The 101552-nt window shown below is 41.3% G+C and overlaps 1 protein-coding gene across 1 annotated transcript; it reads right to left on the reverse strand.

Annotated features, from left to right (window-relative positions):
- Nucleotides 1-7426: 7426 nt before the first annotated feature.
- Nucleotides 7427-64080, reverse strand: LOC145424436 (E3 SUMO-protein ligase ZBED1-like). The gene is made up of 3 exons (XM_080297770.1): nt 62858-64080; nt 62441-62615; nt 7427-7666 (listed from the first exon to the last, which is right to left on the reverse strand). Exons 1-3 carry the CDS (start codon nt 63922-63924, stop codon nt 7427-7429), a joined length of 1482 nt encoding a protein of 493 aa, XP_080153896.1. The 5' UTR covers nt 63925-64080.
- Between the last annotated feature and the right edge of the window lie 37472 nt (nt 64081-101552).

The following is a 101552-nucleotide window of genomic DNA, read 5'->3' on the forward strand; positions in this document are numbered from 1 at the left end:
ATTTTATTCATAAGGTTAGTTAGTAGAGTTGCCAACGGCTCCTTAAAAAAATGGAATGGTCCCTCAATCAGAGAAAATATTACACGTTTCGTATTGAGCTGAGAAGAGACGCAGTTTGTCCCGAACTTCAGCTAGAATGGAAAAAGACACAAAGCTGGATTTATTCTGTCTTTACGCTGCACAGCTGCCTCTTCTCTCATCCTCCCTCTCCTGTTGCTACTTCAATCATGAAACTGATCGATGATCAGCTGATCGGCTTTTCTCTCTTGTTTGTTTATCGCCCACTTTGCGCCAGAAAGACGAAACCAGCAGATGTCGCGCTAAACAACAGCAGCACGTTTAAGCTTGATCAGCTGTTGTTAGAATTTATTTAATATTAATTTCTAGTATCAGCTGATGTTTGCTGGAGCCACAGCTGTAAAGCTGCTGGTCATGATGTCGGTTTGGATATGTGGTGAGAGGGAAACGTGAAGATCCTTTTTTATGTAGCTGACAGCTGGTAACTGTGCAGGGGCGGGTCTAGCAAAGTTTTGCCAGGGGGCCAGGTAGGGCATTAACAGGGAAAGGTGGGCACAAAGAAATACTTTTCTTTCTTATTCTCATTTAAAATATCTAGCTTTTATTAAATAATTATCTAAATCTTACAACCAAAGTTTTTATCTGACGTAAAATGTATAGAAATCATACATATACCAAAAAGACTGTACATCACTGTCACAACATGGTTTGTTTTCATTCAAAGGCTTTATGGCTTTAATACCTGGTGGGTCGGTCTGTAGTCAAAATGCCCGATTTTCTGTCCCAGTCCAGCCCTGCAGGTTAATACTGGCAGTGTCACCATGCCAGCTGAATGTATTTCATCATCAGCCAGTGTTGTTCTTTATCAATATTACCAAAGTTTACCATAAGGCAGCATAGAAAGTATTTACTTGCTTTCAGGTTTTATTCAAATGTTAGTCTTTTCAGTTGTTTCTCCACTTTTTTCCTGTTTCAAAATCAAACACCAGTTTGTGAGAAGATTATCTTCTTTTTTTAACAGGCAGAGAAAGTTTTGCATTGGCTAATTTGTCAATTGTTTGCTACAAATGTTCGTATTTTAATATTCAAAAATGTTTTTGCCCAAAACATATGTGCAGTATATGTCAGTAAAAATACTATGCAAATATTGCTGTCCTTGAATGCTGAGTAAACACTGACAAAGCACTGATTGTATCTCTTGTACTTTATCAACGCAGTATCTAAAAACTTTGCACCGTAGTGGTTAAAATCTCATTCTAATAAGAGTTAAAAGTGCATTTGGTTATTAGGTTTATAGGATTATTGAATTATGGTTAAGGGTTGGTAGAATTTTTTTTTAAAACATTATCTGCCAATTACATCTGCCACCCTTCTCCAAATCTGTGCCCCTACCTGGCCCCCCCAACAAAAATTTTCTAGACACGCCACTGTGTGTAACTGTGAAAGTGTGGGGAATGAAGTGAAGGAGGGTGCGATTTGAATCTTTGTCTTTCTGATGTGAGCACATGTGCATGAGCATGCAGGCACTCTTGACATTGCTTTGATGCGCTCACACGTATCTTTCCTCTCGTTGTAAGACAGGTTGTTTCCTCTCTCTCTCTCTCTCTTAATGTTGAACCTTCACCGACATCAGTTCTGATTTCTTCTTTTATACTTTGTTTTTTGATCTCTGCATAAAGTCTGGTTAGAGGGCTCTCAGGGGTGGGTCATCACTTTGCACGCGTGTGTGATGTTGGCATCACCTGTTGTCTCTTTGAGGCCATCTGGAATTGGCACATGTGGGAAAACCTAGTGTCACATGCCCACACATTTTTAATAGGTAATGTCACAGACGATTTTCAGCTCAGCTCCATCCCTAAGTGGCAGCTGAGAGTGTTAGACAACAAGTGTTTAAATTGTAATGTAATTCCTTTGTGCTGTCATGCATCTTTCTAGGCCATGTGCACGTACAGGCAGGGCTTTTTCTACAGGTCAAGAACAGGATTTGTGTTCAGTCTCAATTCAGTTTCTCATTTGTTGGGCTGACTCTCCATTCATGCTGTGTGTTCACTTGTACATCCTTGTGCTGTGGATATGAAGCCAATTTGTGGGTGAAATTTGGTTTACATTTGTAATACTGACCAAATCAATACGATGAAGATATATTTTATAGAAAAGATTAGCAAATGAATGCAGGAAGCAGAACTTTAAATGTAGCATGAAATGGTACAGATACAAGTGTCCTTGCAAAATGTTCTCTATTATTTAAGAAATGTCTTCTTCAACTCATAGAAGAAAAAGACATAGTTAAAGGTAATTTTCACATAAAACTTATTTAAGGAATTTGACAAATTAGAGAGTCCACCAGATGTTTTTCTTAATATATATATATATTTGTGTGGCCTGTTTCAGCTTTATTTGATAGACACAGTGAAGAGAGAACAGGAAAGCAGGGACAGACAGAGACAGGGGAAGACATGCGGCAAAGGGCTGTGAGTCGGATTCAAACCCGGAGGCAACCACCATCGCTATGGCGTGTGGTTGCCTCAACGCAGTAAGCTAAACCTGCACCCTGAAGCAGATGACTTTTAACCCTGATTTTGTAGGTTATCATAATGTTTTTCAAGCCAGGTTTCAGTGTTTATTGCAGAAAGTGTTCAGAAACTAGTTTTGGAGTTTGGTAGTTTTTTTGTTATAAATTCTAATTACAGATTTTTTTTTGATATTAACATGGAAGGGTGGTGGCAGATGTAGATTCTTTTTTTTCTGTAGGTGATACAGAGTGGGAACAAAAAGCTGCTAACTCCAGCAAAAATTGAGTTGGTGGTAGCCGTGAGGTGGCCAATTAATAAAAAACAAATATCTACCCAAGAAATAAATATAAGATTGACCAGATATTTGGGTGCAGCTCTATTGCCAAGACAGTGTTAGAGAAAGATGTTGATATTTTCTGTCGGTGTGTAAATCACAACAACAGTTGCCACAAGGCACTTTATATTGTGCATTCAGAGGTAAATGGACCGGTTTTTATATAGTGCTTTTCTACTCTACAACATGTCTCCTTCAGCCATTCATGTAAGCACTTTTATCTACATCTAAGCTTTTTCTGTTTAACTCTCACAATCCGATAAACACATTGAGAGCAACTCTGAGTTCAGTGTCTTGCCCAAGGACACTTTGGCATACAGACTGTACAAGCCAGGGATTGAACCAAATGACCTTAAAATCACCATTAATAAACATTATTAATCAACAAACTAACATTTTACCTTGATTACAATTGATGAGTAATTATTTTATGCATGCATATTTTTCTGGTCCATATATGGAGGCTGAATGGGCTTTGTACAAGCACACACACACTTCTTAGCAATGCAATGCTATCGCCACAAACAACAGTGTAGAAAAATCCAGACAGCTACCATGTATCTCTATAACCAATCAGAAAGCTCCTTTCATTCCTTTTTCTAGGACTGGGAGCGTCTCGGAATTGCGAAGTGGGTTAGCTAATCCAGTAGTTAATACCAAAACTGCTTATATGCTAATATAGTAGTTAATCTCTGAGCTAACAGGAAAGGGAAACACAGTGAGGAAATGGATTTGAAAATGAGGACTGGAATCATCATTTTAAATGTCAGAAATAAATCTTTGATTTTTGAACCCATTTACTTGTTTCTCTTTTTTTAAGGAATTTGAACTGTTTTTTGAAATAAGTTTTTTATTGAGAGTTAAATTCTTTTTTGTGAAATCCATTTTTGATTTCGATGTTTATTAACGGATTAATTATCCATTTTGAAATATTGATTTATAAATTGTGTTTTTATTTTTAATGAAATTATTAAATAACAAATGACTTTAGTAATGTTTAAATAAATAAAAGATGAATTTGTAAATGAATTTACTAACGCATATTTTATTCATTATTGAAGCATAAAATTCTTTATTTTGATGTGCGTGGTCCTCCATATTTGTCTTGTAGTTTTCTTTTTGTTTGAGGTCCTCATGACTAAAGCCAAAAAATGTCTCCAAACAATGGACACAGCCTTTTTTTTTCAGCAGCACGAGCTTCTACTTATGCTATTTATGCTACTTATGCTCTGTCTAGTAATTTTATTCAGAGCAACACCATATAAAGATATCCTTTGACCTCTCTCTGCTAAGGCAAATATTTGATCACATTCCTAAAATCTGCAGATCAGGAGTCAGACCTTACCAAATACCTCTGTCCTATGTGTTCACCTGATGCCTGTTTAAAATTAAATATAAATATGTGTATCTCTCAATGAATGGTAGATGGAGACAGAGAAGAGTGGAGCTGATGAAAGGTGAACATGATGAAGGGAGTGAGAGATGACATGGGTAGAGGTTTATTTAGGTGTGTGCCTGGCTGCCAACTGGGGTGAATAATAGATGTGAGGGAAAAGAGGATAAAAAAAAGAGGAGGGAGGGAGGGATGGATAGATGGCAGGGATAAAATGTTCCCCTCCTACTGTCTTTCACCACCCAGCTCTCTATTTAAGAATGAACATAGAACTGACAATGAGGTAGGAGGTTTCCTTGTAGTTTTTTTCCTTGCAAAATTTTTAAAGTAAACTTTAAGAAATTTTTAACATTCATGTGATTTCTATTGGATGAGTCTTAAACGCAATGAAATGCAGGCATCGAGTCATACAGCCATATATTTATGAGCGGGCGTGCACGCAAACGGTGCGCAGAGACACAAAAACACACACTTACACGAAACCTTCTGACTGTGATCAAGAGAACAATGTTCCGCTCTGCACAGTGCACGGTCTCCCTCTTTCACTTTTTCTCTCGCTGTCTTTTATCTTTGCTTTCATCCCTCATTCAGTCCCGTTGGGCCCAGGACCCGAGCAGCTGAGCTCTCCCTCTACCGACTCCAGTTGGACACACACATAGTAATTTGCATTCATACCTCTACACACTCTATACACACACTCAACACTTCATGCATTGCCTCCGATTAATTTTCTTGTCTCATTTGTTTGAATCAAGACCCTTAAGAGTGCATACAAATGCTGACCTTGAGACGCAGAAGATTAGACACTTGAACTCAGACTGAAGAGAGATGTATCCTCCGAGTGAGGAAACCTTGTGGAGAAGCGACAGCATACTTTTCTAAGAGATGGGAGGTAGGCACTTGAGGGAAAATTAAATCTTTCCAAGGATGCCATCGGGGCATTGAGAAAAGATTGGCGTTTTGTGGCTAAATGCACGTACGGTGAACTGCTTCGGCTCACTCAGCCTCAATTTTATATGTTTTTGTTTATGGGAGATTCATTTATGTACTTTAAATGCTGTTCTGAAGGTGGAGAATGATTATTTGGAAGCCTCTGCACAAGTTGGTAGTCTGCAGCTGAAGGTGAGAAAGTTTGATTTAGTTTTTTAGTTTTTTCCCAGTGGCTAAACAGATAAAAAGGTTTTTTACTCAAACTTGAGAAATACAAATTAATTAAAGAAGATCTTAACAGTAGCTCCAAGCTCACAGTGCACTCTTCTCCCCATGAATTTCTGTATCACCAGCAGTCCAGCTGTGACTGTCTGGGTTTCAATCCCTTGTCTTTTGTTCCTTTTGAAATATTTGCCATAATGTGAATTCTTTCTCTTGCAATCACTTATTTTTATCTTAAATTTATAGGTTAATTAAATTTGTAAAGGTACCACAAAGTTTCAACCCAAATTTTAAGTAAATAATTAGCATTTCTCCTAAGTATCTGAATTACTTTAAACAATTTTGTTTGTTCTGGGAATATTTGTTCGATGACACACCTCACAATAACATGAACTCTTTTGGTTATTTTAAAGTCATATTATTTTCTTGAAAACCCTCACTTTGTCAGGGTTCCTGGGTCGGTGACCCAGTGTTTTCAGTTTTGTTCATGTTTAGTTTATTTTGCCACTTCCATGTGCTCACTTCCTGCTTTCCCTGTGTCAGCTCGTCTTGTGTCATTAGCCAGATTATGTTCAGCTGTGTACTCACCGGTCTCTCATTATCATCCTCATCAGTCTGTGTATTTAAGCCCTCTGTTTCTACTCGTTCACTGTCGTGTCATTGATGTACAGGCGATGTTCCTGTCGTCTCCCCATATGTATGTTCAGTTAGTCAGTCAGCCATTCATCCAGTCTTTCAGTCAGCCTGTCCTTCGTTCCTGCTTTGTTCATTCACCCGCTCCAATAAATCCCCGTCATTTCTGTACCTGCGAGTCCTGCGTTTGGGTTCCTTCTTCCTCACCTCCACACAACGCCTGACAAAATGACACGACCCGTGCCACGAAGACACGATTGGAACCCAGCGGACTCGGACCTCTACGAGCGGCAGGAGGCAGCGCTTTCCCGTTGGGCAGACCAGCTCAGGGGAAAACAGCGGCTCTTTGCAGAGAGAGAGCATGTCTTCGAGGGGACTCGCCTGGCTCTGGGCGGGCCTCAGAGACGCCGCGTTCCCCCACCTGCTGCCTCACCTGCACCGGAGCATTTGCTGCGGAGAGTGGACGTTTCACGCCGCGCTTCGGCTGCTCCCTCTCTCGCCGCTCCGCTCCTCGCTCACACACCTGCCGCCTCATTCGCCGGACCTCCACCTTCGCCACGGCACAGCGGCTACGCCTCCCACCTCGGCACAATGGAGGCTACCGCGCCAGAGGCTCAGCTGTTTACCCCGGCAACTTCCTCTTCCCGGAGAAAGTGGCACACACGCCGCCATAAGATGGACCATTTTCAACAACTCCCGGTGGTGAGTTCCAGTGACTGTTTTTCGCACTCCTCGACTGATTCCTCACTCAAAACAATTAACGGACTCATCTCCGATTCATGGGGAGTTTCCCTCCTAGATGACAATGTAGACTGGGACGAATTTTTCTGCTCTACTCCCCCAAGAACTGTTCAGTCAAAGACTGTAAATAGTGGTGGCAGGAGGACCAGAATAATCCCCGATAAACCTGCTAGTATCACACCCAGTCGTTATCTCCACTCCTGTCAGTCAGTCTACACCCACACCAGTGCCAGCTCCCAGGAGGAGGGCAGCTGCGACCCAGTCTAACGCCACACCCGCTTCTGTTTCTCGGGTGGGGGTGACTGGTGTCCAGCCACCTCCCGTGCCTGTCCCAGCGCCCAGGCTGAGGGCAGCCAGAACCCAGCCTGACCCCCCTAGAGGCTTGGAAGAGCTAATCAGTCCACCACTTCATCCACCACCTGATCCAGCCTTTCACGCACTAGCTTTATCCCTGGTTAGGCTAGCTGAAGTGTCCCCTGCTCAGGCACCAGCTTTACTAGCCCAGGCTGTAGCTTTATCTCCCTGTCTAGCCCAGTCTGTAGCTCAGCCATCAGCCACACCAACCTCAGCTCCGTTGTCAGCCTCGCCTACCTCTGTTCCTCCCTTAGCATCTCCACTCCAGTCAGTTCCCTCACCTGCTGTTCAGCCTTCACTCCAGTCCCCTGTAGTCCAGTCTCCTCCAGTCTGTCCAGTCTTCCTCCTGTCCTCCAGTCTCCTCCAGTCTGTCCAGTCTTCCTCCTGTCCTCCAGTCTCCTCCAGTCTGTCCAGTCTTCCTCCTGTCCTCCTGTCCTCCAGTCTGTCCAGTCTGCTCCTGGCCAGTCTGTAGTCCAGTCGCCTCCCATCTCCCAGTCGCCCGTCCACCATCCTGTTCAGTTCCCGGACCTGCAGCCACAGCGCCCAGATCCAGCTGTGAGCTCTCCTGCGCCTCAGCCAGGGGTTTCCGCACCCGCTGGCCCAGCCTGTCACCAGCCAGAGGCTTCTGCGCCTACTGGCTCTACAGCTGTGGCTCCGTCACCCCCGGCTCCCGTGCCGTCGCCTGGTCCAACATCAGCCTCTGCTTCGCCCGGTCCTGCGGCCGCCACGCTGTCGCCCGAGCCACGTTCTAGACGTCATCACCGGCGTGGCCGCCCACCGGACCTGCTCAGTGGCCGCCGCCATCTTCCTCGCGGCCGCCTGCCGGAACCATCTCATCACGGCCGCCCGCCGGAACCATCTCATCGCGGCCGCCCGCCGGAACCATCTCTTCTCGACCGCCCGCCACCGTCCTCGCGGCCGCCCACCCGACCGGCTCATTGGCCACCGCCGCCTTCCTCGCGGCCGCCCACCTGAACTGTCTCGTCTTGGCCACGGGCCGCTTGGACGCCCTCCTGAACTGTCTCGGTGTGGACTCCGTCCCTCCGTCCTGGCCCCCCCCCCCGCTCGCCCTGTTCTGGGCTTTTTCTCTTTTGGCCGTCGGCTGCCGGCCATTGAAGGGGGGGGGGGGGGGGGGGTGTACTGTCAGGGTTCCTGGGTCGGTGACCCAGTGTTTTCAGTTTTGTTCATGTTCAGTTTATTTTTCCACTTCCATGTGCTCACTTCCTGCTTTTCCTGTGTCAGCTCGCCTTGTGTCATTAGCCAGATTATGTTCAGCTGTGTACTCACTAGAGATGGCACGATACCACTTTTTTATGTCCGATACCGATACCGATATCATAAATTTGGATATCTGCCGATACCGATATGAATCCGATATAGTGTTTTTTAATCAACAAAACTGTTTTTTAAAATATCTTGCTGCATTTTGCAAGTCTGCAAGTTCATACTCAAGTTTAAAACAACAACTACACTAAAGCTATTCTGTTATACCTGTATACAAAAAAAATATTTCATAGTTCAGCAATACTGATCAATCTAATAAACTTAGACCTACACCATCCTCCCTATTCTGGTATTTTAAAGAGTACTTAGCGTAAATATTAAGCAACCTAACTAATAGGGTTCCAACTCCCAGCAACAACAAAAATAAATAAATAAAAAATAGGGAACCACCCCTCACGCTCCACCTCATGATGCTTAATCAACGTAATCAACCTTAATTTGATGCAGTGTGAAAAAAAATGCACAGAAATCAATTATTTTTCAAGAAATATTAAATAGATTCAACATCTTTCTTCAACAAAATTGCAGACTGCACAGATGGTACCTTCCCAAAGGAAAATGTACTATAGCTTACTAGGGTATATATATTAGACTTAATAGTCACTATATACAGTAATTGACTTCTATTCATTTTACATCAAATTAAAACTTTGGGTGTCAGATAATTATTTATTAAAAGCTAGACATTTTAAATGAGAATAAGAAAGAAAAGTATGTCTTTGTGCCCCCTTTTCCCAGTTAATGCCCTATCGGCCCCCCTGGCTAAACTTTGCTAGATCCGCCCCTGCACAGTTACCAGCGTCAGCTACGTAGAAAAAGATCCTGGTGTAGAAAGAAATATTAAATAAATTGTAACAACAGCTTATCAAGCTTAAACGTGCTGCTGTTGTTCAGCCGCTGGTTTGCTCTTTCTGGCGCAAAGTGGACCAAAAACAAACAAGAGAGACTCACGACAGAAAAGCCGATCAGCTGATCATTAGCAGTTTCACGATTGAAGTAGCAGCCGGAGAGTGAGAGGCAGTCGCTCGTTAAGCTTAACGTGGGAATGCTTTACAAACATTCAGAGATGGACTTACACACTTGCTTTACTTCTCTCGGGGATAACTTTGTCGGAGATGAAATGCCAGGTTGCTAGCGAAGCTCCACATGCTATCCAGACCATGCCACAGCTGCTCTATCACGTGATGCATACTGCTCCGACGTTCTGAGGCGAGTTACGGCGTGTTGCAAGTTTTGTGAGGTGCTTTCGTGATATTTAATGGATCGGATTACATTTTTTATTTTTCTCCGATATCCGATCCAGTAATTTAGGTCAGTATCGGACCGATACCGATACGTAATATCGGATCGGTCCATCTCTAGTACTCACCGGTCTCTCATTATCATCCTCATCAGTCTGTGTATTTAAGCCCTCTGTTTCTACTCGTTCACTGTCGTGTCATTGATGTACATGTGATGTTCCTGTCGTCTCCCCGTATGTATGTTCAGTTAGTCAGCCAGCCATTCATCCAGTCTTTCAGCCAGCCATTCATCCAGTCTTTCAGTCAGCCAGTCCTTCGTTCCTGTTTTGGTCATTCACCCACTCCAATAAATCCCCGTCATTTCTATACCTGCAAGTCCTGCGTTTGGGTTCCTTCTTCCTCACCTCCACACAACGCCTGACACACTCTTATGGAGAAGAGCACAAAATTCAACATACAAGGTTAAAAAATAGGCCGGGAGTCACCTATGTGGTTTTATATAAAGATGGGTAATGTGAGTGAAGGCCTCCAGCTCGCACTGGAACGGTTCGCAGCCGAGTGTGAAGCAGCGGGAATGAGGATCAGCACCTCCAAATCTGAGGCCATGGTTCTCAGCCGGAAAAGGGTGGAGTGCCCACTCCGAGTCGGGGATGAGTTCCTACCCCAAGTGGAGGAGTTCAAGTATCTCGGGTCTTGTTCGCGAGTGATGGGAGAAGGGAGCCGGAGATCGACAGACAGATTGGTGATGCAGACGCTGCACCGGTCCGTCGTGGTGACGAGGGAGCGGAGTGTAAAAGCGAAGCTCTCAATTTAGGTCGATCTACGTTCCTACCCTCACCTATGGCCACAAGCTGTGGGTAGGGACCAAAAGAACGAGATTGCGGATACAAGCGGCGGAAATGAGCTTCCTCTGAAGGGAGGCTGACCTTTCTCTTAGAAATAGGGTGAGACATTCAGCCATCCGGTAGGGGCTCAGAGTAGAGCGGCTGCTACTCCACATCGAAAGGAGCCACCTCAGCTGGCTCCTTTCAAGCCAGGAGCCTCCTCACCCAGGAGGCTCCTGGGCGCCTCCTGGGTGAGGTGTTACGGGCATGTCCCACTGGGAGGAGGCCCCGGGGCAGACCCAAGACACGCTGGCTCTCTCGGCTGGCCTGGGAACACCTTGGTGTTCCCCCGGATAAGCTGGAGGAGGTGGCTGGGGAGAGGGGGGTCTGGGCATCTCTGCTTAGGCTGCTGCCCCGCGACCCGGCCCCGGATAAAGCGGATGAAGATGGATGTATGGATGGATGGATGGATGGGTAATGTGATGAACAACAAAGGCAAAGGACCCCAAAACAGGACATCAGGAACAAAACACTAAACACCAAAAACCTAAAGCTAAAGCTTTAATAAAAGCTTTAAAAAAAAATACACCTGAGATATGTTAGAGAGGTGAATAAAACTGGCCAGTGTCCAAAATCAGGGTAAAAGGAGACCATTACAAGGGGCACTGACTCGAAATACACTTTGTGACAATGGTACCAGGGTGCCTACAACATTACACCTACATGAGCTGCTCGGCCATGAACTCTATGCCACGAAGCTCCTGGGGCACAGTTTTTATGCTGATGTTAATGGAAGAGGAGGTTACTGGAACTCTACTTTAGAAATGTATTCACAACATGTGATTTTACTACATATTCACTAAAGACATGACTCAGCACTCAGCAACCCAGCTCTGTAACTTTACATGGTCTGCCACTTTGGTGCTGAGCTGCTATAGTTGTTAAACGCTTCCACTTGGCAATAATATCACTTACCACTGTAATGGAATATCTAGGAGGGAAGAAATCCAATCCTATTACAGTACCTCAAATTCAGTGAGCTCTTTTGAACCCATCCTTTCACAAATGTTTGTAAAGGCAGACTGCATGGCTGGGTGATTGATTGTATAAACCTGTGGCCATGGGACTGAAAACAGTTGAATTGAGAAATTAAAAGGTATGGCCCAGTACTTTTGTCTATATAGTGTCTGAGATCTGAACTAGAAACAAATCAATTGACCGGAAAGCTTCGCTACACAGGGTAAGAAGACAGTCTGCCAAAAGGAAGGTAGTGGGAAAACTGGCTGGATAATCAGGGACAGGTGGTGTGGGAAACTAAACAAAGACCAGAAGAAAAAGAAATTAAATGAAATAAATTATAGCCATACATTTTATCAGTTTTCATAGATAACAAAAAATGTGTGATTTTTTTAAAATTAAAAATAGGTCAGTCTGGAAATCCAATCATCCCCCATCATAAAAAAAAATCTGATTCTGTGACTACAAATACTCGTGTGGACACAAGATGTCTTCTTCGCCGGTAAAAGTTTATTCAAAGTTGTGTGCGCAATGCCAGTTTACATGTAAGTGACCTGAAGGAATGGAAAGTGACTAACCCTCTCTTCCCCCTAATTTAGTCTTCCTCCCCTAAACTCCAGACGGTCGTAGCATATGTCGCCCCTCCCCGAGCCTCGTTCTGCTGGAGCTTTCTTCCTGTTAAAATGAGGTTTTGCCTTCCCACTGTCCTCAAGGCACTTGCTTCTAAAGGATCATCTCATTATTGGGGTTTTCTCTGTATTATTGTTGGGTTTTTATCTTACAGTTTAAAGCACCTTGGGGCAACTGTTGTTGTGATTTGGTGCTATATAAATACAATTTCATTGAAAAGTTTAATTGGATTGATGACACTCAATAAGCACAGAAATCCTAGTACATGCCCTGAATCCACCTCTCATCTGGATTACTGTAATGCCATTGTCTCTGGTCTCCTTAACTCCTCAGTTGGCTCCAAATCGTCCACAACTCACCTGCACCAAGTCTACTGACCATATTACCCCAATTCTCATCCAGCTTCACCGGCTCCCTATTCTTCAACATATTCAGTCTGAGATTTTGCTTCTCATCTTTAAGATTCTCCTTGATTTGGTCTTTGAGACTTTGTTCTAGAGATGGCACGATACCACTTTTTTATGTCCGATACTGATACCGATATCATAACTTTGGATATCTGCCGATACCGATATGAATCCGATATAGTGTGCTTTTTAATCAATACAACTGTTTTTTAATATCTTGCTGCTTTTTGTATAAGTTAATACTCAAGTTAAAAAAAACAAAACAAAACAAAACACTAAAGCTATTCTGTTATACTTGTATGCAAAAAATGCACTACACCCAAAATATTTCATAGTTCAGCAATACTGATCAATCTAATAAACTTAAACCTACTCCACCCACCCTATTCTGGTATTTTAAAGAGTACTTAGCAGAAATATTAAGCAACCTAACTAATAGGATCCGCCCCTGCACAGTTACCAGCCGTCAGCTACGTAGAAAAGGATCTTGGTGTAGAGCATAAATAAATTCTAACAACAGTTTATCAAGCTTAAACGTGCTGCTGTTGTTCAGCTGCTGGTTTCCTCTTTCTGGCGCAAAGTGGGTCAAAAACAAGCAAGAGAGACGGACTTGTGACAGGAAAGCCGATCAGCTGATCATTGATCAGTTTCACATTGAAGTATCAGCAAGAAGAGGGAGGGAGAGAGAAGAGGCAGTCGCTCCATATATCAGTTGTTAAGCTTAACGCGGGAACGCTTTACAAACATTCAGAGATGAACTTACCCACTTGCTTTACTTCTCTCTGGGATAACTTCCTCGGAGATGAAATGCTGGTTTGGTAGCTACGCTACAAATACACACAGCCGCTCTATCAGGTGACGCATACTGCTACGACGTGCTACAGTTATGAGCCGAGTTACGCCATGTCGCAAGTTTTGTGAGGTGCTTTTTTGATATTTAATGGATTTTTTATTTCTCTCCAATATCCGATCCAGTAATTTACGTCAGTATCGGACCGATACCGATACGTAATATCGGATTGGTCCATCTCTACTTTGTTCACGTGGGTCTCTGTGCTTTTAGCTGTACTGCACCTTATCTCTGAAGGTCTTCATGTCCATATCAGCTGTAATCATCCAGTTTTATGTGTTCTGTGTGTTTTACATTCTTATTGTTCCGCTCTTTTTAATCCTGTTCTTTTTGTTTTGTATTATAAGATGACCTTGAGCGTTTTAAAACGGTGCCAGCAAGTAAAATTTAGTATTAATAAGATGTTTGCTGACCATGATGTTCCTGTGATTGATTGGCCATCCAGCACATCTGACCAGAAAATCACAGAACTCCTATTATCAAGATTAAGATGAGAAACACTGACGCAAAACACAGACAAACTGAAGGTTACACCTTCAGCACCTCAGCACCACCACAACCTGATCGCCTCCATGCCATGCAAATGTAAAAAACAATGAGCATACTTTTCAGAAGTGTATTCATTGCAAATCTTCTAACAGTTTAAGATGCTGGATTTCTGTTTTTCGAGAGCTATAAACATAATCATGAAAATTCAACAAAAATAATGGTTGAAATATTTCACTTCACATGTAATGAATGCAGAATACTTGAGTGTTTATCTTTTTGAATTGAATTAGAAAAGAAAAAGTTTTTTTCCACAATATTTTAATTTATTTAGACATACTTGTTTCCATAGTGCCGCTGACTATTTCTCCCAGCATGAAAGCCAGTCACATTTGATCTTTCTTAAACAAAGTCATTATTTCTCCTATTGAAACATTTGCCATCTGAGAAAAGAAGATCAGAACGTATTCTCTAGGGTTAAGAGAGTTTTAAAGGATTGGAGTGCATTAAAGAAAGCCTTCACAGCCTTGGTATTAATTCCGCTCTCCAATTTTAAATGGCTAGGCTGTAACCCGTTAGCGTCTTTCGTTGTGATTTTTGATACTGAATAATGAGCAAAAAGATAAAAGAATGAAACATTCAAAACTTTCTCAAAAACTACAGGTTCTGTCACAGAGTGAACCAAAGGATGAAAGACGAGGAAAAGTGCAAATAAAAGAGATGGAGGTGGAGCGGCAGGTGACTGAGTGGCAGTGTAGATCGTATGCCAAGCTACTGTCACTGGTACTTAAAGGGCACACACACACACACACACACACACACACACACACACACACACACACACACACACACACACAAACACACACACACACACACACACACACACAAACAAATTCCACTTCTTCTCCAGTATGTTCACACAAGGGTGGAAAATACAATTTACAGGTGAATTATGATGGTATTATAAAAATATATATAAAAAAATACATTCTGACAAAAAAAACCCCAAGAAATATTTTTTTCTAGGACTCACCAACAATAAACAACACACACACACACACACACACACACACACACACACACACACACACACACACACACACACACACACACACACACACACACACACATAATGATGTGTTATTAAAAGTTTCCTTCCTATACACTGTTACTCTACCTGTCTGGTTATTGTGATGCCCAGGGCCTGTCAGTCAGAGAATATACCACGCACACACACACACACACACACACACACACACACACACACACACACACACACAGTAACACGTGGTGGGCGATGGTGTACAAGTAACTGCGGGTGCCCACATCAAAATGCAGGTTGGAGGTTTGACATTCCTGGAGGCTGTGTCCGTCTAGCCAGTTAGGCGGAGGACAGCCAATAACGCACACACGCACACACACACAGACACCCAACACTGGCCTGACTATCTGATGAGCCTAATGCTGATTCAAGTCAATAGTGAGAAAAAAGGGATTTTAAATGCTCCACCTCTTTTACCTGCGCGTGTGTCCGCAAGTGTGTAGTGGGACTTAAACGTATGTGCTTTTCCTTGATGCTTCTCTCTCTCTGTGTGTGTGTGTGTGTGTGTGTGTGTGTGTGTGTGTGTGTGTGTGTGTGTGTGTGTGTCTATGTCCTATAACAGTAATGAAGGCAGTCTGAGAGATTATCTCAGTGGGGCGCTTGCAGACCTCAAGGTTAAAGGAGCACAAAGGCGCAGCAGAAACAGTGTGTTCTGTGCGCGTGTGATTGTGTGCATGCCTTTGTATACGTGTATATGAGGACGTACAGCATGCGCGTCTATCTGTGCATATCTCTGTGTGTGTGGAATGTATAGGATTTGAGGTTGTGACAGGAGAGCCACAAAATGGATGATGATTGATTGGCTTGACGCTAAGAGAGAGAGAGAATGAGAGGAAATGCAAAGAAAAGAATTGAAGATAAACTATGATTAAAATAAACATTTTAATAAAAAGGTGATTTAAAAATGTTATGAAGACTTTGAAGTCTTTAAGACTCTATTAGTTCAGCATTTGCGGTATATTCTCAATTCTTATTACTGGAGCGTGTTGAAAGACTGAAAGACTTGATGTGAAACACAAGCTTTAGATATAATGTGTTAATAAATACATTTTTTTTAAATGGCAGGGCCAGGAGAGCTGATTTCACTTGCCTCTGGTCAAGTGCTATAATTTGCCAGACATTTCTTTTTCTTCACCTGGTGGGAGCGCCTATAATAGTTTATTATATAGCCTTGTAGAACATTATGCAATCCAAAAGAGCTTTTTTCACAGCAGACATATTAACTTGTCACTGCAGGGAAAATATAGATTAAACAAAGTTGATTTACCATGGCTTCACTTCCATCAAGGGTCCCAGTAAGCCGTGCCATGGCAGTAAATCTGCATGCTCCCAATTCTTGCAGTTAGCTTCTATTTAATGCTGCCAGTTACACCAGACCTGATTTTTACTTAGAAAATGGCAATGATTTGTCTCTGAGAGCAAAACCTGGGCTTTAAAAATCCTCTAAGTTTTCTGTTCTTAACTCGGCACAGCTGCTGGGGTGGTTGTGGATGAGGAGGGACCACGGGTCATCTAGCATCGAGAAGGTCTGGGATTGACTCCCTGGTTCAGGATACTTTATTTGTACCTGTAGGCAGATTTGTGCTGCAGTCATGGGTCATCCATCATCACATGCTCACTCTCAACAAAGCCACAGCAGACAACATTTTCACATAATACAAAATACTGATAAACAGTAATTAAAACTTGGGCCTAGTATCGCCCCTCACTAATGGAAAAAAGTATCATTTGTTCATCTGAGTAATGGCTGCCACGACAAAGCTATTTTTAAACCTAGTTGTTTTACATTTTGGGACCAGAAGCATGCATCCAGAAGAAAAAAAGAACCTGGGAAAAGATACTGAACCCTAAGTTGCTTCTGATGCATCCATCTGAGTGTGGATGTGAATGTTAAATAAAATGCTGGTGTACTAAAAAAGCACTTTTATGATTGAGGCTTGTAGTAAAAAGCCCACCTCACAGTTACACATTAGAACAGAAAACGGGTATATAAGTACCAGTCTGTTTACCATTTACCAAACTGGCAACATATTGCATAGTATGTAAATCTCAGTATGTAACGTTTAAGCATACTCATTATTGATTATGGATTCCACAGAGCTAAAGGAATAGGGCACCTTTTGGTTTGTAAGAAGCCTTTCCTTCATGCTTGAAGTGTTTCCTTTGCTGTTTACGACTGTTTAGTCAACCTTGCCAAATGGCCACTGAAGTTTTAATGTCACTCATTCAATTAAAGTTCGAGGGAGAGCTGAACCTGGGGGGGGCAATAAGTCACTTATTGGTATTATCCTGCCCTGCTAATTACTGAAGCAATGAACTTTAATTAATATCTGAGCTGGGTTTTAAAGCATGCAGACGTGCATGTGTGTGGGAGTGTGCATGTGCATGTCGCTTGTGTGCCTCTTTACGCACTTGCGGGCGACTCTCCTTTATCTCAAGTCATCTCTCTTCAATACACGTATGTACACACACATCCTCGTAGGAGGCGGAGGCTGACATTTCGCAGAGTGTCTCGGTTCACGTGAGGAACGCTGACACCGTGAACCTCAGAAGGCTAGCAGTGCTGTTAGCATTAGCATAATAATCTCTTATCAGCAGCATTGAGGACCTGATCCAGAACAGAAATGACAAGCAGTAAACACGTGGCTTGATCGGTTTGTGTTACTAAAGGAGCAGCTTGTACATTATCTCAGTTTTGATCATTTTACTCTGTACAGCAAAATCCAAAAGGCTTTAACATGCTATATGGCTAGCCTGAGAAAAAATATTTCTTTACATATAATTTTTTGCACAATTAAAAAAAAAGTCCCCAAACACTAAAATGTTCTTAAGAGGGATTAACATGATTTTGCTATAAATAAATGCTTATAATTGTTTATGGCTGTGACTGCGGCGTCCACCTAATATGGCATTTACAGTCAGGATACAAAGAAATGCCACTTTCTTTCAGTTTTTACATATAAGATAAGATAAGATAAGATAACCTTTATTAGTCCCACACGTGGGAAATTTGTTATCAATACATAATCAAAATAATCAGGTCTTTACCAGGCCTTAAAACAAAACATGATATATTACAGCATGTAATTATTTATTTAATAAAAATTAAGCCTAAATGCAGGAGCAGTGTGTGAACCATTGCTGCTTCTATAGGAATTTACAGGGTTAAGTAGTAGCCAGGTGCTGCTAATGAAATGCACTCGATTAACTGATAAGCAGCAAGTGTGACCACCTTCCTCTGGTAATTTGCTGATCTGGAGCAGTCATTCATTCAATGCCAATGAACACCATCATTCTACAGAGAAAAAGATCATTCACAAGTGGAAAACATTCAAGACAGCTGCCAATCTTCACAAAAGTGGACATCCCAGCAAATCCACCGAAAGATTCGACTGTGCTCAAAGAAACTGCAACAAACCCAAGAACAAAAGTATTCAAAAGTATTCTAGACTCAAATATGAGGTCGTCTGTCTGAGAGCCAAAGGTTGGCCCAAATGGCGTCATGCAACGAGCACAGCAGGAAATGTGCAACAATTTAAAATTGTAGCCGATATTTGGATAACTTTTGGATAACACAGATTTCAAAAGAAGTCGTGATTAGATGCAGTGCTTTTGAGCATATTTTACTCCAGGGCTACAGTCACTGCATTTAACAACTGGGAAATTCAATTCGAAATAGATGGTATGACCTTTCTAAACGGCATCCACACCTCTGATGTCTTTTGTGTTCAAACAAAGGAGCATTTAAGATGCTAAAATAGCAATTAATATGCTCTATAAAACATGGACAATTAAGAATTAAAGAACAGGAAAGCAGCAGTGAGTGTAAAAGTTACCAGATGCCTGTGTGTGTGTGTTGTGTCTGTTCTGTGTGAGTTATGGTACCTACTGGGCTTTGCCTTGAGCTAGCGGTGCCCTTCAGTTCCCTTTGCCCAGAGCTTTGCTATGGCCACAACTGCTGTGAGCCAGGCAGAGAAACTGTCATTACCAAAAACAACAATCCTGGTGTGAACAGCAGCTTCTCGGACATGTAAAAATCCCCCCCAAACCTTGCGTGACTCGGGTAAATAACAACAGCAATTCTTCTTCTGTGTGTGATGGTGTAAAAATTACTTCTTTTTTATTGTCTTAAGCTTGATCTGAAGACAATCAGAGCACCGGAGCTGCTGCCTGTCTGCCAACCTGCTACTCCTGCTACACCTATAGCTAGATATTCTTCAGAATTGTAGCCTTCAGCAAAAAACAAAAAAAAACCCTCTTATTTATTTGTAACTTCTTCAAGATTTGGTTTGTAGTTAAGCTAATTTTCAACCAGCTAACCAGCACATGAATGCAGTAATGATAGATCTAATTTGTGCATTTAACTAAACATTGCGTGACTTTTATTTAACCTCACTTAGTAACTCAGCGAATTTGAACAATATATTGGTCAATATATCGACCCATTAACCACACTATGAATAATGATTTTACACAGTTTGTCCACCAGAGGGCGCACATTTTATGAGTTATCCGCGACCAGAAAAGACAATAAAACAAGGTTGTTTTAAAACGTATTATCCCAAGAACTCATAAATAACTAAACATAACAAATTAGAAATTTTTTTTCAATTTTTATGTGTCTGAGAGAAGACAAATATCAGCTGATACTTCACAGTTTTAAATCACTAAGTATCGGTATTGGTATCAGTCTTAAAAATATCCTATGTTGGTAGGGTTGAGATCTGAATCTGATTCAGGGATGGCTGTCAGGGTCTTTGAGGAGGTTAAACTTAATTAAGCCCTTGTAAATCCTTCTTTCTAAGAAACACACTAAAATCTCTAAAGAGAGTTAGATCACGAGTCTCCTGCTTCAAATTTCTAATTAAGCACGCACTCAGCTGAATAGCTTGGAAATCTAACAGAAAAGTCTAATCTCCCTGTAACAGAGCTAATGTCCTGTGCTTGTTCCAAAAAAAAAAATTCTTTAATTTGTGACTTTAAAACGAGCACTTTTATTTTCAACATTATCTACAATACAAAAGAAATTAAAATGGAAATAAATGTCTCTCTCTCTTCCTTCATCCCCCTCTCCACTTTCATCCTTTCCTGCCATCAGACTCCCTATGATTTTTCCCTTCCCCACATCCTCTCCCTCCCACCTGCCTTTCTCTGTCCCTCCATCCCTCCCACCATCTTTTTGTCCCTCTCTATGATCGTTTCATGTGTGCTGATCTCACCTTGTGTGTTTGAAGCCCAAAGAGCATGCGGCAGGCGATTCTGGATCACACTACTAAAGACCCCGACACATCTGAGAGAGAGAAAGGAGAAGGGCAATAGATAAATGGACGGATAGATAGATGTGTGTAATAAATATCGATATATAGCTGTGGGAAGACAAAGAAAAGAAAGACAGGTACTGTATGTAGACTGCCGCTCATCTGCGGATGTCACCAGTTGTTCTTGCCTGCCAAGCACACACATGGACACACACACAGAGTGCTCTCTCAATCACCTTGCCACAGGCTCTGTCCTCCTGCTTCAAGCCGGCACTGTCTGTGAGTGTATTGAGTTGCTTCAATCAATGGTAAATTGTGTGTGTGTGTGTGTGTGTGTGTGTGTGTGTGTGTATGTGTGTGTGGTAACTCATGTGTATTCCTCCACACTACCCCAGTGAGTTACATGACAATATGCACACATTAAAGTGCATGAATTCTGTCACGAACAAGCACAACACAGATGCACAAAAGACTTCACATCATACACACAGCCACATTTAAAGAGCAAGAACTTCTCCTGTTATGTACTTGACTGCATCTAAATGAGCTTCATTTTATGTGTGTGTGTGTGTGTGTGTGTGTTGTCTGGATTTTCCATATGGAAAAGAAATAGAAAAAACTTATAAAAGACTTGCATCAGATTTGGCTCGCTTCACATAGTGAATCATTTAGGGCTTATATGATTTACTCACGAAAGTGGACACTTTCTCATTACTTTCATATATTGTTTTAGGAAGTATCCAAAACATACAATTTTCATTTATATAATTTTTCAAGGGATCTAATATCTCTTTTCACTCTATGCTTTTCATACAAGTTTTACACAAGACAGATACAAACTTTATAAGATTTATATATATTTATATATATCTTTTCCTTATGGGTTCAATCACAATCTCTTATGACTTCTAGTTGAAGTTTAAAAAACACACCCACTGTAGCACGAGATCACAGTTTGCCATATCCTGACGGATGCAGCTGCAAGGCCGATCACCTACCCCCAACCTCTGACCCAGGAAGTAAAAGTTGTTACACCTCCTGTCTGGCCCAAACAGGAAAGTTTGCATTAGACCAACTGTTAGGACATGTTTTATACATGTAATGTACACTGTGCAGTCATTTCTATGTTGAGAAATATAACATTAGGGTGGGTAAAACTTGAGGTTTAGCTGGGACTTTCACATGTTTTCAAAAACTCTTGCTCTGTTCACTTATCCCAGTCAGCAGTTGAAAGTGGACGCAGTCATCCTAAACGGTACATCCTGAACTTCATCTGAACTGTCCAGAACAATACCTCTATAAAACACTACCCTGTGTTATCCACAGGGGCTTACTGTCCTTAATGCAGGTTTTAAGACAAGCCCAGTATTTCCTGTGTTGAAATCACGACAGTTGACTTGCGGCCTACAAGTAGATTTGAGCACATTCATGCAATCGCACCAGCGCACTGTAGGTGTGGCGTGCATCCTTTTACTTTGTTAAACATCAGGAAGAGTAAATCTGTCAACACCCATTATATGCATCTTGTGTGAGGAAATCACCAAGCCTGTGTGTCCCTAATGGCATTAAACTGGCTTTCTAAAGGTATCCACTTGGAAATAATTTTTTATCAAAAAAACCCCCAAACGCATCTGTCTAACAATTTCAGGATTTTAAAATGGAATACTAACCCAAATAGCCAGTCGACACATTTGGCGTTTAGGCCGAATTGCCAAAAGAAAAAGACAAATTCATCGTTTTAACGTTGGGCCAAAGGATAACAAGAGTTCAGCATTTCTGAGTAGATCTCCTGGCAACTCACCAGGAGTTTCCTTTGTTCGCAAGCATTGACGCACAAGATCCTCAAATTAAAAATGGAAAAAGACACACCTTGTTAGTTATGTCCTAGATTTCTTTATGTGGCAGTGTTTTCAAATCTTTTCCTAAGGTAAGTGCAATGCAGTATAATGATTAAAGTATAAATATTGCTGAATTCTCTTAGCTCCTGCTGTAAAATAAGAATGACAGTCAGCCGTCCTGTTAAGGAAGACGTCACTTTACTGAAAAGGCTGAAAGTGCGTCCATTTTTTGTTTTTATATATCTTAAAGCACATGTTGTTGAATTAATTCTTTACTGACTTTATCATACTCAAAGGGATTTTTGCTAAATTAAGTTGTGTATAAAGTTGAAACACTGAGCAGTGAGTGCACAGCAGCACACTGTACACTGAAACTGAAAGCTGCTGCTGTCTACATTAATAATTGACAGCCTATGTAGATTTTATGTGGGCTTTTGTCAAATGTAATATAGGGCAGCACAGTGGTACAGTGGTTAGGTGCAGGTTCACAGCAAGAAGGTCCTAGGTTTGAATCCACAGCCCAGCTGAGACCTTTCTGTGTGGGGTTTGCATGTTCTCCTCAGGTCTGCTAGGTTTTTCCAGGTACTCCAGCTTACTCCCACAGTCATAGGATGCTCAGTTAAGTTGATTGGCAATTCAATTTAACGTTATTTATATAATACAAAGAAAACCCCAACAAACAGATGCCCCCACTATGAACAAGTATTTAGCAACAATGGGAAGAAAGAAATTTTCTTTTAACAGGAAAAAACATCCTGCAGAATCAAGCTCAGGGAGGGGCAGCGGCTGGGTGTGAGGGGAGGGAGACAGACAAAAGACACACTGTGGAATTAATGATTAAATGCAGGCAAGTGTATAAACACAAGTGAGTGAAGAAGAAATACTGCTTCATGAGAAGCTTGCAGCAGAATAAACCTATTAAAGTATAATAAGGGAAGATTCAGGGTCGCCTGATCAAGCCCTAACTATATTCTATATCCAAACAGATTGTTTTTAGCCTGATTTTGAAAGTAAAGAAGGTCTCCCAAATCCAAACTGTGGGACAGACATGACTGGTGGATAGGGAAGTGAGAAAGAAAGAAAGAAAGAAAGAAAGAAAGAAAGAAAGAAAGAAAGAAAGAAAGAAAGAAAGAAAGAAAGAAAGAAAGAAAGAAAGAAAGAAAGAAAGAGAGAGAGAGGGAAAGAAAAACAGAGGGAAAGAGGGACAGTGAGAAAAGGCACTTGAAAAAAAATCACCTGGATCACCTGTTGAGAGAAGAAAAAACAGAAGAGAAAACAAGCAAAAAAGCAACATAATAAACACAACACCATCGCAATATTCTAGCTAACAGTAAATAACAGTAGAAACTAAATACTGAATGTTATTGTGCAGCACGCAGGACCGACAGCACACAATGTGCTTTGAGGTAGCAGTCAAGAAAGGTGTAGTTTGTGTCTTTGAACACCCGTGTGTACACCTGTGTGCACACCTGTGTGGATAAGCGCGCTTGTATTCAAAAGGTTTCTCCATGTAACGATCTGCTAGAGGGTGTGGGGAGCCATAGCCCCATCCCCCAGGGTATGAAGCAGACATGGAGGAGATCCAGGCCCCGGATATCCAGAAGCCTCAGAGTGCCAGAGCCCAAAGAGGACCATTTTGATTGCTGCCTAAACACAGCATATATGTATGAAACACCCCTGAACTGCACAAGTGTGTTGTATCTTTTAGCAGTTGGTATGTCTCTGTCAAAATCTCCCTTAATGCCTCTTTGTGTTTTACTTTGTTCTTTATACACTGTCCATTCTCTTCATTCCATGTCACATGGAAACCCCTTTGTGAAGTGTCTCCCTGCAGTTTTTCTGTAGAGGCGCGATGCTGAACGACCAAACCCTAAATGGAACATTTCCTTAGAAGTATTTCAATATCCACCATACATCCATTTTCTACTGCTTGTCCAGGGTCATTAGTCTGAAACGTCCCTCATTCCACCTGTCTGATGATCATGTCATGATCCGGGCTCTGCAACCCAATTTTACACTTTTTTATATTAATTTCTATTTTAGTCCCCTAAGTTTCACTTTTTCCTGCCCTCATGTGTTCCCTGTATCTTGCTGTTAAGTTCCTGTTGTCATATTAGATATTCCCTTTGTTTAGTTACTCCCTGTTTTATTCTCGTCTTGTGTGCGTTGTATTTAGTTTTGCTTCCTCTGTCTTGTTTTCCATGATTAGGTTTAGCTGTGATCCCTGGTGTTTTCCGTCTCCCTTAGTAGCCTACGTGTGTAGTTAAACCCTCAGTTTAGTCATGCTGTTTATCTGTCTTGTGTTTCCTCATGTTATAGTTGTGAATATTGAACTCAGTTTCTTCCTGCCTTGTGGGTTTACTGACACAACCTAAGTAAAGGTGCATTTTCTGTTTGGCCACTGTCATTGAACAAGTCTGAGTCAGTCTTAGAGGCCCGGATTAGCCCATGAAAATGACTTTTTTACATTAAATATTTTAAAATGTTCCGTGTGTGAAGCTCGATCTCTGCAACACTGTGGATTAAGGAAGGCCACAATGCCCAGGCAAATGAAAAGAGTAGAGTACATCTACTACAGAGCATACTACAGAGGGCCACTGAAGGGCTCCAGAAAATGGTAAAGGAAACAGAGCAGCAGTGGAGGAAGATGAAGAAGAAATGAGCTCAAAGACTGATGATCTTGGATGCAGTCAAATTGAATACCAGTGATTAAATAAATAATTTAAAAAAATTAAAATCTTAATCTTCATGAGAAGGTAGGTCATTTTATTTATATCACAAAATAACAATCAGTATGCACACATTTGTATCTCAAGCTGTATTTGAAGAGTTTGAGTAGTGTTTAATAGAGTTGATTTACATGCCTATTGCCCAGTTTTCTGCCTGTTCCCACTGTACAGTAGTTACAGGATTTTCTTGTGAGGGCAGCTTTAATAATCAAGGTATCAAATCATCTGTAAGTGGATACAACATACTGTCAGCCCATTACAGAGGCATAATCCTACAGACAGTAAGCATTTCCCATTTTGATGTCCAAATTATGAATTCCTCATAAATAAAGTGATTCCTCTTGCATAGAGTTCTGTGACTGAACCATAGACTGTATATAAAAGATATGGCATGATCCATTGATTTCTGCACTCCACAATTCAAGGTTCTAGCATAGACATCATGTTGTTTTTCTGTAGTAGAAGTGACCAAGTGTGAGGGTGAAGTACAAAATTATAAATTAATTCTAACAAGCCTGGTTTAGGTATGGGCCCAACTTACAAACCTATGTACCTGCTCATTAGTGTTAAATAAAAGACTAAAAGTTTACTCATAAAAACTGGAGCACAGTCTTCTGGAATGGCCATATTTAAAACAACTTACTAAAACCTTAGTCATGGTGGAAACGTAATTCACTGACTCAAATTAGAGAATGAGGTGACTGTAGAACTTTAAATCAAACTTCACCCCACCAGTAAGGAATATACTTTTTTCTCACATGTTCATCACTCCTACTCTCGTCTGGATTATTTTTTGGTCAGCAGCTCACTGCTGAGCGACATTTCAGACACTGAGATTCACCCTATAGCTGTCAGCGATCATGGTCCTGTATCTTTAACACTAATGCACAAGAATAATACTATGCCAAGAAAAAACTGGAGATTTAATATATCACTACTTAAAGATGAAGACTTTATTAAATATTTTAAAAAAGAGTGGACTTCATATTTGGACTATAATGACACTCCCGAAACATCAGCTTCTGTTCTATGGGAAGCAGGGAAAGCTGTGATGAGAGGTAAAATAATTTCTTTCTCATCACATAAAAAGAAAAAAGAAAACAAAAATATTCAGGAATTAGAAAAAAACATCAAATCACTAGAAGAAGCCTACGCGTCCCACCAAGATCAGGAAACATTGAACAAAATACACAAAACAAAACTAGAATTAAATGAGATAATTGATAAAAAAAAAACAAAATTCTTAGTACAAAGACTACGCCTACAAAATTATGAACATGGTAATAAATCCGGTCAATTTCTAGCAAACCAGCTAAAAATAAATAAATAAAAAACAACTATATGTGCTGTTCAAGATTCATCTGGGAACACAATATATGATCCGATACAAATAAACAACATTTTCAGGGATTTCTATAAAACGTTGTATTCACCACAAATAAACCCATCTAAAAAAGAAATTGATCAGTTTTTGGACAACATAACCCTTCCAAAATTATTGGACACTCAAGCAATGGCACTGGATTCACCACTGACACCAGGTGAACTCCAGGAAGCCCTGATAAGTATGCCCAATAATAAGGCTCCAGGTCCAGATGGCTTTCCTGCAGAATTTTACAAAGAATTCTGGTCGATTCTAGCACCAGTTTTCTACAGAACGTTGTTGGAAATTAAAGAAAAGGGCAGACTTCCATCAAATATGAATTCTGCAAACATTAATCTCCTGCTAAAACCAGGCAAAGACCCTGTATATCCCTCAAGCTATCGTCCAATATCCCTTATAAATGTAGACCTTAAAATAATCTGCAAAGCTCTCTCAAAGAGACTGGAGAAAATAACCCCCCTCTTAATACACGTAGATTACTTAATTTGATAGACTACTCATACAGTAAAAACCTAGAAACTACAATATTCTCTTTAGATGCAGAAAAAGCATTTGACAGAGTTAACTGGAAATTTCTATTTGCAACTTTACACAAATTTGGTTTTGGATCCTCTTTCATAAACTGGTTAAAAATATTATATAATTCCCCAACAGCTTGTGTTAGAACAAATGACCAGACATCCTCCAGCTTCTGTCTCTTGAGGGGCACCAGGCAGGGATGCCCACTCTCCCCTTCACTGTTTGCAATTTTTATTGAACCACTAGCAGCAGCAATTAGACAGAATTCAGTAATTAAGGGCATAAAATGCAAGAACGTGGAACATAAAATCAGCCTTTATGCGGATGATGTGTTACTCTTTCTCCAAAATTCACAAACCAATATCTCTGGGGTGATTGAATTGATAAACTCTTTTGCAAGAATATCAGATTACTCAATTAACTGGTCAAAATCTACAGTTCTACCGATTAATTGCTCCCTCCATAATTCCTCTTCTACACCACTGCAATCGGGAAATATAAAATATTTAGGTATTAATGTTTCTCCCAAGCTTGCAGATCTAACTAAATTAAACCATATCCCACTTTTAAAGAAGGTAGAAGATGATCTGGCTAGATGGAAATGTCTACCCATATCACTCATGGGAAGGGTTGCCGCTATAAAAATGATGGTCTTACCAAAAATAAATTATTTATTCTCAATGATCCCAACTAAACCGCCACAAGATTGGTTCAGATCTCTAGATTCATGTATGTCCAAATTCCTTTGGAAAAATAACCCCCCACGTATAAGCTTAAAAACACTACAAAAGACCAAGGATAAAGGAGGACTAGAACTGCCTAACTTTCAGCACTACTTCTTAGCCAACAGGCTTCAGTTTATCTCAGGATGGCTAAAACATACCCTCTTAGATGAACCTTGGCTAGATGTAGAACAAGCACTTTGCAATAATCTAGAGATCTCAGACCTATCATTTATCAGCTCAAACATCCAACGACATGAATGCTTTAAAAGCATCAACATCAGCTCTTCTCTGACAGCATGGTGGGAGTTTCTAAAATTGACGGCGTCTTCATTAATCCCATGCAAACGTACACCTATCTGGAACAACCCTGACATATTACAAAACAATAATATGATAAACTTTTCAGATTGGAGTGGTAAAGGAATCAAATATTTAGAACATATACTAAAAGGAACAGAATTTATCTCATTTGACGGACTAGTTACACAATATGGGATCAACAAGAAAAGATTTTTAGAATATCAACAAATTAAATCCATAGTAAAAAAGAAATTTAAACTGGGTCAAGTTGAACTACAAACACCACCAAGTGTGGTTCAATTTCTTACTCTTAAAACCCCCAAATTACTATCCAAAATATACTGAATGCTTTCTAAAACGGATGAATTAATACCACTTCCAATTGCAAAATGGGAAGCGGATTTATCAGTTAACTTAGACCTAAACTTCTGGTCTCAGATTTGCTTAAAAACCTTTCATCTAATTAGAAATCCCAGTCTTCAATTAATTCAATACAAAATATTACATAGAGTGCACTATACAGGTCATCGGATGTTCAAGATGGGCTTTATGTCTACCAACAACTGCTCACACTGCCAAACCAATTCACCGGACAATTATATCCACGCTCTTTGGTTCTGTCCACCAGTTCAGAAGTTTTGGCGCGAGATATGTGAAGACTTATCGAAGTGTCTGAAATGTAACATTCCAACTTCCCCCTTAGTGTGTTTGTTGGGCAGCTTAGATAATGTCACTTCAGAAAAGAATATCGCCCATATGGTTTTCACTGCCCTATGCATAGCCAAGAAAACAGTCCTCATGAACTGGAAAAATAAAAATAATCTTAATTCTAACCAATATAGAAATTATCTATTAGATTACATTGGTCTTGATACAGGCTCTGCCACCACATCAGATCAATTGCTCTGGGCTCCTTTGATCAGCTCCATCACCTAGTGGGGGTGGGGGGTCATAGTTTGGTCCCGCCTTCACTGTTGTGATTGGTGTGGGGGTAGGGACAGGCTTAGGGTGTCGGGGGGTTCCCCGGAGGCATCTTCCTTGGGGGGCTCAACCTGGGGTAGCGGTCATGTCCGGTTAGGGGCTCTGTTGGCTCTCAGGTGACTGTTTCCTCGCGGCTGTGTGCAGCGGGGCTAGGGGAGGGTCTGTGCTGACGGACGTGGGTTACTGACCTGGTAGCCTGGCTACCCCTGGGTGGGTCCGGGATGGGCGTGAGGTTCTGGGGGCGCTCCGTCTCTGGGCTGGGGCCCGGGCCGGGCCTCGGGGGCTTGGGTCCTGGTTGGTGTGTTGCCGGAGGTGTGGGCGGGTGGGTGCATGGGGGCCCAGCCCTGGAGCGGGGTGCCGCCGGTGCATCGAGCCACCTGGGGGGCTCTTCAACTGGTGGGGAAGATTGTCACATCTTGCAGGAGCTTTCCTCTCCTCAGGAGCTCTCTCTGCAGGAGGGGGAGATACAGGAGAGGTGGAGGAAGATCTCAGCCTGGGTGTTTATTGTCTTATGTAGTCTGGAAGAAGAGTGGATGGTGGGGTGGGTGCAGTTTTCTCTGTGGTGGGGTTGGGTGGACTGTCCCGGGCTCTGTGGGGCCGGGGTGCGCTGCTGCGCTGGGCCCCGGTCTGGATGGGCCTGGGCCCCCTTTCCCTGGCGGGTCGCGGAGTATGGGGGTGCCTACTGGGGTCAGCGGGGGAGCTGGCCCCAGAGAGGGGTCACTCGCCCCTCCCTTCCTTCCCTCCCCATCTCCAGCTGCCTCCCTCTTCCCGCTCCACCACAACCACCCACACATGCAGGGCCTTGGAGTAGGGGTATGTCACCAGGGTGCAGAGGAGGCTACCCCCCCCCCCCCCCCCGTCCCCTTCTGGCTGCCTCTGCCTCAATTTTATCCCACAACTTAGACATTCACATTACTCACACTCTCATTACACATACATATAGGATCTTGGGGGTGGGCACGATACACGGAATCCAAAGTACCATCAGGGTGTACACCCCACCCCTGGCGTCCTTGCCCACCTCTCAATGTTAAATACATGTAGACATTGAGGGCTAGCAGGAGGGACCATGCGCTTACCTGCTGCTCTCTGGCAGGTAGCTCCAAGCCCTCCTGGGTTTTAAATGCACCTTAGAACACACATGCATCAACACTACAATGAGCGGGTGGAGGGAGGTTTGGAGTCTTCTCTCACCCCCATTCTCTGCGACCTGCTGGAGCGGGGGGGCTAGGAGGAGGAGTTGGCCATCCGACTGCAGTCTGGAGTGTGGGGCCTCCCTGCTGCTGCAGAGTCGGGGCCGTCTGCCTGCCCCCACCGCAGGGAAAAGGGTAACACCACCTGGGTCTGGGTGCAGTTCCCCCCTCCAGGGGCAAGGGTACCTAGACCCGGTTTGTAGAGTACGCTTGGGGAGTGTGATCGTGTGTACAGCGTCTCTTTATGTCTGTCTCCACGTTGGTTGAGTGTGGAGTAAGTGCATATGAGAGCATGAGGGTGGGAATGGATGTTTGTGTCTGTGTGTGCCTGTATTTCTGTGTCTATATGTCAGGTTGGGTGTCAGGCGCCACCTCTCTGGGGACACCTCAGGCCCTCCAAGGTTTGGAGGCCTATCTCCCCCTACCACCACTTCCCCTGCCAGTGGCGGACTCCCTCAGACATCGGTGCGTTGGTGGTTCTTTGTGTCCGGGGATGGGCGTCCAGGTACACACCGGCTCACTCCTTGGCGGCCGCTTATCGGGGCCTGGAGCCTGGGGCTCGCTCGGGCCACTTCGGAGGTGGGGTGCCCCCGGCCTCTCGGCCTGGGGCTCGGTCACTCAGGCACGGCTGGCTGCCGGCGGAGCTCACGGGCGCGTCACTGCAACTCCCCCTGGCTTCTGCTCCGCGGCTGCTGAGTGAGCCCTCATCTGGGACTCTCCTCAGCTCTTTCTGGGACAGTGGCGCGGCTGCCCCTCTGTTGGTCTTCCTTGGTCTCTTGTGTTCTGGGGGCCTCTGGATGTCTGGAGTTTTGATCTCCTCCATACCTGCTTCATGTCCTGGAGGATGGAGCTGTGGCCCCCCCACACCCTCTAGCAGATCATTACATGAAGGAACCTTTTAAAAAAAACAAAAACAAAAAAAAAACCAAGCGCGTCCATGCTCATAGGTGTACACACGGGTGATCACACCCACAAACTACACCCTTTTTGGCTCCTACCTCAAAGCACACTGTGTTCTGTTGATCTTATGTGCTGCACAATAATGTTTAATATTTAGTATTTACTGTCATATTCCCATATATCATTGTGATGTTGTTTATTCTATTACTCTTGTTCTCTTCTGCTTGTTTTCTTTTTTCTTTCTCAGGAGGTGATCCAGGTGATTGATATATGCATTTTTTTTCTGCTCATTCTGTTGGTTTTTGTCTTTTGCCCTTCTCCCCCGTCCCTCTTCTCAGCTGTTTCTCTTTCCCTCTTTCTTTCTCCCCTTCTTTCCCCCAGTCCAGTCTGTCCCGTATTCAGTAAGTGAAAATAAAATAAACAATAAAAGGTGAATCAAATGGACCATTACGGCAAGGCTGGGATGGTCAATTTGGTAAAGTAAATCCGTTGGGCATCTTTCTTTGCCTTTAGACAACAATTCTGATGGCAAAAGAGCCAAACGGGACAGGCAAAATAAATAAATAAATAAATAAATAAAACTTGTGCAGGTGTGAACACAGTAATCACACTCAGGTGCAGACCAAAACAACCACACCGAGACCCACTGCTGGAGGTGGTCATGATACGGTCCTGAACAAACTCCAGACCACTCTGTTTATCTTGTGAACATAAGCAGACCATAATCCGAACCAACTTCCAGATGTACGTTGTAAGTATGGGCTAAAAAACATCCCGTAGCCACGTATGCTCTATATTCGCAATGCAGGAAGACACTAACGTTAATTCTCCGTTTTCTCAGTTTTCGTGTGGTTTGTAGAGATTCACTTTGATTTTTCTCTGTGTGAAATCAAACCAAATCAGGGGTAAAAGCTACAAGTTTATAAAGTCACAACCGATTTGGGCCAGCGTAAATGAACTACAGGTGTGAAAACGCCCTTAAAATAGCCATGCCCTCAGCACAGTGGGTAAGTAATAAAAAATAGACTATAGATATGTTATCTGCATTATCTATGACTACACCTTTCTTTCTGCATGGAAGACACACAGTCTTATTGTGAACAGGAGTTTATTTCTGTAGGTCTGAGCTAGTAATGCTGTCTTAAAACCCAAACAGAAGACACCTGTTGGTCTTTTGTGTTTGCGTCTTTTCTGCCTTCGATTGACCAGCAGCTGTGTGCACGCGTGTGCATTTACAGGATCAAATTCACACACTGAGCTGTGTTTGATGTCCAATTGATCTGAAAAGCCTGATTACCCACCCTACATCTTAGAAATAGCCAGCTGAAATCCTAATGTGTATTTATATCTAACTGTAACCTGTGTGTGCTCTGCTGGAGCAGATCAGATCATGTTTTTGTCCATAAAGGGCTTTCTCAAGGACATTTCCTTTGTCAATAGTAACATCGTTTTTCTGACAAGGAAGTGAAAGCAATGACAAAGTTGTCGGATTATCTGTTTAATTCTAGTATATCTGTTAAGATGAGATATATGTCCAGATTATATCCTTTACTCACATCATTAATCTGAAAATCATGTTAAAATCAGAGTGTTTTTTGCATACTGTACATGAAAGTCTGAGGCTGATGGCACAAGCAAAAGAGTTGAAAGACTCTGGGAAGAAAACAAGTGAGAGATGTGTCTAAAGACCTCAAAGCAACTGCAAAGACATGAGTGAATAACTCATTCAAGTCAGGAATAAACTGCAAGGTGGCAGATCAGAAAAAACAGAAAAAGAGACATCTTCAAGCCAGAATCAAATATGCTAAAGCCAACCTGGAGAAAGAGTATGCATAGTAGAAGCAGGTCCTTTAGTAAGATCAGATTAAACTAGAGCTCTTTGGCCACAGAAACAATGCTTAGGTTTTTAGAAAGAAGGTAGAGGCGTACAACCAAAAAAACAGCATCCCCACAGCGAAGCACAGTGGTGGCAGTATTATGCTGTGAGGATGCTTCGGTGGATCTGAAAATGGGAATCTCGTCAAGGTGGAAGGAATCATGAAGACAGAATGAAATGTGAAGATTTAGAAATAAAACCTCAAACAGTCAGCAATAAAACTGGTTCTGAGTCGGCACTTGTCATCTTCCAGCACGACAGTGACCCAAAATATACATCACTGCTGGTGAAGAACTACATAGGAGACCAAAGCAAATGTTACTGACTGCCCTGTACAAAATCCGGACTCAAATCCCAGTGAAAACCTGTGGGGAGAACTGAAGACCAAGGTCCAAGACCATCAAATCTGGAAGAGCTTGAGACATTTGCCAAAAAAGAATGTGCTGAGATTTCTCAGGAGACAGCAAACGGCAAAATCACATGTGACTACTAGAACAGAATCTTTATTTTTAAGTTAGATGTAGAATTTTCTGAGTACGTCTTCGGTAGACAAAATGTTCCACTTTTGTCCCACGCAGGTACAATGTTTGCCCCACATTTTACTTTGCTGACAAAGCCCAATGCTCAAAAGACGAGGACATTGTTGAAAGAAGTGTGCAAAGAATTTGGTAGCAAGGAGATATTTTACAAAAAACATACACACCTTTTTTTTTTTTGGTTCTGGTGGTGGATTTGTTTGTTTTTTAGCCTTGGTCCATAAAGCAGACCTCAAAGCAAATTTTTTCTTTGTTTATTTTAATACCTACTTTCTTTACTTGAAACTGAATGAACTCATTTTGTTTGTATTTCTCTGTGAAACTTGAAGCTTTTGACTGATCAGAATTAAGACTGTAGGTTATTATTCTGTGTTTAACAAACCCAAGGTTTATGTTTCTGCGATGGTTAATCCATCAGTATGAACACACTCTTTAATCAAAATGATATGTTTTATGGTAAAATATGATTATTTTTATCTGTGAATTTTTTTATGACCAAATGCAGGAAATAAATAATCATTATTTTATGATTAAAATGCCAAATTACAGTTATTTATCTGCATTCCTGAACAGAAAAAAAATTGTTTTAGTGTTTGAATGTTACACTTGATCAGTTTCTGCCGGCTCAAAGTTCACTCCAGTAAATTTAGTAATTTTTAGTTTTAAATATGTTTCTGACAAATTTCTAAAATATTTATTTTCTTGTATTTATGACAAATGGTCTAATACATTTGTTAAGTTATGCTTATTTTATTTATTAAAAATACACTTGTATAATTTTTCTTTTATCATGTCAAACTTCTGAGAAAAAAAACAGGTGAAATTTAAACCAAAATATCTTCACATCTCACCTTTTAAGTAAAAAGGAACATTTAAGCTTGACAGAAATAATTATTTGATTTATATCATGATTTATATCAATATCTATTTATATGAAATATATTTGAATATTTTCCAGTCCAACCTCGTCACTCTTTTTCTAGCTGCTTTAAGCTGCTTTGTTTTATTGTTTCCTTTATGTCTTCCTTCTTTTTCACATATCCCTGCTCGTGCCTTTGAATCTCTTTTTACTTGTTAAAATCTGGGAAGCTACCAGCTTAACTTTTTTCTGTTTTAACTAATAAAATTTAAATCAGGATAGTGTAATGTGTACACTGATAAAGACTCTATAGATAATTATATATAAAGACTGACTGTTACCTGATAAGACTAAATCTTAATATGCCGACACAATGAGAATAGGGGCAACAAAACACAAGCTGCACCAGTCAGCGGCCTTCTCACTTTGCATCTTTGGCACCTGCTTACAGGAGAGGAGCAGCGGCTGCAGCCGATGAAGCAGAAAAATACTGAGCTTTTCTTCTGCTTGTCCGATCAGCAGGGCGTCACTGAGACACCTGGAAGGACTCCAGAAGAAACACACGCTCGTGCTCACTGTCCACGAGACTGAGTGTATGCTGTGTAATGAAGAATAAAAGACACATCTGCACGTAGCTGCTGTGATCCTGGTGGGGGAAGAGAGACAAAAGGGGATAATAAAGACGTACGTTATGTGTCAGCAGCTGGAGTCACGCTGTAGATCCTCAGCCTGCGGAAAAGGATTATTTTTAGTGTTTTGCATTGGGAAATGTGGAATATGTTGTTGTGGTTGAACTTTAGGTAATAGCATAAATATCGATAGTATCAATACAAGTGCTGGTATTGGTATTGGATCGATACTAGTGTAATATGGTCAATATTTTTATTCTACCCTTTAAGTTCAGTATTTAGCCCACTGAGTAGTGCTAAATAAATTATTTGTCTGGAAAAGAAAAAAAATTCCTGAAACACAGACTATGAAAAATGTCTGAACCTTTTTGTGTTAACTGTCATGTCTATTTTATATATAGCCTACAGCATGTTTAAACAACAGAAGCTGACCCAAAGTGCTACTGTGTATTTTTGAGATGTCAGGTTTTTAAACTTGTCAAGTATTAAGCAAGATGTCAACCTTGTTTTCTTAATTTTCGTGTCTTAATTTAAGTGTCTGTCTTTCCCACAATTCTCCGCATCTTTATCAAATATTTACGGTAATTCACAGTCCATCTTTTACTTTGATTTCACTTTCAGTCAAAATTCATGCGTGAAAAAAGCCAACACTGGTTACTTAGTGGTGATGGCTAACCAGCCAGACATAATAGTGATGGGCAAGCAGAGGAAGACGGGCATAGTGATAGATGTAGCTACACCGAGTGACAGCAAGACAAGAACACGAGGAAAAAAGGAGCACGAGAAGCTGGAGAAGTACCAAAGTAACAGTGGTCCCAGTGGTAATCGGAGCACTCAGGGCAGAGACCCCACACTGGGCGAGTGGGTCTAGCAGATCTCAGGAACAACATCTGAGATCTGTCCAGAAGAGCATAGTCCTGGGAACAGCAAAAATACTGCACAGGACACTCACACTCCCAGGACCCGAGCTTGAAGAATAAAGATTGCCAGGGTGGGTGGAGAATTTATCTCTCGCTAACTATAACTATATATATATATATATATATATATATATATATATATATATATATATTAGGGGTGCAACGATACACAAAATTCACGGTTCGGTTCGGTTCGATACTTTGGTGTCACGGTTCGATATTTTTTCGATACAAAAAAAATGTTCATGCCTTTTTAATTTGTCATTTATTAAAATTATAAATATATATTTTAACTCAAAAGTACAGTTTTTAAATTTAACCCTAACCCTTGTGCGTGTTTTTTATTTTGACAGCGAATGCGCACCTGCGGACCACTTATGTGCAGCCCTGGTTATTTAGCTCATCACATCGCAGCCACAGAAATTCTTTTGTCCATGAAACCATAAAGCTGCACTTTCTTTTTGCCTTATAGTCTGATTTGTCATAACTTCTCCGTTTTGTGGTAAGCTTTTCTTTGGCTGTCACTTCTTCACCCTGACCTGTCTTATTTGGCTCAGCAGAACTAAAATATATATCCTGCTGCTTTTACACACGCACTCACATAACGCTCAGCGATTCTCTGCACGATTAACCTCTCACATGTTTAAGCTTGCTGCGGGAGATTTCACTTGTCATGTTTGCATCGTAAGCTAACAATTAATAAGACGATGTCAGAGGAATTGGTGCACAAATTATCATCACTCACAGATCAGTGCTGTCGCTCTCTATACACAGTTCGCATAAATTGCAAAGTGAAAGCAAAAAAACAAGCGCAAATTCAAACGCGATTTCAATATGTCACATATTGACAGTGGCTCACCGATGCCAATGACATAATTACCCAGCTACATTTCTGAAAGAATGCAAAAGCATTGACATATATTTTTCCTTCCTACAATAGCCCGACGGGCAGGGAAGAGATAGATTTTGGTAGCCCGACTGAAAAAATCGCTAGCTCCGGGACGTCGGGCTAGCGATATTGCGAGCCCTGTATCTGATTGAGGAATCACTCATCTTTGGAAAAGAGAGTTTATTACAGAGAAATGGCTCTTTCCAAAATAAAAGCTATACTATCCGCTTCTTCTGGGCTATATTCTCAGCAGCATAAGGAGAATCATGTGCTAACAGCTGTCTAAATGACTCGGCTAAAGTTAGTAGCATGCTTGTTGTTTTTGTCTTTGCACTAGGATGATGTCGGCGTAAATGTGCAGTCATATTCGTTGTGTTCCCACTAGTGCTTTCAGGTTAATCTCGTTGAAATGACCTTAACGCCACAACACGGCAAATCTCCGTTAACGAGCTACCGCCGATCGCTCCGTGCATGGGGCTAGACGGCCAACACGTTAACGAGCTACCTGCGCTAACACACTAGTTCCCACCCATGTAATTGAGCATTGCACGGCACATCCAACATACTGTTTTACTTTAGTCCATGACTCGCTTACCTTCAGGGTCATACGTCACATGAAAACCAAAATAATTCCAAACGCCAGATCTGAATGAGGGTGGGGGAGGTCCATGTTACAAGGAGAGCTTAACTTCTGTCTTGCTAGCTTGCCCTGCGCTCTTCCTTCTGACGATGCTGTCTGTGTTGAGCGCTCAGTGGATCTGCGGTCGACAGTGCAGCCTAGGCGGATAAGTCGAACGCAGATTCACTGAGCGCTCAACACAGACAGCATCGTCAGAAGGAAAGTTGATAAAATAAATTACAAATGTTGTATTGTTCGATACATATGCGTACCGAACCGAACCGAACCGAAAGCACTGTATCGAACGGTTCAATATCGATACGAATATCGTTGCACCCCTAATATATATATATATATATATATATATATATATATATATATATATATATATATATATATATATATATATATATATATATATATATACAAGGCTGGAGACGGAGCAATACTGGAAGAGCATATGGGAGAAGGATGCAACCCATAACGGCAATGCTCAGTGGCTAGTGGATCTGAGGGCAGACCACAGCGACCTCCCTGAACAGGGTCCAGTAACCATCACAGTGGCAGATATCCAAGAAAGGGTCTCCAGTATGAAGAGTTGGACAGCACCAGGGCCCGACATGGTTCACGCCTACTGGCTGAAGAAGCTGACTGCACTCCACGAGCGTCTGGCAGCACAAATGAACCAGCTGCTAGTTAACGAGAGACACCCGGAATGGCTAACTGAAGGCCGGACGGTCCTGATCCCCAAGGACCCCAAGAAGGGACCGGTCCCCTCCAACTACCGACCAATAACCTGCCTCAGCACCACATGGAAGCTCCTGTCAGGCATCATATCGGCTAAGATGAACAGGCACATGGGTCAATACATGAGCGGGACACAGAAAGGAATTGGCAAGAATACCAGAGGTGCAAAACACCAGCTACTGGTAGACAGAACAATCAGCCGAGACTGCAATACCAGACTGACCAACCTGTGCACTGCCTGGATTGATTACAAGAAGGCCTATGACTCAATGCCCCACAGCTGGATACTGGAATGCCTAGAATTGTACAAGATCAATGGGACCCTAAGAGCCTTCATCAGGAACTCAATGGGGATGTGGCGTACAACACTAGAGGCCAACTCCAAGCCCATAGCACAAGTTACCATCAAGTGCGGGATCTACCAAGGAGATGCTCTGTCCCCACTGCTGTTCTGCATAGGCCTGAACCCCCTCAGTGAGATCATTAACAAGACTGGCTACGGATACCGACTACGGAACGGAGCAGTTGTCAGCCACCTCCTGTACATGGATGACATCAAGCTGTATGCCAAGAGTGAACGAGACATCGATTCACTGATCCACACTACCAGGCTATACAGCAATGACATTGGAATGTCGTTCGGACTGGAGAAGTGTAGTCGGATGGTAACAAAGAGAGGGAAGGTAGTCAGAACTGAGGGGATTGAACTACCAGAAGGCAACATTGCAGACATAGAGGACAGTTACAAGTACCTGGGGATCCCGCAGGCAAATGGGAACCATGAAGAGGCCGCTAGAAAGGCTGCAACCACCAAGTACCTGCAGAGGGTCAGGCAAGTCCTGAGGAGTCAGCTGAATGGTAAGAACAAGATCCGGGCCATCAACACATACGCCCTGCCCGTGATCAGGTACCCTGCTGGGGTAATAGGCTGGCCAAAGGAGGAGATAGAAGCCACTGACATAAAGACAAGAAAGCTCCTCACCATGCATGGAGGGTTTCACCCCAAGTCCAGCACCCTGAGGCTGTACGCTAAGCGGAAGGAAGGGGGCCGGGGACTGGTGAGTGTCAGCACCACAGTCCAGGATGAGACAAGGAACATCCAAGAATACATTGGGAAGATGGCCCCAACTGACCGAGTGCTCAGTGAATACCTCAGGCAGCAGAAACCCAAGAAAGAGGAGGGAGACGAGGAACCATCATGGAAGGACAGGCCCCTGCACGGTATGTACCACCGGCAGATAGAGGAGGTGGCTGATATCCAGAAATCCTACCAGTGGCTGGACAAAGCTGGACTGAAAGACAGCACAGAGGCACTAATCATGGCAGCACAAGAACAAGCTCTGAGTACAAGATCCATAGAGGCTGGGGTCTATCACACCAGGCAAGACCCCAGGTGCAGGCTGTGTAAAGATGCCCCAGAGACAATCCAGCACATAACAGCAGGGTGCAAGATGCTAGCAGGCAAGGCATACATGGAACGCCATAACCAAGTGGCCGGCATAGTGTACAGGAACATCTGTGCCGAGTATAACCTAGAAGTCCCGAGGTCAAAATGAGAGATGCCCCCAAGGGTGGTGGAGAATGACCGAGCTAAGATCCTGTGGGACTTCCAGATACAGACGGACAAAATGGTGGTGGCTAACCAACCGGACATAGTGGTGGTAGACAAACAGAAGAAGACGGCCGTAGTGATCGATGTAGCGGTTCCGAATGACAGCAATATCAGGAAGAAGGAACACGAGAAGCTGGAGAAATACCAAGGGCTCAGAGAAGAGCTCGAGAGGATGTGGAGGGTGAAGGTAACGGTGGTCCCCGTGGTAATCGGAGCACTAGGTGCGGTGACTCCCAAGCTAGGCGAGTGGCTCCAGCAGATCCCGGGAATAACATCGGAGATCTCTGTCCAGAAGAGCGCAGTCCTGGGAACAGCTAAGATACTGCGCAGGACCCTCAAGCTCCCAGGCCTCTGGTAGAGGACCCGAGCTTGAAGGATAAACCGCCCGCAGGGGCGTGCTGGGTGTTTTATATATATATATATATATATATATATATATATATATATATATATATATATATATATATATATATGTATATATATATATATATGTATATATATATATATATATACATATATATATATATATACATATATATATATATATATATATATATATATGTATATATATGTATATATATATATATATATACATATATATATATATATACATATATATATATATACATGTAGACAGACAGATACAGAGATAAATATATGTGTGTGTGTGTGTGTGTGTGTGTGTGTGTGTGTGTGTGTGTGTGTGTGTGTGTGTGTGTGTGTGTAATATGTGTGTGTGTAATTTCCAAAATCCAAAAAAGCAGCCCGTTGGGTTTTCACCATTGCTAAACTTTAGACAGTAAGGAATTATAAAATAGAAATACACACACACACACACACACACACAAATAAATCCACAAAAGCATAATGTGAGATTATACGTGTACCATTTTTGGAGCTCAGGAAAAAAAAATTCAGATTATGAAGAGCAGATTTAGAAGGTTTAAGAGAAAGATGTGATGAGACAGAGGGAGAGAGAGTGATCAAAAGAGAAAGAGGGGATAATAAAGAAAGACATCTGTAGCACTTGTAAGGACGCGGATTTGCTGTCTTAATACAGTTACAACTGTCCCAAGGGGAACAGAGGATTAGATATGGTCATTTCATCAGACAGGGGAGCGGCGGGTGGAGGATTAAGAAAAGGCTAAAAGAATAGATGATAAGAAAGTGAGATGGACGATGGGATTGAGGGATAGCACGAAGGAGAAGGCAGAAAATCATTCTGGCTATTTGCTTTTAAGAAATTGGACTTAATCTTTACAATCAGGGACTATTTAAACGTAGGTTTATGTATGTATATGTTTTATATTTCCAAATCCATACACAGCAGCACCCTCGCCGTCACAAGAACTGGCACTTGAAGGCTGCGAGGACCCAAAATGGCCTCGGGAATTCTGGAAAGGAAGACAAGAAGAAGCATGAGGCTTCCTTGTAGCCAGGGTCACTGACACACCAGCTGTCCCCACACAGGGGACCAGGACACACATGCACACTCAGACACACACACGCACACGTGCAGAGGCACTGACAGCCTGCTACATACATTAATGCAAACCAAATCACCTTTTAATTGGAAAAACAGATGATATCCATGACAGAGATCATAAAAGATGACGAGTGAAAGGACAGCTCAGAGCATGAAGGAAGTGAAGGAATTTCTGAAAATATAACACGACTGAATGACTCACAGTACTAACCCAGTGTATGAATACAGTTTGACTTTCATGTTTTTAACCATATTCTATCCATATTCTGGATTTATTCAGTCCTAAAGCAGAGCTAAAGTGGTTTGAGGTGGCTTGACCTTGTGCTGTCTCCACTATTTGTGGCAGAAACTGATGGGAAAAAAGAGTAAGCGAACAAAAAGGATCAAAAGTTGAATGTTGAAAAACAAAAGTAGAGAAACTGAGACTGAAAAGGAAAACTGAAAGACTGCGAGAGAGCGAGGCCAAGGCTCAGCACCCTCAGACATATGGCTGTCTCCTTCTTGATTACACTTCAGCTGGCTGGAAGATTACCAGCTCTCTCTCGCTCTGTGTGTGTGTTTGTGTTTATACTGTATCTGTGTATATTCTACATATGGTCGAGCATGTGTGTGTGTCCAAGACCTCACAGTGAAGCCTGCTAAAGATTATTCGATACCATTTAACTTCTGTGCATGTTCGAGACGTATTTAAGATTGCCAAAGCTCTGTTGGGGTGCGTGTATGTGTGTGTGTGTGCCATTTGTGTGTGTCCGTGTGCATCAAAAATGCTCAGTATGTTTTAAGAAGTCAGTGATTTCTGTGTCAGATTAATAGATGACCCCATATTTCCGCTTATGTGCACGATTAATTGTGAGCGTGTGTTTACGGACACTTCTTCAGCCGGTCTTCGATGGATTACTGGAATATTGAGCACAGTGAATGTGTGTGTGCGTGTGTGTGTGTGCGTATTTGTGTCTTAACACCAAGATTACGGCAAGTCAAGTAGATTGAACCCTCGGGTCAAAGAGAAGATGAGAAACACGATCAGATTCTTTAATCTCACACACTTAAACTGCGAGTGTGTCAGTGTTTGTGTATTTAAAGTAGTGCATAGTCGTGTCTGCATGGAGGTTTTTTTTTCTTTTATCTTGTATTTATTTCTTAGAATTCTCTGTGCTGTAAATCTGCTTGTTATTGTGTGTGCGTGCGCATGTGTGTGTGTGTGGTCTCATCTGGCCAGGGTTTTCTTGGAAGGAAACAAGTCCATATGCTACAAGAAGGCTGCCTGTGACCTCGCACCAGGCCCCTGCTGTAGTCTGCCACTATCAGCAAGGAGGGCGAGAGACATACGGCGACTGAGGAGAGGGGAGAGAGAGATGAAATAGGGTGGTGGGCAGAAAGATGGAGGAACAGGGGAGGGAGGGAGGGAAAAGATGCCAAGACAGAGGGAGATAGCAGGCTGAGAGAGAAAACTGTAGATATTGCACACAGAGAAAAAGCCAATACATCACTGTCACAGCATGCTTGTGTTTACCAGAACAGGAAATCAAAGGCAAAAAAGAACCCAAAAATTGTCTCAGCTGCTTTGATCATACTTAAACTTTCTATTGTAATGGACCGACTGCTCAGTTGAGTTTCGCGTCGCGATACAAAAGCATGTCAGGCATGCTCACCTTTTATTTTCCAACATGCTAAACAGTTATTTATCTACATGTAAAACATCTATTTTATTTCCCATGTGATGATCTTAGAGCAGTGTGGTGATGTTACCCAGATGTCAGAACTATAGGCAGCTGTGTCAAATGAACAGGAGACCCAAGATTTTATTGTTCAATCAGAACTTGGTCCAAGAACAGAGTAAAGGAAGTTTGGATGAAGTGACCCATAGGGCAGTTATTAATGGCAAGAGAGCAAATCTTGTCCGTTTATCATTCTGTTGTGTCTGATTCTGCATTTCTTAATCCTTTTAGTATCTGTAAGCTGATCTTTTAACATTTAACATCCTAATGTAAAATAGCTGTTCTGGCAGAAGGAACAAGAGTTAGAGAATAAAGCTTTATGCCTCTTTCGTGAAATACTGTTGGTAAATACATGTATTGGATTCACCAATAGTTTGTTAAACCTAGAGCCTTTCATGGATTGGGGAAATTGAGGAAAAAACTGGAACTGATGAATGATTTAAGTGATGGGAAAAAATTTAAGACTCTGCTGTTGCCAGGCAGCTTTCACAAAAACTTGACTTCTGTGTCTTTTTAATTCTGTGGAATGAAAAAAGAAACAGAATGAGACCCAAAAGCAAACAAGGCTGAAACTTAGAGTGGTGTTTTGTCTGTTTCTGTGATTTCTTCAGGACTGTATCACACATTAGATATACCTAATATCCTAATATCGAATCACCTACATCATATAGCAGCAACTCAATCCATTTAGGCATGATTTTCTGCCATATTCAAGACGGGCCGTGGGAGTTCACACTGAGCATCAGAATGGTGAATAAAGGCTTTGAACGTGGTATGGTTGTTGCTCTGAGTGTTTCAGAAACTGCTCATCTACTGCAATTTTCCCATACAAGTATCTCGTGTGAGGGTTTATAGAGAATGGTCTCAAAAAGCTGAGCTGATGGGAAATAAGCAGTAGCTCAAATAACCACACATCACAACCAAAGTATGCAGAAGAGAATCTCTGAATGCACAACATATGCTGAATGCTATAGCAGCAGAATGGTAAATGGTAAATGGCCTGTATTTATATAGCGCTTTACTAGTCCCTAAGGACCCCAAAGCGCTTTACATATCCAGTCATCCACCCATTCACGCAGAAGACCACACCAGGTGCCACTTCTTAATTTTTCCTGTGAAATGCTGATGGCAGGGTCAGAATCTGGCATAAGCAACATGAAAGCATGGATCCATCCTGTTTTGTATCAACAGTTCAAGCTGTTGATGGCGTATAACAGACACGGAGGATATTTTCTTGACCCTTTAGTGCCAACTGAGTGTCATTTAAACATCACAGCTTACCTGAGGATTGTTACTGTCCATTGGGCGATCGTGGCTCAAAGAGTTGGCAGTTCGTCTTGTAACCGGAAGGTTGCCAGTCTCGGTTGTTGTGTCCTTGGGCAAGACACTTCACCTAACGCCTAGTGGTGATGGCCAGAGAGGCCGATGGCGCGATATGGCAGCCTTGCTTCTGTCAGTCTGCCCCAGGGCAGCTGTGGCTACAACTGTAGCTTGCCTCCACCAGTGTGTGAATGTGAGAGTGAATGAATAGTGGAATTGTACAGTGCTTTGAGGGCCCCGAAAAGCGCTATATAAATGCAATCCATTATTATTATTATTATTATCCCTTTATGGCCACAGTGCACCCTGTGGTTCAGATAATCTCAAACTGTTTCCTTGAGCATAACAACGAGTTCACTGTACTCATGAGTAGTACAGTTAAAAAAGCAAAAGAGGGTCCAACGAGGTACTAGCGTGAAGTGCCTCATAACATTACAAGAGTGTGTGTATATACAGTGAGGAAAAAAGGTCAGTTAGCAGGTTTAAAACACTTTGCTGTAAGGTGCATAAATCTTAAACTTGGGTATCTTGGCCTGGCTTTGATACAGTCTTATCATAAGTGATGTAAAGCTGAGAGACACAAGTTAGGACAAGCGCTGTCCATGGTGCTGATCTCACTGTACACTATAGAGTAGGGACAAGGATTCCCCAGAGAATATTCCTGCAGTAACACTTTTTCTTCTTTTAAATTATAATCCATCATCTCAGCAAGACTATCTTAGTAATTATCACATAGACTTTTCCTTTATTTCATTCTTTTCAATATATTTCTGTATAAATATGTGTCAGCTGTCTGCGCTCATGTGCACTGGCTATGCCAGTGCTCGTCTGTCTCCAATATGTTTGCGTGTGAAGGTTGAGCTTTGAGAGAAACAAAAATCTCAGAGCAGGAGACAAACGCGTTTAATCCAAATGGACACTAATGGGTCAAGGTTTGTTTTTTGTGTTTCAAGCATGCACAGACATCATTCAAAGCTATTACAGCTGACGTTTAAGGAAATGCTGCCTTGCAGAAGACACAAACAGCCCGAGGGCGATGAAAGAAGAATAATAAGCAAAAATTAGTGTTTGTAAGTGCGCGTGGTGCATCTGCTGATCCCATGACAAATCATTCCCCTCCAATCACAAGGCAACTTTGTTATCCACATATTTATAAATACCCTTTATGTCTGCATATATATCCTCCTCTGTGTGTGTGTGTATGTATGTGTGTGTGTGTGTGTGTGTGTGTGTGTGTGTGTGTCCGTGTGTCCATACCATACCTCTATGTTGCCAGTGGAAGTGTTGTAACTGAAGAAAGACGTGCTGTCGTCTTTCCTCAATCTACATTTGCTGACAGTTGTCTTCTCTATGAATACTGCATGTATGGATTTAATAGCACATCATTGCTTGAATATAAGCTGAATCTGAGCCTAAAACACTTTGCTGGATGGAAGGAAGTCTCTTCGAGTGGATTAGTCTTGCGCTTCTGTTGTTTAAGCTTTGCTACAAATTTTACATTTACTAAGAATTTAGTAAAGGCTACTTGGTATATGCCCTTTTACATGTGATCGTAGTGCAAGCAAGTATCAGTTTTAAATAAAGTAGAAAACTATATATATATAACAAAACGTTTGACGCCTTTTGTATGGCCTGCTTTAACAACGTGCTAACCTTATTTACAATCAGCTTTTGCTGTTTTTCATTGTTGAAAAGCAGAATTATGCAGTGCATTTTTAAAGACTATTTTCAGCTCCTGGTTACTGCATTAGTCAGTAGGTTTTAGCTAGAAGTGTTCTTAATTGTTTTATTTTAAAAGCAAAATGTCTTTGGCTGATTTCTATGGCCACCTGGTCTTCCATGCAAGCTAGTTTATATTGCACTTTTTACAGTTCCTCTCCTGCTTGCTGAGCACTTTGCAGACGTGTTGCTGTCTTCCATGCAAGCTAGTGGTGCCCGTGACAATCTGCTAGCAGTTCAAAGCAATTGCATTGAGGTTTTCAGTGCAGCTCTGTATACTTAGGGACTGAGTTCACTCTAGCAATTGCCAGCAACCTCCAAGAACCACTTGCCAACCAGTCGCACAATACAGACTTTTCTTCAGTAGCTGTTGGTTGTCAGAGTATCACTGTCTCTTGCCTCATGTGAATGAGGGTTTAGCAATCATTGTAACAGTCCCTGGAAGCAACCTCCAACTACCACTTGCCAAGCAGACTCAGGGTGGTTGCCAACTGGTCTCTAGGCCTGTGGGACTGAGACTCACTGTTGGTTCTTCTTTTTAATATATGCATAGAAGTTTGTGAAACCATTTTGATCACTAATGATTGAATAATGATAAGAACAGAACATGTGCAGGACTTCAGTCACATGTAGTTAAAACAGAGCCACCAACAACAACAATTACGACACACACATGCAAAACTATAATTCCCTGAAAGGAGTCGGGAGCCAGCTGGTCCAGAAGTGCCTCCCTGAAACAGTTAACACCCCACCCCCCACCCTTATGTGTTGCCATGAAATCTTTGGGTAAAATATTTGCACAGTGGCCACTATGGATGAGTGAGATAACCTCAGAGCTTGAACTGGATCCTCTTGGATTGAAAACAGCGGCTGAGCTTACTCTTTCTCCCCCTCTAATATATTCATTTTTTCAACTCTTCGCATGGGCTTTCCTCAGCTCACCACCCACGATGGCCAATCGTCTATTATTAGCCTGCATTGAGCCAATCCCTGCATGCGCGAGCGTCCATCAGATGTAAAACTCTTGCTGTTGCGTTCGACTTGTAGAGAAGTGTCTTGTAGGGTGTAAATCATTATGACAGAGGGAGAGTTTTTAAAATAAGGACAGCGTGGAGGAAAGACTGGAAAAAATTAGGGAAGATTGAGGGAAGGCACGGAAAAACAAGAAATAAGGTGAAGTAAACAAACGGAGAGATCCCCAGGTGTATCTGTGGAAAAGGTGACGAGCAAAGTAGTGCCAGAGGAGAGGGTGGGGGAGAGGGGACTCTTGGCAGAGCCGAGTGATAATCCGGTGCCTGTGTGAATGATTAACATAAATGCTAAACACTTCAATTCTATCAGCTAACACTGAGAGGCTGAGATAACTGAATCAGCACATGCTCCTTCTCTCTCTGTTGCGTTCTGTTTTGGGTCTCCTGGTGTTGCCCTTCTTGTTTTGTTTTGTTTTGTGTGTTGTTGTTTTTTTACATTTTACATTTTCTCCTTATTTATCCTGTTTTTTCTGATTCTTTGCTCTGTGTGATTGTGTTACTGGGGAGGACGCAAGGAGAGACACGTGAGAACAGATAAGGGAGATGCAAGCACAGGCATAACTAAAAGTTCAACACAGAGGACAAAACAGACTACACAGAGGACAGGGAACGCAGACGTAGATAAAACATAAACTAGACTTAACTCAACTAAACCCTAACTAAATAATAACACAAGAACTCCAACATAACAGATGTCAAACATACAAAATGAACTTAAAATGCTGGATCACAGACCCAGCCCCCTGACACTGTTGTTCCTCTGTCTTTCCCCTATTTTTTCTTTTACACATCTTCTCGAAAATCATTTTCTCTGGTGTCTTCTATGCTTTTGCTAGGTCCTCTCTCTCACTCTTCCTAGCCTCTTGCTAAACCTTTACATTCTTTAGTCATCTCCCAACTTCACAGTAATAGGCAGCAGACAACAAGGCAGTCAAAATGTGCTGTTGTCCATCTCATTCTATTCCTAGTATCCTCCTGTGTCACACCAACCCTCAGCATGTCTTTATTCACTACATCCACGAACCTCCTCTGAAACTCCTCTTTTCCTCCTGTTTCTGTCGACATCCAAACCATCTCAGCCTTGTCTGTCTCTAACTTTGTGTCCAAACATCTGTGACCTCATCTGTTAGCCTGTCTATGACCATCGCAGGCAAACTGGAGCTAGGAAACAAAAGCGACCAAAAGGGTGGAGTGCTACGTTATTAGGAAGTGCAAAGTAATGCTAGTGCTAAACTAACAAAATGTTGGGCTTTCACTCATCAGAAATGAAACACAGACATTAGATAATGGGCTGTAAACATATTTATTTGTACTGAAAAGTTGGATATTTTTACACAGGAGTCTATGTGCCAGACTCAAGTGGCCACTTGAGGACCTGGAGTTTTTGGCACTTGTGTGTTAGATTAATTATTCAGGCCAACGGTTGGTAGCTGCTTGTTCAGCCCCCCTGTTCACCTGGCTGCTGCTCCCCAGCAAAGTAAATTACTTACTCCGGTTTGAGTCATGTCTCCTAACAATCACAATGCATTTTTAAAGATAAATATCATCAGCCACAACTAGCAGGCTTGGGGTGAGGTGCCTCAGGGTAGACATGTCAGAAAATGTTAAGAAAATTTTAAGATTGCTGATTGTGGTCACTCAATGTTAGATTTTGATGAAATCATAACTTTTTTTTATTAATCATACAATAAGATTTTTTTCTTTGGGGGTTTTCAGGTTCACCCTTTCTTTTACCCTGTATCAGATTCACCTCGGCTGGGAATGAAAACAAAAGACAATTCATCTTACCATCTCCGATTGTGAAAACAGCCCACATCCTTGTTATTTTCATCACCGATAATGTCCCTGAATACACACCTGGATGGACACTGATACACTTGAAGAGGTGTGAAAGGTGTTTATAAAAACACTAGCTATGTTTATGCAAAGTGCTAGGGAAATACACTGGGCTCTTCAGAGTCCATTCAAATGCAAAACTACACACGCACACAAACACATATAAACACAGCGCACATACACAGTGTTCACCCCTGCCCACACACTCAACTCATTATTGCACAGTTGCGACTATGATTTACACGACAGATAGTGAAAGAGGTGTGAGGCCGGAGTTAAGGATGTAAAATGGATACTGGGTGATGAGCAGACATTATTTTATCGTGTACATAAACATATGTGGGGGACAGGTCTACTAATCGAAAGGTTGCTGGTTCCATCCCTTGCTCCTTTAGTCTGTCCTTGGGCAAGATACTGAACCTGAAGTTGCCCCGATCGTAGTGTGAGTGTGTGCAAATGTTAGGAAAAATCAAAAAAAGGCGCTTTTCTGAATGTTTTTCTGATAAAGTGCTCAAATTAATTAGAAAAGTGTGTTTTAAGTATGAACTCATTATTTAGGTACATATTGACATTGAATAAATTAACTTATTAGTTAAGTACAATTATTTTCATTAAATAAAAGTCACATTTAGTTTTGATAACAGAGTATTGATGTAGCATTGGAACTGGCTTACAGGTTCAGGAAATGTGGAGAAAAAAGCTTCTTTTTTTTTTATCACATAATCAATTTTTTTTTTTTGTTCATGAATGTACAGTACTGTGTAAAAGTCTTGACCCACAGCCTCTTTCTTTATATTTGGCGTCCAAGCAGCCAGACTTTCTTGTCTTTTTTCCTTTATGAAGTGCTCTTGAGCAAAAATTCTCCAGGCTTTCTGAAGGTCTTTCACAGGTTTTCTTTGGTGGCTTTTTCACTCCGGTCCATTCGTTGTACTTGACCATTTTCAGAGAAATCATTTTCTTTGTTAAACCATTTAACACCGAGCTATGAATCATTTGAGCTTTAAAAGTTACATGAGAACTGGAGTGAAAATTAGTCCAACAGGTGTGATGGTGTGATGAATCCAAATTTAAAATCTTGGGTTCAAATCATCACCAGGAGGTCAGGAGTGTCCTCCACTCTGTCATGGTTTGAGCTAAATTTCAGCCAGTGGTGCTGGAGATCTTGTCAAAATTGATGAAATTATGAAGACAGAAAAGTAGCATCAGTTTGATCCATAATGCAATACCATCTGGGAAGGATCTGATTGTCAACAGCTCCATTTTTCAGCATGACAATGATCCCAAACACACTGCCAATGTGGTAAAATCATACCTGTATAGAAAAGACACAATGGAGCACTATCAGCCATGTATTGGCCTCCCCAGAGCCCGGACCTCAACATTATTGAACCAGTGTGGGATCATGTTGACAGAGAACAGAACAAAAAGCAGAAGAATCCAAAGAAGAGCTTTGAATGTCCTTCAAGAAGCCTGAAGAACTATTCCTACTGGAGAACTATTAAGACCACTTAAAGAAAAGATGACAAGCATAGTGCCTAAGAGAGTTCAGACTGTGCTGAAGAATAAAGGTGGTCACACCAAATATTGACTTCCAAGCTTTGTACAAACTCAGTTTTTTGTCTTTTTATACTGTATTTCCATGTATGTTTCACTTTTAACACATTTTAACATATTACTATTTCACACTTTTCTTGCAAAATATAAAGAAACAAGGTATGACTTAAGACTTCGACTCTCATGTGAAGACTGGGAACTCAAGGGCCATCATTTTGGGGTTGCAAAGTTCTGATCTATTACACGAAAATGTATTGAAAGCTATATCGCCATCCCATCCTAGTCAATAAGACTTGCATGCAGCCAAAGTCTTCATCATATATATCTGTAATGTTTCTCCTTACCTATGGATGTTGGTAAATGAAACTTTAGACTGGAAGGTATGAGTGATGATAATCTGGAGACAGAATGATCAGTCTTTTTTGTACTCTTTCCCCCTCTTCTTTCATTCAGTCTTTTTTTCCTTCTGTCATACTTTGTTTCCTTCGTCCTTCCTTTCCTCTCTCAGCCAGCATCTGTTTGTCTCCACCAGCTCGGTTTGGGCCTCCCAGTGCTCCTGGCCTTCCTGCCTGACACTTCCCTTCCATCTTTTATTCAGCTGCTGCCCAGCCGAGGGCTCCTCCAGACGGGCTGTGCCTTCAGGCGAGCCCCGGGCCTGGACGCCCAACGAGGCCTCTCAAGTGGAGTTCTGTACTCTACCCCTGCTCCTGGACTCAGACATACTTCCACACAGATTGACACTGAGATGTATTAAAGCTCCCCCCAGCTTGCATAAGCATGCAACGCACACTTGAGCATTAGCACGAGGCCCAATCATACTGGTCCTGCCACTTTTTGTTTTTATTCATACAGCTAGTTATTCATTTATCGGTGCTCTTTTATTCAGAAAGAAGAAAGGGAGGCTTCTGTGACAGCGATAATGGATTTAATCTTTGCAAATTTCCGTGAATGTCCTTAACAGGATAGTGACTTGTCAGGGCCTTTAAGGGTTAAATTAGGGTCAGGTGGTCATTGCAAGGTTGAGGTTGGATTGTGTTTTGTACTGACAGCAGCCTGCAAGCCGACAAAAAAAAAAGTGTGTATCTGAATTTGGCATGTTTTCCTTGTTCCCATCTCTCAGAAGGTCTGCACACAAAGCAGACACATCCTTGCATTTGTTTGTGTGCGTGTACACGTGAATCAGGGCAAGCTGCTTAGCCCTGGCGTGGCTCCAGACAGGAAGACTTTGGCCACGGTGTTGAGAAATACTTCCAGGTTAGCGCAAGGTCGACGGAGAGGCTACAGGAAGTGTTGGGTTGACAGCTGCGTCCATCTATCTTGCTGACACATACACGCGAGTGTAATGAGACACACACACACATGCAGGCACACTGGCGGTGCCCAGGGACTGCAAGGAGCCTCCTGGTCTATCACACGCGTCCTGTTTTCACTGCGTGGCACAGAAACAGAGGAGGAAGGCAAACAGGCGAGGGGAAGAAAAACAGAAGAAATAAGAGAGGGTGAGGCAGAAAATGAAGTGAAGCTGACATATATCAGGGTCCATTTTTGAGAACACTGGAGGATGTTTTTTTGTTTTTTTTTTAGTTTTGGATGTGATAAGAATGTGTGTGTTCAAACCTTCACCTGAGTGTGTGTCTGCATGTGTGTTTTCCCTGTGTTGTCTTGAGGATAGGCGCGACTACCGTGACGGCCATTGTGCTCAAGCGAGCATATGGTTTCTGACACATCTCTTTTTAGTGCCATACTGTCTGTCTATACGGCACAATGGCAGCCAAGACAGCAGTCCTTTTTACTGCGACTGAAGGCCCGTTTGAAGAAAAAAATGGAAAAGCATTAGTGGAAGTTTATTCCCCGGCTCCTGGTTTTGGACTCAACGGACGAAGACGGTTTTTAAAGAGTGGAATCACTTTAAAGGAAAAAGAAAAAGTTTGTGTCTCCAACTTAGTTTTTCTTCATTGCTATTTATACTCGCTGGAACAATGTGATTCTCGGTGGGAATTTGAGAACGGGGGAATAATGCCTTCCAAGTGACTTGGAAAGTCAAATAGAAAAGAAGCAGAGTTTCCTTTCTTATTGTGTTTTGCAGAATTGGATGGAAAATACGGTTAATGTTATTGTTTAAAAATTGCTTAGCAGTGTTCCAGTGGGAAATAGAGATCCTGTTCATTTGTGCTGTAACTTAAATTACCTTTCTCTATATTTTCCATTGCTATTCTAGTCTAAAACAGGGCATGTTTCCTAATAAAGCAATTTTGCAAAGACACAGAAATTGAAAAATTCTTTCTTTATTTTTCTTTTTTTTCTTGACATAATTACACGCTGGAATCATTGATCCAGAGGTATCACAACCACCACCGGCAAGAGCTTCCCTTTACTTAAAGGGGCTAATGTAAATGTGTCTTTAACTTCACCTTTGACCCCAATAAACTATTTTCTTTCCTCTGAGCTGAGTGGTCACCCTTTATTATTAGGTCTCACAGCCATATGAACACAAGAGCTCCAAATGTCCAAATGTTCACCTTGAGGCTTCCAAAACCACTGGGTTAGGTCTAAGTAGCCTTGTTCTCCTTTTATATACAGTCCCCTCCAACCCCAAAATGACGTAGGCTATTATTTTTTTGAAATGTAACATTAAACATGTTTTTAAAAACTGCATCACAGTATGTAATTACTCCCCAGAGAATGTAATTTGTTGCACTGCTTGTGTAACTTAGGCTGCAGTGCCACACACTGACACAAACCTCTGTCTGATTGGCGACGTAAAGAAAATCATCCTTTAGTGTAATAATGGATTGGATTTATATAGGGCTTTTCAAGGCACCCAAAGCGCTTTACAATGCCACTATTCATTCACTCTCGCATTCACACACTGGTGGAGGCAAGCTACGGTTGTAGCCACAGCTGCCCTGGGGCAGACTGACAGAAGCGAGGCTGCCATATCGCGCCATCGGCCCCTCTGGTCAACACCAGTAGGCGGTAGGGTAAAGGACACAACGACCAGGACAGAGAGCTCGGGGATCGAACCGGCGACCTTCCGGTTACAGATACGCTTCCCAACCCCCTGAGCCACGGTCGCCCAAGCAGAAACCTGACACCAAAAACCAGTTTACAGTGTAAAACCTGCTTCACAGACTTCAACAGAATCACCACAGTGATTTTACAGTCTAATGCTACAATGTTGCAAGCCTGACTGCTCATCGCTGCCTTTGTTCCTTGTTGAATGTCAGGCTCTGGCTGCTGGGCCGGGGTCTGCATACACTTTAACGTTACTCTGGGTTTTGGAGACTTTGGATAAGAGTTTATCATGACGAAAGTGGACCATTATAAGTTTATTTTAATCATCAACTCATGCCTGGTTTCACTGGAGGTTTCTTCCTGTTAAAATGGAGTTTTTCCTTCCCACTGTCACCAAGTGCTTGCTCATAGGGGTTCATTTGATTGTTGGGGTTTTCTCCCTACTATTGTAGAGTCTCTGCCTTATAATTTAAAGCATTTTGAGGCAACTGTTGGCGTGATTTGCCGCTATATAAATAAAACTTTATTGAAAATTGAATCTTTATCCACTTAGTTACCGATATGATTCCAGTGATTTTCAAATTTTCAAATGATAGTTTTGTCTTCTATAGAGTCCTGAATCGGAAGATATAAAATATTTACTAATGAAACTAGTGTTAAGTTATTGTTGATTTCTCACTCATTTCTTAGTACCTAAGCAAGTCTTCTGGCCCCTTATTGTAAAATGTTACCTGAGTCTTTGTATCTGTTTTCATATTCAAATAGAACAAATGCAAAAATAAACAATATAGCAAAGATACCATATATAGCAAACATAACCTTAAAATGTATTTTATCAGCCTGGTGTTGTGGCAAATTAAAAAATAATAATTTACACAGTAGGTATTGCACGGTATTTCAGATTCTACACAATAGCACCAATATATATCGGAAGTAAAAACTTGTTTTGCACACGGAGCTCCAATGTTGCTAACATGTTTTTTCAAACAGTAAACACTGTAAAAGAGCTGATACATGTGTAATGCTAACATTGATCTGGAAAAAAACAATCACACAACAGCTGCGAAGACAGGAGAAAGGAAGGACATGAAGGAGATGATAAAAGAGGGAACAAGTAAATGTCCCTGAGGACAAGAAGAACAAATAAATGGGTTAATCCTCTGGAAACAGGAGAACAAAAAAAGAGAGGGATGAGGGTGGCAGAAGAGTGAAACGTTGTTTGATTGCTGTTCTTCTTAGAAGGTGACACTCTTTTTGCTACAAAGAATGTCCCTGCAGAGCAAACATAAGCACATGTGCTGAAATTGAATACTCCTGGGAGACCGCTGAGGATGCGACAATGACTGTCAAACTGAGAAACAAGAGAGTTTATGAAGAGGGTTTGGATAAACTGGGGAGAGGAGGGGGAAGATGGATGAGAACAAGAATCAGGGAGAAAAGAACAGGAAGCTTGAGAGTGAAGGAGAAAGACAGGAAGAGCGAGGGGGGCTCTCAGGATGGAGTGTGTTTCTTGGAGATGCTCAGGATGGATCATTGTTTAGAGATGGTCACTTGGGAGGTGACACAGAGGACCAATGGAAAAGAAATGAAGGGGAGGTAAGTACACTTGCCTCAAGTTCACCAAACAGCTTACACGTCTGCTGAGACAAGTTCCTCTATTTATTCATGTGGGCGAGAAAGAAATGGCTTTTCGTTGTTGTTTACTTGTGTAAACAAGTGAATGAATCAAACGCAGAGTGCATTAAGAAAATCTTGGAAGTTTAAAGCCTGAATTTTCCGATTCATATATGGAAAAAACACTGTATATGCTTATATTTGACATGTTATGTTTGCTCTAAGAGTTAATTTATATACATGTCTAACGTGCCGGCTGCATGACAGAGAGAACTGCATGAGATGGAAAAGAAAAAGCTGGTATCCTCCAACAAGCTGGCCTCCCCCGCCATTGTGCAAGATGCTCCTTCAGTCGGAGGCTGTGCCACCTCTTGACTTCATTTTTTAGGCCTTTGTCAAAGTACAGGATCCTGCCGAGTAAAGGAGAAAGAGGAGCAGAGCAGGAAAGATGGGATAGAGACAGATGAGAGGAGTTTTTGTTGCTCCTGCTGTGGATCAGAGAGTGATTTATCGTCAAATAAAAGACATGTCCAGCACCTTCTTCACCCTTAAACATTCACACACACACACACACACACACACACACACACACACACACACACACACACACACACACACACACACACACAGTCCTTTTTCACGTCACACACATCTTAAAAGCCATACAGTACCCCCCCCCCCCCCCCCCGGCATTGTCTTTGCCCCATCACCCACTGTTTCCTTCTGATCTCCCTCCCTTTCCATCAATCACTTCATCTCATGCTTGCAACACCACCTCCATCCATCATGCCTTCCTCTCTTCTCCATCCACTTTTCTTTTGTCTCCATCAACCTATCTGTCCCTCCATCCATCAGCTGGTACAGTGCTAGTGTTTTGACAAGGGCATGGTCATAGGTTAGCCAATACATCATTACTGTTGGCTGCAGCTTGAAATGGCTCTGCAATCAGATTTTTTGGGACCTAAGTTTGTAAAACACAACCTATACGACAAGTACAGGTATTTGCTTGAAAGGAGCAGAGGGGAGCTGGGGGTAGTGGTTACATTTTGTAATGTTTTTAGATACATCTATAATATATTATAAAACTGAATAAATGCTGACATAAACCAGGCTAAACTTTAATTAAAGACAAATGTTTCTGTTTGGTGTAGCATAGTGGTGTGGTGGTTAGCACTGTTAGCACCGTGAAACTTCGCCTTTCTGTCAGTGTACAGAAGTTAAACTACACACTTGAGATATATCGGTATTAGAAAAAGAAGTGCAGTGTAAACAGGATATCTCAGAGAAATCCTGCTCTAGTAAAAGAAAAAAAATCTGTCGCCATGAAATAAATGTGTACACTTACAGAAGAGGTCTGGTAGCTTACGTCCCAGGATGACCTGTCATTATAAAATAAAAAGTTTTTTGTTTATTCATAGAAAACCAAATTTGTAATCAATATGGACCCATTGTTAAAAAAAACTGAATGGTTTCTGTTTTGAATGTTCTCCTTGTATTTGCATGGGTTTTCTCAGGTACTCCAGCTTCCTCCCACAGTCCAAAGACATGCAGTTAGTGTGGTTAGGTTAACTGGTAATTCTAAATTACCCAAAGGAGTGAATGTGAGTGTGAATGGTTGTCTCTCTGTGTTAGCCCTGCAACAGACTGGCCACCTGTCCACAGTGTACCCTGCACTAGGACAGGCCAAAGTTCCGTCCCTAAATAGGTTAAGCATTTTCTGTTTTCTTGGCTCATGAAAACTCTGCACCACCAACTTTTCCCAGGTTAGCCAAACACCAAAAGCTTCACACACTTGAAATCTCCAGATGCAATCATTCGTTTTCACCGAGGCTCTTTAACAAATAACTTCAGCGGCTCACTTACAGCAGTAAAAGTTGAGCTCACCCAGCACAAACACAGGTACACTTACACCACTCCATCACCCATACAGATCGATGCTCTTTGATCCACACCGATTATCCAGAGGTCGAACTGATCAGGGATCAGATAAATGCTGCAACAGCTCATTGCACATTTTGATGATTGTGTGTCCTGAAATTGCAGGTGCCACCGTTCTCCTGACATCACTTTAATGATGCGGGAAGAACGGAGGATGACTTTGGTGTAATTTCAGTGCCACTTTAAGAGCCATTATCAGACAGGTCAGAACCTATGCAGGCGAGCTCCACGGACTCCGTTGATGTAATATCACATATGCATTTCACAGGGAATGCAAATGTGGCAAGACTGTATTTCAAACCTCTACTGAATCTGTCTTGATTCTTTGACATTGCCCCTTGGACACATTAGTGGTACTGGACAGCATCTGTCTAAGATGTGTAACGTTTCTATTCTCCAAGCACACTGTGGCTTCTTGTTGAACTCGACGATGTATTTTGCCTTCATTTGCTAAAAATCTTTTGGATTCATGAAATTGTCTTAAAGCAATAATCACCAGAAAGCCATCGTTTTTCTTCTTCACCGGGGAATTGTGCCACATTTCGACTCAGAACTCACAAAACTTACAAAGAGACAGACAGAGAAGGAGCCTAAGTAATTACCACCCTCTTCCCCTCAAGAGCTCTCTCCTCCTCACTCTCCCCCTCCCTCCTTTCACGCCCCTTCTTCACCCCTGGTCTCCTCCTGGCTCTCCCTCCCCTCCTCAGCCCGCTCCTTCCCTCCCATCAACCATCTCACCCGTCACCTCCTTAATCTCTCCCCCTCTCTCTCTCTGCCCCTCATTTCCTCCGTCACCCCGTGGCCCCTGCCTGTTTTCTGAGGATGCTCTTATAACACACACACACACACACAAAAACACATACACACACACACACACACACACACATTTGCGTCTGTGATATTCACATGCAAACATGTATTATTCATGTGGACAAGCACGCAAACACGGACACAAGTAAGAAGTGCAGGAAGAGCGGATGTAAAGATTGTTGTTTGGAAGAAAACACAGAAACACGCGTGGTACAAAGGAGCACCCTCACAAGTCTCTACACGCATAATCAGGTAATGGAGGATGATTGGGGGCAAGATGAGGGTGGCAGCTAAGACGGACCTGATGACTCAAGTAACCACTCAGAGCGCGACGTTCGCATGAACTACTCAAAGCCCTTCACAAGAGCTTGATTGCCTCCTGGAGGAGCGGTATATGTGTGCATTTATGTATGTGCGTGTGTGTGAGAGCAAAGGTGAGAAAGACAGTGAGGACAAACTGGGATGCAGAAGAGGCAGAGAAAGAATTTGTCTTCCACCATAACCATCCCCTCCTCCTCCTCCCTTTCCCTCTTTTCTCTGCGTAGTACAGTACTCGGCAGAAATCCTTGATGGAAGCGATTGTCCAATTCAGTCTTTTACCTGAAGAGACCACTTGAAGAACAATGCAGAAATTGATTAGAAATAGAATTCAGTGTGCACGTGCAGCCGTGCTTGTGTGTCACGCATCAGCGCTGGTTGAAGTCAGTCGAGGGACAAGCCAGTGCACGAGTTTGGTTGCGTGTTTCACAAATCTACGATTCTCCGAGGAGCAAAGTTCAAACAGAAACAGTTAAATGCAATTCTGTTGTTCCAGCGAGCACCATAATGTAGTTGTAGAAGTAGAAAAAAAGATCTCTTTATGCAAAGGATGAGTGTTTCTGTTTGACGGTATGGATTTAAATAAAGCACTATTTCTCCTTTCACTCTGAGGTTTATCGGTAACACTATAACAAGAAAAATTAAGAACTGAAAAATAACCAGTTCAGCTGTGGATCAAGGTTCTTTTATAAATACAAAATGATGAGAAAAAAATGAGGAGAATAAGAAAACACCGGGACCTTCGAGGCAATGGTTTGGTTACATCAGGATGGCATTCATGAACCTCTCAGAGAACATGCAGCACATGCGACTGCTTCACTGTCCCTGCATCGCATAGACGTGCAGCATCTCTCCAGGCACACAGTACATATCGGCCTGTATCTCCCTGTTTTGTTACAGCTACCTGTAGTATTTCGTCTAGTCACTCATTGAAAAAAATTAAACATGGAGGGAAAAAGGAGAAACGCAAGAAAGTGACAAAAAACAAGTCAGTCAAAAACAATATAGATTAAATATGCACACATATCTGCTGCTGACATTTTCAATGTTTCACCACTGTACACAGGTACACATTTGTGGACAGCGACACAACTTTTGTACTTTGAGTCTGTACAGGTTTTAACAACAGTGTTGCATTCAGTGTTAACAGGTATTACAGCCTTACAAAGGAAGTACTCACAGCACTTCACTTGTTCCACATTTTGTCATGTTACAGCTTTATTCCATCTAAGATTCAATTTTTTATTTTTCACTTTAAAATTGAACTCCGATGCTTCCTGTTTCCACTGATCACCTGTCTGTTCATCTGTTTCTACAGCTTTATCCACCTGTGGCACCTGTGGAAAAACAAGCACCTGTCTATATACGGTCTTATAGTTGAGGACAAACCAACGCAGGGAGTCCAGGAAATTGTCTGTAGACCTCAGAGACAGAGACTGTATCAAGACACAGAGCTGGGTACAGAAATGTTTCTGTAGCATTTAGCACTGAGATGGAGATGCATTCTCCATCATCCATAAATGGATTGGGCTTTAGTCAGTGTGGTGACCAAGAACCCGATGGTCATTCTTATAATTTATATATTTTCAGTTATTGTTCTCTTCCTATTAAGTTAGATTGGGATCTGGTCTTGTTAACCCAGAATATCCTTTTGCCAAGAGTTGCTTCTAGAAGAACTGACTTAGGTTTCTTTCCACCCCAAGTTGGAGGAAGCACAGAAAAAAGTCCTTGTGTGAATGGGTGAATGAAACATGTTGTATTCATGAAAGTATTCAGGTAGAGTAGAAGCGCTATATATAAGAACCAGTCCATTTACCATAACCATGTGATCACATTCAGGACACGAAACTCCTGTTTCTGTGAATTTTGAGTGTCCTTGCTCTGTGGCATCTATAGTGGTCCTTGAATGGACCATCAGTGACAACTCAGTATTTTCCTATCACACATATCTTTAAACCTGTGCCGTCTATATAGTGTACCTAAAGTCATCTGTGTAATATAAACACAGACTGTTGGTCTGAACATCAAAAGCAAAGTGTTACGGAGAAGGGAAGCGCTAAAGAAAAGGCCATCAAAAGTGGAAAATAAGTTATAGCAGAGCAAGAAGAAACAAATAGATGACAAGCAGAAAGCAAGGTGAGGAAGCACGGGAGAGGGATGGCAAGATAGATAGAGGAGAGATGAGAGGAGCGATAGCACGATGGACGCCTGAAGGACGCGTGTACTTCGATAACAGATAGCATCGGAGAAGATGCAATCGCTTGGCACCACACACTGTTAATGGACAGCAAATGGAGCCAAAGGTGTGTGTATACAGTATTTACATACGTGTGTGTGGTTTCTATATGTTTCTATTAGTGCTGTCAATAGATTAAAAAAAATTAACTAACTAATCTCACAATTTTCTGTTATTAATTGCGATTAATCTCAATTACTTTATTAATAGCCTGGCTCCAATTACATTTTTTTTATTCTTTATATTTTAAGATTGTAATAGACATTTATGCAACACAATGAAGTAAATGCAGAATAAACACAAAGAATGTATGCTGAAATTCAAAGAGAATTTTAATAGTTTTCATCAATCTTTAACACAGTGAAAACTTACAAAAAACCTTTAAGGCCATCAACAGTGACTGAACCCAGGCCTACAGGTTAAAGTGAATATCATAACAATAAAGGGTGCACAAAACTCAGTATTTAAAACACAAAAAGACACAGCTGAAAACCCAGAATGTTGAACATTTTTCACTTCAAAGGAGCAATCTGGATTAGTCCTTCTTTGCACTCAGCCAGTTACTGAGGCAGACTATTCTGTTTACATTGTCTGATGACAAAGAAGCACGCTTCTTTTGAATGATGTGACCTGAGAGTGAGAATAATCTCTCACAAGGCACTGTGGTTGCAGGGGTTGACAGGTACTTGCGTGCAATAGGTGCCAGCCTGGCATGTGCTCCTTCTCTCTTTAACCACCACTGTAGTGGACACTCTCCTATGTCAATTTTGGGCTCTGCTTTGTACAGATTCAGACAGCAGTCTATAGTAGAGATGACACGATACCACTTTTTTATGTCCGATACCGATACCGATATCATAAATTTGGATTTCTGCCGATACCGATATGAATCCGATATAGTGTTTTTTAATCAACAAAACTGTTTTTTAAATATCTTGCTGCATTTTGTATAAGTTCATACTCAAGTTTAAAACAACAACTACACTAAAGCTATTCTGTTATACCTGTATGCAAAAAAAAATATTTCATAGTTCAGCAATACTGATCAATCTAATAAACTTAAACCTACACCATCCTCCCTATTCTGGTATTTTAAAGAGTACTTAGCGTAAATATTAAGCAACCTAACTAATAGGGTTCCAACTCCCAGCAACAACAAAAATAAAAAAATAAAAAATAGGGAACCACCCCTCACGCTCCACCTCATGATGCTTAATCGACGTAATCAACCTTAATTTGATGCAGTGTGAAAAAAAATGCACAGAAATCAATTATTTTTCAAGAAATATTAAATAGATTCAACATCTTTCTTCAACAAAATTGCAGACTGCACAGATGGTACCTTCCCAAAGGGAAAAAGTACTATAGCTTACTAGGGTATATATATTAGACTTAATAGTCACTATATACAGTAATTGACTTCTATTCATTTTACATCAAATTAAAACTTTGGGTGTCAGAGAATTATTTATTAAAAGCTAGACATTTTAAATGAGAATAAGAAAAAAAAGTATGTCTTTGTGCCCCCTTTTCCCTGTTAATGCCCTATCGGCCCCCCTGGCTAAACTTTGCTAGATCCGCCCCTGCACAGTTACCAGCGTCAGCTACGTAGAAAAAGATCCTCGAGTAGAAAGTAATATTAAATAAATTCTAACAACAGCTTATCGAGCTTAAACGTGCTGCTGTTGTTCAGCCGCTGGTTTCCTCTTTCTGGTGCAAAGTGGGCCAAAAACAAACTAGAGAGACGGACTCGCGACAGAAAAGCCGATCAGCTGATCATTAAGCAGTTTCATGATTGAAGTAGCAGCAGGAGAGGCAGTCGCTCCATATATCGCTTGTTAAGCTTAACGCAGGAATGCTTTACAAACATTCAGAGATGGACTTACACACTTGCTTTACTTCTCTCGGGATAACTTTGTCGGAGATGAAATGCTGGGTTGCTAGCGAAGCTCCAAATGCTATCCAGACCACCGACAGGTCCCGCATGCCACAGCCGCTCTATCACGTGATGCATACTGCTCTGACGTGCTAACGTTCTGAGGTGAGTTACGGCGTGTTGCAAGTTTTGTGAGGTGCTTTCGTGATATTTAATGGATCGGATTACATTTTTTATTTTTCTCCGATATCCGATCCAGTAATTTAGGTCAGTATCGGACCGATACCGATACGTAATATCGGATCGGTCCATCTCTAGTCTATAGCATCTTCCTCTTCCTCTGTATCTGAATCAGGAGAACCCAGCAAGCAGATGGACATCTTGCTCTTCTTTGGTGAGGGTTCCTCTGTTGTCTGAGCAGATGGTTGGTGTGCATCCATCTCTGACATCAGAAGGTCATGTACTGATGCCCACACCTCTCTTCTTTCATCTTTGGAAAGGCATTTAAGATCTTTAAACCTGGGATCAAGGGCAGTAGCGATCTTCAGCCATGTGAGATTGCTGCTGTCCCTCCGCTGAGCTAGGTCTGTGGTAAAAATCTTCTTAAACCTCAAAACGTAGACTGGGTCATCATCTGAGGGCTCCATAATCCTGAACAAATGACACAAGGCTGGCAACACCATGGAACAAGAGACATACCGCTCTCCTCCCAGCAGTTCGGTAACATATCTGCAATAGAAAGATCAAGTCTGTATTTTTCTATTAATCACACAGAGACAAACATAAAAACTACATATAAAAATACACAGAGAGGTGGAGGTGGAGAACATACTTGAAAACAAAGCTAGAATGCAAAGATAGACACACAATCATGAGAAACAAAATGTATTTACCTGCAAGGTTCCAGTAGTTCCTCCAGCTTTTGCAGTCTGTCAAGCTCCTGGTCAGTCAACATAGTCACCTTGCTGTTTTGTTGAGTCAGGATGGTGGTCAGCCCAAATTTGTTTCTCTGGATCCGCTTGATCATCTCTAGGGTGGAGTTCCATCTTGTTGGAACGTCCTGAACAAGCGATTCTGTTTGATGTCCATGTGCAGCTTGCTGTGCCTTTAATTCCTGAGCGTTTGCTGGACTATGCTTAAAATGTCCAACAATCTTGCGACATTTGGCCAGAGCCCTTTCAAATGCGCTGTCATTAAGAGAAACTGTGACCGTTCTTTGCAGAATGTGGGCCATGCAGGGCATGTGTTCAAATGGAAGTAGTCTGGCGGCTGCAACCATGTTACGAGCACTGTCGGTGCCAAGCGTGGTTACCTTGTCCTTGATTTTCCATTCGTTTGCAACATTCAGAAAATGGTCAGCACACGCCTCAGCATAGTGTCTCTCTTCAGTTTTACTCACTGTTAGTGCAAACGATTGCATAGTCCAGTCGTTATCAATAAAATGCGCCATGACCCCCAAGTAATTATCGTTGTTCACCGAAGTCCAGTGGTCTCCGGTGAGAGCGACATTCCTTACTTGCACAAGCTTGCTGGACTGCTGAGCCCTCTGGTCCCCATACAAAGTGTGCAGTCTCGACACAATGGTTCCTCTCGAGGGCAGATTGTAACACTCATCTCCTGATGCAGCACGAATGACTTCTCTCAGTCCATCATCTTCTACTATGCTAACTGGTCGGCAGTTTTTAGCTATCCAAACAACCAAGGAATTGGTTACCTTTTCTCTCACATTTTTTGTTATTCGTCCACAAGCACCATACTCCTGAAGCGTAGACTGGCGAGGTCCCGTAGAGGTGGATTCAGTTGGGTGTTTTGCTCTCAGGTGATACGCCAGTGATGAACTGCTTCTGTGGTACTTGAATTCAGCTTTGCAAATTGTGAATCTTACTCTCGTTTTGTCCAACAAGCCATCAGGCAACTTCTTAAAGAGAAACTTTCCACCCAAAAGTCCGCCCTCGTCCATGCTTGCGTGTGTTAGCTAGTGTTAGCTAGATAGTAGCATGGTGTCACTTCTTCTTCTAATCATTTCTGTCAGGCCAAACGCCAGCATAGCACACTGTTGCCCCCTCCTCCAGAGGTGCTCATGAATTTAAAGGTCTTAGATTACAGGAAATTAATAAAAAAACAAAATCAGCGTTAAATTTTTTAATGCATTAAACATTTCGCGTTGATCTTAACAATTAACGAGATAATTTTGACAGCACTAGTTTCTATATATTCCTTTCTTGATGGCGGTATATACAGCTTGTCTGTGCCAACTCCTGAGCCTCTTTTACCTCACCATTTCACATTTTATTCACCCTACATCTGTCTTTTTCCTGCCGAACCTGCTTTTAAGCCATTATGTGGCTATTATATCACAAATGACTCATTCCAGAGAACAAGAGAACGAGCGGGAGAGGAAGAGGGGGAGAATTATCTAATTGAATGAAATCATTTCTCCAAGTTGGCAAACTGGTTCAAGTGCTATTAAGTTGTTCACGGGCTCGCATTAGCTCTGTGTCTCTCTCTGCAAATGTTGGTAGTTGCAGGGTAACAAAAGAAAATTGTCACTGGCTAGATGTGCTTGGGGGCTCGTCAGAGCCTTTCACACTGAGATGCGCACACACACACACACACACACACACACACTCAGGCACATCCATCAGCCAATCATGTGGACAGATGGGTCATCAGCTCTCTAATTGTGTGATTGGCTAAAATCAGCAGCAAAGGATGCACTAGGTGGCTGGATGACACATTAGGTTTCTTTCCATGTAAACAGGGATTGTGTGTGTGTGTGTGTGTGTGCGTGTGCATGCATATGCTAGTGAATCTACATGACTATGACTGCATGCAATGAATGGCAAAGATACACTTTTGTAGAGTAAAGAGAAAGAAAGTGTCCTACACCACAGTGTCACATAAAGAAACAGAGACAGATATACTGGCTGACTGACTTGTGTCTGTGTGCATGTGTGTGTGAGAGAGTGTGTGTACTTATGCTTTTGTCCATGCAGAAAACGGGCCAAAACACATTAGAGCACATCTGTCCACTCCACCCCCACTCCTCATACTCCTCATTCCCATTCTGAAGAGCTCTCTCACTCTTTGTCAGTCTGTCCGTCCATCCCAAAATTTTCTTCAGTGAATTAAATCCGTGTGAAGTGTCATTGTATTTTAAAGAGGATGTAGGTCACATGACGAGCAAAGTTATTTTTGGATTTCTATGGTTTCTTTCTCCTCCTCTGCTTTTCCACCCTTTCCCTGAAAATAAGGGGGTGGTTGCTCAAGACGTGAGGGGAGACAAGCTCACTGCTGGCAAATCACGCGTCTGTCCTTTACCTGTAATTAGGTGCATATTGTGTTGAATTATTTTGCTAATGCCACTTTGTGTTGGTATGCAGCATACACTATATTTTATTCTGTATGAGATGTCCTGGCACTGGTGAATGTCTCTCTCATTTCTTTCTTTTAAAAAAATAAAAAATAAAAGTATAATCTAGTATCAGCTCTCTCTGTTTGCTTGGATTAAAATCAAGCTGCATCTTCCAGTGCTGAGAAACTGAACTACTAGTGCAGGATATCCAGTGGTCGTTTGAGGCTGGCTCTGGAACATAGTTCATCCTCGTAGCCTTCCATGGTAAAATGCCAAACTTGAAACCAGGTGGCTTTGCCTCAATTACTTTTTGTTTTGGAGATTATGTATTGGAATTTCAGGAGCGGAACCACGCCTCCAAACATGCTCCTTCCGGTTTTCATCTACATAGCTTCCTCCAGGTTTGCAAGCTGTTCATTCTTGTTTACGTGCCCCACCCTCCCTGCCTCCTACCTTGTTCTCAATTCTTTAACTTCTTCATTTCTATTTAGTGCATGGGGATCTGCCAGGCCTGGGAGCCATCGCCAGTCCCTTTCGAGGCCTTCCGCAAACCACAGCTCAATTCATGTAAAAGCATTCACTTTTACCTGCTTAAATGCTGCCAAACCTAAAATGAAGACGTGGGCCCAGCTAGTGAATTAACCTTTATTTTACAACGAATTACAAGGAAACTTGAGATTAAGAAAGCCAAGCAGCATTAGTCAAATGTGTTGTCAAAGAACTTTTTAAAGTTTTAAAGGTGCTGCATGAATTACTTTTGTTGTAGTTTATAATGGTTACAGAGGCTGGAGCTCCTGGTAAAAACCCATGTAAGCAGGGGGAGTGCATCCATATTCCACACAGAGGGGACACAACGATGCTAACCACTTCTGAACTGTGCTGCCAGTTTGAGTAGGTGTTTCACCTCAACCTTTCTGATGTGCTTGTGGTGATGGTACCTTTTAGAACCTCTTTAATAAAATTATCTAACAAATAATGACTTGCTGTGTGGTTTATTGTACTGACAGCCTAACTGTCATCCAGCTTTGGTCAGGTAAATTCAGGTACTTTCTTTAAATGTTGCTTAGCTCTAATTAGCAAGTGACCGCACAGTTCATGGTGCTGCATGTTAGTCAAGCATGCTAGCGTCCAAAAATGGAGAAGCACTTTGTTTCGCTGCAAAAACAAAATGTTGATAGCTAAAATGTTGAGCTTAGAGGCTTGAGGCTTTATTAAACAACACCATTAAGGCTGTCTTTTTTTTTCAAGCACCTTAATTGCTCGTTAACACAAATACCTAATCAATCACAGACAAGCAACCCAATTAATTTAGGCACTGACATTGTACATTTCAAATCAAATCAAAATTTTTTTAAATAGCACATTTAAAAACAACAGTCTCGATCAAAGTGTTTCACAGCTTAGGAAATAAATAAAATAAGACAAATTTACCAAACAGCAACACAAGACATGACAAACTTACCAGCCAACCAAATAATAGTCAAACTATCTTAAGTCAGAAGAGCGAATGGCAATAGGGAGATTGTTCCACAGTCTAGGAGCTGCAATAGCAAAGGCACGATCACCTCTGGTTTTCAGCCTAGACTTAGGTTGCATTAACACTTGGTCAAGACAACCCTGATGTTCAAACTGAGCATCAAAATGGGGAAGAAAAGAGATTAAATGTGTTAGGAGCTGGGAAAGCGTGTGCATTTGTGTTTTTTGTTGTTTCCTTTTTTGAAGCTGGCAGGCGTGGTTGTCATCCTCAGGGTTTCCCAGACACACCTGTGAAGCATCACAAGCTATTTGAGGAGCGTCGGATTATTCGGGTGTCGGATTATTGTGTCAGCCTCAGTGGTGACGAGTTTGCCGTCTTTGACTCCATTTATCAAGGTGCTCGACTCACTCTGGTGCCTCCATTCTGGACTGGTATCGACCAACAAGCCGGAGCGGTACCAGCACCAGCACTACCAGCACCAGCACTATCATCGAACCCTGCCTGTCTCCGCCGAGGACTCCTGCCTCACATACCTAGCCTAAGACCCCAGTAAACATGTGAGAAGTTAGCTCTCCAGCTACTCCTCGTGTACATTGCAGTTTCGTCTCCTCTTCCCTCCCCGTGTTAACTCTGTTCTCTGTTTCCCCTCCAGATAGTTTGAGTTCCCCGCCATTGTGCTGCATTCTGTATAACTTGTTCTTTCACTGTAAATAAACCTGTTTCACTACTGTCGTGTTTGAGTGAGCTAACACCTGGGCCCACTTTTGTCACACCTGACAGAATGTATCATGGTTGTTGATCTGAATATTTCAGAAACTGCTGATCTACTTGGATTGTTCCACACAACCATCTCTGAGGTTTACAGAGAATGGTCTGAAAATTTGAAAATATCCAGTGAGCGGGAGTTCTTTGGCAGAAAATGTCTTGTTGATATCAGAGGTGAATAGCCAGACTGCTTTGAACTGCTGGACGCTCCTTACAACCAAGGTATACAGACTCCATCAAAACTGGATGTCCATCCCTTTATGACCACAGTGCTGCTTCCAGCAGGATAACACAGCATGTCACAAAGCTCAGATCGTCTCAAACCGGTTTCTTGAACATGACAGTGAGTTTACTGCATTCAGATGGCCTCCACAATCACCACATCTCAGTCCAATATAGCAGCTTTGGAATGTGGTTGAACAGAGGATTCCCATCAGATATGCAGCATCTATGTGACGCTATCATGTCAATACAGATCAAAATCTCTGAGGAATGTTTTCGTTGCCTTGTTGAATCTATGCCATGAACATCCAACACAGTAAGGAGAAGGTATACCTAAAAAAGTGGCCAGTGAATGTAGATAAAATGGGTTTAGTAAGCTGTATGTACCTCACTAGAATCATTTTTACTGTAGGTCAAATGTAGCTGCCTTGCTAAGAAATGAAATGTCAGCCGCCTGCGGTGAGCACACAAAAGACTGATGGCAGAAACCCTGAACTTCCCGCCTCTTCCATTTAAAGCTACTGGTTCAATTTAATGCCAGTACAGTATAAAGATCCACAAACAAAGAGTCGGATGTGATAGAAACTGGATGCCAGCTGTCGAGCTAAATCCAATCCAGTTTAGTGTCACAGAAAAGGTAAATGGATCATTTTTAGCATCTTTGAAAACATCAAGTGTGTAAAGCAAGTATATGCTGAGGTAAAAATGGCACAGGGACTTCCCTAACACTCTCTCTCTTGCACACACACACACATAAAAGGCCCTTCCTTGAGTTTATTGATTTGTCTTTTACTCAAGATTCTCATCTCTAATAAGTGGCATTTACCAAAGGGATTACTTTGTTATCAAGTCGATGACTGAAGCAAAGAGCTCACATACTTGGAAGCTGTGCACATACGAGTAACCGCGTGTTTGCAAATAACACATCCGCATCTATCTAATCACTGCCATTTTTCTGTTTTTTTACTGTTTTTTATACTAATTCCTCACTTAGCCCGCTCTTAGTCTTCTTCTCCCTCATTGTGTCTTTATTTCAGATGTTGGATTTATATGCTGTTACATCTAATTCAGCGCGCTTCTGTCTTTCTTTCTTTCCCTCTTTCTCACTCCCCGTGTTGCCTCGTAATTAAAGTGCACTGATATATAATTACTGTGCATATTTACCTCAAGTCCCATCTCAGTGAATGGGAAGCCTCTCCCCCTCTTTTGTCACTCTGCATTATCAAATGTTATTATTTGCATCCCGTTCAGCTTCTCAGCCATCCACTCATTAAGTCCACAGCTTTGAGAAAATTAATGACCCCATATGCAAATTGAAAGAAAAAAAGAGAAAAAGAAATAGAAAAACATAAGCTTGCGACTAAAGCAGTATTTCAGAGTGTGCGGCTGCATATTATCAGAACTGTGTGTCTCCAAGAGTGTGTGATAACATCTTCTTTTTCCATCCCTAGCACCCATAAACGCACTGTCAAAGCTCTCTGCCTTTACTAATGGCAATATTCAAGGAAACTTCAAGTTCACTTCATCTCATAATAGTAACTAGTGAATATCCCTTCAAAATTGCAGTAATAGATAAATAGAAAGGTGCTGACCTTGGTTTGGTCCTAAACAGACAGAGCTGTGCCTTTTATGAAAATTGTTGCAGTCTTGTAAGGGGTCACTGATGGCAGAAAAAAACTAATTAACTTTTTTTTTTCTTTTTTATTCTCGTTGCTGTTCCAATTAAAAGAAGATGTCCGACTTTCAATAGGGTTTTCCAGATTTTTTTGATTACGTTTCTTTACAAATTCCGTAATTGCTCTTCGATCACGGAGGTCATATTTTATTAAACCCGTCTCTGATTCAACAACAAATAAGAAAATGATTTATCTCCTACAAAACAGACGGCCATAATGACTGAGGTAGACAATGACAGCACTTCATAAGTTTATATGTTTTTTTTCTTATTTGCACACATTTGTTCCTGCTTTTAAGCTGAGCATTGTAACCTTGTTGTGTTAATTAATTTGCATTATAATCATGGTTTACATAGACATAGATGACATACTGATAATAGCTCATTTAAAATGACGATTGCCAAACTTCGGAGCGCCAAATCTTTTGCTTCCAAGATGAGCTTCACCTCAGATATGCATGCTTATTTACTCCTTTAGTTTCTTTTGCTGGAAGCATAGTAACAATTCCATCATTTTTACTCATTTGTCTGCATTTCAGCAGCTACATACCTTCACTTTTGTGCTCTTCCAGCATTATTTGAAATGAGGCTTGTTTGTTTCTCCCCCCTTCATAGGTTGCAAACCTTCTATCCAAACTCACAGTAATTGATAGATGTGTTAACATATGTAGTAGCAATGATAACAAATATAGTATTTATTTTTTAAAACACAAAGTTAAGGACAATAAGAAGCATACTGTAAATGCACTGGTTCTTAGTTGTTGAGCTCTCAAAGCACTTTACACAACATCACTCATTCACAAAAACTCTTTTTTTCTATGCTGGAGTGCTTTCTATCATTCACACAACCCAGTATCTTGCCTAAGGATACTTGAGGCGACTTATGTTGTGATTTGGCGCTCTATAAATAAAATTGAATTGAATTGAATTAGGCATGTTGACTGGAGCAGCCAGGGCTTGAACCACCAACCCTCCAATTAATAGGTGACTGGAGTTTATCCCAGCTACCATAGGGTGAGAGGTGTGGTACACAGTGGACGAACTGGCAAAAATTCAATAAATGAACAGTGTAATATACACAGCTTATGTAAAAATCCAGTTAAACAAGTGTATTGACAGCTGACAGAAAGCTGATCCCACACTGTTAGAGTCAGATAAATGAAAGGCCTCACACATACAGGCTATAGCAACCTCAGGTTGCTAGGGAAAATATGTATTTTCTAACCAGTCGCTTGCATGTTTTTGGTGAAATGGTTTTGAAAGCAGGTACTGTACCAAAGACATCACTGTGATTGTTCTGCTCACTACCAGATTGCCACAGGTGCCTGTAGTTTGCATGGAAGATGCCGATTTGTCTGCAAACACTTGCTCACTACTCAACCTAAAAAAGTGTGACTCAACCTGAAAGTATGCTGTTTGCCTTCAAAATAATTGCTGGTTTCTGTGATAATCCACAACTTTTACTTTGAAGGCGAGCAGTCTCCATTGTTCATTAAGTAGTTGGTTAGTAGTTGTGTTATCAGACATGTTCTTGTCTTTCATACCTAACCAAGCAGTATCTACAAATACACCTACAAATTATCCTGCAACTGTGGCAATCTGCTAGCACCCAAAGCAACCACATGAGGTTACTGTGACTGATTTCCTGTGATTGCCAGGAACCTCCAGGAAAGGCAATACACATTTTCCCTAGCAACCAGAGATTTCCAGTAGGACCGCTGACTATTTTCTATGTCTTGTGTGAATGGGGTGTTAACACATTTATGATCTAAATAATCTGGTAGGTATCCTCAGTTCAAATTGCTTAAGTAAAACATGGGAAAGGTCACAGAGGGAAAACACATAGTTATTAAATGTAATGTCTCTTGCACCGCTGATTCAGTTAGTGCACAGTCTCTCTCCAGTCTCACACGACTTGGTGCTGGGATGGCCGATGGTGACATGTGTCGTTTTACTACTTCAGCAGACACTGAATGAAAGCAAATGCAGAAAAAGGGATAAAAATGAAATTATTTAGCAAGTGAAAGGCACACAAAGCACCAATCTCCCAAATGGTCCTCAAACTGTTGTCTCCTGGATGAGAAATGAGAAAACATAGATAGATTTTGAAAAAAAGGTGCTCCTTTGACCGTAGTCGATTGAGGATTTGCTTCTGTTCCCCCCCCCCCCCCCCAAAGAACTGGTAATGAGAACATATGCGTATGCTAAAATAAATTAGCACGCTACATTTCATTTGATGGTTTGACTCATACCTTTCAGAGATTATGCTGTGTTGGTCCTCGGTCCTTGTTTGATTCACCTGGTCTGTTTTCTTTTCCTCTGACTGCACAGGAGTATTTTTTTCTTCTTTGCAGTAAGTTTTGTGATTATTTGCAGCACGTGTTTTGATTGTCTGCCATCTTTCTTTTCAGCATTCAAGTAGTTACCCGAATGATAGAATTTCATTTTTGGTTTAAAAAAATATGTCTGGTAAAAAGAAAAGCTCATTGTGTTTATACTTTTCACGCTCATAGTTTTGAATGTTATGAATGCAGGACAAGTCGCTTTTAAAGTGTCAACTAAATACTTGATTTTGTGTGCAGAACATGACATTATGTCAATCCCGAGGTCAGTCAGACATAAGTAGTGACAGCACAACAGAGGGAGCGATTGCACCGTGATACTTGTCTCTGTATTGTGGCAGAAAATATCAGAGCTCTCAAAAGTGAAGTGGAAGTGAAGATTGAGTTTAGGTGTGATACACTAAGTGGTGACATTTCTGAAATGACTGCATTTGATTTAGGTGCACCTGCTCACCAAAAGATACATTCAGAGAGGTTAGGGGTTTCATTTATTGCATAAAAATGTTGAATCTCTGTCCTGTTCCACGTTTGTTAAATTGAATTCAATAAAATAAAAAATGTATTTAAAACATTTAGCGTGATAATGTTTCTGTCATGGTCTCCGTGCCTGCCCGGCCAGCCCCACAAGGCTACATTTGCTGTTTCGGTTCTCTCCCTCTCTGCCTGGGCGGAGCTCACTGTGGGCTCCCGCCCTTGGCCCACACACCTGACAACAATCACCTGTCATCACCGGGAGCACTATTTGAGGCTGGAACACAGATCCTCTCGTCGCTGGATGATTGTACTACTGACGTTAGTGTTCTCACAGCTCCTGTGGACTTGTGCTTTGTGATTTGTGATTAGTTTGTGACTTCCCTTCTCTTCTGCTTCAGACCTTCCCCCCCGGACCTGCGACCTCCCTGCCGTGTGAACGTGTGTGAGTGTGGGCAAGAAGACGTAAGCGAGTGTGAGAGAGTTACCCTGTGATTCCCTGGAGTTTTGGATTCCCTTCACCGTATATATATTGTGCACTGGAACTGTAAATAAACTGCATTTTGGAGACATCTAACCGCTCTGCGTTTGAGTCCCTATAACTAGATCGTGACAGTTTCATTAGTTGTACACTCGAAATTTAGACTGGGTGCTTGTACATCCATCAGCCCCATCCATCTTTTATGAAAAATATCCCTGTATTTGTATAAAAATATACAAATGTATATGCCCCCCCCCCCCAAAAAAAAAAAACAAATATGAGACAAATCAGCATCAACTGTATCATACCATCACCATAATGAGTGACAGAGGTGCAGTAAATGGACTGGTTCTTATATAACGCCTCATTCATCCATTCATACAACCCTTTGAGCTGCAGGATCCACATAAAAAAGTCCAGTCGGTGACCCCACGTAAGCCTCCAGTTGCTATGAAAGAAGTCCATTCCCCTAATTAGGTATTTATAATGCAATTGCTTTGGTTGCTAGAGGTTTACAAAGTCATTAGTAGTTTTTGCAGACTAGTCTGCAAACACTTGCTAAGTAACCAACAAGTAGCAGGAATCTTACACGGAGCGACTTTTATTTTCAAAGGTGTGCCTGTGGTTTGAGTTGCACTTTTTTTTTTTAATTTCACTATTGCTTATTGGTTATTTAGAGATTGTTTGCAGACAAGTCTACAAAAACTATTAATGGCTTTGTTATCCTGCTAGCAACTAAAGCAGTTGCATTATAAATACCTGTATACCTGTTTCCAACCACCTGTCAACAACAAGCAACCATTTCCCAACCAGTTGGGGATGGTTCCCCTGAGATCACTGGGCATATGAATGCATGACTGAGGCTTTTAGCAATCAGTTTTACAGTAAGTGCCAGCAACCTCCAAAAACACTCACAATCAGTCAGTGAACATTCGTTTTTCCTTAGCGACTGGTGGTTGCTTGTGTCCCTGGGGCCCAAAACAAGAGAATGGGGACTAAAGATCAACTACTAATGTAAATGAAATGAGAAAATGAGAAATGAGAAAAATCGAAAAATTCCCTCTCTTTGCTGGTTTGAATATGTTGAAGAAATTCACTGTATAAACAGAACTTAAACTGTAATTATTGCGAAACTTAGGCAACTAATGCCACTGAAGGCTAAGTTCAAGGAAAGGGTTATTACTGAAAGTTATTCAGTAATAGTGTATAAATAATTGTTGAAGGTACCCCATCCTTACCAGCTATGGTTTTCTTTCCACTTCATTGCAGACCCTGCTAGGGAACATTAATCATTATGCAGACTGATTGCATATGAAGGAGACACATACCTTTGATTTTGAATAATTTATTAAATGTAAGTCTGATATATATTTGCAGCACAGTATTGGACCAAGCAGATATAGAATATGTATGAAAACTAGCTTTGAAGGGGAATTCTAAGGCAACTATTGAGGCTGAAGTGGTTTAAGTGTGTAGGTGCTGCTGTCTCGGGGCCAACAGGTGGTGACTTACCGCTCTCGACCTTGCACCACATCAGATGCACGCACACACAGAGAGTCACAAATCACTCACACAATCACACACTCCTGATCTTACAGATATACATATTTCACCACAGTTACACAGTAATAGAAAAACCTCCTCACTGTGCTGGGAAGTAAAGTAAGTCTGCGTTTTGTCCGTTTTGATAAAGCACCTTAGCGACTTGAAGAGTGGGAAAAAAAGAAGATTGGGTTTTGGGTATGAAGACATTAGAAAAGGTTTTAGTAGTGACTGAAAAAAGGAAAGTAGTGGAACAAAAGAAGCAGGGGGCAAAAGAGGAGAGAAAAAGAGAAACATGGTTGAGTAGTGAGTGACAAAATTGCAGTATAACACAAGACAGAAAGAGAATGAAAAGCCCCACAAATGAATACATACTCCAAGGAAGCAGGAATACGGTGAGTGTTTAGTTTTGTTTGGAAAAGCCACAGACAGACAGGCAGACAGCATACATCTCCATACTGATTATGCAGCATCTATTGTCCGATGGTTTGCTAATTATTGCAATGCACGGTGCTCTGCTTTTCAGAAACCATTATGAAGCTCGGATAAGAAGTCTGACCTCTTTCTGTCTGACAGACTTGCTGGTTCTTACAATAAGAGGGGGCAGGGATGGAAAGAGGGAGGAGAGGGGGCTACGTGGCTTCGAAGAAATGGAGGAAGGAAAGTCGCCTCATAAGGGGGAAGGTTGGAGAGAGGTTGAATAGTTTAGTGAAACTGAGTTTTCATTAAAAACAACTATGAGAGACATGGAAACCTTGAAGAAAAAATTATTAATAGCACAAAAGAAATACTATTAGCCAGTTGGATATGTTAGCCACATTATGCTACCTTTACATTTGGGACAACATGGGCTGAAGGCCACAGCACAACGAAAGATGATCGTGGCCCTCTGCAACAAACTTGCACCTGCCTTTGAAATGGTTGCTTCAAAGATAGGGACTAACTCTGCAACTATTCACAATCAGCTTCAAAGTTTTTCTTCAAAGTGACTTTGAACAAGGCAATACGATGGAATGGCGTCAAGTGGGCAATTACATCCAATCAACTTCTGATTATATAGTGGTTAATGTAGCTAATCCTTAAAAATCACAAATTTGTGTCATCTTTTGGAAATGTTTTGCCATCTGCATACACAGAAATTACTTAAATACACACACAAAAAAGAAATACTGACATCGATTGCTGTGTTAGCAATCTGTTGGATTTATGAATTAGATGGCAATTATTTGTAGATCTTCACTAATCTGACCACAGTCAGTCTGAATGGGAACACAATTGTTTGGAGACAGTTTGCCTCCCACCGGGTGACCTGTGCAACTCACCTTCATCAGAGTGTTAGGGTGCTGTACACTCCACATTTGGGTGGCCAGTTGGTCACCACAACTGCTTCCAATCGGTCTCGAACAACAAATTTTTTTTAAATCCAACCACTGAGAAACCACCTATTTTCTCTAGCTGCATCGAGGTTGTTATCATAGTTTTATTCTATTGTGACTTCATCAGCCATCAGCTCCACAGGTGAAAAAAATCTCCACGTTTGCTCTCCTTCACTTACATTTGAGCTTTGCTTTTCCTCACTTCCAGTATTAAGTAATTCACTCAGTGACATAATGTGAGGTAAGAATTTGTTTGTGGTGTGATGCACATGTAGTAACCTGTTATGTTGTAAACTCTTTGGATGTACTTGGGGCAAAGGACTATTTTATTGCATAAAATAGCACTGATCACACCTTGCAGACATCTGCTCTGTCCACAGATTGCGCCACTCTGTCCACCTGACCCGATGAGAAAAAGTCCGTTTTTAACAGAAAAAACAATTTTTGACTCCAGCTTGTTATTCTGACTCAAACAGGCTCTCCTCCTCCTTATCCTTAAAGTGCTTTACAATAGTGGTGTGTCGGTCACGAACGAAATGGCTCTTAGAGCCGGATCTTTGACGTGAACGACGCGAGCCGGCTCCTTTTTTTTTTCTCTCACCCTCTCTCTCGCACTTTTTTTTCCGTTTCACTCCGCATGCGAGTTGTTTTGCGCTAGGAAGAGGGGGGGGGAGCGGTAGTTACGCTCGCAGTAGCACAGGAACAGAGCAGGAGGGAGAGAGAGAGAAAGAGAGCCAGGGACAACAACGTCACATGAGAAAGGTATAGTAATCATCCACAACTATTTCCGGTTGCAGATGATAAAGGATTCAGAAAGTTTATTCATGCAGGCCCATATGACAGAGAATATGCAAGGCTCGTAAAAAATCTCTGGTAGCCCTTTGGGCAGGCATTCTTCAGTTTTTTGGTAGCCCAAAATAAATTTAAGTAGCCCAAATAAAAAAGAAAGCAATTTTTTTATGTTTTGTTTCCTTTACAATATTATACATTAAAGTATAATATTGTAACGGAAACAAAAATTAATAAAAAAAAATTGCTTGATAAATCACAACAACTATATAAAAATTACAACCATCAACTCAAATACTTGGTTCAAATTGAACAGAAATTTCTATGAACTTGTAAGAACGGTGCAGAACATGAATCAGTCTGTGTCAGATCCTGAAGTCCACTGAAGTCACGGGTATGAAGTAAGTGGAACCAAGATCTAGGCCATTTGCTTTTTGAAGTTTGCAAAGACTGCTAAATTTTGCCAATGGTAGTTCACTCTTTGCAATATAGCACGCTGCTCTAAACTGCTTTTTCAGGAGTTCTTGTTGTTGTGCTTGGTTTATTTTTAGTATGTTTTTTTTTTGCAATTGCTCTTACTGCAGACTGGGCAATAATGCATTTCTTGCATTTCTCATGGGTTCTGATGGGGTCTTTCTTAAAATTACTGGTCCCAGTAACAAAGGCGCTTGTCAACTCAGAAATCAAATGAAACTCACAACACACCTTTTCTTGCCAATCTTTGTAAAATATGAGCTGCCTGTAAACAAATTAACATGAATTAAAGGCTTATAATTAAGAGCAAACAACAACATGATTCTATTAAATGCTAAAGAGATTAGAAGCCCAAGTTTCCTCGAGCCATACAGTAGCCCATCATGTTATTTAGCTTGTCATATTCCAGCCACAGAAATTCTTTTGTCCATGAAATCAAAAAAGCTGCGCTTTCTTTTTGCCTTATAGTCTGATTTGCCATAACTTTTCCATTTTGTGGTAAGCTTTTCTTTGGCTGTCACTTCTTCACCCTGACCTGTCTTATTTGGCTGAGCAGAACTAAAATACCAGCGTAAATCCTGCTGCTTTTACACACGTACTTACATAACGGTCAGCGATTCTTTTTTTGTGCACTCAACCTCTCACATGTTTAAGCTTGCTGCCAGAGATTTCACTTGTCACGTTTGAATAGTAAGCTAATGAGTGATAAGACGATGTTAGAGGAACTGGTGCGCAATTAATCGTCACTCACCAATCAGTGCTGCTGCTCTCTACACACCTTTCGTGCGATTGCAAAATGAAAGTGAAAGCAAAAAGCAAGCGCAAATTCAAACGCAATTTCAATATGTCACATATTGACAGTGGCTCACCGATGCCAATGACATAATTACCCAGCTACATTTCCGAAAGAATGCAAAAGCATTGACATGTATTTTTCCTTCCTATGACAGCCCAACGGGCAGGGCTGAGTTAGATTTTGGTAGCCCGACTGGAAAAATCGCTAGCCCCGGGACGTCGGGGTAGCGATTTTGCAAGCCCTGATAAGCATCTTCTTTTAGTTTTCATATTTTAATATATATTTAATTGTGGTTTGCAGTGTTTTGTGTTGTTTCACTTTAAATTTGTTTAAAAGGAAAAAGCTGAAAATTTAAATAGTTAAAAGTTGAAATGTGAATAGTTGGTTTTTGTATTATACGATTTATTTATTACATTTTATGTGGAATGAATAAATAAAAGTATATTTACGGTGGCCCCTACAGACAAAGCACATACAAACTTCAAAACACGTCCGAACTCTGAAGCACATACAAACTCCAAAGCACGTACAAACTTAAAAACACGTAAAAACTCAGAAGCACATAAAAACTCAAAACATGTACAAAACAGAACAGAAGTGCTCCAGGATGCTAGGCACTGTGTTGAGCTTTTGTTACCTAGTGGCTACACAAACCAGCAAGTACCAACGACCGGATTTGGTGTGTGGTAGTAACAGGTAAATGAACATTTTTTTTATTATTTGAATATATATGAGTGCTTGTGTATAAATACACAAACAATACACATATGATTTCAATTGTGTAATTTAAGTGATCTAGGTATCTCTGTTTTGGAAGTTCAATTAAAGCTAGAAATAGAGTCTAGAGTTTGTACGTGCTTTGTCTCTAGGGGCCACCGCATATATTTATATATAAACATATATAAATAAAACCACTTCTTTTTACATTAGTCATTCCTTTTGTGCATAATTTTATATTATTGTTAATAATAAGTTAATTAAAGCAACAAAACAACCTGAAGAGCCGGTTCGGAGCCAAAAGAGCCGGCTCTTTTTAGTGAGCTGAGCCGAAAGAGCCAGTTCTATAAAAAGAGCCGGTAATCCCATCACTACTTTACAAACCATAACATTGCAGCTAACAAGTGTATTTTCCTGTTTCATTGAAGCTAGCTAACAACTTTCTGCTAAAGGAAGTGGTTTTCTTTTACATAAAACGAATTGCTGCGAGTACCAGTACCAAAGTGATCTTCTTAGTTTTAGTGTCCTTATTTTCCACTGAATAATTGGTTTTGTTACTGTACTACTTAGCTAACATAAAGTATGCTAGCTAACAAGTTAGTTAACAAGGCAATGAACCCAGTAATGTTAAGTTCTGAACTAAAAGTAGCTCGCATTTTCCAGCAAGTTCTGACACTGGTTAGCTAACATAAACTTAATGTAAGTCTATTATCTGCGACCAACCAACCAACCCAGTGGCGTCGTGCTCTGTACTGCTGTAACAGTCTCTGAAAACTTTACCTTTCAAGACTTATTTCTTAAATCCAGCTTCACAGACAGTGTTAAATGTATTTCAGTTTTTGAGAGCAGGGCTCCACAGTGTACATTACACTTTAAATATGCAGTATTTCATTTTATTGGTATTACTTTATCTTGTAAATTACAGTAAGTTCAAATGGGACATGTACGCTAGTCACCAAAATCATCTGAATTTGTCATCAGGGAATCAAAACTGATTCCTAGAACTTCTTCACTTCAGATATTTTAGTCATTACCAAAAACAGCAACCTCAATCAGAACTTTATTTGTCACATGCAAGTTGCCCTGCAGTGAAATGGAACCCCCCCGGCCTTACATACACAACACAGACATCACATGGGGAGACAGGTCGGGGATCGGTAGTATTACAGAAAAACACTGAAATGTACACTACAATGGGAAAGACCAAGAGTGAAAAAAGACACCTCTACTCATGCTGGGCTCCTGTGGGAGGACAGCATGAGAACAGAAAACAAAAAAACTCCTCTGCACAGAAAGCACATAAATGTCCACAGCACAACATTATAGAGCACGTGACAAGCAACTGGGATGGGTAGGGGGTGAGGAGTAATCCCAAGCAAACACAGCAGCCATCCTGCCCTGCAGCTATTTAACCTGCTTGGTCAGTTTGGACCATGGTGCCACTACACAAAGAAATAGTATGCTATAACGGCAGCTGAGATACAAGTGATTTAAAAAGAAATACTCCCCTGGTTGGTGTATTCAAGTGTTTGTTGGAAGTCATTTGATGTGCATTTTCAGTCCATTTAGCTCACTTTAATTGCTTGATGTGCCACATTCAGGAATGCAATTAGATATATTCAGTATCACAAAATTCTTTGCAATGCATGAATGAATCGATTAAGTTGTGCAGCTGAATGTATGAGGGTAAAATCTGGAGTGTAATTCAAACAATGATGGCGCTGCTGATCCCTTTCACACATACAAATATTTCTTCATCAGAGCGCCACTCAGAAGCATCTGCTCCTGAAAACTGAATGGCTTCCTAATGCAATTAATTAGATTATCCCACTAATGCACCCATTTGAGGTATCAGTTTTGCCCCCCTCATGCAATATGTAAAAGCATTTTTAAAAGGGCAGGAATGGGCATGGCAGGGGGTGGTGTCACTGTTCTTAATTAGGAATTTTCTTAATAAAAAGTGTCTCACCTTTAGGTGTAAAATTAATTGTTATAACACCATACCTAAAAGTTACAAATTTGCAGTATCAAAAAAATATCTTTACAAAGGAAACATTATTTTTCGAAAAATTGTATTCAGAGATGTTTCTGATTTTATCACGACTGTGTCAAAAGCCTTTTCTGCCATTTAGAAACAATCAAATTCAATTATTCAAGATTTAAGTTTCTTTATTGTCATTTTGCAAACATTACAAAATTAAGGCAATACTCCTTCACATGAGGAAAAAGACTTTAAAAACATAAAAATATTGACATAAATATAATAGTCTCATCATTACTAGAGATGGCACGATACCACTTTTTAATGTCCGATACCGATATCTGTGGATGTGGATATCTGCCGATACCAATATGTATCTGATATAGCGTATTTTGTAATCAATAAAACTGTTTTTTTTTTAATCTTGCTGCATTTTGTATAAGTTTACTCAAATCTTAAAAAACAAGAGACTGAAGCTATTCTGTTATACCTGTATGCAAAAAATGCACTCCACCCAAAACATTTTATAGTTCAGCAACACTGATCAATGTAATAAATTTCAACCTCCACCATCCTCCCGTTTCTGGTATTTTAAAGAGTACTTACCTACCTAACTAATAGGGTTAGGTAATCATCGATGTAATCAACTTTAATTTAATGCAAGTGTAAAACAAATGTACAGAAATCAATTATTTTTCTACATTAATTAAATAGATTCAACATCTTCAACAGAATTGCAGACTGCACAGATGGTACCTTCCCAAAGGAAAAAGTACTATAGCTAACAAGGGTGTATATTAGACTTATTAATTACTACATACAATAATGGATTTCTATACATTTAAGCAGGTTACCACTTTTGTTGTAAGATTCAGATAATTATTTATTCAAAGTTATTAAATGACATAAAGAAAAATATTTCTTTGTGCCCCCCTTTCCCCATTAATGGCCCTACCTGGCAAAACTTTGCTAGATCCGCCCCTGCACAGTTACCAGCCGTCAGCTATGTAAAAAAGGATCCTGGTGTTATTTGTCTCTCAGAAACAGTTCATAACTTCCCTTCAACTCATTCATGTCACCTAAAAGGTAAACCTGTTTCTCCATCACCCGTTCAGCTCTGATGATTCAGTAAGGACATCAAGTGGTTCACTTTTACCGTGATGCATCACCATGGTAACTTGCACACATAGACTGCACTGTAGCAAGTTATGCTCAAGATAAGGGATTAAAATTTGTTTGATTTGTTTACACCCTTACTGTCCAAAAAGCTTTTATTAATTTACTTCTCCAGTTACATATAGAAACAGGTTTTCTTATAGAGGGTAGGATGAAGGAAGTCAGATACGGAAACGATAACCTGGGTGCTTTGAAGTTGATCTGCAGTACAGAGCAAGGTGGCTACAACCTAGGATTTTGGCTGTAGCCACCTTGGTAGAAAACAAACAAAAAAACAGTTGAGAACAAGTGAGGAAAATATTGATGAGCCTTAGATGAACAAAAAATGCTCAGAGAGATGTGAGGAGGCTGGTTTACCAAAGTCAGCGGTTTGGCACATGTAGAAATAGGTGGTGTGCACATGTTTGCCAAATATCCTGAGTAGCAAAAATCCTGTGAATAAGCAGAAAACATTATTTGCATAGTAACTCCCTGACTGAACAGCAGGAGCAGACTTAGTGGTTTAATGTAGTGTTCGTTTTTTATTCCGAACTTTTTCATCTCTTCAAAAATGAGCCAAATGAGCAAGCCCCCCTCACACAGGCACCCAATACAAAGACAAAGACACACCATGAAGCACTCCATTTAGACCAGTGTCACCACTACACATTGTTCTCCGCCAAGGCTAATGCAGTGTGTGCGTCTGTGTGTGTGTGTGTGTGAGAGAGAGAGAGAGAGAGAGAGGAGGGGGGATAATAGTATTGTTGGTAATGGATGTGAAGGGTTTCAAATTGGATGTTATTAGGACTACAAGGCTTTACTGCACACTTTACATGAACACAATGGAGTGGAAAGACACAGCAGTGGGAGTTTGGAAGTCTTAGATTTTAAAATCAAGGCATACTTTTTTTTTCGAGGGCCACACGAAGAATCCTCTGGCTATTAGCATTTCAAATAACGTTGTAACAGCATTAAAAATTAAAACATTTCAGTCACAAAATACTGCCTTGGTTATTGCCATAGCGTCTCTAGCTAAAAAGCGCCATTAAGATAAGTTAAAAACACCTCTGGTTCCCTTTCAGTACACTTTAGGAAGACTTACTGTTTTAGTACATTGATGCAATTGAATCTGCATGTAAGGTTTCGGCAAGGTTTCTTGTTTTTTTTTAACAATCATACCTATCCAGGTATGATTTTACTGCATTTGCAGTGTGTTTGGGATTATTGTCATTCTGAAAAATGAAGCTGGTTCCAATCAGATGTTTTTCAGATGGTATTGCATGGTGGATCAAAATCTGCTGGTACTTTTTGTGTCCATAATTCCATCAATTGTGACAAGGTAATTTGGTATAAATCTCTCAGGTCCCATGTCAGGTATTTGCTGGATTTTTTCCGGTTCCTCCAATTTCCTCAGTTTTTTCATGATACCCACTGCACACCTTGCTGAGATAAACAGAATGTTTTTGGCTAATAGCAGTTTTACAAATTGCCTTACTGGTGCAAAAATACTGTTTTAAGTTTGTCAAACTGTTGTGTCTTTGGCACCTTTCGTAGATTCAACTGAAGAAATGGGAATCAATGATGCGCTTCTGCAATGGGGGGGCGCAGAGCCATTGCAGGGGGGAGGGGCGCAGTATGAAAACGGGGGGGGGGGGGGGGGGGACAAAACGCTTGGACACTGCTAGCACGGAAACGTAACGCAGGAGATGAAGCATCTCTGAATATGTTTCCAAACCAACTTCATTCTAAGCCAAAGACTAGAAAATATGGTGAAGCATATAATAATAATGGATTGGATTTATATAGCGCTTTTCAAGGCACCCAAAGCGCTTTACAATACCACTATTCATTCACTCTCACATTCATACACTGGTGGAGGCAAGCTACAGTTGTAGCCACAGCTGCCCTGGGGCAGACTGACAGAAGCGAGGCTGCCATATCGTGCCATCGGCCCCTCTGGACAACACCAGTAGGCAAGTAGGGTAAAGTGTCTTGCCCAGGGACACAATGACCAGGACAGAGAGCCCAGTTATCGAACCGGCGACCTTCCGGTTACAGATGCGATTCCCAACCCCCTGAGCCACGGTCGCCCACATATATCTCCCTTTGGTTTCACCTGCACAAGTGCCAAGGTAGGTCTCCCCTGCAGAATTGGTTTTCCCTGTGTCGGGAGCAGCGCTGGGCTCTTCAAATCACGGACAAACAGTATCCCACAGTTGTTTATGTTTTTGAACCCATTTTGCACAGAGAGACATTTTTTGAAAAATGTATTGATAGCAATGTTGCATATTATTGTCTGTGAAGGTTCTCAGTCATCCAGGTCATCGTAGTCAAAGGAGTTTGCAAAGAAAAGCGTCTGGACTTCTTTAACTTGCTTGAAGACGTTTCACCTCTCATCCGAGAAGCTTCTTCAGTTCTAAGGTCAAATGGTGGAGAGTCCCAGATATAAACCTAGTGGGAGTAACCCCCCACAGAGGGACAAAAGGACCCCCTGATGATCCTCTAATCACCTGAGCCAAGATGTGAAACTGGGTGTGGGTCCCAATCAGCCAGGGTTTCGGGTGAGTTCATTGTGAAACCTGGCCCCACCTTATCATGCGAATTCCTGAGATCAGATGGCCCAGGATGTGAGTGGGCGTTAAGGCGTCTGGGGAGGGATCTCAAAACTGGATTATAGATGGCAGAGAGTTGGTGTCGTAAACCACCGCCTCTGTTCAAAGATGGTCGCTCACAGTGGACATAGATGGCTTCTTTCACTCCTCTTTCAAACCATCTGTCCTCTCTGTCCAAAATGTGAACATTGGCATCCTCGAAAGAGTGTCCTTTATCCTTAAGATGCAGATGGACTGCTGAGTCTTGTCATGTGGAGGTGGCTCTTCTGTGTTGTGCCATGCGCTTGTGAAGTGGCTGTTTGGTCTCTCCAATGTAGAGGTCTGGGCATTCCTCGCTGCACTGTACAGCATACACCACATTGTTAAGTCTGTGTTTTGGCGTTTTGTCTTTCGGGTGAACCAGTTTTTGTCTGAGCGTGTTGCTGGGTCTGAAATGCACCAGGGTGTCATGCTTGGAGAAAACTCTCCTGAGTTTTTCTGATACACCGGCTACATAGGGGATGACAATGTTGTTGCGTCTGTCCTTCTTATCCTCCCTCGCTGGTGTCTGATCTTCTTTTCTGTGACTTTTTGCTGACTTTAAGAACGCCCATTTAGGATAGCCACACGTTTTGAGTCCTTCCTTTACATGCGTGTGTTCCTTCTTTTTTCCTTCAGGTTTAGAGGGAACATGTTCTGCCCGGTGGTGTAGGGTCCTAATCACTCCAAGTTTGTGTTCCAAAGGGTGATGGGAGTCAAAGAGGAGGTACTGGTCTGTGTGTGTGGGCTTCCGGTAAACTTCGATGTTGAGGTTGCCATTCTCTTCAATGTGCACAGCGCAGTCCAGGAAAGGCAAACAGTTGTCCTTTGTGTCTTCCCTGGTGAACTTGATGTTTTTATCCACAGAGTTAACGTGCGCAGTGAAGGATTCCACTTCTTATGTCTTGATTTTGACCCAGGTGTCGTCTACATATCTGTACCAGTGGCTGGGTACTCTTCCTTTGAAAGAGCCAAGAGCCTTCCTTTCCACTTCCTCCATGTAAAGGTTGGCTACAGAAGTTGGCTACAGTTGTCTGTAGAAGCCTTCGTTGCATTTGAAGTATGTTGTGGTAAGGCAGAGGTCTAACACCATTGCTTTCAACACCATCAGGCCGACCCTCCTGGGTGATAAGTTAGCAGCGATGCAGGTGGATGCTTCTCTGGTGTCCTGGATTGTTGATTACCTGACAGGAAGACCACAATATGTACGTCTCCCACAGTGTGTGTCTGACAAGGTGATTAGCAACACAGGGGCACCACAGGGGACTGTCCTCTCCCCCTTCCTCTTCACCCTCTACACCACAGACTTCAGCCACTGCACAGAGACCTGCCATCTTCAGAAGTTTTCTGATGACTCTGTGGTGGTTGGATGCATCAGCAGGGATGATGAGACAGAGTACCGGGCTGTGGTCGACTCCTTTGTCACGTGGTGTGAGCAGAATCATCTGCAGCTCAACGTGGCAAAGACCAAGGAACTAATCGTGGACTTCAGGAAGACCAGGAAACACTTGACCCCTGTTTCAATCCAGGGGGTCAGTGTTGACATTGTGGAGGACTATAAATACCTTGGAGTACACATTGACAATAAACTGGACTGGGCTAAAAACACCACAGCACTTTACAGGAAGGGCCAGAGTCGTCTCTATTTTTTGAGGCGACTGAGGTCCTTCAACATCTGCCAGAAAATGCTGAGGATTTTCTATGAGTCTGTTGTGGCCAGTGCGATCCTCTATGCTGTTGCATGCTGGGGGAGCAGGCTGAGGGTCGCAGATGCCAACAGACTTAATAAACTGATCCGTAAGGCCAGCAATGTTGTGGGGATGGAGCTGGACTCCCTCAAGGTGGTGTCGGAGAGGCGGATGCTGTCCAAGATAAAGACAATGTTGGATAACACCTCCCACCCACTCCATGACATGTTGGTCAGTCACAGGAGCTCGTTCAGTGAGAGACTGAGATTACCGAAAAGCACCACTGAATGACACAGGAAATCATTCCTGCCTGTGGCCATCTCCCTGTACAACGCATCCACTTAACACACTGTTTGCTGCTACAACTACACATGTTTCTTTTCCAAATATTTATTTATAAGTGACTTATGTATGTATGTATGTATATATATATGTATATATTGTACTATTCTTAGTTAGTGTATTGTCTGTCTTGTCTTAATGTTGGTTTAAAATGGAGCACTGTAACAAAAAATAATTTCCCCCAGGGATCAATAAAGTATTCTGATTCTGATTCTGATTCTAACAGTGTGCAAATCTGATCGGGTGTGAAGTTGGTCCTGTCTTCCAAGGAGCTGTCTTCTTGTAATCGTTTTCTGACAGTCTCCACGGCCTCCGTGAAGAGAGAGACTGCATCAAAGGACACAATGGTTTCATCTGGATCCAGGGTAAGTTTCTGGACCTTGTCGGTGAAGTCGGTGGAGTTCTTGATGTGGTGTGGGGTGTTCCCCACGAGAGGAGCAAGGATGGTAGCAAGGTGTTTTGAAATGTTATAAGTGGCTGAGTTTATGCTACTGACTATGGGTCTGAGTGGGACAGCTTCCTTGTGGATTTAAGGAAGTCCATAAAGTTGAAGTTGAATATTATTACACAGGAAAAAAAACAACTACAGTAAAATAATCACACCGTGACACCTCTGCCTTTCTAAATGGAGGGAGAGTAACTGCGTCTTAATGTAAGCATGTAAAACCTGAAGATAGTAAGATTAACAGTATTTTGTCTCTATCTCCAATTCTGCAATTTATCTCATGTAAACGTGGCGCACAGCGTGATGTGGAAAAAGGCACATACCTTTGACACTGCGTGACGAACTCTGTATTCCTCGTCCACACGTAAACGGAAAAAAAAAGAATTTTAAAAAATCTCAGTTTTTGGTGATTTGAAACGCCGTTTACGTGTGTAGGAAACAGGTGCGTTTTCAAAAATACCCGTGTAGGTGTGGACGTAGCCTAAAAGAGTTAGTAGTTTATTTTATTACTACCTGTCATTTATTGCAGATTACTTGCATTTGCTTAATTGTTTACTAAATGTTTGAGGTGTGAAAGAAACTGCAATGGAGCAATGATGTGGTTGGAGGATGCGTTTGTGTTTGTGCATGTACGTGCGTGCGTGCGAGAAGGGGTGGGGGTGGGGGAGGAGGAACATTTTTCTTGTAAAACAAAGGGGGGCCTAGCAAAAAAAGATTGGGAGCCACTGCTTTAACCCAACTTTTTTCTGATTACCAGTAGGAAATTGGTTAATTTGAAATGAGCTGGACGAAGATAATAAAGCTATGGCTTGTGACTGTAAAATAAACATGGAAAAGAAGGAAATGAATTATCAGTAAAGGAAACAAACAAGGAGAGAGCAACTGATGAGACAGGGTTGATTGAAAAGATGTGAAAAGCAAAGGAGGAAGGACAAAATGATGAGCAGTAAGAATTAGGAGGGGAAGTAATCAAAGTGCGAGAGAAAAACTCAAAGATGCTAACAAAAGAGAGGGATGGGAGGGGGATGAAAAACTGGAACATGTAAGAAAAATAAGTGAACATACAGACAGAAGGTGACAGAGGTGGGAGGAGAATAAAACAGAGACAAAGTTTTGTTAAAAAAGATTTGAATAAACTGCAAGGCACACACACAGTTATAATACCTCTTCAGATCAAGGCACGGTCACTCCTTTGGAATAAATGAATAGTAATTGATTGGAGCAAGAACAGTACATAATGCCCAGTGTGGCTCCTTCACCACCCACTAATCTGCTGAGGAGGGTATGAGCGCTCTATACGTAGGTGTGTGTTTTTTGTGTGTCTTAAGTATCAGTCTCCAGTCTGTTAGAGGAGTGAATAGAAGTTGTTTGACAGGCAGATATTAGGCCATCATGGCCAACGTGAATAAAAGAGACTCAGATAGCAAGAAACATAAAACAGTCATTAATGTACGTACCCCGCTCTTCCCTGGAGGAGACAAAGACACACACGTGTTCATGGAGGTACGCTTACAACCAAAAGCACAAGCAGACACACACTAAGGGCAAGGGTGACCAGAGCATCCTTTCCAATTGCGAAAGGATAATGGCAAGGATTGAAAAGATAAAGTAAATTACAGGACCGAAGACTGAAATTAATATATAAGACATACACACGCAATCGACTCAAATTTAGGCCTTGAGATATGTCTTATTTTCATGTTCAACGTGAAGGAAAAGGACTGATAGAGCCAAATGACCATGAAGGGAATTGTATAGAACAGAGGTTTTGCTGGGCCCCCCTTTGTTTTACAAGAAAAATGTTCGCGCCCCCCACCCCCCGCACGTACATGCGGGAATACAGAGTTCGTCATGCAACGTCAAAGGGTATTTGCCTTTTTTCACGTCACACTGTGAGCCACGTTATTGTTTACATGAGATGAATTGCAGAATGGCAGATAGATACAAAATACTGTTAATCTGACTATCTTCAGGTTACTGTCCCTCCATTTACAAAGGCAGAGGCGTCACGGTGTGATTATTTTATGTGTAGTTGATGTTTTTTTTCTGTGTAATAAAATTTGACATTGCTATCAATAAATTTTTCAAAAAATGCCTCTGTGCAAAATGGATTTAAAAACATAAACAGCTGTAGGACACTGTTTGTCCGTGATTTGAAGGGGGGAACAAATCGTGGCAGGATCAGCCTGATATTATTTTTATCCCACTGTAACTTTAGTTGTTAGTCATTACAAGTGTTTGTGAACTAAAAATCAAGAATGTGGGATATTGTTTGTCCGTGATATGAAGAGCCCAGCACGGGAAAACCAATTCTGCAGGGGAGACCTACCTTGGCACTTGTGCAGGTGAAACCAAAGGGAAGATATGCTTAACTATATTTTCTAGTCTTTGGCTTAGAATGAAGTTGGTTTGGAAACATATTCAGCGATGCTTCATCTCCTGCTTTGCGTTTCTGTGGCTGCCCCATGATAGCAGTGTCCAAGCATTTTGTTTTTTTCCTTTTCATACCGCGTCCCCCCTGCCATGGCTCTGCACCCCCCCTAGGGGGCGGGCCCCACACTTTGGGAAGGTCTGGTATAGAAGATCAGACACATTAACAAAGACATGTAAGTCTATGAAGGTTCTCAGTAGTCCAGGTTATCATAGTCTAAGGAGCTTGGAAAGAAAAGCGTCTGGACTTCTTTATGTCTCTTAAAGTCGAGAAGCTTTTTCAGACATGTAACTGTATTTGGGTAGTTGGTGTTAATGCCAGGTGCATGATCATGTGTATGAAAGCATTAACTGAGGTTTTTTCCAAAGTTTTAAAGAGTCAACAGAAGCTATATATTTTGACTTACATCTCTGCAGTAACGTAGGTTGATAAAGGAATTGATGAGTTTTATAAGAATCTAATTTATGACACACACTGACTCAGTCAGTCATGAACATAAGTTATTCTATTGCGTTTACACATCTCAGAGAGGAAATCGGAAGTATGGGATCAGTACCAGAGGTTAAAAGATAATAATAAAAAGATGGCATGCAAATTCTGAAGGCAGATATTTGATCATCTAAAATGTGGCTCGTTATTTGAAATGTGTAGGCACTTTAACATTAGCAAGCCAACATAAAAACTCACGACCATGATCGATTGACGGTATCTTGTAAACCTAGTAAAGTTCCAGACCACAACAATTCAAAAATCAAACACATTTTCACGTTTTCCAATCAAAAAAAAAGATAAATTAAATCTATTTTGCATGTTAATGTAGAAGTTTAGACATTTTTGGAAAAAAAAAGAAAACTTTGGCCTTGACCTTGTTCTAGGAAATGTTGCTTACAAACTTTGTAAAATTTACATTGAAAGGACGTGTTTTTGTCAGGGATGCAGATACAGGACTTTAACTTCCAACTTGTGGTTCACCAGAGCAGCTCTGAACATGTAGGGACAGAGTAGATGTATCAAATCATGGCTCTAAAAAAAGGATATTTCAGACATATTAGCATTAATTATAAAGTCGATATGGGACGTGCTTCGGCAAATAGTTTCACTTTTTATGCATCCAGCAGACACAGAGAAACGCTGGGATTCATTCAATCATATCTGTTTAGAAATGTGCCCATCCTACATTTAAAATATGTGCACATGTAAAATTACTGTCAGATTTATGAAACGAATCATGAATTATTTCATGAATTTATTAAATGGCTCATTCAGAATTATTTAAAACCAACAGGTTTGTACTATGTGTAGTCCGCATACCTGCATACCTTTCTCAAAACAGAGAAATGTACCTAAATGAGTAATAGAAAGGTAGGGCTAATGTTGCTCTAAGAGAAGCTGCACTGATAAACCAAGAAAGCAGGGGAATTTCCAACTGAAAGAAAATTTTCTGAGGAAGATTTCACAAAGGGGCCAGCTTTTCAAAGTGTTTCCTCAGGACTGAAAAACATTGAAAAGTATTGCTGAGTATCAGTTTTCCTGAGATGCTCACTGTGGCTCAAGGAAAAATGAAATGCTTTGGGAAAATGAAAATTTAGCTGAAGTGTGAGCATAAAAAAAAGAAGGAAACAGGTGGTGGACAAGGAGGGTCCAGCAAGGATGGTCACTTTAGATGAATGGTTATGTAAGATAGACGGTATTTATCCCCCAGAAGCAGCGAGATTCACAACATGTGGTTTTAATGTGCAAAGCAAAATTCTGTGAGGATTATTTTTTTAATATTGTTTTAGAAAAGTAAGTAAGTAAAATTGTATTTATATAGCACATTTCTAGATAAATCACAAAGAAAACTGTAAATAATGACAAAAATGAAATTAGTTATTATGTTTCTTTTATATTGTTATTATTCATCCACACATTACAAATAAATTCAAGTAAGAAAACATTGATGAGTCCCAGATTAGTACATGAAATGTTTGTAGGCAGGGTTTATGCACAGATATGATTTGTGAATGAGAGCCATTGCCATCCCACTGCTGTCCACTACACATTCTGTTTCAGCTGTTTCTGGTTTAGAGTAATAAATGCTCATTTTTATTTATTGATGTTTTTTGCATAATGACACTGAGGGCAGTTTAACACCTATAGTTTGTTCACTCTGGTCATGATCGGTTTATGATTTTATTTTACCTTTTAACCTTTTCATACCACCAGTACACCAGTTCAACAAAAAATATGTCACTACAAACCTAAAAACTTTTAGGTTAAAAGCTGTTGGACAACACAGAGATTTTTACTCCTAACATTTATATTTATATGTGCAAATTTCAGACAAAGCTGTACTCTGCATGTCTGTGGTCTGTGCTACTTCTCAGGATGCACAGCATACAACTAATAGTTCAGTCAGCCCAAGGTTAGATCATGTGCTCTTGAGTTTGTTCTTGGTGTAGCTGTTTCGGTCTCCACCCGAGTGTGATTACCGTGTTCACATCTTCATAAAGGAAGGAAACAAACCAGAGCTGGATTTAAACCGACTGAACAGCACAGGTGTGAAAACGCCCAGAATTCAAATGTGAAATTGTGAGTTTTTGGTCATTTACTGTGACATTGCTATTAAGCGTGACCTCTTTCATATGTAGTCATTTTAGCCAGTGTTGTTATGAAAGCACAGATAATAGCATTCAGTTTAAAAAAAGAACTGCGGGCTTTTCTTTTTCCTTCAATACAGGAATAATTACGTTCAGCTCTTTGTAAAATACTCTCCTGGAAGGTGTCGAGTGTGCTGTCGTTATTGTTACTCTTTAATGTGACTTCAGGCGCTCACCTGTCACTGAACACTGATGGCTGCAGTCTGCTAAATGAAACATGCGGGAAGCAGTGAACAGTGACGTGCACGAGGGCAACAGTTTTGTTTCAGCTCCTCCATGGGATTCAAGGTTAGGAGAGATGTTGAATAAAACACAGACAATTCTTCATGTAAAGACTAAATATGTGTTGCGCTGACCTCTTGATACTCGCACATCTGTAATATGCATGTGTGAATATCAGCAGTGGAGGACATTAATAAAGCAGATGAAGACAAAAGGACGATGTAGCTAAAGCAGGTGTGATTATACGACTGAATGAAACATGAGTTGAAGTGTGAAGAGGAGCAAAGACGTGCCCCAAAAAGACCTCAAACTGTATGTTTGTTTGTTACGTAAAATAAAAAGAGACTTTCATCACACTGTAAAGACAGAGAGATAAATATAATGGGTCAATAAGACATTAATCGCTCACTCAAGGTAAACTTTAACACAATAGAAGCACTGTGTGTCCGTGTGTATGTACACTCGCTTAACGTTCCCGGGACTGATTTTATAAAACAGAAGATATTGACATGTAGTGAAGTGCTGTAACTGCGCTCGAGGCATTTCAAGTCTCTTGCTCTTGCTCTTGACGAAGGCGGTCGCACTTTTCTCCTCCTCCTCCTCTCCCTTAGCTTCCCTGCTTAGCCTCTTATGTCCTTGTCTAGTCTCGTGTTTTTTGTATTACTTTTCCCTGGAACACTCTCTCACAGTCTGTTCTCTAAAACCTAAAAGAGGAATTATGGATTGGATCAACTGGTCCCTAAATACAATTGACACCCCTTTCTCAATGAGAAGTTTGGGCTCAGGTGAGCCTGAGTGCTGAAGATATCTACTGTACCTATTCGGAACCATGGTAACAGGGTCCTGGCTGATCGGAGCTGGCTTGGCCCTGACTTATCGAAGAATTAAGAAAGCGGAACCAGCTGTTCAAACCCCCACAAGGCTGCCCGCTGGGATTGAAACGATGGGAAGAGGCGTGAGTTTCTCAAAATGGGCTCATTGAGTGCAGCACGGATAAGACCTTGGAGAGGCTACGGCTGCTGTGAATACTCAGAATAAGATCTCTGAGTGCAGACTGGATTACATCTTGGAAGGACTAGCTCAGAATAACATCTCTGAGAGCAAATTGGATTACATCTTGGGGAGGCTCACTGTGGTCGTGAGTTCTCAGAATCGGCTCTTTGAGCACAAGAATGACAACATCACAGAGCGCAAGTTTGATAACATCATGGAGAAGCTCGCGGCTCTCCAACGGGAGATTGAGAGACCAGTGTTGGACTGTTAGAACTGCTTTGAAATTAATATGAGCTGTTCGCACTAAAGTAATAAGCACCATCAATTCATGCGGATACCCTCTCGGCGCCAGCTGCGGTCGCAAGGCTGGAGCCGAACAAAAACACCCTGATAACGACTGTGTTTAGTCTGTTCCTTCCCATTCAAGGCCACCTGGGTTGGCTGGAAGACTGTTAACTTAGCCTAGCAGGGCGAAGGACACTGTCTCAGCTGAACGCACACACATACATATACACTGATATGCACACACTCATCCCCCCTCCCTTTCCAAACGCCTTCGATGCTTGTTCCCTCCTGGGAACATGGCGGGTCTGAGCCCGCGCTGGAATGGTAGCGCTGGGCAGGATGGCTGCTGTGTTTGCTTCGGTTTACTCCTCACCCTCCACCCGACCCTGTGGCTTGTCACGTGTTCCATAATGTTGTGCTGTGGACATTTATGTGCTTTTTTGTGCAGAGGAGTTTTTTTCTTTTCCTGTTCTCATGCTGTCCTCCCAGGAGCCCAGCATGAGTAGAGGTCTCTTTTTTTCCTCTTGTACTTTCCCATTGTAGTGTATATTTCTTATAAGAACCTCTTGTAGTGTATATTTTTTCTGTAACGCTACCGATCTCCGACCTGTATCCCCATGTGATGTCTGTGTTGTGTGTGTAAGGTCGGGGGGGGGGGGGGGGGGGGTCCTATTTCACTGCAGGGCAACCTGCACGTGGCGAATAAAGCCTTGATTGATTGATTGATTGATTGATTGATTGATTGATTGAAGTGCTTTTAAGGAAAGTATGCATTCAGTATTTAAAACACTAAAGAGAATTACAAGCACCTGATTCTGCCTTTACTAACAACTCATCTAAGTCTGCTTATTAACTGCTTTAAATTTGTTTTGTTGATGCAACTTCCAAGTGAAAACGGGTTTTTTTTTGCGTAACTTCTGCACCGGATTTCTACAAATGATTTTTCAAATTACTCTTGAAATGTTATGTTTAAAAAGGGGGTTTAGTCTGCTAGAAAAAAGTCATAAAAATGTTACCCATGTCATCAGCTTCTGTACCAGCAAAAACTTATTCTCAGACATTCTTTAGTGGTACTGCTAATTCAGTATCCATGTAGCTGTAATGATGCTGCCAACATCAAAATCACCTTCTTCCAGTTTCACAAAATAAATGTTTCCTTAACAAACATATTCAGGTAAGGTAATGACAAAATAAAGTGTTATTGTGAGCATTATGTCTCCGGGCCTTCTGAAGTTTATTTTTAAGGTTTCTTTGGCTGCTTTTTCACACATTTCCAGTCCAGTCCTTGAACCTGACCATTTTTCTTTTTGTTTCATATGTGACTTAACACTGACCTTTGACTCATTTAAGCAAGAAAAAATGCACCTAACTCTTTTCTCAACAGACAGCTTAGAAAAGAACCCATTTTAAATTGTACCTGTGGGCATTTTGTTATTAGCAGCCTGTCACAAAAACACATATTTTGTTCACATATCTTTAGTTGCAGTTACAAAAAACAAAAAACAAACATATCACAGTTCGACAGACTGTGATATGTTTCAGCAACACGGTGATTATCAAAGTGCTATTAGGCCAAAACTTTTCATATGTCAGCATGGTGTGCAGTGTGTTCTTAAAAGATTTAAAGCAGCTGGAGAAGTGGAGAACAAAAGACAAAGGGGAATGTTTTAAAAAACTATCTACAGCAGATGAACAGGATCTGAAAGTCTTATCAGTAGATAAAAAGTCCATCAAAGACTTGACAGAGGACCTGAGTAATGGAAGGGTATGCCAAATTACACAAGAACTGGACCCATTTGACCTGCAAATTCAATTCAATTCAATTTTATTTATATAGCACCAAATCACAACATAAGTCGCCTCAAGGCGCTTCATAGATACAGAGAAAAACCCAACAATCATATGACCCCCTATGAGCAAGCACTTTGGCAACAGTGGGAAGGAAAAACTCCCTTTTAACAGGAAGAAACCTCCGGCAGAACCAGGCTCAGGGAGGGGCGGGGCCATCTGCTGCGACCAGTTGGGGTGAGAGAAGGAAGACAGGATAAAAGACATGCTGTGGAAGAGAGACAGAGGTTAATAACAGATATGATTCAATGCAGAGAGGTCTGTTAATACATAGTGAGTGAGAAAGGTGACTGGAAAGGAAAAACTCAATGCATCATGGGAATCCCCCGGCAGCCTATGTCTATTGCAGCATAACTAAGGGAGGATTCAGGGTCACCTGGTCCAGCCCTAACTATATGCTTTAGCAAAAAGGAAAGTTTTAAGCCTAATCTTGAAAGTAGAGATAGTGTCTGTCTTCTGAATCCAAACTGGAAGCTGGTTCCACAGAAGAGGGGCCTGAAAACTGAAGGCTCTGCCTCCCATTCTACTTTTAAATACTCTAGGAACAACAAGTAGGCCCGCAGAGCGAGAGCGAAGTGCTCTAATAGGGTGATATGGTACTACAAGGTCATTAAGATAAGATGGGGCCTGATTATTTAAGACCTTGTATGTGAGGAGCAGGATTTTAAATTCAATTCTGGATTTAACAGGAAGCCAATGAAGGGAAGCCAAAACAGGAGAAATATGCTCTCTCTTTCTAGTCCCTGTCAGTACTCTTGCTGCAGCATTTTGGATTAGCTGAAGGCTTTTCAGTGAGTTTTTTGGACATCCTGATAATAATGAATTACAGTAGTCCAGCCTGGAAGTAATAAATGCATGAACTAGTTTTTCAGCGTCACTCTGAGACAGGATATTTCTAATTTTAGAGATGTTGCGCAAATGGAAGAAAGCAGTCTTACATATTTGTTTAATATGTGCGTTGAAGGACATGTCCTGGTCAAAAATGACTCCAAGGTTCCTCACAGCATTACTGGAGGCCAAGGTAATGCCATCCAGAGTAAGAATCTGGTTAGATATCATATTTCTAGGCTTTTCAGGGCCGAGTACAATAACCTCAGTTTTATCTGAATTAAGAAGCAGAAAGTTAGCGGCCATCCAGGTCTTTATGTCTTTAAGACATTCCTGCAGTTTAACTAATTGGTGTGTGTTATCTGGCTTCATGGACAGATAGAGCTGGGTGTCATCTGCATAGCAGTGAAAATGTATGTTATGTCTTCTAATGATGCTGCCTAAGGGAAGCATGTATAATGTAAACAGAATTGGTCCTAGCACTGAACCCTGTGGAACTCCATAATTAACCTCAGTGTGTGAAGAGGACTCTCCATTTACATGAACAAACTGGAGTCTATTAGATAGATATGATACAAACCACTGCAGTGCAGTACCTGTAATACCTACAGCATGTTCTAATCGCTCTAATAGGATATTATGGTCGACAGTATCGAACGCTGGACTAAGGTCTAGCAGGACAAGCACAGAGATGAGTCCACTGTCAGAGGCCATAAGAAGATCATTTGTAACCTTCACTAAAGCTGTTTCTGTGCTGTGATGAGCTTTGAAACCTGACTGAAACTCTTCAAATAAACCATTCCTCTGCAGATGATCTGTTAGCTGTTTGACAACTACTCTTTCAAGGATTTTTGATATGAAAGGAAGGTTGGAGATTGGCCTATAATTAGCTAAGACTGCTGGGTCTAGAGATGGCTTTTTGAGTAAAGGTTTAACTACAGCTAGCTTGAAGGCCTGTGGTACATAGCCGATCATTAGAGATAGGTTGATCATATTTAAGATCGAAGAATTAATTAATGGCAGGACTTCTTTGAGCAGTTTTGTAGGAATGGGGTCTAAAAGACACGTTGATGGTTTGGAGGAAGTAATTATTGAAGTTAACTCAGAAAGATCAATTAGAGAAAAAGAGTCTAACTTAACATCAATGGTACTAAGAGTAGCTGTAGATAATATTACATCTGTGGGATGATTACTGGTAATTTTTTCTCTAATGATAAAAATTTTATTTGTGAAGAAGTTCATGAAGTCATTACTAGTTAACGTTAAAGGGATTGTTGGCTCAAAAGAGCTCTGACTTTTTGTCAGCCTGGCTACAGTGCTGAAGAGAAACCTGGGGTTGTTCTTATTTTCTTCAATCAGTGATGAATAGTAAGATGTTCTGGCTTTGCGGAGGGCTTTCTTATAAAGCAGCAAACTATTTCTCCAGGCTAAAGCAAAGGCTTCATTTTTCAGCATGACAGTGATCCCAAACACACTGCCAGTCATGGATCGGCCTCCCCAGAGCCTGGACCTCAACATTACTGAGGCAGTGTGGGATCATGTCGACAGAGAACAGAACAAAAGGCAGAAACATCCAAAGAAGAGCTTTGAATGTCCTTGGAGAAGTCTGGAGAACTATTCCCAAAGACTACTTAAAGAAATGACAAGAAAGCTGCCTAAGAGAGTTCAGACTGTGCTGAAGAATAAAGGTTCAGTACAGTAATTGTACAAACTCTGTTTTTGCTGCATATAATGTCTTTCCATGTCTTTTCCATGTCTTCCCTAACCCTTTCTCCTATTTTCTCCTATTTTCCTCACAAAATATAAAGAAATGAGAGGTGGCTTGAGAGTTTTGCACAGTGCTGTAATTTCTTGAAATATTCTTTCAAATCACACAGTTTTTTAGTTGCCAATAATAAACAACATTATCAAAACGTGTGTTCTTGAAAATTAGAATCATTAAACTGACTATTGTGGCCACCAGTGGTTAACTTGTGCAAATCAAACCTGTTTCTTGGCCGGTAAATCTGTCCTGCAGTGAGTCTACTGCCGCACCTTGCAGGTGCTTGGAAATAGTTTGGCAACACATAAACATTTGTTCATTTTATCTTGTGCTTTATTTTATTGTTCTTATTCTGCCATTGTTTTACTAAGTGTTTTATTCTATTGTAAAGTGTCCTTGGGTGACTTGAAAGGCGCTCATAAATAAAATTTATTATTATTATTATTATTATTATTATTATAAACATACAGCACATCATCCAACTGAGAGACACACTGTAAAATGCATTTCCCTGAAACAAAACAGTAGGCTGTTTAACAGACGGGGAAATGTGGCATGGAGCCTTTTGTTTCATCTACACATCAGAACTGAAACTACACATTTGTTGTTGGTATTAATGTAGACCCTATGGGAGTCAGTCCACTTACAGATGCACGTTTCCACCTGACTGTCTAAAGTGACAGTGAGGACACATTTTTATTCATCTGTTGTCTTGTCCAGTATTGATATCAGTGCACATATGCAATCTTTCATTACAAAGGAGGCCTATTAATAAATTAGCAGGAAGACAATGGAGATTTACATATTTATTTTTAGCTTGCATGCCATACCCATCTCTGGAAAAATCAACAATACAAAACTCAAACGATTTATCCTTAGTTCTAATTTTTTAACCCTTTACAGCCGATCGGAGCGGGCACGCTCCATTTTGCGTAACTATTTTTAAATCCCGGTAGCTCTGCAACCACATAAGCTAGCGCAATAATTTTTTTTGCATATGAAACTGGAGGAGTTGTACTTACATCTTATGCCATCAGCTTGTCCTAGGTCACAGTTTCCTTCCACATATAGCTTTGCAAAAACTGCATAAAAATCACTTGCAGCAACAAAAACATGATATTCCAGAAACACGCTTCGCCGATCCATCAGCTGTTTGTAACACTTCCTACGTCCATCAGCGCGAACTATCACATGACCGCATGACCTGCCCGAAACCGGAAGTGACGTCATTTTGCGGAAATGTAGTTTTTTTACGATCGGGGCCTTATGAGCCTATACTTGTGTTTTAAAAAGTTATGTTTGAGTTTATGACTTTCTGTGTCGTTTCTGGGATGCTTAGGACTCATATTGCACTGCTGGAAATAGTTTATTTTGATGCATATGCTGTTATTTTGCAAATTTGCACTATAATATTTATTTTCGTTTTTCCTGCAGTGTATAAAAATTGGTGTATTTCAAAAATAAAACTATGAAGACACTCAAAATAAATTTCCTGTGGTGGGAAACTAGTTTGTGCAACTTTTTTGTATTTACAGTTTTGAGGGATGAGCCTCTTAAATTTCTCTAACTAGAAATATATGTTAAAAAAACAAAAACGATTTTCAATTTTTTTGTAGTTTATTGCACTTTTTTGCAATTTATGTAATTACTATGCACCTAATGCAGACATATTATTAAAGTTTGGGCTATAATGGTTGTATTGATGTATAGCAACTTGAAATGCTCCCAAAAATGGCTCCACAGCATGTAAAAATATAATATAAGCTCTGGCGGACTTGGTTCTATGGTAGGTCTTAAAGGGTTAAAGAATCTGCATGGGCCAAGACAGTCACGAAAACAACTGCAGTTGGAGCCATTTCACATTATTTAAAGTGCTTTCTGTGAGTTGTGTTTTTCAACCTTGCTTCTCATGTTTTCCTGTTCCTTTCTCAAATTTACTTACAAGTTTGGTTTTTATAATCAGTCTTAAACTCACTTTCCATCAGTATACACACATATACACAACGGGCATGAATTTTATGGTCATTTTTTTCTTCTAAGGATTTCTGTGAACTGTGATTTCTTTTTCCCAGTGTAGAATTATGGTACAGCATACATCGTTAATTATTTTAGAACGACAAGAACTGGTTTTTAATTTACTTTGGAAATTTTCTAATCCACACAATGTGAAAAGTATACATAGAGTCTCAAATATGTACACTTAGTCAAATCTTTAAAGTGCTGCTGAAGGTTCTACAATATTTTTTAACTTCTCATTAGCAATAATAATTGACAACTAGTGGTGGTTTCTCTTTGCAACATAATAAGGACTTGTTTGACAGCATTGGACTGACCAATACTCAGAACAATGGGAAAGTCCAAGGAACTCAGTGAAGATATAACAAGGAGAACTGTACTGTGTGTAAGTACAAGTCATTTGGCTGTGTCACCACTATGCAGAGATCTGGAAGAAGACCCACTGTCACCCTCAGAGGAAATTGAAGGATCAAGGGTTGAGCTATTTGGCCACAATGACAAGATGCATGTTTAAGGCTTTCAAACCTAAGAACACGGTACTGACTGTCAAACATGTCAAACTTCACCTCAAATTAGCAGCTATACTGCTGAAACCTGGATACAAGTGTTCCAACAGGACAATGATCTCAAACACATCAAAACTGGTTTTGGAGTGGATAAAGCAGGCTAGTTTTATCCAAATTTGGGGACTATACTTAAATGCTGGGTCTGTGCTAGGAAACCAACCAGTTTAAATGAACTCTACAAATTCTTCCAAATGAAGAGTGGTCAAATATCCATCCAGAATTGTACAAGAGGTTCGTATTTAAAGTCATTAAAGATGGATGCTGTACAATCATTCCACCCTGGAAAAAGAACAATTCAAAGAAATCATTAAAAGTCCAAAGATTACCCTGACATTCATGTTTATAATGAGTGCACGTAAACTTCTGACCACAGCTGTAGTTGCATAGTTGCCATTTAACTGCAATTATGTTTCTGGTCACTTTATAATTACTGTCTCAAAACTGTAGCCATCTGATCCACTGATGGATCAGAAATATTATCCATGCAACTGAAAAAAAACACCACTTTTATATTTAGGTACCTAAACTGAGATAAAATGTGTGGAGTACACAGTACGGCTTGAATGCTTGATGTGGGATCTGAAATTGTCATTATAGGCTGTAAAACAGATATTCTGATAAACTGTTCTGACCACCAGTCGCACCCTTTTATTTATAAATATAAAAGGCTTACATACAGAAACTCCACGCTGAGTCCTTTCATGTGCGTGCCCTCCAAAACACTGCCCTCTTCACCCCCACACACACAAATACACTGTATATCTGTCCATCGGTAAAGTGACGGCCTATCTGAGGTGGACTGCAGGGTACTTAAGGCTATCTGCAGCTAATTCAAGATATGTGAAATTGAAGGGAGATATGACATGAGCGAAGAGAGGGAGCGGAGGAAGAGAACAAGAGAAGTAGAGAGCAATGGGAAAAACAGTAGGAAATAGAAAAAGCGGCAGAGATGGAGATGAAAAAATAGAGAGACTTCTTGGAAAAGCTTTCAGATAAATGCAGAAATGATAAATAGAAACCACACAAGGACAGAAAAAGTATGTGGTGTGGGCAGTGATGTGTGCGTTTCAGGTGCTTATGTACTGTGCTTGTTTGTATACACATGAGCCCGTGTGTGCACATGTGTATGTGCGCATGTGCGTGTGTGTGTGTATGTGTGAGTGACTTTGAGGTGCAGTCCTTGGCACACAGATGCCCCTCCATTATCTGCCTGTCTTCGTCCGCTCAACCTACTCTGCCTCGGGCAACTCTCTACTTTAAAGAGCTGTCCAAAGG

This window comes from Astatotilapia calliptera, chromosome 23, assembly GCF_964374335.1.
Source record: "Astatotilapia calliptera chromosome 23, fAstCal68.1, whole genome shotgun sequence".
NCBI lineage: Eukaryota > Metazoa > Chordata > Actinopteri > Cichliformes > Cichlidae > Astatotilapia > Astatotilapia calliptera.

Excerpts from the sequence above, each read along its gene's own strand:
- LOC145424436 (XM_080297770.1), bottom strand. The coding sequence starts at position 63,924 with ATGGACGAGGGCGGACTTTTGGGTGGAAAGTTTCTCTTTAAGAAGTTG. Across the intron at positions 62,616-62,857 it reads GAACTACTGGAACCTTGCAG|GATTATGGAGCCCTCAGATG; the intron begins GTAAATACATTT and ends TCATTTGTTCAG. Across the intron at positions 7,667-62,440 it reads CCAAAGATGAAAGAAGAGAG|GTCCGGGAACTGAACAGGAT; the intron begins GTGTGGGCATCA and ends CTGTGGCTGCAG.